Genomic DNA, 132,928 nt, shown 5'->3' on the forward strand with positions numbered 1-132,928 from the left:
AAATTGTATACAATCCCCGAGGATTTGAGGAGTAATACCAAGAAGACATATCCTGAGAGATTCGAATGATGCGTCATTGTTTGATTATTATAAGAAAAAGTACAAGACCGCTATAAAGCAATCAACAGCAGTAACGAAACTATCACAAAAAGAGACTTTATTAATGATTTTCGTTTCTTTCAGCCAGGGAAAAATTTTCCGAAATAGGATTCTATTTCATAAGACAGAGGAATCTCTAATTTAGGAGTACAATGAAATAAATTGGTACTGACTCCCCCTTCGTGCCATAACACAGGCTGTCAAAAGCGTACACGATTTTATATTTTCTGTTTAAAAAAGATGTACCTTTAGGTGGTGAATCACGGACCAACAGCTGCGTGGTCGACACAAGATTCGTTTCAGCATAGACCAATATCATCAATTTATTTGGCGCAGACAGCTAGAGTATTCACTTGGGAAAACTACATGTAAGAAAGCCCCAGTCCCCGAAAGCAACGCGAAGAAATGGACAATGGGACAGTCTGCACTGCTGACATCTTTTTCTTAAAGTTAACGTATACTGGTATATATTTTTACATGACAAACTTTCTTGACAATATTGTTTTGGGTTTTTTTTACCTGATCGAGAAATAAGGCCCACGACAGGTGTGACTGGTCGGTAGGGGATTCTTACTCCTCCTTAGGCGCCTGATCCCACTTGTCTGTTAGGGGGTTCGTGTTTGTCCTACTCTTCATTTTGTATAGATTTCCTTATATGAATTATGAGATTGGTCGCTGTTCGTTATCTTCGCCTTTTCATTTCTGATGATGACTACTTATAATGAATTTATCCCACCCCACTGATGACCATCATTATATGGGAACAATACACAAATGGACGTTAATCTTTGTGTATGATAAAATTAAACATCAAATCTAGCTATTGTTTACAAGAAAAGCATGGCGCTACCTGCCAGTAATCATGAACGTGTTGCATAATGCAAATCACAGAGGACCGTGGTACATATACACTGTATTTTAAGTGTATATTGTCCTATAAAACTGATCTTTTACATGTACATGCAACTTTGAGAACCATAAGGAATGGAAGATATGATACAAGGCAGCGTTACTGTATGATAAAAGTCAAAGGATGAGAAACGAGGATCAAATCTTGTACACAATGAAAAAGTGAAGATAACGAACAGTGAGCAATCTCATAAATCCAATAAAGAATGCAAAATTAAGATTAGTCCTAGAGCAAACACGAACCCCTGGATATTCCAGAGGTGAAAGCAGGTTTATAGGAGAAGTAAGCATTCCCTGCCTACCTGTCACATCCGCCGTGAACCCTATATCTTTACATCAGGTAAACGGAGTAATCCGTAGTAAACATTGGTGTGTAAACAAAAACGGCCTAACAAATCGTATGAAGCACGTCAGACAACATTTGACCCAATGACAGGTTGTATTGGCAAACTAGAACGTTATAACTTTTGATGAACACAAGAACACGGGATAGAGTATTAAATACCTCCGCAGCCATGTTGCGAGAGGATAAACATTGTAGAACGAGCAACTCCAAGTTCATAAACTTCATCTCTACTTATCTACCAGAAAGGTACCGTGGGGATCCGGGTTAGAATAGGTCCTCAGTACCCCTTGCTTTTCGTAAGAAGCGACTAAATGGGGCGGTCCTTCGGATGAGACCGCAAAAACCGAGGTCCCGTGTCACAGCAGGTGTGGCACGATAAAGATCCGTCCCTGCTCAATAGCCATAAGCACCGAGCAAAGGCCTAAATTTTACAGCCCTTCACCGGCAGTTTTGACCTCTCCATATGAGTGAAAGATTCTCGAGAGGGACGTTAAGCAAGATTCAATCAATCAATCTACCAGAAAGCATTCTTATGTAAACTGTTGCAGTTTAATCAAACCGTGCTCTACCACGGAGAAGAACAATCACATTGTCTGTTGATGATACAATGTTTTTCACTAGGATCAATGGGTCAGAACAACATTTTGGAACTTGACGACGCACGTCATTGCCAAGTGCATGTATTAATGTTTCCTTTCCATGAGAAAAAACCTTCATCTCCGCTGAAATGTCTATTCTATATACATGTATGTAACATTGATTTTTTAATGAACTTCTATTGTAATCTTTGACACCCCCACTTACTGTGGTGAAGAGAATTCGTTTTCTAAAAACAGAAGGCTTTCTCCGCCTCGAAAAGAAAAATCATCTATGTGATGCTTTTTGATTCGTCGTTTTATAGAGTAACATTATTTTCGTGATTTTGTCTGCTTTGACGGAAATCAGACATTGAGTCACTTAGCTTTGCAGGTACTTTGATGTAGAATTGTATTAGCTAATTTCCCCCAGAATCTTCTGTTGAAGATTTCTTTCGTCATTGTTAAGTGATAAGTGACAATTTTCAATCTCAGTCACGTTTATGTTTTTGTTCATGATATCGGCAAAACGAGCTTCGGTGAGCAGAGAGTTGGGTGATAGAAGCTTGTAAACATAAAATTATTTATGATGAGAACACGATGATGTTACTTTAAGAAAGAAAAAATGACAAAATTTCTTATCTTATTTCGTATTACCAGAGTTTGATATGGATGAAAATATTCGAAACCGAAAACTTTAAAATTTACTTTAAATCGTCAAAAAAAAAACCCAGTATTAGTAGAAAGCAATAATTATGAAAAAAATTAAAACCCCTGCTAGACTCGAACCCGCGTTCTACAGTTCTGCAGTCGACGTACTAACCTGCTGAGCTACTCAGCTAAACGATGAATAGACAAATCTCGCTGATATTTTTATTTTCATTCATATTTTAAAAGGAAGTCAGCCATTATGACGATGTAGAGTACGTCCTTAAGAACAGAGGAAATTTTTCTTTTAATCAAGATTATTTGATTTTATATCAAATAGTCAACTATTAATTTAGTACAGGTTTCCACCCGGGCTGTCACCCTGGGCGCCCTTAACAATTATACTACAATGGTATTACCTTACGACTACGTTATGGTACGACTATGCTACGGCACGAGTTAATGAACAACAAACAGTCCCCGGATGTCGTTCTCTTTTTCAAAAGCCACCGAACAAGAAGGACGTGTTCTGTTTTTTCCCAACCCACCCACCCATTATATTATTAGGGCATAACTCTAATATCTGCTTTGCTGCTTTCTTTTTTTTTCCATTGCAGAATACCAAGCGACACGTGCCCATCCTTGCCGAGAAGAATGGAACGCGTACTGAATGTCATAGCTACCTGTCAGTGCCTCAAACGCATTCTTGCCAAATCCAATTTTGTAGGGGATATACAGTATTAATTGTTTTTGCTTCTATGGGATAAATTAATGTCACAGCTACCCCTAAAACAAAGTATACTTTTTGTCGCAATTCCGGGTTTGGGGGGCGGGGACTGGGGGATACCGTAGTGTAGGCTGGGATCAAGTGGCCCCATAACCTGGTGGTCTCCCCACCCTGCATACAAAGCAGGGGGGCGTGGCTCAAAGTAACAATGTGTAGTTGTGCAAATATAGTAACAATCGTGGGTCATGGCCTGCCAGGGCTGGTCCCACCTCCACCTCGTTCAAGCGGGGGGAGGCCACAGTCTGGTAAATGTAAAACCAGGTGGCGCTGGAGACAGGGAGAAGGGCGGTCCCACTTACACTGGTCCAGAACGCGGTAATCGTTCGGATCAGGCACTTGTGCTTACACTCGGCCTCCTTTGTGCCCATACTGTCTTGGTATAATTGCATGTATCCCCCTGTCCCCCACAAAAATTGCGGCCTTTTCATCCACTTACAAACCTGTTCCATTCCATATGTTGTATCGTGTAAATTGTTCTGTTGTACCTTTCGAAGCATCAATAAAGTCATGTTCATATTCATATTCACGGGTGTTATCATTTTAAAGGCAATGCTGATGCATTAAACATGCTGGGATCGGACTACATTCGGCTCGAATGTCAAGCAAGCGGGTATGTGCTGCGGAATGCCTAGTTCACTGGATCTAATAATCAAACTGAGATCCTGAGGACATGAGTGGGATGCATTTATGTGGACATTCTCAGATAAACACATTCTCGGTTAATTACCTGGATTTGGACCAACTCTATCGTACATGTAATTTACGAAATGTACGAAAATTAGCTAGTCGGTGATCCTCATTGGCTAAACGACCTTCACGTACTCCAAATCGGTGACCAATTTTTTAATTCTACACTTTTTGAGACGTACGCAATACCATTGTATTGGCTGGTTGTACTATTTTACGAGAAGACGTGATGAAACGTGGAAAGTTTTGTATATTCACATAATGCAGCTAACATTCATAAGCAAGATTTTATTAGTTCCCTAACGGTGAGATCGAAGGGGATTATATGTTCTCTGTCGGTCCGTCTGTCTGTTCTTCTGTCGTTACATCTGTTTGTCCTTCTGTCGATCGGTCCGTCTGTCTGTTCCTCTGTCACTCCATCTGTCTGCCATACTTGGTTTCACCATGGTTTGATTTAGGAAGATGAGATTTGGAATGCGATTTAATAAATCATGTTTACAGACAAGTCTAAATTTCGTCACAGTTGAGTGATTTTTACGAGATTCTTGGGACTTTGTGCCGAATGTTGTTTACCGGACCCTTTTCACCATGTTTCAATTTAACCTGAATTTGGTATGATTTACTACTGCATGTTTATGCATGTAGATTAAGTTTAAACGACACATATAAATGATTTTACAATATTTAAGGGACTTTGTGTCAAATATAGTTTCACTTGGTTTTCTGCACCTTTTTAACTCATACTTTATTCAATAAAGTTCATATTTGGTATGTGGTTTACTATTGTATGTGCAAATTTCGTCACAGTTGAGTGACAGGTTAAATGATATACTCCACTTTTTTCGTATTTCAGACTTGTTTTTAACCATGATTTGATTTAGGAAGCTGAGATTTGGTATGTGAAAGGTGAAGGTAACGAACAGAGATCAATCTCTTAACTCCTATTAGCAATACAAAATAGAGTGTTGGGCAAACACGGATCCCTGGATATACCAGAGGTGGAATCAGGTGCCTAGGAGGTGATTTACTATAAACAATTTAATTATGTTTACAGATCAAGTTTAAGTTTCGTCACAGTGGACAAAATTTTACGAGATTCATGGAACTTTGTGCCGAATATAGTTTTCCGGACTTTTCTCTACAGCGCATTAACTTCGGAATCAGAATTTTTATGTCGTTATATTGAATGAGTAGATATACATTAAGTTTCACATTCGTTACAATTGAATTATTCTAACAAAAATCATAAAACTCAGTTTCCTAATTGACGGAATTTTTAATTCTTGTACTCTGCATCTCTCTGTAATTATGTTCCCCAAACAAAGTTTGGGAACATATTGTTTTTACTCTGTTTCTTATTATTATGTTCCCCAAACAAAGTTTGGGAATATATTGTTTTTACTCTGTTTCTTATTATTATTATTATGTTCCCCAAACAAAGTTTGGGAACATATTGTTTTTACTCTGTTTCTTCTTATTATTATTATGTTCCCCAAACAAAGTTTGGGAACATATTGTTTTTACTCTGTTTCTTATTATGTTCCCCAAACAAAGTTTGGGAACATATTGGTTTTACTCTGTTTCTTATTATTATGTTCCCCAAACGAAGTTTGGGAACATATTGGTTTTACTCTGTTTCTTCTTATTATTATTATTTTTCTTTCTTTCTTCTTGGGACTTTTTTGTCCACGAGTGTTCTCGGAAACTACTCAAGGGATCAATATGAAACCTTTTTAGGATGATAGTATAGCATATGTAGATGTGCGGAACGAATGTCATTTTGTCTGAAAATGCATGCATGTGCATGCACGTGCATTAGATTTTTTGTTTACAAAGTTTGGAATCAGTCTAACTTTTTTATTTTTCGATGAAATCGTTTCCTATTAATATAGTAGGTATAACTTGGGACCCTTAACTGTTTGGCATCGTCAAAATTTCAATTCTGCACGCGCATGCACGTGTGTTTCAATTTGATTGGATAATACAAAACCGTTTCTAACATTCATACCAATTAAGGAAATTTAATGATATTTACAGGATAGGTAGACATGCCAAATATCTACAGCTCAATGTAATAAAAATTGCAAACACGCATGCGCACGCACGTGCATTGTCTTTTGAAGGTTCAATTCTTTCAATGACCATAACTTTTTTGTTTTTTGTCAAAATCTTTTCAAACTTGTATTCTATATGTATCTTGATATTCTTAACAAAAGTGTACAGTCATAATTACCATCCGGCACGTGCATGCACGTGTGCTAAATTCTGATTGGACGATTTTCAAATCGCCATAACTTTCTTATAAATGATGGAAACAATATGAAATTTATACTGTAGGTATATCTATCAAATGTCTATTGAATGACATCAACATTGATGCTGAGTCATACTCACGTGCCCGTGTATGCACGTGCATAGCTTTTCTTTCATTTTTCGGGTACTAAAATGGTCATAACTATTGAATTAAAAACTGAAATGAATTCAAATTTACCCTGAGGATCTATGATATGAATGTCTATGAAATGGTGTCAACAAATTTTCCATTATCAAAATCGCGTGCGCGTGAATGCGCGTGCATTGTAAATTTTGACGTCTAAATTCAAGTATTGGTCTATAACATTTTTAAATTGCAATGAATAGGATTGAAATTTAGGTTGCAGGTATGTTTTGGGCCTCTTAATTTATTAATAGTGTCAAAATCACTTCCCTGCACGTGCATGCACGTGCGCTTAATTCTGATTGGACGATTTTGAAATCTCAATAACTTTCTTATGAGTGAAGCAATCAATACCAAATTTATATAGTAAGTTTATTGTTCAAATGTCTATTGATTAGCATCAACAAAATTGTTGTGTGGTAATCACGCGCACGTGTATGCACGTGCATTGATTTTGGTCTTTGCAGTTTTGAGTTGCCGTTAATTTCTCGTTTTTCATTGAACAGTTGTGAAACTTCTCTTGTACTCATATAGTAAGACTTCTAATGTATCGAGATGGTCGAATTATGTATATGCACGTGCATGCACGTACGTGCACGTGCACAAAACTCTCAGATCTTTATAACTGATTTGTATTAGCATGAAATGGACTGAACGTTATAAAATAGTTATATATTCACATGTTTCACAGTTTGCAATGGTCGAAACCACTTGTTCTGAAATAAATGACACCACTTGCTAAATGGGGGAATGTTTGGGGAACATCTGTAACGGTCCCCGTTACAATAAGTACTAGTTAAGGTCTTCCGTCTCCTGCGGAAGACCTTACTATTATTGTTCGCGTTCTTCTTCTTCATTATTATTATTATTTATTATTATTATTATTATTTTCCTTGGTAGTACACGCGTTTTTCTCAGCCATTTCTCGATCGATTTTCACGAAATTTTCAGGAAAGATGTCTTTTGGTGACGAGACTTTGCTTGCAAAATTTCGTGCTTGACCTCACTTCCGGTCAGGAGTTATCTCTCTTTTAGTGACTTTTTGAAGGGCCTTGTTGTCCACACATCTCCTCCGTTAGTTTTGAAGCTAGAGTCTTGAAATTTCTACACAAGATAGAGTAAACATTTTAGAAGATTTGTGGGGGATTCAATTTTACCGGAGGCGATTTGCCTAAAGGCTCGCCTCGACCTGAAAAAATGGATGCCAAAATTTTTCGCCGATTTCGGCGATTTTTGACATTTGATCTCCAATATCTTTTTTCTTGCAAATATTTTGTTAAGACATGTAGAACAAAAGTTGTGCACATTTACGAGATCTTTTCGAAACTATCAAAATTTAGGGGCTAGCCCCTTAAATTAGGGATCTAGAAGGGCTCAAAGTCTAGATCAAATATCTCAAAAATCGTTAATATTTTGGTATAAGTCAAAGAACAAAAAATGTTCATCTCAACAATCCAAATCTATTCATATAAAAATTTAGGTCATATGTTGCGTAATAAGGGATTTTAAGGGCCAAAACCATAAATTTTTTACCCCTTGTATCTCGAAAACGACAAATATTTTGAAAAGCAATAACGAACAAAAGTTGTTCAGAATGATGATCTGAACAATATGCATATTTCGTTTTTACCCTATGTGGCCCCGTTAGGGAGCTACAGTTTGGCCCCTAAAATTTACTTCTAGAAATAACTCGAGAACGGTAAAGAATTTCTAAATACTTGTTGAACAAAAAATGTTTGAAATGTCATGACCTTTCTTATGATATCAAGCAAAAGGGGCTGACCCTTTAAATTAGGGGCCCAGAAGGGTCCAAAGGTTTATGAGAAGATCTCAGAAACTATTAATATTTTGTAATAAGTCATTGAAGCGGAAATGTTCATCTAAACGAGCTTGTTCTTATCAAATTAAAAAGTAGGTCATATGTTACGTAATAAGGGATTTTAAGGGCCAAAATCATAAATAATTGACGTCTCATATCTTGAAAACGACAAATATTTTGAAAAGCATTATTGAACAAAGTTGTTCAGAATGATAATCTAAACAATATGTACATTTCGTTTTTTCCCTATGTGGCCCCGTTAGGGAGCTACAGTTTGGCCCCTAAATATTTCTTGTAGAGATAACTCGAGAACGGTAAAGAATTTCTAAATACTTGTTGAGCAAAAAATGATTAAAATGACAAGGCCTTTCTTACGATATCAAGCAAAACGGGCTGGCCCTTTAAATTAGGGGTTCAGAAGGGTCCAAATGTTTTTGAGAATATCTCAGAAACTATTAATATTTTATAATAAGTTGTAGAAGCGGAAATGTTCATCTCAACGAGCTTGATCTTATCAAATCAAAAAGTAGGTCATATGTTACGTAATTAGAGATTTTAAGGGCCAAAATCGTAAATATTTGACACCTCATATCTTTAAAACGACATATTTTTTGAAAAGCATTATTGAACAAAAGTTGTTCAATGTGTCATAACCTATCGATCAATATCCAAAAATGGGTCTGTGGGCCTCATGGCTCGCCTGTAGAGTCGATTTTTGTCGATATCAGTCGATTTCAAAAACTTGTAACTGGTAAATATTTTGTAAGGACATATTGAACAAAAGTTGTTCAGTTTATCGAGATCTATCGATTGATATCAAGAAATAGGCCTATGGTCCTAATGGCTCGCCTGTAGAGTCGATTTTTTGTCAATATCGGTCGATCTCAATAACTTTTTACAGGTAAATATTTTGTAAAGACATATAGAACTAAAGTTGTTGAGTCTATAGAGGGCTAACAAATGACATCAAGAAATAGGCCCGCGGGCCTTATGGCTCGCCTGGAGAGTCGAATTTCAAACGAATTTCACCGCAACTTTGCTTCAGAAGCTTATGATATGAAAAATTGATTATATCTAAAGTGTCTTAAAGTCGGAAACTAAATTGGGACTCATTTGTCTTTTTTTTTTTTTTTTTAACTCCGAGTGCATCAACAAATCGGACGGAAGACCTACTCGTTGCTCGCAACGAGATCGTGTCTAGTTATTATTATTATTATTTTTTCCCTTTCGTCTCCGAGACCGTTGGATGGATTTTCCTGAAACTTTCACAGGTTATAGGGAACGATGGTACCTCGAGGCATTTTTTTCATTTTTTCAAAATTCACTTCCGTTCGTCAGATACGTCCGATTTTCCGGTTTTTAAAAGAAACTGTCCGGGGGTAAACTTGAAAACCACTAAAGATAATCGAATGAAACTTTCAGGGATGATAGATCTATTTTCTCTATGGTGCATGCACGTAATATTTTTTGTCGCCGTCACTTCCGGTCGTCACCGGAAGTGATCAAATTAATCATCAATTTCAAACTTTTTTCTTTCAAATTGAAACCTACTTTGGTTTACTATATCTCGTTCTAATTCTCAAAAAATGTTGACCCCACCGGAAGTGGAATCTCCAACTTCCGGTTATATCAAAGAAAGACTATTCATTCTCTCATTTTTCAGTGCCATAAATCTCGGTCATGAAACTAGTTAATGAGTTGAGTTTTACAATTATTATAGTCACTATAAATGTCTAGAGTAACATCAAATATTTTTGTAAAATTCACTTCCGGTCGGCAAATACGGCTTATGAGCTGTTTTCGTTGTCAATCGTTTTTCTCAGAAACGGTAAAAGATAGAGTCACCAAAATTTCAGAGTTAATAGATCTCACTTTGTAGGGTTGCAGTAGGGGGGTAAGAATGTCGGCCGTCTCTTCCGGTCGTCACCGGAAGTGATTAATAAATCATAAATTTCAAACTTTTTTCTTTCAAATTGAAACCTATATCAGTTTATTAGGTCTCGTTCTGATTCTCAAAAACTATTGACCCCACCGGAAGTTGAATCTCCAACTTCCGGTTATATGAAAGAAAAACTATTCATTCTCTCATTTTTCAGTGCCATAAATCTCGGTCATAAAACAAGTTAATGATTTGAATTTTACATATGTTATAGACATTATAAATGTTTAGTGTAAATTTAAATATTTTTGTAAAATTCACTTCCGGTCGTGAGATATGGGGTGGACATATTCAAACCTTGTTTTTTCAGTTTCTCAATAATGAATATAGATAGACGCTTGAAACTTGTAGAGTTGATCAACTAACATTAGTCCATTGTACACATACATTCAATTTTTTCGTCCGTCACTTCCGGTCTATACCGGAAGTATTTGAAAAATGTCGATTTTCCGATTTCTTCCAGTGATTTCTCAGAGATGGTGGATAGATTTTCTTGAAATTTTCAGGAATAATGTCTTATGAAAGGACCTTCCTATAACTATTTTTGTTTTTACAAAATTCACTTCCGGTGGGAAAATATGGGCGATTTTCTGTTTCTGAAAAGGAATTTTGTCCAGTATTTTTCTTAGAAAAGGTAAAATATAGGTTCATCAATTATTCAGGAATTATAAATCTCCGTTTGCAGTCGTGCAGTAGAGGGTTGAACATGTCGACCGTCACTTCCTGTCGTCACCGGAAGTGATTGAAAGAATCGCAAATTTCAAACTTTTTCTTGTAAATTGAAACCTATACTAGTTTATTAAGTCTCTTTGAAAGTGTCAAAAGAATATTGACTCCGTTGGTAGTCAAAACAACTACTTCCGGTTTCTTGATAAAATACATTTTTGCTTTTCATCTCTTTGTCACCATAAATCTCGCGTATATTTGAAGTCTTTCATATGATTTTCACATGTCATAATAAAAGTATCAACTTCTAGAGTTTGGATCATTTTGTTTTTCAAAATTGACTTCCGGTCGGTAGTAACCTACTACTTTTTCTTTCTTTAGTCTACTTCTTTTTGTTGAGAACTCTTTCAGATAGAGACGTGAAATTTTCAGGGAATATAGACAGTAAAGAGTCGCTGTCATTTATAGGAAAACGCATCATAAAAGTACTTCCGGTCATCACCGGAAGTTACGAGAAATGAGTAAAAAATTCGATAATACATTTCTCATTCATTGTTAAGGAACATTTTCTGATATATTTAAATGGTTTTCGTAGGAACAGAAAGCTCTTTACTGGAAGTGATCTAACGGAAGACCTACTCATTACTAGTAATGAGTTTCTAGTTATTATTATTTTTCTTTCTTTCTTCTTGGGACTTTTTTGTCCACGAATGTTCTCAGAAACTACTAAAGGAATCAAGATGAAACCTTTTTAGGATGATAGTATAGTATATGTAGATGTGCGGAACGAATGTCATTTTGTCTGAAAACGCATGCATGTGCATGCACGTGCATTGAATTTTTTGTTGACAAACTTTGGAATGAGTCTAACTTTTTTATTTTTGAATGAAATCGATTGATATATTTATCGTAGGTATAACTTGAGACTCTTAACTGTTTGGCATTGTCAAAATTTCAATTTTGCACGTGCATGCACGTGTGCTTCAATTTGATTGGATAATACAAAACCGTCTATAACTTTCATGTTAATAAAGAAAATCTAATGATATTTACAGCATAGGTAGACATGGCAACTACCTACAGATCGATGTGATAAAATTTGCAAACACGCATGCGCACGCACGTGCATTGTCTTTTGAAGGTTCAATTCTTTCAATGACCATAACTTTTTTGTTTTTTGTCAAAATCATTTCAAATTTGAGTTGTATATGTATCTTGATATTCTTAACAAACCTGTATACTCATAATTACTATCTGGCACGTGCATGCACGTCTGCTAAATTCTGATTGGACGATTTTCAACACGCCATAACTTTCTTGTAAATAATGGAAACAATATGAAATTTATACTGTAAGTATATCTATCAAATGCCTATTGAACGAGATCAACATTGATGCTCAGTCATACTCACGTGCCCGTGTATGCACGTGCATAGCTTTTCTTTCATTTTTCGGGTACTAAAATGGTCATAACTATTGAATTAAAAACTGAAATGAATTCAAATTTACCCTGAGGATCTATGATATGAATGCCTATGAAATGGTGTTAACAAATTTTCCATTATCAAAATCGCATGCGCGTGAATGCGCATGCATTGTAATTTTTGACGTCTAAATTCAAGTATTGGTCTATAACATTTTGAGATTGGAATGAATAGGTTTGAAATTTAGTTTACAGGTATGTTTTCGGCCTTTCAATTTATTAATAGTGTCAAAATCACTTCCCTGCACGCATGCACGTGTGCTTAATTGTGATTGGACGATTTTGAAATCCCAATAACTTTCTGATGAGTGAAGCAATCGATACCAAATTCATATAGTAAGTATATTGTTCAAATGTCTATTGAATAGCATGAACAAAATTCCTGTATCGTACTCACGCGCACGTGTATGCACGTGCATTGATTTCAGTCTTTGTAGTTTTGAGTTGCCGTTAATTTATCGTTTTTCATTGAACAGTTGTGAAACTTCTCTTGTACTCATATAGTAAGACTTCTAATGTATCGAGATGGTCGAATTCTTTATATGCACGTGCATGCACGTACATGCACGTGCACAAAACTCTCAGATCTTTATAACTGATTTGAACTAGTATGAAATGGACTGAACGTTATAAGATAGTTATATATTCACATGCTACACAGTTTGCAATGGTCAAAACCACTTGTACTGAAATAAATGTCACCACTTACTAAATGGGGGAATGTTTGGGGAACATGTGTAACGGTCCCCGTTACAATAAGTACTAGTTATGTTCCCCAAACAAAGTTTGGGAACATATTGTTTTTACTCTGTTTCTTATTATTATTATTATTATTATTATTCTTTTTCTCCGGTACTTTTTTGTCCGGTAGTGTTCTCAGAAACTACAAAATGGATCGATATGAAACTTTCCAGGATGATAGTATAGCGTTTGTAGATGTGCATAGTGATAGTCATTTTGTTTGCACGTGCATGCACGCGCGCTCACGTGCATTGCAATTTTGGTACAAAAAATGGAAAATCAGAATATTGAAGGAAGCGATATAAAACCTAAATAGGATGATAGTATATCATTTGTACATATGAAAAATAATAGTTATTTTGCCAGCACGCGCACTACAAAATTTGTACGCTAACTTTGGAATCAGTCTAACTTTTTTGTTGTTCATTGAAATGGCTTGAAATTCATATCATAGGTAGATATTGAGACCCTTAACTGATTTACATGGTCAAAATTACCAATTTGCACGCGCATGCACGTGCGCTTCATTTTGATTGGATAATGCTAAAACGTTTGTAACTATCTTATTTATGAAGCGAATGAGATGATATTCACAGCATATGTAGACAATATGTGTATCTATATGTTGGTGTAACAAAAAATGCCAACGCACACGCGCATGCGCGTGCAACGTTTTTTAAATGTTCAATTTTTAAAGGACGATAACGTTTTTGTTTTTGTTTTTCATCAAATTCTATTCATATTAGGGGTTTAGATGTATCTTGGTACTCCTTACAAATTGCTGTGGTTAGAATGACTGCTCATCACGTGCATGCACGTGTGCTGATTTCTGATTGGACGATTTTAAAATCGCTATAACGTCCTTATATTTGGTGGAAACGACATCAACAAAAATTCGGAATCATACACGCGTGCGCGTGTATGCACGTGCAACGCTTTCTTTCATTTCTTGGTACTGAAATGACCATATTGAACGTACTACATGTAATTAAAGGCTAAAATAAAATGATTTTTTCCTATAGATTCACAAGGACATCACTTTTTAATTGGGGGAGGTTTGGGGAACATCTGTAACGGTCCCCGTTACAATTAGAACTAGTTATTATTATTATTATTATTCTTTTTCTCCGGTACTTTTTTGTCCGGTAGTGTTCTCAGAAACTACAAAAGGGATCGATATGAAACTTTCCAGTGATAGTCATTTTGTCTGCACGTGCATGCACGCGCGCGCACGTGCATTGCAATTTTGGTACAAAAAATGGAAAATCAGAATATTGAAGGAAGCGATATAAAACCTAAATAGGATGATAGTATATCATTTGTACATATGCAAAATAATTATTATTTTGTCAGCACGCGCACGCATGCGCGTGCACGCGCATTACAAAATTTGTACACTAAGTTTGGAATCAGTCTAACTTTTTTGTTGTTCATTGAAATGGCTTGAAATTCATATCATAAGTAGATATTGAGACCCTTAACTGATTTGCATGGTCAAAATTACCAATTTGCACGCGCATGCACGTGCGCTTCATTTTGATTGGATAATACTCAAACGTTTGTAACTATCTTATTTATGAAGCGAATGAGATGATATTCACATCATACGTAGACAATATGTGTATCGACATATTGGTGTAACAAAAAATACCAACGCACACGCGCATGCGCGTGCAACGTTTTTCAAATGTTCAATTTTTAAAGGACAATAACGTTTTTGTTTTTCATCAAATTCTATTGATATTAGGGGTTTAGATGTGTCTTGGTACTCCTTACAAATTGCTGTGGTTAGAATTACTGCTCAGCACGTGCATGCACGTGTGCTGATTTCTGATTGGACGATTTTAAAATCGCTATAACTTCCTTATATTTGGTGGAAACGTTATGAAATTCATACTGTGGGTATATGATACAAATGCCTGTTGAAGGACATCAACAAAAATTCGGAATCGTACACGCGTGCACGTGTATGCACGTGCAACGCTTTCTTTCATTTCTTGGTACTGAAATGACCATATTGAACGTACTGCATGTAATTAAAGGCTAAAATAAAATGATTTTTTCCTATAGATTCACAAGGACATCACTTTTTAATTGGGGGAGGTTTGGGGAACATCTGTAACGGTCCCCGTTACAATTAGAACTAGTTAGGGTCTTCCGTCTTCAGCGGAAGACCCTTCTATTATTCTATTGTTGATTTTTCACTTTTCTTATTATTATTATTATTATTATTCTTTTTTTTTCTCCTTACCGATTTTTGTGCAGAAGATTTCTCGGAGATGGCTGGATCGATTTGCTTCAAATTTTCAGGATTGATGCGTTGCCATTTGAAGTTTGTACCGCCGTTTCAATTTTTGCAAAATCACTTCCGGTTGGAAGTTATCCCCCTTTTATCGATTTTCAGATGACCATTTTGTCCAGACAAAAACTCAAAAACGATAAAAGCTAGAGTGCTGAAATTTTCAGTGATGTTAGACGACATGTTGTAGTTGTGCACCTGGATTTCAAAAATTTCCGGAAGTGCCTAGTATGGAAGCTCGGTAGGGGTCGAAAATGGAGTTTAGAAAAGTGGCCAATTTTTTTCCACGTTTTAAATCATAACTTTTTACTCGTAAATATTTTGTTTAGACATATATAACAAAAGTTGTACAGTTTATTGAGATCTTTCGTGTCATATCAAGAAATGGGCCCATGGGCCTCATGGCTCGCCTGAACCATTGAATTTCTGTTACAATGATTAACTTTTTTCTCACGAAACTTTTGATAAAACATGTAGAATAAAAGTTGTTCAATTTTGCAAGATCTATCTAAGGATATCAAAAAATAGGCCCCCAGGCATCATGGCTCGCCTGAACAGTCAAATTTGTATCACAATTAATAACATTAATAACTTTTTTCGCGAGAAACTTTTGACAAGACATGTAGAACAAAAGTTGTTCAGTTTCGCAAGCGTTAACTAACGATCTGAAGAAATAGGCCTGCGGGTCTCGTGGCTCACCTGAACAGTTGGGTTATTGTTGCAGTCTATAACATTTTTGTCAAAAAACATTTAATAAGACATCTAGAACAAAAGTTGTTCAGTTTTGCAAGATTTTTCGAACAACATCATGAAAAAGCCGAACGGGCTTCATGGCTCGCCTGGAGAGTTTGATTAGTTTCACAATCAATAACTTTTTTCTCGAGAAACTTTTTATAAGACATGTAGAACAAAAGTTGTTCAGTTTCGCAAGCGTTAACTAACGATGTTAAGAAATAGGCCTGCGGATCTCATGGCTCACCTGAACAGTTGGGTTATTGTTGCAATCTATAACATTTTTGTCAAGAAACTTTTAATAAGACATCTAGAACAAAAGTTGGTCAGTTTTGCAAGATCTTTCGAAAAACATCATGAAAAAGGCGAAAGGGCCTCATGGCTCGCCTGAAGAGTTTGATTAGTGTCACAATCAATAGCTTTTTTCTCGAGAAACTTTTGATAAGACATGTAAAACAAAAGTTGTTCAGTTTTGCAAGATCTTTCAAACGATATCAAGAAAAAGGCCCTCGGGCCTTATGACTCGCCTTTACAGTCTGATAAATGTCGCAATCAATAATTTTTTTCTCAAGAAAATTTTGATAAGACATGTAGATCAAAATTTGTTCAGTTTTGCGAGATATATTTAGAATGATATCAAAAAATAGGCCTCCGGGCGACATGACTCGCCTGATCAGTCGAATTTGTATCGCAGGAAATAACATTATTAACTTTTTTCTCGAAAAAAGGCTGACCCCTTTAATTAGTGGCCGAGAGGGGCAGAGAGTCTTTAATTTATAACACTTAAATGATCAATATTTGTAAAACATTACGGAAGCTAAATTGTACGTCTAGATAATATATTTGTATCATTATTTATGAACGAAAATCTCAGTCAAATTCTTATCTCATCACATCTAAAATTGGGCGGAAGACCCACTCGTTGCTCGCAACGAGATCGCATCTAGTTATTATTATTATTCTTTTTCTCCGGTACTTTTTTGTCCGGTAGTGTTCTCAGAAACTACAAAAGGGATCGATATGAAACTTTCCAGGATGATAGTATAGCGTTTGTAGATGTGCATAGTGATAGTCATTTTGTTTGCACGTGCATGCACGCGCGCGCACGTGCATTGCAATTTTGGTACAAAAAATGGAAAATCAGAATATTGAAGGAAGCGATATAAAACCTAAATAGGATGATAGTATATCATTTGTACATATGAAAAATAATAGTTATTTTGCCAGCACGCGCACGCATGCGCGTGCACGCGCATTACAAAATTTGTACGCTAACTTTGGAATCAGTCTAACTTTTTTGTTGTTCATTGAAATGGCTTGAAATTCATATCATAGGTAGATATTGAGACCCTTAACTGATTTACATAGTCAAAATTACCAATTTGCACGCGCATGCACGTGCGCTTCATTTTGATTGGATAATGCTAAAACGTTTGTAACTATCTTATTTATGAAGCGAATGAGATGATATTCACAGCATATGTAGACAATATGTGTATCTATATGTTGGTGTAACAAAAAATGCCAACGCACACGCGCATGCGCGTGCAACGTTTTTTAAATGTTCAATTTTTAAAGGACGATAACGTTTTTGTTTTTCATCAAATTCTATTCATATTAGGGGTTTAAATGTATCTTGGTACTCCTTACAAATTGCTGTGGTTAGAATTACTGCTCAGCACCTGCATGCACGTGTGCTGATTTCTGATTGGACGATTTTAAAATCGCTATAACTTCCTTATATTTGGTGGAAACGTTATGAAATTCATACTGTGGGTATATGATACAAATGCCTGTTGAACGACATCAACAAAAATTCGGAATCATACACGCGTGCGCGTGTATGCACGTGCAACGCTTTCTTTCATTTCTTGGTACTGAAATGACCATATTGAACGTACTACATGTAATTAAAGGCTAAAATAAAATGATTTTTTCCTATAGATTCACAAGGACATCACTTTTTAATTGGGGGAGGTTTGGGGAACATCTGTAACGGTCCCCGTTACAATTAGAACTAGTTATTATTCTTTTTCTCCGGTACTTTTTTGTCCGGTAGTGTTCTCAGAAACTACAAAAGGGATCGATATGAAACTTTCCAGGATGATAGTATAGCGTTTGTAGATGTGCATAGTGATAGTCATTTTGTCTGCATGTGCATGCACGCGCGCGCACGTGCATTGCAATTTTGGTACAAAAAATGGAAAATCAGAATATTGAAGGAATCGATATAAAACCTAAATAGGATGATAGTATATCATTTGTACATATGAAAAATAATAGTTATTTTGTCAGCACGCGCACGCATGCGCGTGCACGCGCATTACAAAATTTGTACACTAACTTTGGAATCAGTCTAACTTTTTTGTTGTTCATTGAAATGGCTTGAAATTTATATCGTAGGTAGATATTGAGACCCTTAACTGATTTGCATGGTCAAAATTACCAATTTGCACGCACATGCACGTGCTCTTCATTTTGATTGGATAATACTCAAACGTTTGTAACTATCTTATTTATGAAGCGAATGAGATGATATTCACAGCATAGGTAGACAATATGTGTATTGACATATTGGTGTAACAAAAAAATGCCAACGCACACGCGCATGCGCGTGCAACGTTTTTTAAATGTTCAATTTTTAAAGGACGACAACGTTTTTGTTTTTCTTCAAATTCTATTGATATTAGGGGTTTAGATGTGTCTTGGTACTCCTTACAAATTGCTGTGGTTAGAATTACTGCTCATCATGTGCATGCACGTGTGCTGATTTCTGATTGGACGATTTTAAAATCGCTATAACTTCCTTATATTTGTTGGAAACGTTATGAAATTCATACTGTGGGTATATGATACAAATGCCTGTTGAACGACATCAACAAAAATTCGGAATCATACACGCGTGCGCGTGTATGCACGTGCAACGCTTTCTGTCATTTCTTGGTACTGAAATGACCATATTGAACGTACTACATGTAATTAAAGGCTAAAATAAAATGATTTTTTCCTATAGATTCACAAGGACATCACTTTTTAATTGGGGGAGGTTTGGGGAACATCTGTAACGGTCCCCGTTACAATTAGAACTAGTTTTTATTGTGTGATATCTATATAATTTTCATCGTGTGACATCTATATAATTTTTATTGTCTGATATCAATATGAATTTTATTGTGTGATATCTATATAATTCATATTGAGTGATATCTATATATTTTTTTATTCTGTGATATGTATATAATTTTTCTATTCTATGATATCTTTATGATTTTTCTTATCTATGTGAATTTTTATTATGATAGGGTATTTATAAACGATTTTATTATGTGATATCTATATAATTTTATTGTTTGATATCTATATAATTTTCATCGTGTGATATTTATATAATTTTTGTGTGCGATATCTATATAATTTGTATTGTGTGATATCTATATAATTTTTATTGTGTGATATCTCTATAATTTTTGTGTGTGATATCTATATGATTTTTAATGTGTGATATTTATATAATTTTTATTGTGTGATATCTATATGAGTTTTATTCTGTGATATCTATATAATTTTTTTTCTGTGATATTTTTATGATTTTTTTTATCTATATGAATTTTTATTATAGGGTATTTAAAAACGACTTTATTGCGTGATATTTTTAGGAATTTTATTGTGTGACATCTATATAATTTGTATTGTGTGATATCTATATGATTTGTATTGTATGCTGTCTGTATAATTTTTATTGTCTGATATCAATATGAATTTTATTGTGTGACATTTAATAACTTTTAAAGTGATGACTTAACAACGATGCTGATTGGTTGAAAAATTCGTTTGATTTCTCTGTCAAAATTTCGTTCGGAGTTCATCTGCACTAAGCACGCGGGACTACTTTTCTCTGGAATGCGTCTTCCTCGTTCTAATTTTAGCGCTATTTATAGAACGGGATTTTCTACACAAGCATTATATATAACGACATGCATTCGTTTGATTTTTGTTTTTCATTGCTATCAAAAATAAGCACAACTAAAGATATGAATAAAATACAAATCAATTTAAAGGAACAACATACATAGGCGATGACGTGGCAGAATAGTCAACTTGATGACGTAGACCACTTACTGGTAGAAGTAGACAGATTACACGAGTTCCCGGTATGAATCGTCTGCTTTACGAGATCGATAACATGACGGAGCAAGTGGCGACTTCTGATCTGGTAAATATTAATGAAATTGATATGGGGCTCAGTCAACGAGTGTGTTTTACATGTAGATGAAGAGGTGTTGAACTTTTTACTCGATATTGAAATGGAGCCGAGTTGCATTCCACCTTTCCAACGACACAGCCAGTGTTCAACGTCTCCTCCAACACAATACAGCATAAATCCTGTTGTTGTTTTCATTCTTGCCTATATGTATTACTACGCGCCATTTCAAAAATGTTGATTCAAGCTTTTTGATGGGAGAAACTATTTGTTTTTCTATCTTAAAAACATAATTAAATGATAAGAAATGAAACTTATAATTCTTTGTTTGATGCATGTATCAAACGAAACATTGGACGGAAAACTTTTTCATCAATGCGCTACGCGCATTGATGAAGTTTTCCGTCCAATGTTTCGTTTGATACATGCATCAAACAAAGAATTATAAGTTTCATTTCTTAAATAATTTGTATTGTGTGATATCTTTATAATTTTCATTGTTTGATATCTATATAATTTTCATCATGTGCTATTCATATAATTTTTGTGTGATATCTATATAATTTTTACTGTGTGATATCTATATAATTTGTATTGTGTGATATCTATATATTTTTTATTGTGTGGTATCTATATGATTTTATTGTGTGATATATCTATATAATTTGTATTGAGTGATGTCTATATAATTTTAGGCATACCAATTTGTAATCGAGTCCGTCAGATTCATCGGATCTATTTACAAGAGATCAGAATTGTAGTACATGTGCTTCCTGATTTAAAAAAGATATCTGACCGCTCGTCCAAATATACATGTACATGGTCTGCATATAATAACATCCCTCAAATAAATAGATGAGCAGCGGCGGGGGACATGTATTGCTTTTGCAATATTCTCAGAATGCTCGTTAATAATCGGTTTCTATTGATAATAGTGAGATTGCTGAGATTTCAACCCAAACACGACTTTTCGGTCTTCGTTTACAGTACACCGAACCATAGATCTACATGCATTTTTAGAAATTCAATGAAATCATCGTTACTATGTTACAATAATTTAGAAAACAACAACGACACCGCGTCAAATTCACTTGAAACGTCTAAGAAACAAGGTATTGAATGTTTCTTAGATAAGTTACAAGTCTTTTGGATATGATCTTAAAAACGGAGGGCACGATAAAAAAAAAACAAACACTAACTGATTCGGCCTTGACGCCACCAATAGGTAGTTCACCTAAAGTGAAACTTCTGTAAAGGAACGTAGAACAACATTCTGCATATAAGCAGTCTTTGAATCGAGGCAGGCTACTGAAAAATAAGTTGATGTTTCTGGAGTTTCAACAGTCTCTTAAAATCGAGGCAGGCTACTGAAAAATAAGTTGATGTTTCTGGAGTTTCAACAGTCTCTTAAAATCGGCATTTCGCAAATCGTATAGATCTAATTTGCAAATACGAGCTATAAATATATCAAGTGTTGTCTGAGTGACGTGTTTCATACCAACTGCTTGGCCGTTCTTTATATACTGATTTTGACTACGGATTACCCCGTTTACCTCATCAAGACATAGGATTCACGGCGGGTGTGACTGGTCGATAGGGTATGCCTACTCCTCCTAGGCACATAATCCCACCTCAGACCAGTATTTCCAGGGTCCCATGTTTGACCAACTCTTAATTTTGTATTCTTTGTAGGAATTATGAGATTGATCACTGTTGGGTATCTTCACTTTTTGATATGAAAATATAAACTGAAATATTTGGATGATGTCTAAATCCAAGGATTACCGCTACATAACTATGAAGCCATCCAGTCTCCTGTGAAAAAGTCAATAATTTACATTCCATATCTCACACATCGAGTAAAGACGGCATGCTGAGTGACATCTGATCATCAGCTGCTTTCGTCCTTTCAGACAATATTTCTGCTTATAACATTTTATAAAACAAAGTAATAGGATGTGCCTTAGGATGCAGTCTATCCCTCTGTGTGTAATATCCGCTCACTAGGTAGAATTAACTAAAATAAAAAAAACAAGACGATCATCCTCAAATACAAAGATAACAGAAAATCACGGTAGTTTTCGCAACGGATTTATTATTTTTCATGGAAATGAGAATAAAACCCACAGTATTGTTTTTGCTTTATAACAAAATTTCAGTATGTCATGAGTTGTATATGAATTAATCATTGACGATAAAAATGCTGCTTCCAAATAATGATAATGAATATATTGAAGGCAAATTCAAAACAATTCTAATTTACTTTAGCACATCAACTCAGCAATGGACACACTTTGCGTAGTAAGCTAGTTATACAGCAATTATTTTCTAAATTATTTATAGTATTCGAAAACTGTTAGGATCTTGAAGCTGTGAGATACAGTAAAGACGGAAACTGTTTGATTTTACAAGTGCTATAGCGAAATAATGGGTATTATTTTCATAATGGATATGCTAGCTTTATAAACTAATGTTCATGAGACAATATGGGAGAGTCAATGTATAATGTGAAGACACTTAAAATCAGGCGGGAGGGAAGGCTGGTTTCCCCACTTTTTGAAAAGTTTTATTTTCCGTTATTTTTACGTGTAAGGTTTGCTATTTTCACGTGTAAAATAAGATGTATTGGGTGACTCCCCCGACTGTTTTCAGTAATAAAGTAAACTTTAATGATGTATTAAACCCATGAATTGAAAGACAACGCCACTCAAACTTTTTTTGGCTGTTGTTTACTTGTTGAGGATTCTAGAAAATTGTGAAGCTACAGTTGACCCCTTTGAAAAACGATGCAACACGTGTGCCCTGATATGGATTTGAGTTAAAATATACAAACGGGGCTAGTTGTATTCCGGCCGCGTGTCACTATTATTCTGAAGAAAATACAAATGTATATCACTTATTTCTAATTGTACGTATCGGGCTCGCGTAATAATGAATACAAGTAAAACTCTTGTCTGTTAGAAAAGGGTGAATATGCCTACTTTCTGCATGACTTTGTAATTGTCGAAGCACAAATATTTTGGCAGATAGACATGCTCCAATTTACATTCTGTTATGAATCCTTTTATTAGATCGTTCCAATTTTCTGTGTTTTTCTTATGTTTATTAATTACTATTATCATTATTATCAATCTATATTTCTTTTCCTGACGGAGTGGGGTTTTTTTTTGTTTCAATAAATTTTATCATTATACATGTATAAAAAAAACCAAAAAACAAAAACATGCTTTAGTGGGACCATATCGATGTAGGAGAATGATGTAATTATCATATAATGGTTACCACTGACCACCCATTGATGTAAGGGTTTCTTCTGGTCACGCATTGATGTAATTTGCATATAAGTGTTACCTCTGGTTACCCATTGATGTAAAGGTCATATAAGGTTACCTCTGGTCAGCCATTGATGTAAAGGTCATAAAAAATTTCTTCTGGTCACCCATTGATGTAATGGTCATATAAGGGTTACCCCTGGTCACCCTTTGATAAAAATGCCATATAAGGGATTCCTCTGGTCACCCATTGATTTAAATGTCATATAAGGGTTTCCTCTGGTCACCCATTGATGTAAATGTCATATAAGGTTACCTCTGGTCAGCCATTGATGTAAAGGTCATAAAAAATTTCTTCTGGTCACCCATAGATGTAATGGTCATATAAGGGTTACCCCTGGTCACCCTTTGATAAAAATACCATATAAGGGATTCCTCTGGTCACCCATTGATGTAAATGTCATATAAGGGATTCCTCTGGTCACCCATTGATATAAATGTCATATAAGGTTACCTCTGGTCCACCTTTGATGCAATGGTAATAAAAGAGTTTTATCTAGTCACCCATTGATGTACATGTAATACCATATAAGTGTTACCTCTGGTCACCCATTGATATAAATGTCATATAAGGGTTTCCTCTGGTCACAGATTGATGTAAATGCCATATAAGGGTTTCCTCTGGTCACCCTTTAATGTAAGCCATATAAGGGTTACCTCTGGTCACCCCGAGGATTTGATGTAAATGTCATATAAGGGTTTCCTCTGGTCATCCATTGATGTAATGGTCATTCAAGTGCTACCTCTGGTCACCACTGACAAAATTGATAGAAAGGTATCCAGAGGTAACCGACATCTCAGTGTATGGATGACCTTAGGTCACCCTTGTTTATATTTCTGCTTCAAATACATGTATTCAAGTAATACATGTAGGTAGTGTGGCCATATGACCAATCTCCTGCTATGTCCGAAATCCATACTTCCCGTTATCTCAAAGTCAAATTACCCATGGGCCATCTGAACATAAAAGATAACACTTACTTAGGTTTGGTGAAAATATGACCTGTAGATAAGAAGCTTAATATTTACAAACAGATAGACAAATGATCAAAAAAAGCTCAGTTTATTCTTTGGCTCAGGTGAGCTAACTATTTCACCTTGACAATGTTGAAGCATCATAAAATATAATCCACCGTAACATAATTTTCATGTCTGAAATTAATACATGTAGGTGAATAGAGGTCACCCTTAAGGTACACCAGTATCTAATAATTATCTGTAAATAAATTACAAATAGATAAAAGGATGATATTCCAAGTTCAGTTTCAATTTCACTGCATTATATTTATCATAAGCTAGGTTCATATCACATTCTCGTATTTGGGAAAATCTGGGGGATGCAGTTAACAATGAATTATCATTTTCAAAATCAGGCTAGTTTTTGCTGAGAAATGATGAAATGTAGATGATCAATCATGACTTGCTTAATATTCGTTTTCCTTTGATAGTGTGCAATATACAGTGTCTGCATTGTACTTTCGCTTTTATGTTGGACTATTCTTATAGCATAGTAAACTGTGTAGAAAATAGGGTGACTGGGGTCATACTAAAATGGGGTGACCCTGGGTCCTACTTGAGGGTACGAATTATCCTTCTGCACAATAGGGGTAGTTTAATACACAGGCTCGTTTTTTGTCGCGGACGAACCTCGCAAACTCGGTCCGTCTACGCGCCAAAACACTCGGTCGTCATATTTTCCCATATAAAGTCTATAACCTATAAATATAATCACTGATAATGAGAATATAAACCGCCGAGGGCAAAACATAGATCTTTATAGAATAGAATAGCTAAAAGATACAAGTATATAATTAGTTTGTTGACTTTAAAAAGAGCGTAATGTTTGAAACTTTTGATTGAACTTGATATTCGCACAACTATTTCCGTAAAAAAAAAAAAAAAACCCAAGCGATAAAGCTAAAAAGTTTAGAAGATCAATCTCATTCGAGTGTTTATTACTACTGCAAAATTGCATTGGAAAACATTGACCACGATTGACGCGCGGACGCGACAAGTACAACTAGCCCAAAGTGAGTGGTTGCTTGTGTGGAGTTTAACGTCCATTTGAGAATCTTTTTTATGTAGAGATCTCAGCAGCTTGATAGAAGTAATTTGTTAAGCGCCCATGGCTGTATTGTTGAAGGTTCCCCGTCGTTTGATTGTTCAATCCAAAAGATCAACAATTCACACTTCTGTTGCTGAGCGCTTGGTGAAGGGCTACTATTCAGGGCGTTCGCGGCCTTGAATCGAACCAAGGACCCCTGTGATGCGGGCGCTTAGCTCACTCGATATTGTGGCGGTACCTTAAAAGATAACTCTTGACTTCAAAATTGTATCTAATGTCATTATACAGAGAGTGATACAAGCTCTCAATTATTTTTGTTTTTCCCTGGAAGAATGTTTGCAAATTAGTCTAAGAGATTTTTATAGAGTCTAAATCTCGCTGTGATTTAATGCAATAAAACCTGCCAAAAGACACGGATAGATGTTCTTATTTTACAAATAAAAAGTATTTGTGAAAATCAAAAACTTAATTTGTTAACGTATTTTTCAAAAATAAAATTTAATTCGAGAGAGAGAGAGAGAGAGAGAGAGAGAGAGAGAGAGAGAGAGAGAGAGATCTACATGTATATGTATAGTAATTATTACGTCTTCCATTCAACCCATAGTCTCTGCATTACTCCAGTTTCTAATGGATGGAATATTTCTTTTAAAACACTCATATTACATTATGACTCGGATCATTTTTTATCCATAGCAGCATCTACAAAATATTCAATCATTTGACCCAGTCATAAAACAGTCGTTCAGTTATCAATATCTAACACGAGTGTCCTACGGTTGTAGTTTTAGCAATTTCGGAATTGTCTTGAAATTAGTGGTCATATTCTTTTGATATTGTCCAGTAATTTATTATTTTATTAGCCAAAATGGTAAGTCTGCTCATTCCGAATCCCTAGACAAATTATTACCTAAGATAAAAATACTCTCATCACAATCATTCCACGCAGACCTCCCCCGCATTCGATATCCATCAAACTTTATCAATATCAGCCGAGAGATTTCGATGTATCCGAGTAACCGTCGACATTGGCGGGAGATTGCATCGCTGTCAATGCAAAAAATGTATATAATAATTCTCTCTGATGGAAAAAAAAAATCATTTGCTTCTCTCTAGACATGCCTTGGTAAGGAATGAACCATCGCTGCCTTGAATGCATGGGCCGACATAACACTCGGCATTTCCTTTATAAAAATTTTGATCTTGATTCATCGACTGAACACTTTTATTAATGTTCGGTCTGCTTATCATTAAAATTTGCTCCTAGGTTACTTTGATGATTGTCTGCAATGATTTGGCGCATTTTATTGTATGTCATAAAGTTTGCTATTTGTGAGAGTTGTAGAATTCTCAATTCTTAATTCAGGCGGAATGGAATCACCACAAAATATTAATTGAAAAGCTCATTCACGAATCTGTCCTTCAGGACCTGATTTTTTCCCCAAAAGATGATTAAATTTAACACGGTCGTTACGTCTAACATAGTGTTAACGTATTAGATTTAACACGGTCGTTACGTTTAACATAGTGTTAACGTATTAGATTTAACACGGTCGTTACGTCTAACATAGTGTTAACGTATTAGATTTAACACGGTCGTTACGTTTAACATAGTGTTAACGTATTAGATTTAACACGGTCGTTACGTTTAACATAGTGTTAACGTATTAGATTTAACACGGTCGTTACGTTTAACATAGTGTTAACGTATTAGATTTAACACGGTCGTTACGTTTAACATAGTATTAATTAAGTCGTGTTAAATTTAACACTGTCGTTATGATGGCTAGGTTTAACCGAGTTGACCACTTGCCAATCACTTTATTATCCATATTGCACTTTTGTGTCGTTTGTAAACAATAAGATCGGACATCCCCATTGGCTGGGTTGCTCATCAGTGTCTGTGAATATTGTTTTCCCCCTATTTTAATAAACTCGTCTTTGCATTGTTTTAAGAAAACTGATGTACTTATAGCCGTAAAGTATTTTATTTCTATTTGAATCAAATATGAAATTTAATCAATTTGATTATTCACATTAGTACCAGTGAATTCGAAGGGAATATATCTATCATTTCAAAATACACAACAGGCATTTTCATACAAAAACATTTTGTTATTCCTTGCCGGGGCGGATGTGCAAACCCGTGACTTGCATTACGAACTTGATTGGTCTCTTCAATTTGAATAATCAAACAGGTATGCATTAGTGCACTTAAGATGGTAGTGACGTCAATGATACATGCTAATTGGTGAAATTGTAAAAAGAAAGAAATTGTGCGTGCGTTTTAGAAAGTTAATATAACAAACCAAAAGTATGGTCTGTTGTATTGTTTCATTCATAACTGGACAAACTTTAGCATTCTCTGGTTCCCTTTATGTAACAATACGATAGACACCGGTCCCTGGTTCCCTTTATATAACAATACGATAGACACTGGTTCCCTTTATAGAACAATACGATAGACACTGGTTCCCTTTATAGAACAATACGATAGACACTGGTTCCCTTTATAGAACAATACGATAGACACTGGTTCCCTTTATAGAACAATACGATAGACACTGGTTCCCTTTATAGAACAATACGATAGACACCGGTCTCTGGTTCCCTTTATATAACAATACTATAGACACTGGTTCCCTTTATAGAAAAATACGATAGACACTGGTTCCCTTTATAGAACAATACGATACACACCGGTCTCTGGTTCCCTTTATATAACAATACGATAGACACTGCTTCCCTTTATATAACAATACGATAGACACTGGTTCCCTTTATAGAACAATACGATAGACACTGGTTCCCTTTATAGAACAATACGATAGACACCGGTCTCTGGTTCCCTTTATATAACAATACTATAGACACTGGTTCCCTTTATAGAAAAATACGATAGACACTGGTTCCCTTTATAGAACAATACGATACACACCGGTCTCTGGTTTCATTTATATAACAATACGATAGACACCGGTCTCTGGTTCCCTTTATATAACAATACTATAGACACTGGTTCCCTTTATGTAACAATACGATAGACACCGGTCTCTGGTTCCCTTTATATAACAATACGATAGACACCGGTCTCTGGTTCCGTTTATATAACAATACGATAGACACTGGTTCCCTTTATGTAACAATACGATATATACTGGTTCCCTTTATATAACAATACGATACACATCGGTCTCTGGTTCCGTTTATATAACAATACTATAGACACTGGTTTCCTGTTCTCTTTATAGAACATTGCGATAGACACCAGTCGCTGTTTGATAAGGTGCATTTTGTACACTATTTTTGAATTCATTTCATTGGATAAGGAAGGGGGTAGTGTATGTTATATATTTACAGGGGGACACCCCTCCCCTCCTTATTGTGACAAAAAGAAAGTCATAGAAAAGCAAAAGTATAAGATTTGACATTATACAAACAAACAAATGCATAGAGATAAACAAAACAATTATTTGTTGTTATTTATTGATTTTATTATGTATAAAGAATAGTTAGAATAACCCATAAAGGTAACTAAAAGCCCCAAATCCTTTGGAACCCTCAGCCTATTGCCAGTCTCCAGTTTTATTTGACCCCCCTTTGACAAATCTTAAATCTGCCACTGGTAAGCATTATAAACTAAATGAGGCGTCTACAAAGTCCCATGCACTTGTTTGCCTCATTAATGGTACAAGCTGAGAGGTTTTAAATTTGACCTGCGTCTGTTTCATCCATTGTACATTCACAGTCCAAGCCAACTCCAAGGAATAAGAAATTCGTTTATGTACACAATTCAGATCAAACATAAACAGCAATATCATTCAATAGCAATTCCATTTATTTCAATAATATCAATGTGATGATCACAATCATAACAATAACTAGAAATGTTGAACCTTCGAAATGAAAGATAGTACGAAATTTTCCATTAATTCATATAAAATTCCGTATGTAAATCTTGATGATATCAAAATGCTTAAACTTGATCTACTACTGCCACTATCACATTTGCGGCAATATTCGTTTACAACAATCCATTTGAGAGAGTTATGCTTAAAATAGTATGTCCGTAGAAGGCTCTTCATACACATTGAAATAAATAAAATTGATATACTTTTTGTAGTGCCTTCAATAAATATTCAATAATTAAAAAAATGCACAATTGAACAATTTCATTATTTCTTCTCAATTTTAATAAACTTGAAGTTCAACACTTTCAAAATATCATTAGTCCAAAACTTGGTGTAAATTCATTTACTGTTTACTCTTTAAATTCTTATGATGCAATGTTAAACAAACGTTTCCATTAGCTTTTATAAATATTCAATAGACAATTACATACAATGTAACTCCACTCGCTTATGCGACAAAACTGTTTGATAAAATATTTCGAAAATGGCTGAATCACAAAAACCATGAGCTGAACTCTGAGCACAAAATATGATAAATTACAATAAACATGATTGAATACTACGGTTATTTCTCTAATAATAAAAAATCAATATATGCACCCAGGGGTGCATGAGCCGAGTTGCATGGGATACATTGTAAAGTCAGGAATGATGTGGCATATTTATAATTGTGTTAACTAATTTCAGTTTTAAACTTTTCGAGTTACTGTCCAGAAACCATATTTGTCTGAAGTTTTCAATCTATTTTCGGTCGCTGTGACCTTAACCTTTGACCTTTTTTCTTCAAAATCAATAGGGGCCTTGCTTCGCTGGTATCCAGCAATATATCCAAGTTTCATTTTATTCAAATTAAAAATTTTCAAGTTATCCTCCGGAAACCAAAATGTTTTGGAATTTTAAATCTATTTTCGGTCACTGTGACCTTGACCTTTGACCTATTTTCTCCAAAATCAATAGGGGTCTTCCTTACCTGGTACATAACAATATCTTTAAGTATCATTTGATTCGGATTTAAACTTTCTGAGTTATCATCCGGAAACCAAATATTTCTGTTTCTCCAAAATCAATAGGGTCTTCCTTACCTGGTACCCAACAATATCCTAAAGTTTCATTTGATTTGGAGTTAAACTTTCTGAGTTATCATCCGGAAACCAAATTTTTCTGAAATTTTCATTCTATTTTCGGTCACTGTGACCTTGACCTTTGACCATTTTTCTCTAAAATCTATAGGGGTTTTCCTTACCTGGTACCCAACAATATATCTAAGTTTCATTTGATTAGATTGTAAACTTTTTTGAGTTATCATCCGGAAACCAATTGTTGAGGCCCGCCCGCCCGCATCACCAAACCGATAGCCGAGTTCAACTTCGTTGCAACTCTGCTAAGAATTGGAAGCAGCTACACACACCTAATATTAATTGATAATATGTGTAACAGAGTGACAGGATTTCTTCGACTGAAATATTTAAAGCACTTGATTTGGTTCTTCAAAAAATTCTAAATCAATTGCTTTGAAACTGGGCTAACCACAAAATAGGAAGTAGTAAGGTTAAGGTTACAGGGAAGGTCAAAGTCAGAAAATAATGCCACAGTTGAATAGCTACCACTATGTATCAATGTAAGAGTTTTCACAAAAATATTGTCGATAGTTGTTTTGAGACTGAGCTAAACACCAGATAGGGAAAAGTGAGACAAAGGTCAAAGGAAATTTCAAGGTTAAAACTATTGGTGCATTTGAATAGATGTCACCAATATGTATTGGCACATAAGGTTTAATAAAGATATGTTGAATAGTTTCTCTCAAACTGAGCTAAATGCAAAGTGTGACGGAAGGACAGAAGACGGACATTACAAACACTATATTATACCCCGGTCGTATTCATGACGGGACATAAAAATAAAACCTTACAAGTAGAGCAAACCCCTGGATACACCAGAGGAGGGATCAGGTGCCTAGGAGGAATTAACATTCCCTGCTGTCTGGTTACACCCACCGTGAGCTCTCTATCTTGATCAGGTAAATGGAGTAATCCGTAGTCAAAAGCAGCTTATGTAAAGAACGGCCCAGCAATTGGTATGAAACATGTCAAACAACATGACAGGTTGTATTGGTAAATTAGATCGTTATCACGACCATAGAATTTGCGAATTGTTGACTTCAAAGGAGACTTTTGAAATATCTGTAACATCAACTTATTTATGTCCCGACGTTAGAAACATTGTCAAGGAGACTTTGTTTTTGTTTGAGGCAGGCAAAACCCAACATCAACTTATTTATCAATTGCTTGCCTCGATTCAAAATTGCTTATAAAGGATCACAGTGTTTATTTTTTCTACGATATGGGAAAGTACCCATACCCATTCAATTGAGCAAAACAGTATCAAGATAGAACAAATTGGGAATTTTTAATCATATTCACAAACGACATTTATTTTAAAATTATCACTGAATGAGCCATATCTTAAAGAATAAACAAATAAACATGGATTACAGCTAGAAAGCGTGCGCCATTTTATTGACATATTTAAGAAGTGAAGGAATTATTTACCACGTACGAGGTTTCATACAAAGTGAATTACTAGTCTCCAATATAAAGATGCCACGTATGAGGTTTCATACAAAGTGAATTACTAGTCTCCAATATAAAGATGCCACGTACGAGGTTTCATACAAAGTGAATTACTAGTCTCCAATATAAAGATGCCACGTATGAGGTTTCATACAAAGTGAATTACTAGTCTCCAATATAAAGATGCCACGTATGAGGTTTCATACAAAATGAATTACTAGTCTCCAATATAAAGATGCCATAGCAATTTGTTACTGAGCATTTGTAGTCCCTCGTACTGGGAAAAATCAATAATATTTGACATTGGGAATGGTACCGTTTATAAGGGCCCTGTCATATGGCAGGTGCACTACAGTAATCACTCTGTCCGTCCGTACGTCAGCACTTTCTGTGGCAGGCGATAACTTTAGTTGCCTTGGGAATATCTTCACATGTTTTTTAGTAATACTTGGATTAGGCAGAGGAAGATCCCTTTTGATTTTCATTATTGGTTTTCTTTTTACGAGAATTAGATATTTTTAAAAGGAATATTAATAGGATAATACCACTTTCTATTACACGCAATAATTTGAGATTAATTGGAAAGATTTTCATAAAATTTAAAGAAATTCCCCTCTCCTGTGACGTCATAAGATTTTGCAAAATCAATGATTTATCTATAGATTTATGCATGATATTACCAAGTTTTGCTGGAGTTTTTTCCAAATGATTATTGTAAAATAATCTTGTTCAACATAAAATATTTCAAAAGTCTACGTTATATATAAATAATCAACGATATGTTTAAAATATTGAATCCAGGGGCAATAGATATGTTTTCATTGAATTATTTATCAAGTTCATAAGCGATATATGGAATTGCTTATTACAGTTACAATAGTTTTGTAAAGAAACAGTTTCATGAAATATTATGAATACTATTATATCGATTTAACCAGTTTTTGTGAAATTTTGATAATTCTGTTGAAGGAAATTGCTATTTTCTGACGTCCCTATGTGATTTTGTATATGTACATGTATGTCTCGCATTTTATATATTTGATACTTTTCTAGTTTTGATTCCAGTAAATTGAAATAAATACACATTTTAAACTTTTTTTCAGATAATAATGCAAGTATGGAGTTAACTTAAAGGTAATGCTCCGATTCCTGTAGTAATCACTCTGTCCGTCTATCTGTCCATCCGTCAACACTTTCTACGGCACACAATAACTTGTAGTTTCCTTGGAAAGATTTTTACAAATACATAATGTCTGGACCCTTTCTAACTTTAAGATTTATCACCTTTTTTTTTTTTTTTTTTTTTTTTTTTTTTTTTTAGAGTTATGGGATTTTATGTTTTAGATATCAATAAGATAATAGCACTTTCTATGACACGTATTTAAAAAGATTTTTATAAAATTTGAAGGCAACGCTCGGATTTCTATAGTAATCGCTTTGCCTATCTGTTAGCAATTTCTATGGCACGGAATAACCTAGGTTTCCTTTGGAATATTTTCATGAATTTTATAGATTGTGCCCTTTCTTAATTGTCACTTTTCTAATGTAAGGATAACCACTGAAACTACCAAAGTTCTATAAGGAACATCTCTTGTGCAGGAAGAGAAGGGGTGGTCTGAGCACTTTACATCTACACAATTTCCATCTACATTATATTTTACTGTGTCTATGTGCGTGATAACGTTACGATATATATAGAGTGCTATTGTGTCTATGTCTCTCAAGGAACATACGCTTTTAATTAACTCATGGGAAAACAGGCGTGTTAAAAAAAATTGATGCGAAAATGCACGTGATAAAAAAATGGGAAAATTGGCGTGATAAAAAATAAATGCGTTAATGGGTGTGGTAAAAAGTAAATCTATTGGAAAATGGGCGTGATGAAAAAATTAAACATCTATACGTGATGAAACAATCTAATCCAGAAGTGTATTTGTTTCGTTACACAATTTATTTTTCTTATAATTTCGTAATTTGCTTCTAGGTAATAGATTTATCAATTTGAAACGTAAATACCTAAGCATCTGTTTTATTTACTTAAGATTAAAACATTTGTTAAATGGTGTATTCACATCGTAACGTGTCATTTGGTGCGCCGGTCGGAGCTTGCATACGCATAATTGTTATGCTAAAGCATTCTTTTTTCAAATCATATTTATCATTATAGGACTATATCCCAGTCAACTTGAAATAAAAGGCACCACAGAGTTTTCCACATCTGCTTCATACTTAGAAGATATTAGTTTAAACATAGATGTTAATGGTAAACTAACAAATTAACTTTATGACTGTGATGAAGTTCAATTTCATTTAGTTAGTTTTTGTGGTGTGGCCTGTAAATAGTGTGTTTATACCTGTAAGGTGTTTCCGTAGTGCGAGTGTTAGTCGATAGGGCTATTTTTAGTACACCGGTTTGGAGTCAGAGTAGCGGCTGTTTGTCAAGCGTGCGGACACGTTTTCATGCTGTCCAGCAGGGGTCTTTTCTTGGCGAATTCCAGAAGTTAGTCTGGGTAATGAGTAGCCAGGGAGACAAGCCTTTTACCTTGTGGGCATTGGTTTCCTCCAGCCGGTAAGCTATTTTTGTGTGAAATATTTGCGAGGTTTCGAGTTAATTTTCTCATGTACATGTATAGTGTTTTCAAGTTTTTCGTTACCCAGTATCGTTGTCCAGTAGGAGACCTGCGAGTCCGGGACTGGAGGCGGAGGGGCTGTTAGCGTTGTATTGTGTATGGAGGCCTGGTTGTGCCAAGTGTGATGTGGCGTTCAATTGGATTGTGCTGTGTAGCCAAACATTCATTTTGAAATTTAGTACAAAAGGAAATTTGAGAAATTTTGTATATACAAAACATTTACTGTTTGAACTTATTCTGTAGTTAACAGAATTTGTTACTATTTGAACCATTTTGTAATACATTTATTACCAGTTAAATTTTCAGCCTGGACTGACATATTTGTTGTATTAACTATTGAATTGTCTTGACAGTTATACGTTTTATTCGTTGTCAATATTGCCAGGTTTATTATATCAATTTATATTTTCTTTCTCGGTGAGAGAGTGGATGTGTGTATGTGAAAGTGTGATTACTTTGTGTTTTTCAAACATCTTTATATTTCTTATCTTATTGCTAAATTTTCTTTTTATTTATTCTACGATTTATCATTTTCTCTATTGCCTACACAAAATCCAAAAGAACTTCATTACAATGATAAACGGGATGACTCCAGCCTCTTCATTGTCAACTACCCATATTGCTGTAGCAATATTCCATTATCACCTGCATATGGTGTATATGTCCCTCAACTGATTCGATACGCAAGAGCTTGCTCTGCGTATGATCAGTTTTTGAATCAAGGCAGGCTACTGTCAAATAAGTTGATGTTACATGTTGTTTCAACAGTCTCGTTTAAAGTCAGCATTTCGCGAATGTTATGGTCATTATAACCATCTAATTTACCAATACAACTTTCATTGGGTAAATGCTTTCTGACATGTTTCATACCAATTGAAACCGCTCTTTGCATAGTGATATCAACTGTAGTTTAACGTCATTCATATTAAGTGTTAGGCCGTTTTTTACACGCTGAGTTTGACTACAGATTACTCCGTTTACCCGATCAAGATAATAGGGCTCACGGTTGGTGTGACCTGTCGACAGGAGAATGCTTACTCCCCCTAGGCACCTGATCCCACCTCTGGTATCTCCAGGGGTCAGTATTTGTCCTCTTAATTTTGTATTCTTTACAAGAGTTATGAGATTGATCACTGTTAGTAACCATCACCTGTTAATAAATCAGAAATAATGTAAATAGAAGTACATGTAAGAACTGTGTAGGATTGGAGGTTTATTATACAAGTAAGTCAATTTGAACAGTAGTAATTTCATGTATACAAAGATACGGTGTTTATACAAACTACCATATACAAAGTAGCATCATACCCCCCTCCCAAAAAAACCCAAACAAACAACCTAGACATGTATTGCTTATAGACAACCCATACCTTTTGGAGTATATCACTACAATACATCATAGTTCTGTAATGATGCAGACAGGATTAGAGTGTCCATCATATTTCTAAAATTATCATAGAGGACCATTTATTGGCTGGTTGTGATTCCTCTGTTGATATCGTCACATTTTCATTTGTAGCATTATTGCAGGACCAAATTATATATCTAGGCATTGTCATAATGTAATACTTCTCATTTGAATACACATTTATTTTTGAAGGCGTCTAGAAATACTAGTACGAACTCTAGTGGGCATAACTGTTATCGTGAGTTGTTACCCGACTCTTGATCGTTGTAGTTTTGCGTACACAGCCAAGCGTCTTGTTGAACGATACTCTTTGTCTTTTCATCACACTTTCGAGATCTTATCAATGTCGCCTGCGTACTGCTGGATCCGTGGAGCATTACCATACTCGAGTATTGGTCTCACCAAAGTTGTGAAAAGTTTCTTTATTACAACCATGTCCCTGCAAATGACCGATCACTTGTAGCCCCGCGATACGGTTTGCTTTTCCAATGGCAGAATTTACATGCTGGTGAAAGGTCAGCTTATTGTCGATCTAAACACCCAAGTCTTTTTCCATTTCAGTTGTTTCCAATTCTCTGTTATGCCCATTACTGGGACAGTAACTGTGGTAACTGTACTGAGGGTTATTATGACCGAGATGTATTACGCCACACTTGTTGGCATTGAATTTCAAGAGCCAATCTTTCGACAAGTTTGAGAGTCTCTCCATATCTAACTGTAACTGTGGATGCTCTGCCATATACCTTAGTGTCATCAGCAAAGATACGAGTTACACTACTCAAAACATCAGGCAAGTCGTTTATGAAGATGACAAACAGTACAGGTCCCAGCACGTTTCCCTGTGGTATTCCACTTGTCATATTCGACGTAGGAGCACTGATCAATACCCTTTGTGTTCGACCTTACAAGTATTTTACCATCAAGCCCATACTTCTTGATCTTATGCGAGAGTCTTTTATGTAGCACGGTGTCAAACATGTTCTGGAAATTAAGTACATTGCATCTAGTAGGTCTGTCGAGGGCCTCCGTCCAATCATCCAAACAGACCAATAGCTGAGTCATACAAGATCGACCAGGAACAATACCATGCTGTTCATCACAAAACAGATCATTACTTGTCATGTGTATCATCCCTGCCTCTCTTTGCACAGTACTGACGTTCGAATGACGGGCCTATAGTTGCCAGGTGTACTCCTATCTCCTATTATAAATATCGGCGTAACCTGGCCTCCCTTCCACTGAGCTGGTAGACGTCCAGTGTCTAGGGACTTCCTGTATAGTATCCGTAGCGGTGTTGTGATGTACTGAGCCACTTATTCCAGTACTATTGGGTGATGTCCATCCGGTCCACTTGACTTGCCGATTTTGAGGTTCTAAAATTTCTTTAGAATATATTCTTCTGTGTTGTCTGCATCCAGTAGACTGCTCTCCTTTGAACTGTCTTCCATATTGTCAGTATCCTCCTTGGTAAATACGCCTTCTTTTTCTGAATAATTCGTCCTCCTCTGATAAAAATATCAGTTTCTCTCTGTTCTTTCCTGTCATTTAGCTCCACCCTAAGTTTAGATCCTTGTTCTCGCTGCATCTTAGTGAGGTCTGGTCCTAAGAAAATGTTCTCATAAGGTTAATTTTTCTTTAGTGTCCTGGAGATTTTGAGGATATTCTTTTTTCACATCAACACTTTTTACAGTCACTTTGGTGATATGTGTTTTGTCACGATCCAATTTACCAATTCTCACACAGTTCTCCACTATATCTTTTTTTATTCATTTTTTTTTTATAATTTATTCTTTTTCCATAATCACATAATCATCAGTAATAGTAATGAAGATACATATTAATCATTTTATACATCCTCACACCATCTCACACTCTTTCACATTACTAATTCAGCATTATTGGTTGAATACGTCGTATTCTAGGTTACTGATCAAAAATAATTTTCCAGTTTTCCCAAAATCTGTCAAATTTCAAAACTTCACACGATTTAATTGCTACAAATTTTTCAACTTTGTATTTGAAAGAAAGATAATGTATCAGCCCAGTAATATGAGAAATTTTGTTTTGTTTTGAACAATTGAAAACATATTGTTTGGTATACAGAATTATGAAATTAACAACTTTATTACACAAAATGAGAGGCGTTTCACCAAAAAATAACATTACTAACATTAAAACCAATTCTTTTTGATGTTTTTCTGAACATATGCATGCTAAGATTATTCCAAAGTGCTAAAGTATAAGAACAAGACATAAACATATGTTGCATTGTTTCTACATTTTCTTTACAAAACGAACAACAGTCATATGAAATTATACTGATTTTCTTGAGGTAATATTTCGTAGGAAGAAGCTTGTAAAGAATTCAGTACTGCAACCACTGAACTTGGGTATCAATACTTGTTTTAAAACAAACTTTAAACAGCTCTTTGACAGAAACATTGCCTTCTAAATGTACAGATAATTCAGTGTTCCATTTTTGAATTGATTTGGGTATGAGATCATTACTATTTATCATATCATATAACACTTTGGAACATTTATCATTCAACAGTATAAATTCAAAGTAAAAAGGAATAAATGGTGTACAATTTTTTAACATCTGATCTCTTAACAGACAAAGTCTTTAAAAACTTAGATATAGTACTGGTAATACTGTTGTATTGCATTGTACATACATTTGCTAGTCCAAATTTTTGTGAAAAATCTTGTAGTAATAAAACATTTCCATCTTCATCTAAAAAGTCTCCAATTATTTTCACACCATGTTGATACCATGTTGTAACATAAATGTCTTACCAATACACATATTTGTGTTATGCCATACTGGAATAGAACTGAGTTTTTGCATGGAATACTTTTCATCCATTGCTCGAATCATTGCTAACCATGATTGAAAAACATCACGCCAAAAATCATTGCTATGGTTTATAATAGTATAGATATATTCATCTCCAAAATCTATCATTTGTTTTACCACCTCATTGCCATGTACTGCCAAAAAATATCCACCCATGGTCTGTGACTGTTTGTTAATCTTTTAATCCAAGAACATTTTAATGACATTATAAATTTTTTCACCTCAACCATTTTCATGCCACCATTTAAGTAATCTTGGGTGACAATTTGTCTCTTGACCTTGTGAATCTTTGAATTCCATATAAATTAAAAAAACAAAACAAAACCAGTTATTCAAAAAAGACAAGATATCTTTATCAGGATTTGGTAGTGTAATAAACAGATGGTTTAGCTTAGGTAAAAGCAGTGTTTTGGTGACTGTGACTCGACCAATGGGGGTGAGTATTCTTCTATTCCACTGGCGTATCAACGCTTTAATTTTTGGTATCTGAATATTATAATTTAAATCGACTATTTTTTTCATATCCACAGAAAATTCTATTCCTAGTAAGTTGAAAGTAGTGCATCCCCACTCTAGTTTCCATCTTGTATGGTGATATACTTGACTAGATAATTTTTTAGAGCCTATTCAAACAATTTTTGTTTTTGAGCTGTTTATTTTTAATCCAGAGAAACTTGAGTAGTAGTCTATAGTGTCAAGTGCAGCAAAAAGAGATTTTGGTGAACCACCAAGAGCCAAAGTTGTGTCGTCAGCATATTGGGAAATTTTGCGTTCCTTACCATTCACTATTATACCTTTGATATCTGTATTCTGTTTCACAAGAATCGCTAAAATTTCTGCACAAAGAATAAATAAATCAGGAGCAATAGGGTCGCCTTGTCTACAGCCTCTCTGTATATCAAATTGCTCTGATAGGAAACCACTTTGTAATACAAATGCTTTAATATTTATATTTAAGATTTTTATCCAAGTAATTATGCAATCCCCAAAACCAAAATAACTTAAAACTTTATATATAAAATTCCAAGATATAGAGTCAAAAGCCTTTTCAAAATCTATCAGTACAAGTAAACCTGGTGTGTTGCTGGATTCAGTGAAAGACATGAGATCATACACAAACCTAGTGTTTTCTCCTATGTACCCGCCTTTTATAAACCCATACTGAGTTTCCGATATCAAATAATCTAAGGTAGATTTTATTCTATAACTGAGACACCCTGATATAAGTTTATAAAGCACATTTAGAAGAGTAATTGGACGCCAGTTTTTCATATTGTCTGGGTTTGTCACCTTTTGGCAAACATGTAATAATCCCCAGTCTTTGTTATATAGGGAGTTCCTTTTCCTCAAAAATATGATTAACAGCTGATACAATGTGGTTTTTGAGGTCCTTAAAAAAAAAAATTAAAAAATTCTACGGTGAAGCCATCACTTCCTGGTGATTTATTATTTTTCATATTTTTAAGAACTGTATATATTTCACTTTCAGATATCTTGTCATCCAAAGAGTTTGAAGCTGTCTTGTCTAACCTAGGGGTGTCCGAGACTTTTATGATATCTTCCAAATTTATATCTAAGAGATCTGAATCTTTACATGTGTAAAGAGTTTCATGAAAATCTTTGACATGATGAAGAATATCCGATTGGTGTTATATGACCTGATCTTTATGTGTTTCTACTTTGTTGATAGTTTTGTTAAAAAAATTACGGGATTCTAAAGAACAGAAATATTTACTAGGTTTTCCCCCTTCTTCTACCCATTTAGCCCGCGATCTAATGATGTGACCTTGTAATTTTTCCTTCCTTACATTTTCAAGTTCAACCTTTTTTTCCTCTAAAAGTTTAAAATTAATGTTATAGTCCGACTATATCTTTGTCCTTGATCTCTATCACTTTCAGTAGAGTTTCCACCGATGCCAAATCCTCCACTTGTCTTTCCTCGTGCTCACTCTTTGACGATTCCGGACGATTCTGAATGATCAGTATCCTAACCCGGTAGTCACGTTCTCTCTGTTCAGCAATCGTTTCTCTAACAGTGTCAGTATTACAGGGTTTAATAGTCTTGTCCTCACCCTTCTTTTCCAACTTCTCTATTAGTTTACTCAATTCCTCAACGACAATTTTGTCTGCTTTCCTATCCACTCTCTCTTCCATTTCCCCCAGCGGCTCGTTGATACTGCTCATATATGCCGCACATTTCTCCTCGATGTCTTTGTCGGACTTTACTGCTGTTGAGGCCGGCTTTTCACAGTCAATGCAGAACCAATGCAGAGTTTTGTTTGAAACCATTACCGTGTAAACACTCTCGTCCAGATCAACACAATTAATGCCAAACCGATTGTCGCATTGTCACATTTTAACAGCTTGTCCTCTTCATTTAGGAACACCTCTGAACACTTATAGCATATCATTCCGTCAACGTCAATACTTACAGAATGTTCTGTCGTGGATTCCGTTGGCCTACGTCTGCCTTTGCTCCCCGTTTGTTTACTTTTTCGTGTCACCGCCATACCGACAGTTCCATTGTTCACATCTGACATTTTACCTTGTCAATTTCACAAATTTGGGGTACCAAACCGATAGTAGGTTTTTTCACAGTGTTTCCGATCATGTTACATTCAGTAAGGTTAGGTTAGCTACTCTATCTAGCTGCATAAAACCAAAGAAATAGTCACAAATAGTCACATTCTCACCACTGAAAAAAAGCACCCGCCAGTAACCCCACGCATGTGCATATTATCGTAAGAATAAGAACAATTGCACCTCTGTCATGGGTTCGAAATTCATGAAAAACCGACAAAAAATTGGGGAAACTGTTTTTGAAAACCTTGTTCATATTTACACGGCTATTAACTGTGCTTAGAGTAGCTCGGCCAGCTGCCCCGCTGCCTGTCCACGTTACACTTTTAGTATCGCATTTTCAACACCTTTTAACAATCTTATGTAATTTTGTGTATATTTTCCTTCCATAATCTAGTTTAAATGCATATCCATTCTTTATATATAAAAGGTATTAGAATTGTAAATACACTGTAGTCAAGTGGATCTATCCTCGCCGTGGTTGATTAAATCATTCATACTGCGTTACTCGACTAAAGCTCAAAGAAGCATGTCATACAAGAAATGTCTTTGCTTGTCTAAGACGTCTTTGGGAAAGTGTTCTGTTGTTGGCAAAGTATTGAAGAATCGGCGTATTTCGATTGGGGGGGGGGGGGGGGTGGGTGGGTGGGTGTACATTTTAATTATTTTTGTTTTATTTTTGCCAGAAATAAATGTCTTGTAAAATAATTGTATATCAAGTAGGGAGTTAGTATATGATATGAAAATATCAAATAGAGCTCAAAGTGCATGGACAATTAATACACGCATCATGCTAATACATCGTTGTAAATTAAGATTTACGTCTATATCCACATATTAAAGGTATTGAGAAACAATCAATTATGATATTTACTCAGCCTTAGGTGACAATCTAGAACGATTATGGGTGAGGTTTTTGTAAAGACTAAAACCAGATCCGGACTAATAGGTTTTTGTTACTTTCAATATCCTACCGGTTACTATAATATAGCACTATATGACAACGCATTGAATATAAAATGTTGAGCCTCTACATCAAATGATTGAATCCTGTTGACTTCAACAAGTCTATGCATGGCGGAGCCTCTAACCCTGCAAACCACAATAAAGACTGGCGTGCTGTCACCACATTTGTTTTACACAAACAGCGAACACCCGACATTAAAGTTGTCATAGCAAATGTTTATATGACCGGTGCTATTTCTATCGTCATCCTTTGTTCGCAACTCCCCGGGAATTCCCACATAATACTAGTATACTTTTCAATAGCATTTCTTGTTTAATTTGGCTGATTATTCTAAGTTTTCCGGTGATCAGGGCCTCTTTATTTCTGCTTACCAGACTAAGGCTGGATCCTATTGGTCTTTGATGTACCATTCCAACTCAACAGACTAAGGCTGGATCCTATTGGTCTTTGATGTACCATTCTAACTTAAAATGTCCCGCGGGATGAAGATCCTTTTTGAGATTTGTATGGATTTTCAAAGCTACATATAAACTCTATGTTTTGGGGGCATTTTTGTGCGCCTTTATTATTGCAAATAAGTAAAAGTGAAATAAATAGCTGACAAAATATTTCCACATTTTTCTCCGTAGGATAATTTGATTTAGATTACTGTTAACAAATAAGACATGCAATATATAGAAGCTTAGATCCTTTCATAAAGAAAAAAGGTACGTGTTAATATGATTGGGAATTCATATGTGTGTTCATCACTTTTTAAAAGATTAATTCTTCAAATAAAAATGATAATTTGCAGCATTATAGAGAGATCCATACATAAGAAAAAATGTTTTAAACCATGTCCATAATTTAGTAGTTAAGTTCACCTCGGCAAAGGTCCCGATGGATGGTCATACAATATCATAATATCGTTCTGTATGTCTGAATGAAGTAGATTTTCAAACAGATGAGATAGAATACAGACTCAAGCTTAATTTCAACACGCAAGGAAACGATTATGAAAACAGGGTGAAAAAATGGATTTAGATTCAAACACCTTCCTCTAGTACACCTGTAGAATGAAGTGTATCCCTAGGGTCAAGATGATGCCACAGAAAATGCGCAAAGTGTTATGTATGAAAATACAGAGAAACTCATCTTTCAAATATATCAAATATATATATATCTACATATAAGGCGACTACAAGGTATCTCCATTGGCTCCTGTCCTAAGCTGCTCGCCCTATGATGCTCCAGTTGTATCCAGTCCCTTTCTTTTCTGCTTCTACAGTTCTTCTCCAAATCCCTTTCGGTTTCCTAGGTTTTCTCTTTCCAGGTGGTTCCCACTTCATAGTGCTGTTTTCCTTCATTCTAAGTACATGTCCCAGATATATCCACCTTCTGCGCTCCCCCCCCCCCCATGTTTATGTCTCCAATTCCAGTTCTCTCCGCTATCTCCTTGTTGCTGATCCGATCTTGCCACCTCACTCCAAAAATCCTTCTTAAGTATCTTCCTTCAAACACAGTCTGTTCTCTCTCTCTCTCTCTCTCTCTCTCTCTCTCTCTCTCTCTCTCTATATATATATTTGAAAGGCTATTGCAAATAAGTTGATTATACAGAGGGGGGGGGGGGGTGCATGGTTGTTAAAACGATCTACTGTACATACCACTACAATCTGTCCTTGGGTAAAATTATGTCTGGCATGTTTCATATAAATTGAGGTCGTTCTTCACACACTGGTTTTGACTACGGATCACTCCGTTTACTGGATCAAGATATAGGGCTCATAGCTCATAGGGCTCATAGCCGGTGTGGCCGGTCAACAGGGGACGCTTATTCCTCCTAGATACCTATTCCCATCTCTGACATGTCCAGGGTCCGTGTTTGCCCTACTCATAGTTTTCTATTCTTTATGGGAGTTTGAGATTGATCACTGCTCGTGATTTTCAACCTCTCATATATACACACATTTCATATCAATTCAGTCAATATGCATATTATTTGTGTATTTATAAAACTAGGTGATACCTGCTTTCAAACTCTCACCTTAAAAATATAACTATGTTTTACATGTTTTATGATACCACACTAGAAGGTTTAGTGTGGTATCAACTCCATATAGCATTTTAGACAATGCACTCTTGAATCTATTCGAAAAATAAATAAGTTTCTGAGGGGATCCTTTAAAACATACATCATTATATGCACACAAATAAACTCCAAAAATAAATAAATAAACAACAACAACAACAACAAAAACCGATTTAAACAATGATTATTTGTAGAAATAAAAGGATATTAATAAAACATTTTTTTAACGTGCTTCAGTTGCAGATCCGCTGAGTGGCTTAACCGTAGTATACCTTTAAGCTGGAATACTTATACGACAATCAAATAAAATATATACAGTGCACTTTTGTGTATTTGTGTTTTTTTAGCAGACCGTTCATGGTATAAGTGGCCCTACAACGACGTGCGACACTAATTCCCCTGCCCCTTATGTCATTATCCGATTAACCTTTTCTTATTGTGGTTTGGTCCATTTTCTTGATAATGAGGCCTTAGACTCATCTCGGGTTATATTTATTTACCAACATACGCATCCGTTTCATTCATACATATTACGGCTTTGAAGATAACATATAGTATTACTAAATTGGTTTAAAAAAAGCAACAACAAAAAAACCTAACATTTTCTTTGAGTTGTGTGTTTTGACAATATAAGCTAAGGTGTTTCTTATAACATAACAGAATAGAGTTCAAATAGCTATTCCAACTGTGAGTGGTTTTTAATCAATTTGAAGAATTTCATCCAGAAAAAAAAATTGATATTGCATTGGATAAAAGTGAAACACGTTGCACCGATTGGCAGAGCTGGTGTACTGATGAACTCTTTAGATGCCATATCAGACAATGAAACACCTGCTTGATCTATGATTTTAATTAATTAAGGTAAGTGGAAAAAGAAATTGTGACGCTTTAAAGTGACATTTAATGGATCATGATTACAATACATATTCAAATGCAAATAAATATGGGCAACCAACTATGACAATGAGAATGGAATATGGATATCAGTTATAGACTAATGGTATCTATATATTATAAAAGCATGTGATGTAATGTGGCTTGAAATCTACCGATATGAACATTGTATTCGTTGAGAGCATATGTACATTTAATTAACCAATAAGTTCTGGAGGGTCTCATAAATGACGATATATATATATATATATATATATATATATATATATATATATATATATTACAAAAATGAAGCATTTTCTTGACGTTGATAATTTTATGGATATGACTTTATTTTGTGCAAATATTTAGAAATCATGGAAAGGTTTTTCCACGTGGACAATTTACAGTTTTATGATTTCTTGGATGAAGGTGTTGTGTCTCCTACATTTCCGTTTTACATGAAAGAGAAACCCGTGAATCATGTTTGCAATGATTGCCAAATGACATATTTGTAATTGACATGCGCAGTTATTGTCGCCCCAGGGATTTCACTTAAAAAGCGAAAGAGGTAGAATGATTTTCCATTTTTCTACAACACGGAAATGCTTTTTAATGGAACTTTTGATTAGTTTTGAGTCAACGTTACTACATTTAAATCATTTTCACTTGTCCTCCCTCGCCTTTCCACATTTCAGGACAATATTTACATTAACAAAACAAATACAAGTAATAATAATGATTCATGGTAAAAAAAAAATATTTAATATCTTTGAATCCTCACGCGGCCTTCATTCGGCATATTTACATTGACACGGGAATTCTAAAGGATTAATTATTTCTAAAAATAAGCTTTGTAATCTATAACCTTAATCACTAGCTTAAAAATAGAGAAAACACAACTTTACTCTGCCTGGAATATTCATTTTAAACTACACCAATACGTTACATAGTACGTGGGCTATTTCAGCTGCAAACTGCTGTCTATCAAACACTATTCAGTTGATGGTGTATAACTTGGCACATAATTAGAATTAATGAAAGCTTTTAATCTCGTCGATATCGGACATCTTATAGCTGTACCAGCAGTGTGGCCTGTACATCGGTATCGTTCAGTGATACCGTAATACATACAAATGTAAATCGGAAGACTTTCTCGGAATTCTGTTTTATTGAATTGACACTAAACATTAGTGTCTTCTAATAGAAAGTCAATACAGGTGAAAATCAACAAAAGAAGAAGAAAAAATCCAGCTTTATCGGTAGATTGCTGGGTGATGGTTGGTATTATCAAAAATGAAATATTCTTTTTTATTAGTTTGAAAAATATAATCGATGGTTAAATTCGTGGTTGGGAATCACGTGGTTTGCTGTAGACGAGTTTCCCGAACAAAGATAAAATGGCACTTACCGTACACTTGCAAACGGTATTCATTTGAAGCATTGTTTTAAACTATGAATATTATACATTCGCCATTAGTGAATACAACTGGTCAAAATAGACAAATGGTTATGGTTTGATCGTTAAGTTGTAGCCTGCCAGACTTTAATAACCAAAATTAATTCACGTAATTCGCGACAAGCTGTACTAAAACAATGGAGATTTAAGGTCATCATCACAAGATAATGATTTTTTATTCCGTCGCCCTTTTTGAAGCAAGCAGTAAAGATATACGTTACAAATAACCATATATAAATTCTTGTTACCATTTATGATTGATCGAACCAAAATAGAAAGATGAGTGATGCGGACCATGTGATTTATTGAAACTCCTCTTTTGACTTACTGAGTTACACTCACGCAACCCCGTGTTGCCAAAACTAAAAGTACTCCTGTCTCATGCTAACACCAGAGTGAGCATTGATGAAATTTCATCACGTGGTAGAATGACGTAATCAACACGCCATGGGATCGAAGAAGCATGAAATTAAAGAATTTGACTACATCATCATGGTAACTCAAAGCTGTAGAATTGTAACTTTTGTTGGCATGAGCTCAGGGTTCGAATCCCGGTCAGAAAAATAAAATTATAGAAAAACTGTCTCGTTGCCAGATGCTTGGCTTAAGTCACATGATACATTAGTATTGATAGTGAGTATCACGATTTCGTAAAAGCGATACTTCGTGTCACGGTAGGAGCCAGAGACCTTGTGAAATACGTCATTAATTGACTTCTTGATTCGATTGAAATGTAATTGCTGGCCATTAAGCTTCACCCAGGAAACAATTAAACAAATGCATACTGCGTTTCCAGATCTATCCTTGGTTCAATGATGACGCCATACTATTTGGTTAGACTTTGGTAACTGTGTACTTGGTCTTAGAATTTTTGGAGAGGAACACCACACCTTGTACTCTAAGTAATGTTTATTTATTTATTTTTTTAAAATTATTTTTACTCAAATCAAACAAAGGTTAGCTGCGATTTGGACACGAAAATACCAGCCTTTCCAGAAGAGTGGACACTTATGCTTCTGTCTTAAGCTTGAATTTCTGTAGTATTTCCAGACAAGGACAGAACCTCACATTGTTTTTCTTTCGCCGTTACAATATAGTTTAATTTTCTACTTTTGATTGCTCAAGTATTAAAATTCAAACGAAATCATAATTCGGTGATTTGCAAGGCAGTGATCTATATAATATTTCAAGAGTTCAAAATGGAGCATCGCGCCTTTAATCTAAAACAAAGGAAAGAAAGTCCACACTCCTTAAAGCATTACATTGCAGAGTCTGGTTTTTGTGATGTAGAATTCATGACGGAACCTGAGATGAAAGGTCACGATTGCTCTGAGTGATTATGTAAATATAGCATCGCACCATTCATGCCTGATACGCACGGCACACACAGGGACCAGTCCTTGTAGTATAGACAGACTTCGTTTAATTCAATTAATGGAATTTATTCCCTTCCATCGCAGTCTTTCACTTTTATTACTACAATATAAAAGCTTTACACTGGAGATTTTTAATTAAGATTCAGTCATAATTAACATGTATAATGTATATAACATTTCCTGTGCGATTTTTATCAATGAAAGCGGTATTTCAGCTGTTTTGTCGACTTATGGGACCGTGGAGAACAAATTCGTTTAATCTCTTCCCAGGCCCAAAGTTTATCAATGACCCGATCTGAGTAAGTCTTACCAAATGGATTGGTTACTTCTAACACGTATTGTAGTTTTTGTTGAGTAATTTTCACCACTCTTCTCTCTTTTTTAGCAATGAATGGGGCCTGGTCGGTCTTTATCAAAGCCACACTTGAATGCTTTCCCTTGTACATGTACGACCCTGAATCATCCATCGTCTTTTATAGACTTTCTTCACCATTTGAGCTCACATCGTAATCGCGGACATAGGGCGGGGAACGCATTAATAAAGGCTTACGAGTCCTTTCAGAACGTCAGAAAGAGGACCATGGCTCTAACAAGATCAGGCTCTGTTTGCGCATTTTGTAGAGTTCCTATATAGTCTTTTTGTACTATCATTAATAAAGTTTCCGGGGATTAGAAAACATAAGTGGCTGTTCACAGCACTTTGATTGATATAAGGGGCTTAAACCTGGTAACTGGTGTGCTAAGCGGCCTATTGATTCGCCACGGTTGAGCTGCGGAGGACAGTCGGAGCACTGTCATTTTTGTTGTGACCCAGCCTGCTACTTCTCTGACTGTCTGGTGATATAGAAATTACTGGGTTAAGTTTTCTTCCTTATTGTACGGGAGAATAAAGTACGTGTTGATACATACATGTGACTCACAAAATAAGGTCGTGGGACTCTGTGAAACTTTATGACGAATCTGGGGGATTCAATAAAGACTGTGGGTCTCCCTTGTGGTTACACGACAGTTACACCTTCTTAAATACCCATCCCGTTAAGATTTTTGGAACCATTTCATTCAATCAGAATACAATGTGATGCGTGTTATTGTATCTATGTGATTATAAACACATCATACAATATTCATATCATGCAATGTAAAGTTGATCCTTGGCTGTCAGAAGTCGATCCATTGAACTTCCCTCACAGCCAATCCCATGCTCTTGTCGTTTGATTTTTTTGCTCATTAATCTGTCACTAAACTAGCGGCTCTCGCGAGAATGCCTGTCTGATCCCTTCAACAGCAGATACAAAACACGAGCATCTGGTCACTATAGCACCGACAAATGTCGTCCACAAGCTTAAAACAAATACTATGATACATGTAGGTATGAAAACGAGTTTTCCTTTGATGAATTCTTAAATTCAACCTCTCCATAAGAATTCGAGTTAACCTTTGCCTTTCATGTCTCTACAAATTGTAATGATAACCAATTCCTTATGAATGTGTGGCAGTTGTTAACAATACGCGTATGAATACAGATAAATATAATGCGTTTATTATTCCGATAAATATGAAAGTAGAATGTAAATATAAGACATAAACTTCCTTTTTGAAAATACATGAGGATATGGTCTGCAAATCTCCATGCCGGAATACTTTTTTGGAGGCACAAACGCGCTTCATGAAGTATGCCGGGGTGAAGCGTTGCAGTTCATACCAAAAAAAGAATAAAATTCATATCTTAAATGTTCCTTTCAAACACATAAGCATTAATATGTACCCCCCCCCCCCCCAACACATCTACATCTATAGACAAATATTCATGTTTTTAAGCAAAGTAACCCTGACATTGGGAATAAAACTTTTGTTTAATTGTTTTAGAAATGGATCAGAAACAAAAGTTGTATAGCTTGTTAGAGTTTACACTTTACTTCAAATAATATGAATCTCTAGAAGAATCTCGTCTTTTACATTGATTTATCTATATCTTTAACAAGAGCTCGTTTTTTTTTTTTTAAATGTGACAGAAAAAACGGTGCGTTCTGTCAGCGTAGTTATGACGAAAAGCGGTAGTAAACGTCTGCAGTTTGAATTTTTCATTGGTAATGGTTAAGAATGGTTTATTGATGACATTATAGAAGAAAAGTGTCAATAATGTTTAGTTTTGATTTGGAAATACGTGCAAAATATTCAGGAAATATTCCAAATGTATGCAAATAAGGCACTCTCTCAGTCAAATAACGAACAAACCGGATAAGATAATGGTTTAACGGCTTACCGTGAAAAGGATAAAAAGGCTATATATATTTTTATACAAATACCATCAACGTTAGTATCTATTCTAATTACAAATGATGGCACTGTCATTTTTAAGCCTAAAGGCTATCCTTCGATAGTTTTAGATAACGGTAGATTCTGTAACCTGTGTGCAATGCTGGTTGTACCAATGAGACAACTAAAATATTTTCCCCCGTATAAATGAAAATGAGACAAGCCGCTTTCTTATATAAATACACGACTTTTCCTTTCCCTTGTGCGACATTATAGTATGACACTTAGCTAGCAGACCCCGTGTAGGCTGTCATAATTAAACCTTAGTAGTACAAAAGTTCTTCAATCCTCGGAGTTCTGCTAGCACGAGCTTTCTGGAATGTGATTCCGCTGATTCGGCTTCCAGTTCCGGAGTGAAATACAACCCCAGATCTCCTCAGGCCTCGCAGAACAGTCAGCGCCATTTACAAATTGAGAAAGAAAAAATATTCTCGTATCAGTCCGGAGATGAAAAAAGGGAAAAAATTATCATTTACTCATAAACTGCATATTGATTTTATATTTATCAGCTCCCAAAAATAACGCACGGCTACTGACCGCCGCAAGTCACACCCACCAATGAGAAAAAAAACCCTAAGAACTTGACACGCATGCGCCAATTCAAATTTAACTTACAATCATTTATCTTTATAAAATACCGGCAAATGTGATTTTAATGCTCAGTTCATTCGATGACTTCGATGATAATTGGTGATGATTTTGTTACAAGAGTTTTAGGAAATTTTCAATATACTTTGAAGATGCGCTTGTGAATTCTTTGTGAAGTAAGAACAGTTTAGTATTATGTCGTAAGGTTGGAGAGAAGATTAATTTCATTCAAGGTAAGTGACAACAAATACACGCTATTTACGCTGATCATTTTCTTTTGAGTAGATGACAAGATTGATTTACTTTCGATCTTTAATTTTATTACTTTTTCATTTTGTGCAAATTTCAATATCTTAAGTAAACGAAGATGACACAACTGTACAAACATAAGGGTTTACAGAGAAATGCAATTAGGTGCCGGGCTGGCATTGATTTAGGTCCATCGACCGACCAGCCATCACAAATACCAGCATCCCGTGTGAATCGGTCCCCACTGCTATCAAACTGGGACCACATTTCAGAACATTTTATATCGTGTTAAAGTGCAGACAGAATTTGTTCCGTCACCACAGTACACGTCCACTAGTAGTCGAAGTATTTCGCTCGTTTCCACCAAGTCTTATTGGAGTACCTATTGAATTAAGCTTTTACCCCTGGTGGATAAAATTGACAACATTTCTCGATTTCATTTCAAGCATTTTTGATATGACAATCTGTTAATCAAATATGGGTACATTTCCGACCCACCCCGGAAATGTTGTCGCCATGCCTTGAATAATTTATAAAGCGATTATTAGTTACTAATTGCATTCATGACATATTTACAATTCGTCCTATCGCAGAGCGTCATGATTAACCAGTCTGCGTGCCTCTGACGTCATGTGTAGATATATCTAGTTAGGAACATTTGTTGGTTGGTTGGTTGTATATGATTCAACGTTCCCCACGAGAATTTTTCATTTATACAGAGACGTCACTATTGCCGGTGAAGGGCTGCAAAAATTTAAGCTTATGCTCGGCACTTACAGCCGTTGAGCAGGAAGGGATCTTTAAAATATCGTACCACGCCTACGGTGACATGGGGCCTCGGTTTTTGCGGACCGCCCCATTTAGTCGCCCCATACGACATGCAAGGAGTATTGAGGACCTAATCTAACTCGCATCCCCACGGGACGTAATTCAGATTGAGTTGCTACGGAGAGAGGGGGAATCTAATTAGGGATAGGCTAGTTAGCGGCAGGCCTATGGTCAATTACATAGCAATGAAATACATTACATGTCCATCACTTAGAAAATTTGACATTAACATGATCATTAACCCTATTTTGTAATGTAATGCATTACATTACACATTACTGGAGAGTGCATTACATTACATATTACATACCATACTGATTTTGATTAAAGAAATGAGAGAAAAAATATTTCTTTGTAATGGTTTATGAATTCTAAATATACAGTAATATAAGCACACAAAATATTCATCAATGTAAGGAAAATTATTTATTGCATTTCATTGTCACCAATATAATGAATTAATATAAACCTCTAAAATATCATCAGGTATTTGAAACAATGTAAATATAATGTGAATTACAGTATATCTTCTACAAGTAATGCATTACATTACCATTACTTGTAATGCAAAAAATAGCTAATTACACATTACCCCATATTTCACTGAAATTGGCTGTCATTACATTGCCATTAGAAATTACCAATTATTACCCAAGTCTGGTTAGAGGTGGGGTTTATTCATATCGTAGAAGACAAGTTTCGCTTCTTATTCAAACTTAAGAACAAAATACTAGATTATCCCGTTAACCGAGGCTCCGTGTCACAGCATGTGTGGTACTATAAAGATTGCTTCGTTTTGGTGAATTTCACCTATCAAACCTATCAAATCCTCCTGTGATGTCATCACAGTTTGCAAAATCAGTGAGTTATTTAGATTGATGCATGATAGGAACATAAATTTTGTTGGAGTCTTCTTCTATAGTCATTGTAAAAAATCTTGTTAAAAATAAAATATATCAAAAGTCTAAGTTATAGATGAATAATCAATGATACGTTCCAAAATATTGAATCCAAGGACAATAACTCTGTTTCTATTGATTTCTTTATCAAGTCTATTATGCGATGATTTCCTGTATTTTTTACAGACATTTTGTATATTTTTGTGAAGATACAGTTTCATGAAATTGTTATAAATGCTACTATATCGTCATAACCAGTTTGTATGGAATTTTAATAACGTTGTTTAAGGAAAATTGCAATATTCTGACGGTGATATATGATTCTGTTTATGTACATCTCACATCTTAAAAAGTGTGATGACCTATGTATTTTATTTGATAATTTGTTAGTTTTAACACTAATGAATGGAAATAAATATACATTTTAAACCAGTATCAGATAAAACTGCGAGTATGGAGTTACCTTAATTCTGCAACCTGTTGCTTTTCTATTATGCGTTATATCAAGTCTCTTTCAACTGCTATCTATAACTAGATATATGCATATACACGATCCTGAAATTGATTACCAGAAAATGCTCATTTCAGTGTTGTTTCTCTAAATATAAGTTTATTGCTTTTATCCCAGTGCCATATCACACCTTCCAATATAATCACGAGCAAAAAAATCACACGTTTTGTGTTTGCCCTATATCTCTCAGTATAAGGATAAAAATGCGAAAACACCACACAAAAATTGTAATAAATATACAAGCAATGAAATATTAATACAAAATATGATATATTGAGTACGCACGTGATATTACAGAAAGCAACTCTATCGGGCCGGGAGGAGGGGTATATTTGACATTAAATATTCAACACGAATCGTGTTCTCCGGATATGAGAACAGAACATCGGGAGAAATTTCAAACGTTCAGCTAGCGAATCCGCTGCTACAGTTAATCAGACAAATGGTACAATGTTTTCCTGTCCGAGGCCTTGAGTATCGGTGTCAAATAGAAAGACAAATTATCTGAATTATATAAGGCAATGTTTCGAATGATTGTTTTAACAGAAATAAAGATTCCATTATTTCGATTGAGGATATACATATGAACATTTGTAGCGGCCTCGGCGATTGGGGATGTATATTTTACCTTGTGACAGTAGTCCTATTGAGGCATGGGAATCAGGAAATTCCGATTTTTTTTATGTTTCATTTAACAAAATAAAGTAATTAATAGTTATCCAACAAGTATTCCATGATTAAAAAAATTAATTTAAATCAAAACATGATATACATAAATTTTTATCCTGTCGTACCAAGCAATGATAATTATAAATGTATAGGTAATTTGTATCATGGAGATATACATAAATATCGAAACGGAGGGGGTATTGCATAAGTCGATTATACAGAAATTATCGGGTTTTCCCCCTCATCAAACAAAGTGTTTAACCTCTATCTGTTTTCTTATGTCAAATTTTCACCAAGAAGTAAGATATATTGGAACAGAATAGGTTCATTAATGACAAAAAATTGGTAAATATTAAGTTTTTAATCGCTTGTGTGAAGTCCACCTCAGTCATGATATCATGATTTAATCTACTAATTATAGCACGGCAGGGACCGCAGGCACCAGCTACAGTATAGTGAATACGAGGAACTGCTCGAGGACACTTATTCCATACCGACCTCCTCTCGCGGACTCATCAACTACCTCAAGCACAAACATCAAACGCGGCTTCTTAATTCCTGTCTTTAAAGAAAATATAATCACCCACTTATCTTTCAAACCATTTATGGGATTAGGTAGGACTGTCTTATTGAGAATTCTTTGATTCCGTTAATAAATTTCTTTCTAAAACCAGACGTACAGATAGTTAAGCGTGAAATAGAACAACCTGAATGTATCCCAGAATTCTTTGATTTCATTCATAGTACAGATAGTAAGGGTGAAAGTCCGACAGAGAACATATTCCGATATTGCTATAAACAACCTTGATAGAATGAGTTAATGTCTTTTTGTGTGTAATTAACCAATTTTATGTTTCATAATCTTGATCAAACATTTATTAACATGCCAGAGAAAATACTTGTAACACCTGAGCTCTATTTCGGATTTGTCTCAACTTACAAGGTACGGAGCAATGCGGAGGCGAGTAAACCCTATTTTTGGCACATACGACACACATTGTTACATATGTATGTAATAAAACTTATGAAAAATATGTTTTTGAATTTTTTTAATGGACTGTGTACGACAGCCGTCCGTTGGGTTTAATACGGTGATTTACACCAGTGTGACAAAGTATACTGACCAGAAAAGTTGATAAGGGACAATGCATTCTCCTCAAATAAAAAGGATACAGTTTCTTTCTATTTCTTTTCAAACGTTGACAGACTAGCGAGTAATATTGTCTGTTTAGAAGAGAAATCTTTATGATGTTTAATTTTCAGAATTTGTCAGATTTTTGGTTTTGTTTTATACTAAGAGCGTTTGCAGAAAGAGCTAAATTAATGTTATTAATGATTAGAATGGTGCAACATGGGCAAACTTGTGTCCAGATCAAAAGATTATGCAATGTAAACTCAACTGATTAAAAATTTGAAATTTACGAAACTATGGTGCATGTTCTATAGAATAAATAATGTAGAGAAAATACGAAACTGTGATTGAAGGTAGCTTCTTGTCTACGATCGAGTCTACATACTGAGTATCCCCACAATGGTAAGGCTTTGCAGGGAGGTATGCACAAAACCTTGAAAATTCAAAAGTGTATACAGATTAGCTAGCTATAGGTGCTGATGCAATCTTTCATATATAGGGCTCACGGCGGGCGTGACCGGTCGACAGGGGATGCTTACTCCTCCTAGGCACCTGATCCCACCTCTGGTATATCCAGGGGTCCGTGTTTGCCCAACTCTCTATTTTGTTTTCCGTACAGGAGTTATGAGATTGAATACTGTTTGTTATTTTCACCTTTCATTAAGGATACTGATAGAGAATAATTGCGCCGTTTGTAAGAAGCACAAACACGACGTTTTTTCTTTTCTTTTTTCGTTATGCTGCTGTTTTGAAAAGAAGGAATGGCACATGTAATTTGCATGAAGATATGTACATATATGATAAAAGGTAAACATTTCCATGACAATATTTTTAATGATTTAAAAAGTGTCACTGTTCTTTGTTATTGTTTTTTTTTTTTAATTTGAAACTGTTCTAAAATATGATGTCTCCCCAAAGCCTTATAATTCTGAGTTTCATGAATATTTAGTCCCCCGGGGCCAGGAAATATCTTACCTTCACTTAAGCTAATAGACAGTTTTGACGTAAAAGTTATGTAAATAAAAATTAAGGATTGAAATTCTTCAGAATATTAAATAAGCGCCTTAGAGTTATGGAAATAACGTTGATAATCGTGGTAGGTATTCTGCATTGTATCGCTATGATAGATTTCACACTCAAAACTTCAGTGAAAGACACCAAATGTAGGAATATTTCTAAATCACTAATATATAGCTATAGGCGGCTAAAATAGGCGGCTAAATATAAATTATAAATCAAATAGAAAAAATTAAGAGAATTCATATAGGTTTTATAATTTGTTCATTAATGTTACCCTGAAGCCCGAGACAAATGTTTTATGCAAAACACGTATCTATTAATAAACAAATGCTTGTTATATATATCTCAAGTAATTCATATATCTTCCACCTTTGGCGAATACATCCGTACATAAAGCATGAGCACTGGGATGCTAAAATACCACCAACACTTGTGTTCACGGAGCTATAAAATAATTCCGCTGATGTTCACGGCGGCTGCCTCACATAAAAAAAGGCTTCTGCTGAATTGCATGGCTGTGTATGATTATGTTTAGTCACCTGTAAAAAAAAATAATAATTGTGTGGTCCTCCTCCTACTCTTTGCCTTTCAGGTAACATTATCATGTCTGTGTTTACATCACATTAATCCTCCCATTGTGATATTTTGAACACGTAAAGTTCATAGATAATCATGAAAAAGGCGAGCCACAAACAATGGCCACGGTGCTGTGCTTCAGCGTTACAGTCATTTTGATTTTATGATCAGTGGCATTAACAGCTCACGAACGGATTATACGCTCACTCACAATACCCACCTAAAACCACCGGATAACACACGGTGCCACTTGATTGGCCTTAAATGAGATCCCTTATCGCTAAATATTCTTAGTTTTACATGGCACTTACTCTCATGTTAAAAAGTGATCATGATATCTTAATGAACCCCTGGTCTTCGGTATGTCATTGAATATTAAGCGTTCATACATGTATGTTCCATAGAATCTGCTTAATTGCCATTTGTAGTCATTAATTGTTTAGAATCCCACATTATCAATTCGTACCCGGATTTGTTAAAATCTGGTCTCTCGAAGGAAAATATAATTACTATGCAGTTTCCAGCTAGAGAAGCTCAAAGGGTCAGAATCCAACGGGATATAGACTGTCAATAGACGGATCCGGTTTAGATTTTATGACTGTCCGTATTACATTTTACGTTGTGCTTTTTCTAAAACGAGGCTCATTTTACATTAAGATTCCAAACATTTACCGGAGCCATTTCTTAAAAAAAAACGAACTTAAATAAACCCAGCTTTTTAATTGGTCACTTAGCTTGGATTTTGGATATATGGTGTTCAAAGCGTCCGTTAATCATTGTGCATTAGTCCAATAATTTCTCCTTTTGTGTTCAAAGCAAATATGTTTATTTCTGAATTTTGATTTAACACCATCTGTCATTAACCCTTTATCCCGTGGGGATCATTGTTAGAACAGGTCCTCAGTAGCCCTTGCTCGTCATTAGAGGCGACTAAATGGGGCGGTCCTTCGGACGAGGCCGCGAAAACCGAGGCCCCCTGTCACAGCATGTAGGGCACGATAAAGATCCCTGCTCAAAGGCCGAAAGCGCCGAGCATAGGTCTAAATTTTGCAGCCCTTCACTGGCAATGGTGATGTCTCCATACGAGTGAAATATTCTCGAGTGGGACGTTAAACAATATACAATTAATGAATAATCATTAACCCTTTAAAACTAGGATTTTTTGCATTTCAGTATATATAAAACATGTTTACACGCACTGATGATTGTAATTTTTTCTAAATAGCACGGGTTTTTCTGATCATGCATGATATCATATTTGTATCAAGGTAGATTTGAACATATTTTATTGTATAGAGAGACAATATCCAAACGATTGGAAAAGAATCACCTTATGGTAATTTCTCACCAAAGTACTGTTACACTGTTAAAATGTAAGGGTATTTTACGCGAGCCTCCATTTTTGTAAACGTCTAAACATCCTTAAAAGACCACCCATGAGCATATCTATTATTGACAACACTTTCATAAAAGTTTGGTCAACTTTACTTATGTTATACATCGTCTCTATGGAAATAGCGTCTTCTTCTCACGTGAGTACCTCCGAGTCTATACGCTAGCTGCTATGCTCGGTATAGTTATTTTATCGAACACGTGACGATCCCCTAAATAGAAAAATCTTCGCATCTTTTCCTAATTTTTCATTGACCCCATCTTTTGATCGATCAAAACGATCAAAGCAGTTGTCTGCTAGAAATTGATCTACATCAAGATGATGACTTTTAATTTTGATGGAGTACATATTTATGACTGTATGTATTCTGATTCAAACTCGACGGACTAGTTCATTTATCTCAATAAACGACTACAAATATTGGCACTTTGCACGCAGTCAAAGAATTTTTGAAGTCATATTCCCCATGTGTCCATCGCCTCCAACACCCACACTAAGCACCGAAAAGACTGCAACGATGTGAGAGTGTAAAGTCAACATGCTTTAATTCTTTACACCAGAATAAGAATATGTCATTATTTTAATTTGTTTTGATACTATAGGTTTTTTTTAAAGAAGATCTCTTGTTTGATTGACATACTGCTAGGCTGTACAACTGCTCTTCAGTTTAAATTTAATTTTATGGTAAAAAATGAACTTGTAACATAACTTATATATATCCAACAGTAGATCTGGAATTGTTCTCATACTGATAGATCAATATCCCAGCCGACAAAAATATCTTTAAAAATATGGGGTTTTTTTAAATTAAGAAAAACCCCAAATGAAAAGATAGGTAATGTCCAACATTGGAAGCAAACGTTTGCATATAAATTTATTATTCCCCTCCGTTCCGCACATTAGAAAACGGCTCTTTTGTTTCTCACATCATGGAACCCCAAGCAGTGGTAGAGAACAAGGAACATTCAGTTTCGGGAGAACGCTATCTCCTAGATTTGCCTTTAATCATCTTCAATCAGAGGGGACCAATAAACTCCAAAAATGGCACAGCTGCGGACGTAAATCTATTAGCGTAGCGTTATGAGGCGCTGACTCACACATTGAAATAAACCAGTTGTGTTCTGTACTGGTTTTCTTTTGCAGAAGACTAATCCGGAGATCTTGATGGTGTTTGTTACGTGTAGTAATGGTTCCATTTTTAGTAAGGGTCATGTTTCTTGGTAATGATGGTGTTTCTTGTACATAGTGGTGTTTCTTGTAAATTATCGCGTTTCTTGTAAATTATGTGTCTTGTAATTAATGATATTTCTTATAAATAATGGTGTTTCTTGTAAATAATGGTGTTTCTTTTGAATAATGGCATTTCTTGGATTTGATGATAATGTTTCTTGGTAATAATGATAATGTTTCTTGGTAATAATGATAGTGTTTCTTAGTAATAATTATGGTGTTTCTTGGTAATATCTTGGTAATAATGATGGTATTTCTTTGTAATATCTTGGTAATAATGATGATATTTCTTGGTAATATCTTGGTAATAATTTGATGATGTTTCTTGGTAATGATGATAGTGTTTCTTGGTAATAATGATAGTGTTTCTTGGTAATAATGATGGTATTTCGTGGTAATATCTTGGTAATAATGAGGGTGTTTCTGGGGTGATAATGGTGATATTGCTATTGTTTAAACCTACATTGTACTGTGCACAATGACACTTGTTGAAATATATGCTTTCAGAAAAGATTATATTAGAAACCGACTTTTGATATGGTTTTTCAAAGTATATGGATAGAGGTCCTGTTTATGTATATGGATAGAGGTCCTGTTTATGTATATGGATAGAGGTCCTGTTTATGTATATGGATAGAGGTCCTGTTTATGTATATGGATAGAGGTCCTGTTTATGTATATGGATAGAGGTCCTGTTTATGTATATGGATAGAGGTCCTGTTTATGTATATGGATAGAGGTCCTGTTTATTTATATGGATAGAGGTCCTGTTTATGTATATGGATAGAGGTCCTGTTTAAGTATATGGATAGAGGTCCTGTTTAAGTATATGGATAGAGGTCCTGTTTATGTATATGGATAGAGGTCCTGTTTATGTATATGGATAGAGGTCCTGTTTATGTATATGGATAGAGGTCCTGTTTAAGTATATGGATAGAGGTCCTGTTTATGTATATGGATAGAGGTCCTGTTTATGTATATGGATAGAGGTCCTGTTTATGTATATGGATAGAGGTCCTGTTCATTTGATACAGGTGAAGAATAATGTATTTTCGTTAAATTTAGTCCCATTTTATGATTTTTACAATTATTAGGTCGATCTTTAAATTCTCTCAAAAACCCCCACAAAGTCACTCTTTTTTCAATGACGTTTTGTTTAAGTACATTTCATCATATGTATTACGGTCTAGCGGAAGATTGACTATCCATTAAGTATTTTATTAACCTATGAGGGCGATGCAAGTCCTTTCTAATAATACAATCAAACGGCATCCCGACAAATGCAAAATTCTGGATAATCAGTCACACTTCTGAAATTATGGATTTATGAATGAATCCGTTTTACTCTCTCGTTTCATCAATCGACGACACGCTAACGAGGTTTTGTCATGCAATCCCCTGTGTTTAACTTAATTAACTTATACTCAGTTGTTGATTGTGTTTTGTTTCATGTTCCATTACGGTTTATCATATTTTTATATATTATCAAACTTATGATTAGGTACCTACGACTTCCGGTCGAGCGGGTCACGATTGGATTGAGTTCGTTCGTCGAGTTCCTGATACATCACATAGTGTACTTTTTTATCATTGTTAGAGGAATTCACTTCGTTACCACGTGGCCTCGATGCTGGGTATATCTACGAGTAGGCGAGGTGTCGATGGCATCTGTGTTTCGCTGTTACGTATATGATATCATTTGTGAATACCTTCTTCTACTGACCTAATCACTTCACACTGTCACGGGAAATTATAATCAATTCACGATTTTAAAAGTGTTATTTCAACGAAGTCAAAATGATATCGGATTCGCTGTATTATTCCCACTAGCGGTGAGTTCTGGGAGCCCTACATTGTTATTTGTTTTTGTTATATATTTAATGGGAACTTAGATCAACGTATTGTTTGTTTCTCTATAGTCATTTATCATTTTGACCCATGGTAGGCAGCATGCTTTTATTGTGGGACACAGTTAGGATATAGAATAGAATTTTTAATGAGCAGTTTCCCCCTCTACTTTCATATATACATGTAGCGTACACCGAATTCAAAGTAACTCAACACAAATAAAAATTATCTTAAGAATTGTCATTTTGATAGAAAAAGTAATAAAATGTTCCGAGTAGAGAATTCTTTTACCGGGACAGTCGATTACATCTAGCAGGCAACAGAAGCAAAAAATTTATTCCCGCTTCATGTTACGTTCCTACACATCATATCAAGTGGTAACATTTGTATTCACTTTGTTAAAGACGACGAAGTGTTTCTTGAGAATTTTATCTTTTACATAAATTTAATAACAGCAATCTCATTCTTTAATAGTAAAGAAAGCATTACATTCCTACTTTCAAGACAAAACGGGATTTTTTAAAGGTAAAACCTCAACAACAGCTCTCTTAGTATATTCAACAAACGGTATTTTTAATAATTTTATATAATTCATCATATCCGTATGTACGAGAGCTATTTGTCGTTTCCCCAGTTCTATTAGAAATGAAATTGATTCATTTTCATATCACATATAATCATTTTCTTACAATTTTGTATTGACTGGAAAATACTGAATCTGTCATACCAGGCAATGGATATGATAACTATTCTTTTTGTTGATTTTTATGGGAATTCAATGCTGTTTAAATCGAAATCACATCACACAGGTGTGAATGAGTGGAGGAGGGGGTGAGATATATATATATATATATATAGAGAGAGAGAGAGAGAGAGAGAGAGAGAGAGAGAGAGAGAGAGAGACTGGGCACAACATGCCATCATTTTCAGCTGGACTTCAAATCCTAATTGTTTGAAGTAGAAAAAGCAGGACATTATATTTTCATATTACAGATTTCATTTCTATAGATATCAGATCTTATTTTACAGATATCATTTCTTAGTTTTACAGATATCGTTTTATTATTTTTACAGATATTGTTTTCTTATTTTTACAGGTATCGTTTTCTTATTTTTACAGATATCGTTTTCTTATTTTTACAGATATGCAACAGTGCGCCTTCCTATATTGCTGCTGTATTTTATTTTCCGTGATCGGAGTTACCTCCTCTTTGTATCTTCCAAGCATGCAGAAATCGAGAAAGAACGCCATATCGTCTATACAATCAAATTACAAAGGTAAACTAATATCACGTGGAGGATAATTCATGCATGTTATTTCATATCAATTACACGTTGTGCAACCACTCTGAGATACTTTCCGATATAAAGAAACTCCATATTAAGGTGGTACACTACACCCAGAAATAGAGTATAAGCTTTAATGTAGTGAGCTACCTTAAATAAAAACCTCAAAATCAAAGATGTACACTTTTCGTCCGTATGAGATGATACACAAACATATAGTAAATATCAATTTGTTCTTTTATACTATTCATTTTTTTTCTATTTTCTTTTGTTCTTTAAGATTTGAAAGGGGGGGGGGGGTTATGTCCTTTTAGATCATGCATAACGTAAAGGCCAGGGCCCAGTTTCACAAAACTATCTTACGACTAAGACCTGTCTTAAGACCAAAATTTGTCATAAGATCCATCAGAGCGTTTCACAAAACTGTCATATCTTATGATAATCTTAAGATTGTTAGAAATCTTAAGACAGCCAGATACTTGTCTTAAGTCTATAGTGAACTATGTTGTGCTTAGCGATAGGTAGCTTATCCGGAGGGAACGTGGTTGCAGGGACAGAAACAATCTATTTGACTATATGGATGATGTGGACATCATTGATAAGCTTCGTATACCGCGACATGTGATCTTTATGATGAATTGATATTCGTTTAGAGTATCACACAACCAACCTTTCCCTACATTCGCTGTTTAGACATGTCCACTTTTTTCTTATTTCTTCCCCCGACCGGAAATAATCTGTTGAATTACAGCATTGATTTTAGAAGTGACATCTCTCCAAGTTTCCTTCATAGCATTGGAACTGTAGTTTTGTTTTAAAAACAAATGTCTTTTTTTTTTCTCCACCTCATCAAACAATACCGATATTTCACCAGCTGAAAATCTACACTCAGCATGTAAATCTACACTCAGCATGTAAATCTACACTCAATATGTAAATATGCACTCAACATGTAAATATACACTCAACATGTAAATATGCACTCAACATGTAAATCTGCACTCAACATGTAAATCTACACTCAACATGTAAATATGCACTCAACATGTAAATCTGCACTCAACATGTACATGTAAATCTGCACTCAACATGTAAATCTGCACTCGATATGTAAATCTGCACTTAATATGTCAATCTGCAATCAATATGTTAATCTGAAACCAACAACTCTGCATCAATGGGTGACATGTGGTAGCCCTTTTTACCTCGTTCTGTGCTTAAATCCCCCCCCCCCCCCCCGTTCCATTATCAGCAGTGGTTCAATGTGCTTTACTTATGTTTGACTTATGATATAACGTTGTGACGTGACCTGCTGGATACAGATAATGGCATGTTCTAATGCTGTGTCTGTCACTATTATTGTCAGGAATAAGGCATTAGTAGAAAGTGCATAGTACGGATTAATAGACAAATAGTAAATTGGTTTTCCACATTGTGTGGATGTCTTTTGAAATTCCCTACAGATAATTGATTAACTCAGTAAATAAAACTCCCTTTTTAATTTACCAATCAATGGCTCTCCATATGCGACAAGAATTTATTGGGAATTGGGCCATCATTTCATTTTGTTTTCGTATTTCCCGAAGAATTTAAATAATATCGATCATGGCATCTTCTTAAACTAAAGGTTCATTTTGTGAGTTTGATTCTACGAGGGCGTGAGTCGCGTTCGTTAAGAAACAATAGACAAAGATTGTCTGGAAAAAAATTAGGAGAGTAATAAATTGCAATTGATAAATTAAATTAATTTATCGTAAGCCTTATAAAACTTGTTACGCATTCCCGAAGACAGCCTTAGAAATTTCTTCCTTTAGAAAGATATGTTTCTTAATTACCCCAATCCTACTGCAGAGCAGCGGGACCCATTATGTGCTGAATAGGCAACAGTGGCAATCACACAAATTTCTTTTCTGTCCATTAATTCATGAAAAATGACAGCATTAACCATCAATCTAGCGTTAATTAGTCATAAGAAAAGCAATTAACTGACAACAAACTGCCTCTTATAAATCCGGAAGGACTTAACGTTAACGAAAATTAAATTTTACGGAAATTAAAGAATATCAAGTTAATTACGTCAGTGAGTTCTTTTGGAGAATTAGTGTGATATATACGTCGCCAATTGTTACACAACAGGGGAGGTCACCATGATCTGGTATTCTTCATTTTTAATATCAGCTGACATGACTCCCTGGTTGCACCGGTGAAAAATAAGAGTTACTATTGACACAAGGCTGGTGTGAATTCGATCCCTGTATTTAGTAGATATTTATAGGCGGTATTCATATCTTTACTACAATGCACATTCTGTTTTCAATTTAAAATTCATTGTAACCAACATTATGATCGTAAAATAATAAATAGTTTATTAAGTTCGTTTGGGTTTGTTTCAGAATCGCACAATGGAAATCAATGATAATGCATAAACGTTTCAGTAGAAGATAGCAAAAAAAACCAAACCATTCCATTGTTATTTCAGAGCAATTGTCCTCGAAATAGCGTATGAAAACAAAAATCTTAAAGAACCATGAAATCTGAAATACAATGGTTTTCTATTTTTGTCTACCTCCCCCAACAAACAACCTGATTTAATGGTTGTAAGCAATGGAACAGATAATGGGTTTTCTATTTTCCATTTGTGTCGGAGTAGCAACACCCTTTAAAGCACGGAAGTTCTCTCCTAAAGGTTCAGTTTCCTTTTGATGGGGTGTTTTTGAAATCATCGCCAATGATCCAGTGCAAGGATCAAATATCAGTTTGAACACACAACCAGGAATTTTATCTCCGACAGATCGTTCGTTATCTGTAATTGGTGCTCAATAATTTTATTTCAACTGACATACTGTGTTAAAAAAGATGAGATTTTGAAGTAGTTGATGTCATTCTTCAATGTATTTCAAGGTAAATGCTTCTTCACGTGTTGTCACTACATACCATTAAAATTATCAATGCCTTAAAAATGTACCCAACATACAGAAGCTTTAATTTTTTGTTTGATCCGGTACCGCTTCAGGACGACGGAACTACATGCAATTCGAATGCTTTAGCTTTGTGCAGAAACCTGCGCACTGTATATGCTCACTGTACAGAAAGTGTGGATAGATGCATTTAACTTGCTTTAAGTAGTGAATTATTGTTTTTATATAAACAAAAAGAAGTTGTTACATTTCATAGAAATGACATTGTTCCGTTAGAAAATAATCGTTTACAACATATGAACACATAATGAATAAGTTGTATTGTAAAAGTTATTATGATTTGTACCCTGAGAAAATATTGGCAACAGGCATACTACGTGTATTGCTTTTTTCACTGATCGGTTCGTTAATGTCATACAGAAAAATGATTCAAATCCTTTTGGAAGAATATGAAGGATTTTGAGTTAAGACCGCCTCATCATTGTTTCTATTATCGTTTTAATCATTTGCACAGAAACCTTATTATTTTATTATTATCATTATGCAACAAATCGAAATTTTTGCATATAGTTTTAAAAATCTCTATTTAAGGGAGCATTTAGATTCGTCCCTCTTTATGTTCACATCCCGTGGGGATCCGGGTTAGAATAGGTCCTCAGTGCCCCCTTGCTTGTCGTAAGAGGCGACTAAATGGGGCGGTCCTTCGGATGAGACCGCAAAAACCGAGGTCCCGTGTCACAGCAGGTGTGGCACGATAAAGATCCCACCCTGCTCAATGACCATAAGCGCCGAGCATATGCCTACATTTTGCAGCCCTTCATCGGCAGTGCTGACGTCTCCATATGAGTGAAATATTCTCGAGCGGGACGTTAAACAATATAAAATCAATCAATCTTTATGTTCACGAATGACAAACATTGGCAACTGAAGATTCCATCCCACCTATCTGCGATCCTTATTGTTTAATTACAGCATCATAAACATAATCTAAATAGCTTAATACTCTTGATTTCAATGCAATTTTGGATCACTTATGCTTCTTGACACAATCTCAATTCTTTGAAAGAAAGAAATCAGTAACTGCATGTAAGCTTGATAAAATGCTTGCGGCAAGAAGACGGAGGCCAAATAAACAATAGTCAACCATGTTCATGATAATTCGATAGTGATTATGGATATCAATGCAGAGAAAGTTCAGACGCCAAAGGCATAGAGCCGCGTACCTAGGGAAAGACGTATGACGCGGCTGTGACGACATCAATAAGAGTTATTCCGCTATCAAGCATCTTATTGTCTTCATTTGTGGATATATATAGTCACTAAATGGTATTACTGGCTTAATTACTTGCGTCCTGTACCTAGTCGGCACTCCATGACTGGAAATCTGATAGGTATCTACAAAACGAGATTTATTCGTTTGCGTAACAGATGATTCTTTTCAAAACTTGCATACATGTACGTTCCCAAATTTTAAGTTCATATTTGTCGTAAATTGAGATATGTATCTTGCTTAGAACTGCAAATTCAAGATCACAAATTAGATATACTGGTAGACATGATGATATTCTGAAACCCTAAATGTACCAGATGGTCGATAAAACTCGTCTTGTATTACAATGCGCAACCAAAGTGTGATAATTCAGTTCTGGTAATGACGGAACCCTGCAGTGAATGTTCTAATTACCCACAGACTACAGTCTGAACAGTAACGTAACTCTGCAACCCTGGAATACAATATCTATTTTTGAATCGTTCTACCTTTTTTGTACTGATCAAATGACAATGGTTGCATTCATTCTATAACATGAGCACGGCAAAGTTGGAGTATTCCCTCGCTACTAGGTATAATAAACGCAACATCGAACCCGATGCAATTTACATTGGTGTTACATGCACGCATGCGCTCGCTCACTCATCATATACAAGCATCATTGCATCACATGTAATTGTATTCGCTCCAAATCCATGCGAGGGGATAAGGATTTCTGAAGCTTTCAAAACCAAATTTCAAACATATAAATGTATGCTATGAGTGGTACCATATATACTAATACTGTATACAGTACATCATTCTTATTTCATTATGTTTGTAGTACTTGAATCTTAATAAATTTCATTATTTAATTTTAGGTGCCGTGGGGGTAAGGTGGGACAAGCGGAATGAACTCCAAGGAAACTTACACGCTAGATTCCGACACCATTCAAAAAGTTTTAGAGCGAAACACAGATTTATTACAGAGATGTTCAGAATGTTTGATTTGAATGGTAAGTGGAACTAGTATACGCTTCGCATACGATTTGTCTAACCATTTTGACTTTTATAAACTAAAGTCTTGATACGAGTTTAAAAGAAAACAAACTGGGTGTACTGTTACAACATATGTGACTAGATATGGATGAATTTAAAGCATGTAGTCATTATAGAATAATGATATTGTAAACCTGGATTCCGTAACTTGAATATTTGATACTGTAACTTGAATATTTAATTCCATGCATAACTTGAATATTTGAAGCTCTAACTTGAATATTTGATTCCGTAACTTGAATATTTGATATTTAATTCCGTAACTTGAATGTGTGAAGCTTTAAATTAGATATTTAATTTTTGAAGCTGTAACTTGAATATTTGATACTGTAACTTGAATATTTAATACTGTAACTTGAATATTTAATACTGTAACTTGAATATTTGATACTGTAACTTAAATATTTGATATTGTAGGAGACGGATGCGTGGAACATGATGAGTTCGAGTATGTTCTTGACTTTATGGACATCTGGATTTAGAATTTGCTTGAAACCGAAATGACAGACTCGTTCCGTGTTGAAAAACTGAAGGAAGAAAAGTGATATTGACATTCTTCGGAATGATGACCTTTTCTGCAGACGACAATGGTGATCACGTGACATTTAGAGAGACGACTCCCATTGGAGGATTTCAAAAGACTACATGCACATCTGCCTCGAAATGATGAGGAGGGGGAACAAAATCTGTCTCAGCATTTCTTCAACACGGACTTTGAAAGTCGACCATGCCATGACCGATGTCCGGTTGCGTATTAACAGAAAAACACAGAAAACAACCGGATTAAACGTCATCAGAAGTGTTCAAAATTCGTGCACATCTGGAATATTTGTATTTATTGTTATTTGAATCATTTTCAAGAAAAAACATATTTTTATCTATTCCTGGGAATTTCAAGTTTATTAGAAATGTAGTTCAGTGATTTCAATTTACATTGAAAAACTATGTTTTAGCTCATCTGAGTCGAAGAGCTTTTCTGATCAATGTTTTTCTTACGGTGTCTGTTTGTCTGGCGTAAACTCTTATTATTTCCACCCCCCTTAAGAATCATGGGGGTACAATTGCAGCCAAAAAAGATTCTAAAAAATTTCAACCACGAACCCCGGAATCAGGAGGGAACAAGGGAGCTCGATTTTAATTTTTACACCTGCAATTCATTGGAGGACTGTTTTAGAATCTTCTGTCAAGAACTGCAAGGGAGCCATGTGTCAACATTTACTTACAAGTATCATTGTGCAGAGGAGATGCTCGTGGTCTAGATGGGGTTTTAATTGGGATCTTAAAGTTTAAAAAAGAAAAAAAATGCCACTTCAGGCGAGCAATGTAACACACAGACCTCTCATGTAGAAAACGGTGGTTTTATCTATTTTCAAGTATAGCTCTAAAATATTAATAGGCTAGAATATGAATCTAAGGAATTCGATAGGAACATATTATTTACCTACGAGTGCGAGGTATTTGAAGACAACATAATATAGTAATTGTATGTATGAATGATCCCAGAAACGTGATATCATTATTTATTGACTCTTTGCATACTCTCCTTGTTACATTGTTGATATTTGCCTATTTATTGTAACGTATTTATTTTCTTACAGTTTTCTTACTATATTTATGATGTATAAGTTGGACTCAATTTCTATTTGTGTCAGGAGAACTTGACAGGATAACTATATTATTTCATTGTAAAAACGTCCCAGTTTTTGTGCGTGAGAACTGGTGAAGAATTCCACATCACTTTGTCATTAGACAGAAAATTCAAATCTCTTAAGCCCTCAACATTATGATAAGACATATCTTGCATATAAGACAAGATTCATTGAACTGGAACAGTATATACATATACATCGCCTTACAGCTCATGATAAGATACCTGTGTATATCAATTCAAAACTAAAAGGATATGTAACTCATCTCGACCCAGCCTAATACAGAACGTTCTCGTTAAAGTGTCAATAAGATTCAATCTTTTACACAATGTTGATCATTGTTACTTTAAGATATATATCTATATTAAGAATTAAAACACTATTTTCATGCTTTACTTTTGCTTTATTTGTGATTGGTAAGAACAAATATGCTGTGGTATGACAACCATTGGACATGCCTACCCTTCTTGGGACGACAAGAAAAATTGGAGCATTTTCTCGCAATAAGCTGGCAAAGGTGTATACGAACATACGCACAAAGTGACGTCATCATATGATATGTATTGCGAGGGGATATTCTGGATGTATGTGAACGTCTAGTAACTCTGTAAAAGGAAGGAAACCGCTGAATTAGTCACAGTGACTTTAGCGCAGGTAAACAGTGCGTAAGAAGGGGGGGGGGGGCAATAAACAAACAAATCCGCAAAATACAAGCAACAAGAGTACTGCAAACGGTACATAATACGCCCGTGAAAATACTTACATAGGTTTTTTTTCTTAAGCCATTATTTGTAGAACTTTGCTTTAGGTAGTGTCAGCCATCATCAGGCTCTAACATATTTTTTTTTTTATACATTGTATGAATAAAGGGTCTTAATTTAAAGCTGTGACAAGAGATAGATAGACAAACCAAGAATTCTGTATGTAAAACATTTCCCTAAATTTGACCAAGTTCAACAACCTATAAATATTTAAATCATCAAAGACAAATTAAAATTGTTGAGAATCAAAATTCTTGCACTATGCACATCTTCAAGTTATTCACAAATACCATAGCTTCTAAAGTAAGAAAGGAGTTAAAAGGACAAACCATGTCCTTTACTTGATATAATCTTTCTTCAAACGGACTAAGTTCCAACAATCTGTAAATGTTCTCAAAAATTGAAAAAACCAAAATCCTTGCCACATGCACATCCTCAATACTCATACAAACACTCTATAAAACAAGACGGTCGTCACTTGAAAATTGTGGAAGGAGTTAACCGGACAAATTATGAACACATGTATCCTCCATATAACAATAATTTTCAAATAAAGGGGCAAAACTCCTGCAAGAGAGGTCGAAATGGATCAAAATCCACAAAGAAGCTACATAGCAAGTTTCAGCTTGATATGTGACGGAGAAATGAAATTAGAAACGACGAACAGACAGACGGACTGACGTACAGACATCACTGTACCGTAATACATCCCGTCTAAAGACGTGCGTATAAAAAACATATACATGTAGTGAGTGTAAATATGTAAAACTTAAACGGTACCAATTTTGATGCACCAGATGCGCATTTCGACAAATAATGTCTCCTCAGTGATGCTCAACCGAAATGTTTGAAATCCGAAATAACTATGAAGTTTTAGAGCTAAATATAGCCAAAAACAGCGTGCCAAAAAAGTGGAGCCAAATTCGTCCAAGGATAAGAGCTATGCATGAGGGAGATAATCCTTAATTTTGAAATGAATTTCTAAATTTTATAACAGCAATTAAATATACATCCGTATTTTCAAGCTAGTAACGAAGTACTTAGCTACTGGGCTGTAGAGACCCTCGGGGACTAACACTTCACCAGCAGAGGCCTCGACCCAGGGGTCATAATGTAAAACTTAAACGGTACCAATTTTGATGCACCAGATGCGCATTTCGACATATTATATGAAATGTATATCATGATTATTCTCTTTAAAGAGGTGGAAAAGCATAGCCTACATCCACTTTTCTTCGCAAACTCCTGGAAAACGTGTAAATGCAGGAACCGGTGACGGTTCACGCTTCGACCGACGTTTCGACTCAAATATGGCTGGATTTACCTAAAAGTCACGTTATTTCAACAACTTTAACATTAATGAATGCAACTGTCATAAAGATAATAACACTTACCCGCTGTTAATCCATTTTCACATGTTCCCTGTCCTGTGTTTGAATGATGTGTTAATCTGTATCGTCGGTAGAAATAACTCGAACATTCGAAGTCGTACAATTCAGAAAAATTAATAATCACGCATTTTGGTTCTCAAAAAGCTTTTTAGTTTTAATAAAATAATATCATTCTTGTATATATATCAATAGGAAAACATGTTTGAATAAAAATGAAATCTCAAAAAAAAAGTTTTACGAGTAGCAAAATGCGTGTTTACTATTTTTGTCTCTTCAAATTTTCCGACTTCGGATATTCATTTTTTTTTTTACCACTAATAGAAAATCAAACCCGGAACAAAATGAATTAACAGGAGTAAGTGACAGATGCATGTATCAATTTTAAAGTTGTGGAAATAACTTGTATGTTAAGTAAATCTAGGGATATTTGCGTTGAAACGTCAATCGAAGTGTAAACCGTCACCGGTTCCGGAAATTATACGTTTTCCGGAATCAAAACATGAAGGTATACGAGAAGTGGATGTATACTATGCCTGTCCACTTCTCTAAAGAGAATAATCATGATACATGTATGTACATGTCAGTACACAATATCCCATATTCGTCAGAGTTACTTCGCACTAGAGAACTCTCGTACTCGGTAAGGCGCGAATTTATAAGCGGGGTGGGACGGCTACACGTATAACTGTATGCAATTAGAAGTTGGGTGTGACAGCATCTCTCTCTTAATGACAACGCACTACTCGGTACCACTGCCTTTACATTATATTAAAGGGAAACAACCCCAAGCCTCAATGGAAGTCAATACATTATGGTTTATCTTGTATATTTTTAAAAATAACTACTGGTTGTAAAATTGTTTCAATTATTTCTCAATCGATAAACAGTACATTAAGCAAAAATACATTTTTTTCGTAAATCCACATCTATAGGAGACCGAAAACGAGACTGAAAAATTAATACCGGATATAACATCACAACACATCATTGCCGTTTTTTTTTTTTTTTTTTTTTTTTTTTTTTTTTTTTTACACAACAAGACGAGAGTGTAAGAGAAGAAAATATTCGAAGAGAAATGGCAAGGAAGAGTAAGTGGCGCATGTGTGCAGTTGCAGGATGCAACAACAGACCCATAGACACCGTTCCAGTTCATGTTTTCCCGAAGGACGAGCGACAAAGAGTAGCATGGACTTGGTTTGTGAGACTGACCCGTGTAGACTAGACAGAACCGTCCCAGTATAGTATTGTTTGTAGTGCGCACTTCACGGACGGATATTTCGCCATTTTTGTTGGTATTGAAAGTAAAAACCAGTTTTACACCACTTAGAGACAAGCATTTCGGATTGAATATCATCGTCTCTGTGGTTCCACCAAATCTACATTGAATCTGCTACAGTTCATGCAAAACACAGTGGTTAGACTTGTGACAAGAACATCGACGCGAAATCAAATTATGGCGGTGTTGGCAGACCTTCATTGTCTGCCAGTGCAGTACCGTCCTCAGTACAAAATTTTAGTTTTAACCTGTAGTGTGTTGTCCGGTGATGCGCCTGTATACAACCAGGGGCTGGTTAACGCTTATGAATGAGTCCGATCTTTACGATCACAATCTTCGAACATACTCGAAGTACCAAATGTCCACGCTAAGACATACGGAGAGCGTACTTTCTGTTGGGCTGCTGCCAGTGATGGAATAATAAAAGCATCGTCACCTTTTTACAAAACGTCTAAAAACTCATTTACTCAATTTTAAAGACTTTAAAAAAAGAAAGATTTTTAGGGGCTTTCCCCTCATGTCTACATCTCTTATACATGTACATTATATATCTTTAAAAATATATATAATTCTTAAGAAATAGGCATGTTATATTGTTTTATTTAATTTTTTCGAACTTGTATATCTTAACAAATATTCAAATTCATTTTCCACACTTGTGCATTTTTTATATACATGTATATATATATATATATATATATATATATATATATATATATATATATATATATCACTGATATACACAAGGCGCTATACTTAGCTTCCATATCTATATTGTTTCTTTTTAGCAAAGCGTTTATTCTTATATTTCCTGTAGTCACATCATGTACATTAGCTTCCGGTTCACGTATTTCAGTCTTGACTTCCTCGCTGACCGTAGGCGTACTCTATCCCACCCGTTCGTAACAAGTAATAAATCCGAAGGCATCTTACGACAAGCAAGGGGTACTGAAGACCTATTGTAACCCGGATCCCTACGGTATTCGTAACATCCTTAATGTACAATGTATTTATAATGGCTTTATATTTAATAACCCATGCAACGTCAAGTATTTGATTTCCTCCACGATGATAGGAATACACGTATAGGTTGAAATGTTATAGTTATTCTTGACTAATTTAACTTTCCTGATGAGACCGCAAAAACAGAGACTCGATGTCACAGTAAGTGTGGCATGATAAACATCCCTCACAGCTCAAAAGGCCAAAAGCGCCGAGCATAGGCTTTAAGCAGAGTTAAATAATTAATAAAGTTATGATTATTCTTAGATAGACTTGGCTATTCTGACATTGTATGCATTAAACATTAAAGGAAAAAAGTGAACATTTATGTCCTATTTGTATGCTTGGATTCCTGCATAAAAATAAATTACTATGTCGCGTCGAACACTCATATAAACTTCCTCTTTAAAAACATCCGATTTTCCTCGAGTTTAAGAGAAAAAGTAATCATTAACCAGAGTATCTGTATTTAAAATTCTGTTTTAATTAGAAGTCCGACGGAGAACCTTGCAATATTTCTAACCAATGATCTATTCCTGGAGAAGCCTAAACATAAAAAGTGTTGATATACATAATGTATTATAGTGCTATGGTTGTATATCGTGAATATTTTGATCTACCGATTGCTCAATTTCTTATGTTTTAATGATTTAGACACCTGCAGTGAATTATGAAAATACATTGTGCATAGTTATATGCCATTTATATATGACTGATTGATTGTTTTGTGTCCCGTCAAGATATAGATGAAGTACCAGAAATTTAGACCTGCTTAGCGCTCAGGGTCGTGTCAGTGAGGGTTCTTTATGGTGCCTGCCGCGACACGGGACCTCCGTTTTTACAAAGGTCATTTCCGAAATACCCGTGATTTTCACTTCTAAATGCCGAGCGTTTGTCGAAGGAGCAAATACTACCTATTGGATCTATATTGTCTTAGGTTTGACGCGGCCATGTCACGAGCGGGGCTCGAACTCACGACCTCCCGGTTACGAAGCGAACGCTCTACCACTGAGTCACCGCAATCAATGCCATTTTTATAATAAAAGGTGCAAATTTTGTCGACAGAATTTTTTAAAATAATGACTTTGACAATAGCCAGATGACGTCGGTCAAGGTCACGACATACGACATCCACGGAAGAGCGTTTTTGGTAGAAGTCTCACGTTCGTTATAACTATGTATCCAGTTTGTGTGAGAGACGATCAGAGTTAGAGAGGAAGGTAACTAAATATTTTATGCACCTGCACTAAAAATCCTAGAGATTTCAACACTCGTAACAAGAGGGCACTGCATTCCAAGCAATAAAGCTGTCTCATATAAATACTTATAGTAAGCCTTACTTACATGTACATGTACCATAACGATTTTTAGCACATGTTTTTTCAAGAAAGTACATTACAATGACATTTATGTTATCTAATTCTTCGGACATATGGTCCTTTTGATAATAATTCTATGTCCAGGTTGATTTTTTCTCGGTCTCAAACACAAAAACTGGTATTTTCAACTTCCTTTATATGTAAGTTTCAATTATCTATGATAGCCTATGATCCGCCTTCTAAGTCCTCGTGGCACGTGTTACAAAAGTAGCATACAAAGAGGAAAAACTCTTTGTATAGGCATTTCACTTCGTCGAACAATGTAATAACGCCTTGTTTCTAATGACGCGCTCAATAAAAAACTGATGCCACTTGACATCTTCTGTCAACTCAGGGTGGAACGCCGTTGCCATCACATTGTCTTGCTGCACGGCCACAATGACCTCTTCGGATGTGTCTTTCCAGGTCAAGGATGCCAGAACTTCCACATTTGGAGAGAGAGTTTGAATTACTGCAGGTGCTCGAATAAACACGCCATGACACACTTTGTCCCCAGGACACAAATTTGTGAAAATCTCACTGAGATTCACTTCGGCTTCAAAACTGTTGACCTGGCGACCGAAAAAGTTCCGAGATACATCTGTGTCCATTATACCCAACTGGAACAAATGAAATAAAATTCACATACTTTAATGTGTAATCTATTAAAAAAATTATAAATGTGGAAAATAGCAATCCCTAACTTATAATTATGAGTTTCTTTCTTAATAAAAACCGGTTTTTAAAAATAGATTGTATGTGAAATCTAGTGAGTGAAACACTCCTGTTTGTATGTGTAAAAACACAGTCATGTACGTAACAATCGTAAATCTGAGTTAACGCATATACAGGGGCTCAGTACGTTGGTTTCTATGGCCATCTGAGAGATAATTAATTTTTTACACCCTGCGGTTCGAGGATCGATTCCTTAACAAGCAGAGTACCACCATACGTTGCAAGCATAGCTCTTCGAAACTAATGAAAGTGTTCAACGCCAAAGTACTAACCGTAGGCTGTCCGCCATTTTTCTGATTCTCTGTTTGTTTTGCTAAAATGATCATTCCTGCGCATGTGCCCCACGTCACGTGTTTCTTGTCCTGGATCCATCCTCTCAATGGTTCTACCATGTTGTTTCTCTTCAGAAAGAGACTGATGGCCGTACTTTCACCTCCAGGGATTATCATGCCATCGAGGCAAGAGTTTAAGTGACTGGGGTGGCGGACCTCCAATATTTCGATCTGTACCGGAAGTTTAATGTTATCCCTAGCCTTCACGAGAGCATTCTTGTGTTCAAGGAATGCCCCCTGCACTTCTAGGATTCCTATTTTTAAACACTCCATTTCTTTGCTTTCTACACTGTATAGCACACTGTTCCTAAGAAAAAAGAGTATTTAAAATCAAGTACTTGCATGTAATATTTCTATGAAGCATACATGCTTTTCCATAAATTTAAACAATATTTCATTATGTAGAACACATACATGGATTGGACAATATACATTGCCTATATTAGCCCTATCCATACAAGGTACATTGTCAAGGTCATACAGATAGAGAAATGTTTGATAACATGTTTGTATAATAATATATGATTGATAACAATGAAACAGTTTGGTAACAGCAACATAATATAGATTAGTGATATGTTTTAAATTCTATAAGGATTTACATTTTAATGTAGGCGTGTAAAACGTTACTGTATTTAAATAATCTTGTGTCAATATCTTGTGGTGTATGTTCAATATCTTGTGATGTATATTCGATAATCTTGTGATGCATATTCTATATCTTGTGATGTATATGCGATAACCTTGTGATCACAGGGACTAAGCCCGTTTTGGGCCCGAAATCTGTGATACCATAAATATAGAAAGGGGTCTAACTCTGACCCAGATAAAAAAAACTAACCACTCGCTTCAAATGTCTAAAAAAAATAAATCTTAATCTAGGTACGCTATGCGTAATTTGTCGTTTTCCTTTCTCGCCTATGACAGCAGCGAAATTCAGACTAATGTGGAAGATTTCGGACCTGTCAATTAATTACTAGCATTCACACGCTATTGTTAGTTTGTTTTGTGGAAATAAACCTATCAACAAAAGCTCTTACCTTTCTACTTTAATGTACACAAACGATATTCAATCTTTCTAGTCTGCAAATATTTTCATTCTCATCGTTCCTTTGTATTTACGATGCTCTACAAACGTGATGTTTTCTACAAACATTCATTATCATTAGTTAATGCAAAAGGTGACATGCACCTAAACCAGGCCACATTCAGTGGTTCTAGCACCTGTTTACCAACTGCATGCGTGTTGATCATGTACATACATTGCCGTAAAGACCAGATTATCTACGAAAAATGTCACTGAATTATGTACTTACAGAGTTGATCATGGGCAAGCCGTTGTCCGAGAGAGTTACGCAAGAGCTGGTATTTATGTAACAGGACATTGTTACAAAACAATTCCTTACACAAGAGGGGGCCACTTATCACCGTGTTTTGTCGCAGTGAACCTTGAACTCCCTATAAAGTCGATCAGGGGTTTTTATACGGGACAAAATAATAGGAAAAGCTTGATTGCATCAGATTTAATCAACGAAGTTACACGGACTTTAAAAATGAACGGAAATATGAACGGTAAGTCTACGTGTTCCGGTCTTATTTCCAATGATAATTATATTCTAGCAATAAAAACTTACTGAGCACTGTTATATGTAGTGTAAGCCTGAAATGAAATTAAAAGAAGAAAAACGCGTGGTGATAATGACTGATAAACAATCGGAAAAAATATTGCCCTCTTGTCGCATAGCTCAGTGATTTAACATACGACTTTTGATCGTGGGTTCAGTCTTACAAGGTCGTTGTTTGTTTTCATGTTACTATCTACTAAAACTGTGGTTTTTCTCTCTCACTAAATCTGTTAAATTCAAAGGTTTCAATTTCAAAATATAATGTACTTGCCCCACTTTCCATCCATATAAGATTTTTCTGGTGTGTTTAAAATAACAGTGTTGTTTCGTCTAAACAATGAGACAACGTCCTGATATTAGCATTTTGCCTAACACCCCCTCCCCCTTAAAGAATAAGAGTAAAGTGATATTTTTCTCTTCAGCGAATGCGCTGGATGTCACCAACCTGAAGATACAGGATGTCACGAAAGTACAACAAACAGGTAAGTAACGAATCATTAGGAGCGGATCACATGGGAGCGGGGAAATCTTGAGAGTTACGAAATCGAAGTTGCCTTTAAGGTTGACGTGTCAGAAATGGTGTGGGTGAATTGTTGGTTACAATATCAATGTACAGTTAACTTCGTAATGCCCTCTACGTTAGTGAATACTAGATTGATTACAATATCAATGTACAGTTAACTTCGTAATGCCCTCTACGTTAGTGAATACTAGATTGATTTCTATAGACAGTAAACAATCCAAAGGTCAAACTTGAGTTTCTCAAGGGTGCATGTGAAGTTAGGGTTCATGAAAAAAGCGAAAATAACGATCGAACAGCAATCTAAATCACAATTCCCATAAAGAATGTAAAACTAAGAGTAGGACAAACACGGAGCCCTGGGCATACCAGAGGTGTACTTTCGTTGAATTGTATAATAGAAGATTTGATAAAAAAAAAACCTACTAAATATATTGCTAGTGACATAGTAAATTAATTATAGTGTTACTTAACATGACATGTCAATGAATAATGAGATTCTGGCAGGTAAACGCCCAGCTAACGTCCAAGTTTACACCTGGGGTGATGGTCCACTTATCCACCATGCCGTGTACTTTGTGACTCGATCGGTTGAATAACCAGCATTGAATTTTCCCCAAGAGTTCACAGGATGGAAAACAGCGATACCGAGAAATTTTCTTTTTTGCCATCTATAAAAGTTTGTGAGGAAGTTTTCTTACAAGTTATATACATTGTACATATACCATTTTATGATTATCATTAATGCTACACATTGGAGAAGAATCAAATAGGTTATTTTGAAATATGACTCGAAGTTTGAATGGTTTGAAGAATTTCCAACTAGTTGCAGACTTACTTGAAGGAGATCTAGTCAATCGTGATGTTATTGCAAAATAGTAATAAATAATTTAGATAAAAAGCAAGCTTTCCTCGCTAGGCTATTGACAGATACATCCTGGTTCCGTATTTTTTCCTACGATTGATCTCTCCCTTTCAAACCAGGAAGCCGATGTTTTATGACCTTTGACCTTCCAAGCACTTCATTGGACATTGAAACTATTTTGTTTGGTAAACGGGAGGTCTTAAGTTGCATTCTTGATTCCGGCGCCACTTACAATCTGTGACTGTTCCCTCGCTAAGCGCTTAGCACCGCTTACAATCTGTAACTGTTCGTTCTTTAGGCGCCTGGCGTCGCTTACAATCTGTCACTGTTCCCTCGCTAAGCGCACAGCGCCGTTTACCTCGCTAAGCGCCCGACGCCGCTTACAATATGTCAATGTTCCCCTACTAAGCGCCCGGCGCCGCTTACAATCTGTCACTGTTTCCTTGTTAAGCGCCCGGCGCCACTTACAATCTGTCACTGTTCCCTCGCTAAGATCCCGGCGCCACTTACAATCTGTCACTGTTCCCTCGCTAAGCGCCCGGCGCCACTTACAATCTGTCACTGTTCCCTCGCTAAGATCCCGGCGCCACTTACAATCTGTCACTGTTCCCTCGTTAAGATCCCGGCGCCACTTACAATCTGTCACTGTTCCCTCGCTAAGCGCCCGACGCCACTTACAATCTGTCACTGTTCCCTCGCTAAGATCCCGGCGCCACTTACAATCTGTCACTGTTCCCTCGCTAAGATCCCGGCGCCACTTACAATCTGTCACTGTTCCCTCGCTAAGCGCCCGGTGCCACTTACAAGCTGTCACTGTTCCCTCGCTAAGCGCCCGGCGCCACTTACAATCTGTCACTTTTCCCTCGCTAAGAGCCCGGCGCCGCTTACAATATGTTACTGTTCCTACGCTAAACGTCCAGCATTAGAAGTGAAGGTTCTGTGAAACAGAGGTCCCGTCTCACGGTGGGCGGTGCCACGATAGAAAAACCCCACTGCCACGGCTTTTGAATGCCATACAAAGGTCACCTTCAGTTGGCCACGCGTCTGTAGGAGCGAAAAATAACTTGAATTGGACGTAAAATAGCAAACAAATTATACTAATCAGGTACAAATACTACAAAATCAATGCGTATACATTTTGTTAACGATATGGACATCCAGGTATTCAGTTAGCGTGACATTGTTTTTTCTACATTATGTATAGTTGTAGAGCACACAAATGAAAAACAAGAACGTATAATCATATCACAGGTATTACATGTACTTGTTTTGGGGTAGATATATTTAGGTACAGCTGTATATACATGTATGATTCTAACCGAATGCAGGAAATGTTGACCTTTCAGAGAACGGATTCGTTACCTTTCTGAATATGTTCCTGAAAAGAATTCATAATCAACCAGCAATTAGTTAATTGCTAGCATCTATTGAGGCCAGTACATAGAAAGAACTTTCTTTTATTGCGTTTAATCGCAAAATATTGCGTTTAAACGCAAATGTTTGCGATTAAACGAAATGATTATTTAGTCTAAACGCAAAAGATTGCGTTTTGCGATTAAACTCAATAAAATAAGGTTCTTTCTATGAAATGGCCTCAGCAGGCTTCCCTACTATATAAATGTGGAATTATGTCTTTTGTACAAATATAATTCGAAATGTTATGTCTTTTTCACCGACGTTATATAGTAATCAGATTGTAATATAGGTGGACTTTTTGTAATAGTTCGTTCAAAAATCAGGTGGACATATTGTGACACTTTGAAAAAAAGTTGGGCGGACATGTAGTGCAGGCGGACATATAGTAACTCTTTGAAAACAAAATTGGGCCGACATATTGTGCAGGCGGACATATAGGGACTCAACATCTACATATTGCAAAACTGGAAAACAAGTGCTTGTCACAGGTCTACTTTTAACTGAAAACAGTGTATGTATGACTCTTTTCCTTTTTGTCTTTTTATGTACACGGAAACCAACAAAAGATAACTACTCGAGAAAGGTTCAGCATGTTTACACTCAGTTTAGAAGTGTCAGCGTGAGCCTTGTACAGTTATCTAAAAGGGAAACATATACTTATCATGCAATGTACTAAAATAGTACAAATAGTGGAAATAGTGGTGTAAAAAAAATGTTTACCCAAAGATAAATAATTTAGGATACAACAGGCTGAAAACTATAATGCGCATCAATAATAACCAGAACAGCACAGGGACTAAAGATATATAAAACATTCAACAAAATGTACAATGTATATAACATCGTAACATCATATTTAATTATAATCTATATCTGATAAGTGACTTTGATAACATTGGGATGGATTACCAAATGAATGTCTAAAATATGATTAAAGAAGGAAAGCACAATGCTGCATAATATCCCTCTTTGTATAATTTTGAATACAGCCAAACCTCGTCAGTCGAACTCGATGGGACTGAGGGAATAATTCGCAAATTACAAGGGTTCGAAATATTGAGGTCAAAATGCATTAATTAAATGTAGTTAGTGTCGTTCGAGATACCGAAGTTCAACTGTATTACATAATGTGTATTTTAGACATATTCTCTTAGAGCTACAGATAATTGTATTAAACTGGCTACCATGACACTGGCTGATACCTTGAAGTTGTTGCTTTATATTTACCTGTGCTTGATATATTCAGCAATTCGCAATTTCTATGGTCGTTATATAACGCTCTAATTTGCCACACAGCCTGTCATTGGGTCAAATCCTGTCTGACGTGTTTTATACCAATTGTTAGGCCGTTCTATTCACACTGATTCTGACTACAGATTACTCCATTTACCTTATCAAGATATAAGGCTCGTGGCGGGAGTGACCTGTCAACAGAGGATGCTTACTTCTCCTAGGCACCTGATCCAACCTCTGGTGTGTCCAGGGGTCAGTTTTTGACCTACTCCTAATTTTGTATTCTTTATAAGAATTATTAGATTTTCGCTATTCGCTATCTTTATCTTTTCATTTTGGAACGTTCCACAGGTACCTTCAAGGTCAAGGCTGGACTAGCTCAGATGGCAAAGGGTGGGATTATTATGGACGTGACGACACCGGAAGAAGCTCGTATCGCCGAGGAAGGAGGGGTAACTTAGTAACTTTGCATGACCAAGAGATCACATTATATAAATAAAATGACCCAATAGTCAATTTTACATAGTAGCTAAAGAAAATGAATTTAAACAATCCATCACTGAAACAACATTTTTAGAAAATCAATGCTATTTTTCAGGCATGCGCTGTAATGGCTTTAGAAAGAGTTCCAGCTGATATTCGCCGTGAAGGAGGAGTTGCCCGAATGACAGATCCCAAAGTAAATAACGAAATAAGTGTAAATCGAATCAAAGTTGTATGACAAGTTCCATACTAATTATTAGATACATACTGATTTTGACTATGGATTATTCCGTTTACCTGATGAAGATAGAGGGCTTACGACGGGTGTGACCGGTCAACAGGGGATGATTACTCCCCCTAGACACCTGATCCCACCTCTGAGTCGTCCAAGAATCCGTGTTTGGCCTACTCTTGATTTTGTATTCCTTGTCAGATTAAGGAGATTGATCAATGTTTGCTATCTTCGCTTTTTCATTCAACAATTTTGGTCAATGTTTATTTTCCACAGTGTTTGTTTCGAAATCAACCTAGATGTAAGATTGCATTAAACCACTGAGCTACCGCGACCGATTAATTATACCGTAGTAAATAATGTTATTTTAACTTTCCCAAATCAACTTTGGAAAAAACTATGTAGGTTTGACTATCCCACAATAAGGAACATCTAGTATTAACCATGCCACTGGGTAATGTGTGACAAAAGCTATGCAATAGCAACGAATATGTAGCGTTTATACTGACAGAGCGTTCGTATCGTGACCGGAAGGTCGTGCGTTCGAGCCCCGCTTGCATCATGGTCATGTCAAATCTAAGATGTAAACTTAGGTAGTGATTACTCCATCGCCATTTAGAAGTGAGAATCATGGTTTTCTAAAGATGTGACCTTAACAACGGAGTTCCTTTGTCGCGGCAGGCGTTGGAACGTTAAAGAACCCTCACTGTTACGACCCTGAGAACCATGCACAGGTCTAATTTTGTTGTACCTCACCTTCAACCGGTGACGTCTGAATATACCCGTTACTGAAAAATTCTCGAAAGGACATAAAGAAACAAACTACGGTAAAACTAATCTAATACATTCTTTACTTCGGGGATAGTTTATCCTGCATACTCTGTAAACCGCCTCCGGTAGCCTAGTGACTTATTGCAACATGAATGTAACAGAGACATTTTTATGCCTCTAATGGGATTTGAACCCTGGTCTCTGGCACATAAGCACTCTACCGATCAAGCTAAATGGTTAACCCATAAGCCAGTGCTAGTAGGAATGTCATATCACTATCACTACTACATGAAGACCTGATGTCGATTTTCGATCTCAGCATCGCGTCAGAGCTAAAGTGATTAACATCGATAATGACTGTTCCTTCGCTAAGCCTCCTACAGAAGATGTGAAAGTTACAGGCTATTCCGATATGACCTTGAAAACAGAAACCCCATGTCACGGTAAGCGTTGACAGAATAAAGAACCGTCACTAGCACCACTTGCAGGTTAAAAGTGGCACCTCACCCAAAGCTAGTGATGTCTCTATGTGAATGAAATATCCTCTATTGGGACATAAAACAACATTCCCACTGATATTTTCATTGATGTGGAATTTTTAATCCCTGTCGTTTACTGTGACATAGTTAACCCCAACATTCTCTACCGTGGCGTAGTTAGATAACGAACAGATCTCATAACTCCTATAAAGAACACAGAATTAAGAGAAGGACAAACACGTACCACATTTCCTTTACTTTAGGATAGTTAATATCACACGATAGTGACTCTGGAGTTGTTAAACTCTTTCCCTTCAATATGATGTATAGTTTGTATTGTACCACAATATCATGGTTGCGTTGTGTTGTAAAAAACATGGCTCAATTGAATCAAGGAAAACGGATATTAAAATTTGTTTTAATATATGTGAGGCCAGACACTATGGTACTTACATAGTGAATGATGTACATAAAATGTCTTACAGCTAATAAAAGAAATCATCGCTGCCGTTACTATTCCTGTGATGGCAAAGTCGAGGATCGGCCATTTTGCCGAAGCTCAAATTTTGGAATCGCTAGGTGTGGATATGATCGATGAGTCTGAAGGTATATCGAACGAACATTTCATTATGAGATCGATCACTATTCTTTATCTTCGCCTTTCATATTGCCAACAAACAAGAAAAGGCAATCTTCATCAACACTCATGCTTCTATCATAAGATGAAATAGTATACATGTAATAATATGCAAACTTATTCATTGCGTCTAGTCTATGGCATCATCACGTAAATACATTTATTAATACTAGAAACGTCCGCAAATCAGAACCACCTTTCTGTTATTTTATGTAAATTACTTACTTTTACAATTGTTTCCCCAGTTTTGACTCCAGCAGATGAAGAAAATCACATCAACAAACACGATTTCAAAGTCCCGTTTGTGTGTGGAGCACGAGATTTGGGCGAGGCTTTGAGGAGAATCTCAGAAGGTGCTGCCATGATCAGGACGAAAGGAGAAGCCGGAACTGGTAACTTTGAAGATATAAACTGTACTATAAAACTCTCCGGGTTGTTTCTCTTGTCAAAAATTCATATTGCAATGGTTATTTGAAAAGTGATGCAAAACATGGTCAACAAAGAAGCAGTCGTCTTTATAATGGCGAAGATTAACTTATGTTGACCAGTTATTTAGGATAAATACTTAAAAGGAAATACTCCCACCTGCTCTCCATTATGATATACAGTTAGCTATTAGAAATTGTGTATTGCATTGATAAGAACATAGTAATGGCAATCGGTAAAACTTCGCCTCATCCTTTTCATGTTTTGCTTGCAAATAATATACATGGTAAGAAAATCAGCTGTGGATTGACGTAAATGTTTATGATTTCTTATATTTTGGTCTTGTATTTAATCTAATTTTCACAAAATGTATTTCTGTCATTCTGTTCCTGTATTTCTGTCAATTCTCTCTTACTTCGATTTTATGTAGGAAACTTTTGAAATCCACGGATTGTTTTTCAATATGATTTTTGACTATACAAAAATAAATTTTCTGAATTCTACTTTGAAATAGGCGATGTTTCACAGGCTGTAAAACATGCACGGACAATTGGCAAACAGATAAAAATCGCACAGGCTATGGATTCGACAGAAATTTATAATTACGCCAAGGAACTCCGAGTTTCAGTGGAACTGCTCAAGAAAACAGCGGAACTGGGCAGACTTCCGGTCGTCAATTTTGCTGCTGGAGGATTAGGTATTTAATGTTTCCCCTTTGAATTCCTTATGCTTTTGGAATTACATTTTACTTTCAGAGAAGGCTGCAAACGAATAGTTAATGCTAAAGAAATTCGAGTCTATAATTTGAGTAATGTTTAGAAAATTAATTGTTTGTAATTTCAATTGTCCTTGTAGTGTGGAGATCGTGGAAGCTTAAATTCTGACGTGATCAGTATCGAATGTAGTTGCAGATCTGTAGCTCTCAGGAAAATATTGGGGCAGACCAGAGAGCTACAGATCCACCCCTAATATAATCCCTCGATTTACGACGCAGAAAAAAAAAAAATCATTAAAGCCCCATGAGACCCGAAAACTCACAGCTTCAAATGATTCCGTTATTTAATGTAGCCATTCATGTTAGGTAGCTAGTATCACCGAGCCCCGTTCATTTCCATACTCATACGTTTTTTAAACAATAATGTCTATGTAAAAAAAATATTCCCACAAATATTCTTATCTAAATATTTCGGATGAAATCATCCCAGTTCGTTTCAAAATAATTGTTGAAATACGCCTGAATTTTGAATTGAATTTACAGCTTTCGATGTAACGATATGGTGATTGCCATGGTAATTGTAGACCTATCATGATGGTTACCATCATGACGACAGTATTTCAACTACATCACAACCTACTGTAAAAATTCTAATGACAAGATTGAATATATAGGTAGCTGCTGATCTGTAGCTCTCTCGGAAAATATTGGGACAGACCAGAGAGTTATAAATCCACTCTTATAAGACCTTCGATTTACGGCGCAAAAAATATACTTGCCTTCAAATATTCATAAAAGTCCCATGATGTACATGTAGCCATGATAGGGAGCCAATCAAATCGAACCCCGTCAAGTTTTGTATTTATCAATAATATCCAATTCGAGGTATTATTCAATCTTCATTTAACATAAACAAGAATGATTAACGTGAAATGTATAATTTCTCTAGATGTAAAGGTAGCTCTTGAGTATTGAAAAGTTAAATAATAAATCAGCTGCTTGACCTAAATCTACGAATACAAACTGGTACTTATCTTTTTAAGATTATTCATATCTTGATTTTAATTGCAAAGAAAACAATATTCGCTGTATCTTTCAGCCACTCCTGCCGATGTGTCACTGCTGATGCAGCTGGGTGTGGATGGGGTTTTTGTTGGGTCAGGAATCTTCAAAAGCAGTAATCCACCCGTGCGCGCGCAGGCTATGGCGCAAGCAGTAACGCACTACAAAGAGCCCGCTCTTTTGGCAGAGATCAGTTCCGGTCTAGGGGAAGCTATGTTTGGGACCCCAGCTTCTGACTTAAAGAAGAGATTGGCGGGTGTTCCTTCCGAAAAACAGGAAATCTGGAATGCTACTTTAGGCGTGAAATGAGGCTGTCGAGGACAACACAACAACACAACAAAGGTCATTTGTTCATCATTACAATCTGAAGAGATAGCATACTAACATTTGTGAAATTATCAAAGTGTGAAGAAAACGTATCCTATCTTGCAAATAAAAACTGTATCAAACTTACAATGCTGCAATGTAGATCAGAATAAAATAAAGAAACAAAGCAGTGCATCCATGTGTTATCAAATGGGCGTGTTCCCTTGTCAATCTAACAGATAAACTGTGTATTTGGTCATGGTCGATGGATTTGGTTTGTTTTACGTCTCTTTCAATTTGTTTTACTCATGTTGAGACATCAGTGGCGGATTCAAGGGGGGGGGGGGGTTGTCTCAAGCCCTTTAAAACATGTAAAAGCAAGGAGCTTCTGGGGGCTTCGGCCCCTGGACCCACATGCATACCTTGCAAATCTTCAATGCGGCCCCAGACCCCCTGTCTCTTAATGGTGCGCTCCCAACTGCAATTTTTGTATCCGCCCCTGGATATCACCAACTGTAGCTAAGTACCACAAACTTAACCAATTCGTAGCGCTCGAGGTCGTGGCAGTGAAGGTTCTTTAACGTACCAACACCTGCCGAGACATAGAAAGTCATATCTGAAAGCCCCTAGGCCTGTGATTCTCACTTCTACATGTCGAGTATTTGGCGAAGGAGCAATCACTACCTTTGCATGTAAACATCTTGGGTTTGACACGGCCATGGCACAAGTGGGAATCCCACTCATGACCTCCGACCGAGCAAGGAGGCCTCTATTAAAGTTAATAAATTCTTTTTCCCCTGCGCGAGTCGGGGTTAAAATAAAATAAACATTTATTCGGTATATATATATATAGGAACAAATATACGTACATACATACACTGTACCAAGGGTAACCCATGAAAGCATATTTTCAATGGGATCCTTTGATGAACATTGGCGCTAGATTCATATTCCAGACTGTGAAGTTGTATTCATTAAATAACCAACTTCTCATTTCCTGAACAATAAACAACCAAAGTACACAATAACAAAATGGAACGCCTTCGTTATCTTTAAAAAAAAAAAAATTCATGGCCCCCTACACCATTTTACGACGATAATGGGAGGAAACTGAAGTACCTGGAGGAAACCCACGTGTCCGGTCGCAGTGGTAAGAAGTGGGGCTTTAACAACTACGTAATCCGGATTAACTATTTCAGGGAGGGTAATTTTCAATGTACAAACTTAATATCTTCTACGGGGATCCTGTGGAGATCCGGATTAGAATGGGTCCTCAGTACCCCTTGCTTGTCGTAAACTTGAGGCGACCCAAAGGGGGCGATCCTTCAGATGCGACCGTAAAAACCAAGGTCCTATGTCACAACAGCTGTGGCACGATATAGATCCCCCCTGCTCAATGACCATAGGCGCCGAGCATAGGCCTAAATTTTGCAGCCCTTCACCGGCAACGGCGACGACGTCTCCATATGAGTGAAAAATTCTCGAGGAACGTTAAAGAATCACTCAATTGTTAACCAGGATAAAACTTCCAGAGATTTAAGATATCGTTCAAGGGTAGTGGACCCTTGAAAAAAATAGGTTGAAGTGCCTAGTATTTCTCTATCCCTCCCTCTCTGTTTTGTGTCCCTCTCCCTCTCATCGTGGTCAACTCATGCGAGCGTTCCGAGAACAAAAAGAAGTTGGAATGTCGTTCATCTGATTAAACACACATATGAGTTGAAGTAGTGATAATTTAGAGTTCAATCGTACGATTATATATCTAGATCTTATAACAAGAAACGTTGAATAGATGAGCATCATATGGAGTTTGAAAAGACACGGAAATATCGGATTTTAGGAGGGATTTGATCACACGGAACTGTATTAGCCTTATGAAATGTTTTTGCTTCTTTCATCATTGGTCTTTTGGCGTGAATGATAAATAACAGTCGTGTCGGTTGAATCAGAAAATCACACATTTTTGTAAAACAGAATATTAAAAAAATAAATAAAAACTTGTTACATGTAAAATGACATATTTTCAATGTTAACAGTTTAAAAAAAATCCTAACTTTTAAAATATATAGGTATGTATGAATTAATTGTGGATATCGGGGAAATCATTGCATGATAGACATACAGACTTCGAGGAAATACCAGCATACATGTAAGAGTTATTGCCATTGACAACATTTTTTTCTATTGTCTATAGAAAATATAAACTTTTTCACTATCAATAGTTTCGCGTCTCGTGTGATCTGATGATCCGCGCCTGTCAACTCGACGTGATCCGACTCTTCGGATCAAGTTACTTTAGTAATAATAAAAATTTACTAATTAGATTATTTGTGATAGCTTGCGATGAATGGCATAACATTAACATTGCGAAATGAATTAGATAACGAACATGTTAACTGCATGCTCTGTTCAATATTCTATTATAAATGTATATCACAAATATACATGTATTCATTTGAGAATAAATGATGTTGTTTATACACTAACAGTTTGGAAATCGGACAGGTTGTTGATAGTAACGGAGAGTATCCATGGCCAATAGAGGAGCGGATCGAAGATCTGGTTTTAATCAGATTGAGTCTAAACATTACCCTTTCAGTGCCCCTTAAAAGCCAATAAGGAAGTTAAAAAATTTACATGCTTAGTAGTAGTTTATAATACGACCCAGTGAAGAAATCGTGACGGATCCTACACAGGTACAGAATGTTGTCTAAGGTAAGTTACTTACATATTATTCGTGTATATTATATATGTGTATAGCATCATGCCATTATACTTATCATCCTGCTGTCTTACTTAAAAATCACATTTCAAAAGATTTTAATTCAAAGGTTAAAATGGACCCTGAAAATTTGAGAATTCCTATGAGAGTGTATGACTGTCGTCTGCTCTAGATCTATTGCTACTTGTATTGCTAGGTCGTCTGCTCTATTGCTATGAGAGTGGATGTGACGGTCGTCTGGTCAGGATGTGGATATCTCTCCTTCCCTCCGGCGACCTCGCATAAATTCCTGTAAAAGACGGCTTGACGGAAACAAGTTTTTCGATTTATTGTGTGTATGCATAAACGTGAACACAATGTAACAATGTATCAAGTATATGCGCTTCATGAAAAGTATGCCGTCGTAAAGCGTTGAAGTTCGTACATATTACACTCACCATTTAAAACATGTCAGCTACATTGCATCTACTTGTTTAAAACATTGTTGTGACGTCAGTTCATTGTTTTGACAGTACTTTATTTTTCATACTGTACTGAACATAGTCCAGTATTATTAAGAGCAGTCCAGTATTATTAAGAGCAGGCCAATATTATGAGAAATACTGGACTGACAGTAAAAACCAGGAACAAAGACCACTCTCTGTTGTTCGAGAAAACATATTTATTATTTATCAAACACAATATTCAAGGCATGAAATATTCCAGTAAATTATACGAAATGAGTGTTTCATGAATAATCCGATATAATCCGGATATGAAATCGTTAAGGCACCACAGTTATAAATCCATGTCACAATCATTCATTTAAACAGATGCACATTAAAGTCGCAAATTCACTGTTACATCCCCGGCAGTGATGTTTATTTCTTTTCTCGATCCAAAGGAAACACTTCAACAGCTTCACTTTTTCCGGCTCCGGCGGGGACACTGGACGGTTTCTGAATTAAATCACTAACACTCTGTAATTGTTCATCGGAGGTGCGTTTGTAGTTGCGAATCGCAGATGACCTGACGAATCTTTTGTTTGCTCTCAAATGATGCTGCAGTGATATGATTATTTCATACACTGTATTCGGATAGTACTCTTTTCCTGCCTTATTTCGTACTTCAAGAATAAAGAATTTCAATGCCGAATTCAAATGTTCATTTGACATAGTCAGAAGTTCGCCGTGCCATTTCCGAGCGTTTTTCCAAGAATTAAAGACGCTCACTGCCCAACGTGTCTTGTTAATGGTATTGACAGGTTTGGAGTTCAAAACAAAGTCTTGTACATCGTGTTCCTGTAAAGGCAATGCAAATCGCTCAAAATTGTCCACTTTCTCTATTTCCTGTGTGGCCTGAACTAAGAGGTCATTGTCTGCATCTGATATATCAGAAAAACAGTCACTTTTAGGTCAAAGTTCAATTTAAAATTTGGTTTCTTCATTCTTTCTTCCTCTAAATCCAGAATATCATTCAAAATAGCATCAGAATTCTCGTCTGCTAAATCCGTAGTAGCATCGCGAAATTTATTTTGAGTAAGAGGGTAGTCATCATCTGAGTCCATTTCTTCAAGGCACCCGGAATAAATGCTAAAAGAGGGATGTGGCTTCTGTTTTTATACCAGTTATAAGCCTACGTGTCAGTATCATATTATTAGGGTTCCCAGAAAGGAACGTAGGAAATCAATGTTTTGTTTTATCTAAAGCATTCTTTCCGAACACCCTTTACGTCCCCTCATTCACCCAAAAAAGAAAACCTGTTTTGCTGAGTACAGTCTTCAGACAATAGAAGTGTTCGAATCGCTTTCCATGAAGAACAAAACCCTGTTTTGAGGAGTACCATATTATGACAATTGAAATGATGAGCTAACAGTTTTTGTGAATTAAAGACAAGATTTGACCTTGTGTGCCATTAAAGTTTATGAATTCCTAATATATCAAAATTATTAAAAACAAATCAGAAACGAAAGGTGTAAAAATATTTGTCTATACCAATGATTATTTGTACGTGGGTTTTTTTGTGTGCGTTTAAATGCATTTGTTTTTAGATAGAACAATGTTTTAAGTAAGATACAAGACTCGATGGTCTATTGTGTCAGTTAACAGGACTGATCACTCGCCGCTACGCGGCTCGTGCCAGTCCCGTATCTGACATAATAGACCATCTTCGTCTTGTATCCCTTACAGACATGTGTTTTCAAAACTAAAGATTTATTCTTATATTTACATCCTACTTTCTGTCGGAATTTCCAGCCGTTATGATAGACGTGCTATATTTATCAAGTAGTTTTGAATTCATACACAATGTGTGTATGAATACAAAACTACTTGATGAATATAGTCCCAGCCGTTAGAATAGACGTACATTTATTTATATAGTGTATACATACTTGTATGTCTGTGTTTGATGTATAATGCGTGTGTATGATATATGCAAGTCCTTATAATTCAGTGGACGCATAAAACATGCAAGTCTGTGTGTAGCAATTACATGCAAGTCTGTACCTACAAGTCTATGTGATCAAATGTTTTGTAGATCAATATGTCACAATATCCATACAGCTGTAAATCTGTTTATTGTATATCAATTGTTTGTGTATTAATAATAAAAAGGTAGGCCTATAACTAGAAAATAAGTCTAAATACAAAACGCGTTTAAATGCCGCTGGTTTGGATAACCCAATTTCAGGTTGTAAATTGAAAATTTAACTTGCTTAAACAAAAATATCGATATTCTAAGACTTCAAACTGTTTGAAATAGACCCATCTTATGTAAAGTCTACTGTGAAAGATTGTAATACGTATTTAAGATAGATTACTATTCAAATATTTACGTTCACCAACTTGTCAATGATAATCATTTGCTAATTCAATATTTATATAGATGAATAAGAGAACTCGTTTCCTCACAAGCTCTTGTACAAAAAATGACAGATTGTAATGTCCCTGATAATCTCCAGGTGTACAAAATGTATGTGACCGGACACAAAAATACACATTCTTCACACACTCGTCATTAAATAACTGCTCAATATTAATATCAATGCTCCTTTAGGAAGAAAGCTTGCAGTTGTGGATTCAGATTCTGATTAGGTCTGTCAAAATGTTTCGCGCTGGTGGACTGCCGAGTGACGTCACGCATCACTCGGATTATTGATTTATTGTGTACTTATTCAAAGACGAATACCTCTAATACAATTCACTTATACACTCGTCGGCCGATTTTTGTCAGTAACGTAGTTGATAAAATGAAGGTCGTAGAATTCGATTCTGGTGTCATTTTGAATGTACAGCGAAAAATTAATTAATTGGAAAATTCTCAAAATGGCGTCACTAGGCAAAAGGAAAACGGAAAACTTCTAGAAATATGAGAGAAAAATACTCTCTTATGAGTTGCCATGAAATATTAAGCCTCGGGTTTCACAGCTTTTTTGCAACCCTCGGGTGGAATCACCTTATATTTCATGGTTACTCATAAGAGAGTCTTATAATCTTACATACATAGATATGAGAGAAAATGCTCTGTTGTACAGAGTTGCAGTGTTGTACACAAGTCTATAATTCAGCATGCAGAAGGACACATTTGCTGAATTACAAAGTTGGATAAGAGTTTGCCGACCAAATAGAATAAAAAACAGATCGTCTTCTGTAAGAGCACATAGCTTTGCTGTCTACCGTATGTCGAAGAAATTCACGATGTTGTACCAACATTTATCTCGCATGCTGGCAGTGGCCAGGCAAGTGCAAGAGGCGTGAACAAATACATTTGTGAAGGGTTTTTGACACAATAAGCAAACGTGTGTTTCGTTTTGCTTCCGGATATTTGAAGTAAGTTTGCAAATAAATTTACACAGGTTGATTTCATAGCAATTTCTAGGCATTTTCCAATGTGATAACGGTTCTGTGATGTCAAAAATAAGTTTAAAGAGGGGGAAGTCAGGGTCACGGGATAAACGGATATGGCGTTGTAGTTTGTGCATTGATGACACCGAGTTCCTGACGATCTTCTTCCATGCCGGTTTATTGGGGAACGATCCGTCCTGTAGTCAGCCTTGCAAGTGTTCTGTAAGTCCGTACGTTTCCATAAATTCTAGAATTTCAGGAATAAAACCAGATTGAGTCCGTGCTAAGTTATTGATGAATGAATAAAGGCGTGTCAAAAATGTTTTCTTTGTAAGAGGAGCAGAATTTAAGCAACACAGTCTTCCGAAGAATAGCAGTTTTCTCACGTCGACCCCTGCTGCTATCGGTAGAACTCTACATAATCTTTGGAGATTCAGTGCGTTCTTACAGACGAAGTGTTGAAAAATATTTAGTTTCTGGAGATCAGAAGGGGATATGTATTTCAAAAGTTCACAGCCAAATAAAACGGAAGGCTGTGCAACTGTTTTGTATATGTGCCATATTGTAAGTGGGAAAGTGCAAAGTACGATTTGTGTCCCTTGTTGCATGCTTCTGTTATCCTTGTAGAAAGTTTACATTTATGATCAACAATTATGTCTAATTGATTATAATTTTCCTCATTAGGAATCAATAATTCGCCTAAAACCATTGCTTCTATCAAATTTGCATTTTTTCGAACAAAATATTAGCACACATGATTTGGCTGCATTAAATCTAATTAAATAGCTATTTGTTTGAATAAATAAAAGCAGTGTTCAAAAGGGACTGGAGACCTGTTGGAGATAAGCTGATACATGATATATCATCTGCTAAGGAGGGATAGCTACTGGGAACATTTGATACACCAATATTTTTACTACAACTCTGTAGATCGTTTAAGAGATCATTGATAAAAACAAGATACAAAAATGTAGGCAATACACCTCCTTGTTGAACACCTTGATTAACAGGAAACCATTTTGACCGAGTTTGGCTAACTACAATAGAGCTTAAAATACTTTGGTGGCGATTGTTAATTAATGTCCATGCATATTTCACCCGTAACACCAACATTATACAATTTAAACACAAGGCATTGCCTCCAAACTGTGTCAAGCGCTTCGCTAGAGTCTAAAAACTTGCATATACATTGTTTCCTTGCTCTATATTGTGAAAAAAAAAAATGTTTCCTGTAAATCAAATGAGGCAGTAAGGCAGCTGAACGATTTTTGAAATCCTTGCTGTTGCATGTTTGGGATTGACTGATAGAAAAACTGCTATATTGTAAACAGTGACCTGATTTCTTGGACATTGTCAGGTAGTGTAAAACCTAATTTCGGTAAAATCTTTTAACTTTAATGTTATAAGTTGCAAACTTCCAAGTACAGTCCAGCACCATTCGATATCTGACATCTTGGACTGTTTTCGACTTATTACTTACTTTCAAGATCTGTATCATCACAAAATTAACATTTTCATATGATTGTACATATCAGTAATTGTTGATAAATGATTACAATAAGTCGTAAGAGTGACTTCTATAATCACGGAAAAAATTAAGAACGTCGAAAAACCTTCGGTTTTATAAAGATTCTTTTTAAAACGTGCACTTCATCTACCTGTAGGGTTGGGGAAGGGGAGGGGATTTTATAGGCGTATTTGACGTTTAGTTCTGTCCAAGTTATAATGCAATTAATACCGAGAATTTCAGAAGTAATCTGTTTTAAAGACAACAGACATCTAGGATAAAAACACAATGAATCAGGCACATAGCATCGTTTAAAAAATAGGGGGGGGGGGTGACTTCACAATACTGCCTGAAAATTCTTGACAAGTAAATTTTAATCCAAATCTCCCTAATCATGGGGGAAGGCGGCAAGGGTTGATCTTTCAGTTCAATTCATCAGTTTTTTACAATTCCACTACAATTCACGACAATGCTTTTTATTTTAAAGAGGAGGGGAGGGCCACCAGTCTATAGATCAACCTCTGTACATGTACGTAAAAATAACCAAATTTGCATGTAATGATGAAAAGGGGGCATATCCATTGCTGCTGCGTGCCTTATAACCATTTTAGTGATTATTTGAGTAACTAAAGTGCAAGAAGAGCTCTAAAGTGACTGATGTACACAAAATGTATTTTTCAAAAAAAATGATTCATATGCAAAAAACATATTTCAACAGAAATATTACACTAGAGATACCAATTCGACACAATTATCGGCACCTGATTTACATTTAGCAACAAGTAGATTTTTCCGGTGTGAAATAATATTAAGTTAATATGCCCATACGTTGGTCGTATATGTGATTTCAGGGATTCCTAATTGTGTCTTGTGGTTTGGTTGCCAAAAATATTAATAAAAATTGATAATGAAGAATTGCTGATATTCTAAAGAATCTTGATTCTGATATAAAGAAGTAGAGGACTAGTTATTATTTCCATACTTTGTTACATCATAACCATACATTGTTAGCGAGAAAATTACACATGGGATACGTGTAGATGCAATCAATGACTAAAATATTATTTTTTAGTTATACAGTTTGTACTATTTTTAAAGTCATTATACTCCATTCTTTGAAAAATCCGAAAACTGGCAATTCATTACAATCAGAGATAGTAAGTTTTCTATCTATTCCTGATATGACATCATCCATTGAAGATCGCAATGTGCTGCGCACCCTCTGTGTTTAGGTAGTAGTTACCCCATATTATATTGTTGGTTATGTGCAGATACCCGATGGGCGTGGTCATAGTACCGCGAGGGAGCGTAGCTTCCGAGTGTCATTATGACCACGCCCATCGGGTATCTGAACATAATCAACAATATCATATCGGGTAAGTGACTTGTACCATAGTTTACTATTATTCATTATATTTATGCCCCCCTTTGACAAAAGAGGGGACATATTGTTTTGCAACTGTCGGTCGGTCGTTCGGTAGACCATGTGTTGTCCGCTCAATATCTTTCGACCCCTTTGCTTGATAACAATCAAACTTGGTACAGGGGTTGCCCCTGGAGAGTAGATGATCCTTATTGATTTTCAGGTCACCTGGTCAAAGGTCAATGTCAAACTGCTGGTCTTTACCCCATGTGGTAGATAATGTGTTGTCCACTCAATAACTTTTGACCCTATGCATGATAACTACCAAACTTGGTACAAGGGTTGCCCTTGGAGAGTAGATGATCCCTATAGACCTTCAGGTCACATGGTCAAAGGTCAAGGTCAAACCTCTGGTCTTAAGCCCATGTGTTGTCCGCTCAATATCTTTTGACCCCTTTGCTTGATAATAGCCAAAATTGACACAGAGGCTTTCCTTAGAGAGTAGATTATCCCTATGGATTTTGAGGTCACATGGTCAAAGGTCAAGGGTCAAACTGGACATAGGAATATACTGTCTGGTCAATATCTTGAGAACCCTTTACTTGACAGACATTGAACTTGGTACACTGGTACATCTTCAGGAAAAGATGACCCCTAATGATTTTGAGGTCACATGGTCAAAGGTCAAGAGTCAAACTGGACATAGGAATATACTGTCCGGTCAATATCTTGAGAACCCTTTGCTTGACAGACTTCAAACTTGGTACACTGGTACATCTTCAGGAAAAGATGACCCCTAATGATTTTGAGGTCACATGGTCAAAGGTCAAGGGTCAAACTGGACATAGGAATATACTGTCTGTTCAATATTTTGAGAACCCTTTGCTTGACAGACATCAAACTTGGTTCACTGGTACATCATCAAGAGAAGATAACTACTAATGAATTTGAGGTCACATGGTCAAAAGTCAAGGGTCAAACTGGACATAGGAAAAAAATGTCCCTTCAATATCTTGAAAACTCTTTGCTTGACAGACATCAAACTTGTTACACTGGTACATCTTCAGGAGTTGATGACCCCTATTGATTTTTAGGTCACATGGTCAATCCAATCTTGACATAGGAAGATATTGTCTGCTCAATATTTTGAATTGATGATACTACTCTCAATTAAATTGATATTTTTCATTGTAATACGTATCTTGACTAAATTGGCTGAAAAACATTTACATGTATATACAATGAATTTAAAAAATCGGTGAAACATAAGCGAAAAGAAAATTATGAAGTGTATGGCGCGAAACCATAAAAGAAACACAAGATTAGTCTGATTGGTCGCCACTGTTCACTCTGTCCACAAAACAAATTTATCTCGCGAACGCGTTCTTATCACGTGACTGGGTCTTTTATAAAATCTTTATAAATGATACCTGTATTTCTATACTTACACATGTTTCTCGACTTGTTCGCACACATGGAGGAGAGTATGGGAATAGAAAGTCTTTGGGACGAAACCATTGACGATATTATCTTGTCTCAAGCTAGAAATGAGATTGAGTGCAAATATTTATCTGGAGAACTTAGTCTGAGTCTGAGTCAGTTATCCGTGTTTTATATGTGCAATTTTGATCTGGAGGAACCTCATACAGTGGACAGTGATGTTTTTTTTTCTTTCGAGTTTGTGGGCGGGATTTGAAGAAAAGTAATAAAGAATAGGGTCTGTAAGTCTCGTCATGTGATTGCCGAGATTTAGCGAGATTATTAACTTCCGGGTACATCAACATCTCAGATTGCACAGTGTAGAGAGTGGTATACATAGATATAGCGTTATCAATCGATTATGTGGAGGTTTTAACGAGATAAACATGGGAATTGAAGCATTAGTGGAGTGGTCGAGGATTCTTCGCTTCGTGTTTGACGAATTACGTGTAATAACCGCCAGTGTACAAGCATCGACGAGGGTACGTCTAGCAGATAAAGAGCAGGTTGGTAAAAGCATAATCTATGAACTAGAGAGATGTACGATACGTTTTTATATTCTCAAATCATTCCAAATGAAAGTATATTAATACTTGAAAATAAAAACGGATTATGCATAAAACTTGATTTGTATTTATACGAACGTACTGGGGGGGGGGGGGGGGGGGGGGACAACGATACTACATTTACGCACCTGCAGTGTACAGTTGTATATTCAATAAACAAAGCGCATTAAATGTGCCTATCTATATCAGTTACATCACAGATGGGTTAAGATTGTTTAATATTTTAAAAATATTTTATAGATATGCCTTGAATCTGAGGATAAAGGTGTTGTGCATTGTGCAGTCATCATTAATGTGGATGTCTGATGCCAGTATGCCCATAATGGGGCAGTATAAGTGTCGATCTTCATATGACAGCAAATTTTCAAAGGCAGGTACACAATTTAAAGATAAAATAATGTCAATATATGTTTGGATCTATATCTATTATGATTATAATAATTATAAGTTTATATGTTGTAAACTTTCTTTCTTTTTAAAAGTTTCTTTCTTTATAAACTGTCTTGCTGTTATGCCCTCTGGGCCCAAAATTGGAATAAACTTATCTTATCTATACCCAAAGTAGGTAATAAATGGGTTCGAACTGTGAAGATAAAATTTTTACATGTAGATATATTGGAATTTTTCAGATATAAGAAGGCAAATAAAACTGTTCAATGTAAAATACGCCAGTAGTTGGGTAAAACATCCAAAGTCGGCACAGTCAAAGTTCACAACAACAATGGAGGAATTAATTGCATCCTCATTCCTCAGGGCAACAGGCCATTTTCAGCAACCCCTGAAATTCTTAATTGAGGCTAAGTGCCCATTTTCAGCTCGAACAATGACAATTAAAGAGGTCTGTGCAAATGTTGGGATTTCCCTCTTGGTAAGTCAACATTATAGATTGAACAATTATGTGTATGTGTACCTAATACATGTACATTAGCTGTACATATATGTATTCATATACATGTATATCATTATGGATGTATCCAAGTTTATTATAACTTTAAAGTAACATTTTATGAACGAAATACAAATACTACTTAGGCTTCATTGTGATATTGAACTGCTAATGTTCTTTATAAACTTTACTTGCATCAAGTTTTGAATACTGCAGTACATCTATGTCAAAATAAGTTTGCATATTGCAGTATAATACTTTCACCACTAATCAGAGCACTTGTAAATCATGTATATTTTATCAATACATGTAATGACATTTGCCATTTTAGAATGTGATGCAAAGGATGGTTCGCTGCACCTTAAAACAAAATTTGAATATTGGCATCAGATTCAAGGACAACACCACCTGAAAGACACCCAATGCTGTGATTTGCTAGTGTGGATTCCTAGTGACACTCAAATAATTCACATTGACAAAGATGTATTATGGTCAACCTTTTAAGTGTGATAGAGTTTAATTATAATAATGAAGTATTTTTGCAGTCTAAAACACACACACATAACCACATGTACATATACTTTATTATGATATCAGTGGTGCATCTATCAAAGTTATGTAATTACATGTATATTTATTGAATAAACATTATAGACAGAGTTTTTCTTAATTTAGATGAACCAAAATACATGTATACATGTATAGACACAGTGTCCAGCTTTACAAAAATCATTCAATTACATGCATTTACTAAAACAATGGATTTTACTTCTTTTTTAATAATGCAGATTTGAAAACCTTCAGAATGAGAACAATAGGCTTTATGTTTGATTGTATATTGTTTAACGTTCCTCTCGAGAATATTTCATTCTGATGGAGACGTTCCAAAGGGCTTTATATTCATATGAATATAAAAGGCTTTATATTTTTATAAATATGTAGAAAAGTTATATTGCATATATGGTATTCATTACTTTTAACTTTAAAAATTCAATGTGGCAGGTATGTACAGATTTAAGGTATATATATATACATGCAATTAATCTAATAAGTTTGTAGGATTTATCTGCAATCTCCTTCAAAAGGGGAACCTGCAAATTCACATGATCCACACAAATCTGAAATATTTTGTCAGATCAATATCTATACTATGATAGAATATGGCTAAGGAATTTAAAAAAAAAAAAAAATTATTCTCTCATTTTCCCATCCAACATGGATTCTGCATCTGGAAATTTTATAGCAAAGTTGTGCATCCTCTTTTGAGAAGTGGGATTTATTTGTAAGAAAGAATGGGATAATAAGTGTCATGTCATTTGGAAGTTTGTCAAATATACAAAATCCTTTGTCCGCCAGGAATATATCACCAACTTGCAACTTCTCTAAAATGCCTCAATGGTTCACAATTGCCAAATTAGATTTGTATCCAGCATACAGATTGGAAATAAGCTGCATTGGGTGTAATACACATTAAGGTCTTTTCTTTGTGGCGACTCTTGTCATTACTGCAAGCAAAAAACTGGCTATTCATATCAATTTGGTCATATTAGGTCACTTCTGTTGCATCCATTGCAATCTTTAATTCTTCTGACTTTTATATTTCAGTTGAATGGACACTCCCAACAGTGTTCATGATCCCTTCAAACAAAAATTTCATGAATATATGAAAAATATACACAGAAAATGGTGTATATAGCAACATTTATACTCCCTAAAATTACTAGGTAATTGAATATTGTGAAATCTGCGCTGACCTGTGAAATTGATAACTAGTCAGTGTATAGAAAGTGCATTGTTCATTTTTCCTTAACGAACCGCTAAAACATACCTTTCCAGGGTCTTTCAATTATGATGTTCCCAATTGTCAAGGATGGTTTCCTTTAATTAAGCAGGTATATTTCTCACTGCAAGTTTACAACATCATAGTCTTCAAGGGAAGCTGTAATACAAAAGCAATACCATTATAGTATTTGGTGTGCATATAAATTTAGATAACACTGAAATGAGAATGAAGAAAATACAGAAAAACCACCTGACACTAAACTTAACAACCGTTGTAACTTCCTGATTTGATGTACTAGAATACTTGTATCGTACACTGTACCTTTTTAAATCTTGAGGGTTTGATGTTGTGTGCTCGTGATCATGTAGATCTACTTCATTGTTGTCTGGTACAGATATATTGGTAGCAGTATCAACTTCGGTTCCTACATGTACGTTTCAAGCAGATACTTCAAGGGTGTCCTGTCAACCCTTTCCCCTTTTCCTAGCAAGGTTATTTTTTCTATATTGATACAATAACTAAGTGTTCCTTCCCCTTTTCAGACAGAAGGGAATTATGTAGTAAAAGATGTTAATAAATGTTGAAATCAATAACGAAGAAAAACTTACCCCCCTCCCCATTTATGAAATTGTAGTATATGTACCCCCTCTGAAATATCTAAACAACACGTCCAGTATATTCTGTCAGTTTATAGACACGTGTGTTAATTTGACATGATTATTCGTTGAATTGTGATAATATTACGTACCTACATCTTTGTATCCACCGCTTCCTTACTGTAGCATCGACTAGGAACCTAAATAAACTACATGGCAGGGTTTTCCCAGTCTCATGTATGCAACCGATCGCTTAACAATACACCAAATTACATATTAGCGCCGATTCTCTGTTACGACTTTATATATTCCACATGTTGTTGTACCCGGAAGTAGTAAAACCGAAAGTGAAACCAAACGAGACTTACAGACCCTATAGGCACATATACAATATAAATACAAGACAATGTCACAGAGGAACACATAGTTAAAAGAAAAGTTGTTGTTAAATACATAAGATAAAAAGTAAATTTTAACAGCAACAATGTATTTGACTTTAAGAGCACAGTGAGTAAATTAATGTATATGCCTATGCCAATGATAACCTGTGAAAGCCATATGGTTTATTTCCAATGGGATCCTTCTGATCTTATAATATGACACACACAATATATTATCATTATTAGCATGATAAAACAATGCAAACAAAAAAGATATTGAAAGACATTGATTTGAAACACATAAGAATACTTTAAATATCTTACATTTCAACAGTGCTGAGTATTGAAAATTGTTGGAATAAATAACAACTGTAATAACTATGTATGAACAAGACAATGTGGATCAATAATACAAAAAATCACTACAGTATCTGCCATTTTTTCATGTCATTGAGTAAAGTTTTTTAAATTGCAAATTTGAATGAAAATCTATTGTTTATACATTTTATTTTATCAGGGAGAGAATTCCAGTCTTTGATGCCGTTAAAATAAAAAGTTTCTGATTCCATTTTCTCAAGCCTTGGTAAAAAGAAATTAAGCTTACTTGATCTAGTTGATCTGGATAAACAATGTTTTCTAAAATTATTTTTCAAATAATCTGGTCATTTTTCATGAAAAATATTAAAGACGTGATTCAGTCGAAGCTGTTTTACTCTATTGCTAATGTTCAAATACTCCAGCTTTTCTACTTAAGAATATTAGAAAAAGATGTACAAAAAATGGGGAATTTCACAACCCAGGGTTTTGACTCTAGGATGAGTCCAGATTAGTCATATCTTTTAATGTTAACATTTGTTTTATACTGTTGCTGAACATTAGAATTTAGCTTAGATATTCAGAACCGGATTTTTTTCTAGATTTCATATTGGGAGTAGTGATACTTTTTCACTAGTACTCAGGTGAGTTGTAAGGCCTGTGGTTCTCTTGTTGACATTTCACAATGCTCAATCTCGATTTCTAACCTTTTGATATTAGTATATCGTTTTTCAGATAGATTACAATCTCTCTCACTTAATTTAGAATCCAAATTTTGCTCTTTTTGTATTTTCTTCTCTTTTTTTACACTTCCTTTTTTCTCTTTTACAAAGGTTCTCTTTACTCTCATCAAAAAGCATTATGGTCACAATTCAATTCAGCAAAAATGATGGAACTATTTCTTTTGATGATTTTGGGATTTATTGTAGATATATGTATGGATCGTCGTTTTCAGTTTTGGATTGTACGTGTCCTGTGAACCCTGTTCCAATAAGACGAAAGATTGTCCAAAAACAGTCACGTGAGTATACAGTGAGGATAAAGGAGGAATGTTACACCAGATTTGATGTGAATGAAAAGTGAAGGATATCTGCAAGATTATTTTGAAATTAAAACTTTATTCAGTCAGAAATGCAGTATTAGTAGAAAGCAATCTGATAAAAATAAAACCCCTGCTGGATTCGAATCCACGATCTACAGTTCTGCAGACGGCGTGCTAAGCTACTGAGCTACTCAGTTAGGCAATGATATTTGAAATGAATAGACAAATATTGATGCTATTTATATTTTCATCCATGTTGATAACGATGTATATTACCTAATAAATTCATATTTAATGTAGAGGGGTAGTGCCAGTGAAATTTACATTTCTCTATATTTACATTTGCCAATGCACTTCCTTATATGACAGTACTAATGAAATTGATGTTCAATTTCGTGTGACATGAATTTGGTCATGTGATCAGTTTGTTCTTGCATATGAATACAATCACCGCTTCAAAAGTCAGTTCCTGTATTTTCACCTGGCTTCTTGCTTATGCAATGCAGTGGGGGATTTAGACCCCCCCTCTCGCCACAAATTAAAATAATAGAAATAGTGTGAGTAAAATTCCAGATTAGTAAAATTCCAGATTGGCACCCAAAATGGCTAAGCATTTTGGCCAATACTTGACTTTCACACACACCCTTTCGTAAACCCTGGATCCGTCACTGCAATGACATCATAACAGAAATAAACGCAGCAGGATATTTATACAGTTTATTTTGTAAAAAACAAGAATTTCATCAATTTATAAAAGAGAAACATTAAACATATATCGTTCTGTTGTTTCATTTTATACAGTTTTAAATACCGTCTGCAACTTCTGCATGGCGAATTTATAAAATCAAGTTCTATGATATTGGAAGCGAAAACATGTAGGCAGAGTTATAAGCCTACATGTATTTACTTCATGATGATAAGTTAACCTGTTGTTTCCTGGCAACTTGCATCACGGCTATGACTCGTCATGATTATAAGCGAGGCTGGTTTCGAGGCTCGAAAAATTTACATGTTCATGTCAGGGTACCGGTGCGAGTCTTCATTAAAATCCTACAACAGAAATCTCTCAAGTGAACAAAAACTCCGTCAGTTCATTTTTATTTTATTTTACACACACTGAAGGTAATTAAAAGACGCAACCTACCTGCACTTGGTCTAAATCTGTCCTACTGTCTTGAATCGTCTCCTGTATGGCTACAACCGCGAGTCCTAACGATGAACATACCGCGTATACCGTTGTTTCTTTCCAAAAACCTGACTAAGAGCTTAACGTTAACTTGACCCATCATATATCCACCATCAATTCTCTCAGATCCTTTGAATTTCTGTCGAAATCTGTGATCAACAATTGCGTTTTCAACTTAGTAAGCCAGATCGACGCCAGTTTCTCCATCGCTGATCGCGACCAAATCACACTACGGATGTAGTTTACTCCGCTCTTCTTGTCGTCATTTCAGTTAACTTTGCGCTCTAAATTACCTTTATTTTTACACATGTTTCATCTTTTTTTAACATTTTCAATTAAATATCTATATCTTATATTCTCTTTGATATTGTTCCTAATTTTTTATTCGATAAAACTCTTACGAACTATATTTTGTGTTCTACGATCATTATTTTGATCATCTGCTACATAATCATGGAAGCTCGGTAAGAACACAAATCAAAATAGAAAATATAAATATAAGAAATAAAATATCATTTTTGAATGTTATTGGGATATGACATGAAGTTGGTACGTGATCAAATCTATATAGGATTTGATCACGTGACCAACTTCATGTCATATCCCAACAACATTCAAAAATGATATCTTATTTCTTAAATAACGATGAACCTGGAAGAAACTATTGGTTTCCATGCGTGTGTTTGGTCTTTTGACCTTCAGTCAATCTGTTCGACTTCGTTTTCCGCAGGTTTGCGTCCCATTATCATAGAAACGATTTGTTCATCTTTCTAATATCGAGTTTCGCTCTGGATATCATTACTTTATTATGAATAGTCTTACAGTGACCTGTGACTTAGAATTCGTTTTCTGCACTAATGAACGATTGTAGATTAAAACTGAGTTTAACGGGACTTGTAGCTTGTTGCATAAATTTCTTGTCCGCAACTTTTAGTCCGTCATGTATTGTATTATATAAATTTTGTGCGGCTTCCCGTGTAGATTCCCAAAGCTACAATTGCAAAATAGTTTACAATTTAAGCCCTTTGCAAAAAAAAATAATAATAATATTTTCGCCTAAGTTTATAGATGTAGATATAAGTGTATAGGTTTATATTGTTGAGACTAATTTTGACTTGAAATCTAATAAATCCTCAGGATCTGATGGTTTTTCTGCCGAATTCTTCAAAATGTTTTGGAAATATATTGGCATTTTTGTTCTGAGGTCTATCAATTATGGATATAAAAGTAGTATTTTGTCAGTTACACAAAGACATGATATCATTACATTGCTACCGAAAGGTGACAAGCCAAAATAATATCTAAAGAACTGGAGCCATATCACTCTGTTGAATACTGTTTATAAAATTACATCAGGTACAGTGGCTAGTAGAGTAAAACGGTATCTAGATAAAATAATCAACCCTAATCAAACAGATTTTATTCTCAACAGGTATAATGGAGACAATACTAGGCTTATCTTTGATATTATGTATTACACTGAGGAAGAAAATATACCTGTTTTTTTTTAATTATTATTATTTATCGATTTTGAAAAAGCTTTTGATACAGGGTCTTGGGAATTTATTCGAAAAGCACTAACTTTCTTTAACTTTGGCAACTCAATCCGGAATTTGATATCATTATTTTGTACAGATATTACATCTGCAGTAAATCAAGGTGATAATCTCTATGAAAAAATCAATTTTCAGAGAGTGTGTAGACAAGTTCCCTTTGTCACCATATATATTTTTTATTTGTGCAGAAATATTAGCAATTCAGATTAGATTAAACAAAAATATTAAAGATATTACTGTAAAGAATGTAGAAAAGATTTCCCAGTTGGCTGATGACACTTCACTTATTCTTTATGGCAGTAAAGAATCTCTCTTAGAAACATTGGAAACACTGCAACAATTTGAGAAATGTCTGGACTTTATAAAAGATTTAGTAAATAAATTTTACTGCCTAACTACAAGCTTAAGTGGGGTACTACAAGATTTAATCTACTAGGAATACATTTTGATGTAGAACTAAAACAAATGATGCAGCTAAACTGTGAACCAAAATGTGTACAGATTAAACCTTGACTCCCTTTGGAAAAATCATTAAGACATTGGCTTTGCCCTTATTAAACCATACCTTGATGTCAATCCCAAATCCCTCTGAGTTATATTGTAAAAAGTTAGAAAAATCATTATTTTTCTTTCATATGGAATAATTCAACTCACAGAGTAAAAAAAGAAGTAATAGTTAAAAAATATGAAGATGGAGGATTGAAAATGGTAAATCTAATGTCTTTTATAGCTTCTATGAAATTAATTTGGGTAAGACATCTCATTTTTTCCAGCAGAGGTATGGGACTGTTTATTCCCAATTTTCAGTTGAACAAATTCCTTAACTGTGGAATTGAATACATCACCACTTTTTTTTTTATAAACACTGAAAAATAAAGTTTGGATTGATGTATTCAAGTCCTACATTACATTACATAGTCTTATTGATGAGTCCACTGTTGCTGCTGATTCACCTCTATTTTATAACCCACAGATTCATATTGGTGGAAAGCCATTTTTTAATAAACAAATGTTTGACACCAACATCAGACTGATTAATGATATTATTAATGAAGATGGTTCACTTTTTAGTTTTAAATATTTTTGTGATATTTTTTTTTTTAGAATACATCAGCATTATCCATGCAGTAAGATCATGGGTAAAAAATTCAGACCCTGGAAAAAACATCATGAAGCTCACAAGTCCATTAATTATGACAAATACTTACACAATTTTGAAATGTTACAAAGCAAAATTTTCTATGAAATGCATAGTAAAAACACGACAGGGAATGGAAAATAATCCACAAAATACCCTTCAGAGTGACAAAAGAATGTAAGCTTTACTGGTTCCAGTACAGAATTATAAACACAAGTTTAACAACAAGAATATAATCTAAATATTGCAACTTTTGTCACTCTGAGGAGGAAACAATAGAATATATTTTATGGGAATGTGATTGTTTACAACTATTTCTAGTAGAATTCAAACAATTTTTAGAAGATAAGACTGAGCGACAGATTACAATTACAAAGAAATCCTTTATTTTAGCTTGTATTGAAAATAATAGTGATATACAAAACATTATCCTTTTATCTCTGAAGTATTAAAGCTGTATGACCCGATGTTCATGTATTGTTTTTGTACACAATTACTTTAAAGCAGATTAATTACTTTATAAAGTTATTAACTTTCCTTTAATTACATGCTTGAAAACATCTGCATGTAAAAGAAAACAGTGCGAATATTATTTAGAAAGTAAATATAGTGGGTACATATATAAATCATCCCATAATTGACGGCTATAAATAGACCCACGCGCGTCAGGGGAATCCCAACATGATGTATCAACTCATACACAACTGTCTAGTTTTAAGGCTGAAAGAGCGTAAAACAACCAATTACTAAGAGGTATTTGATATTTTTATTTCTATTAAACTTATGGTACGGTACTGTTATAACAAAATACACAGCTTTATACAGATAAGACCACCGATGATCTGAAAGTTTGAACTGGTCACGTGACTGTCACTTGAAATGGCAGAGTGGCGCGGTTATTTGTAAACATCGATTTAAAATCAAATGATTTGGGTTAAAACAGGTGAAATAATTTATGATATGTCGTACAGCCTCATAACTTCATACGTGCGATGATTTAGTAGCGTTTTTACGAGATGGAAAAAAATATTGTAATTCGGACCATACAGCTTTAAGTCTATATTACAAGATGCACTAAGAAACCTTTAAACTTGCCCTCTGCAATATCACAAATGAGATTATTTTATGAAACACACAAATATATAGCATATAAAAATGGTGAAAAGAAAAACATTGATACTCAATGGAACAGATGGAACTTACTATTTACTTAAAACATGTCTCTCTCTTTTTCTCTCTACCTCTCTCTTTCTTTCTCTCTTTCTCACCATCTATCTTCACGCACATAATGATAATTATATATGACTTGTTATATTCATGTACTTTATTATGTGTACAAAAACCAATAAAAAATGACTGTCTCATTGTCACTTTTACATCCGTTATGCTCTTTGTTGGTGATAAGTAAATGGGGTTGTGGGGGTCATACTACACCATTTCTTTTGTTTTTGACATCTACTTTACGATATCAAAAACGCGGTTGTCGATGTGTTGTTTGGAAACTTTTAAATGAAGGTTCACCTTGAAAGACAAAGGCTAGGGGGATATATTAATGAACAGTTGGTTTTTATTTTGAGTGAAAATTATGCATTCGTTAAAGATCAGTTAATTGAATGTTTGTAGTGTACTGAAGACGATGAGTAAGGTGATTTATGAAACATGCTACAAAGCAACAAAGACTTGTTGGGGCTGGAATGTTTTAAAGATAAAGTGTAAATATAAGTCAAGGTATGTGCAATATTCCACTTGTATAAGATCACGTAACGTGTATTTGAAGATCTTCAAGTTCAGCAACGAGCTTACTTAAATTTCAATGTACGGTACTTTTTTTGTAAAACACACACACACACACACACACACACACACACACACACACACACACACACACACACATATATATATATATATATTCCACTCAACCACAGAGGAAATGATGTGAAAAGGAAATTGTTATGATGACCTCCAAACTCCAAACATGGATATTTTCCCGAGTCGCACATTTTCAACTTATATATCATGATGAAAAATGAAGATAACGATCAATTATCAATCTCAGGAAGCATTCTACAGTCAATACACTGTATATTTAACCCAAAATACACTGACACAGTGGTAGAGCCTTTGCTTTGTAACGCAGATGTCCCCGTAAACGTACATATAGGTAGTGACTGCTTCTTTGCCAAACGCTCGGCATTTAGAATTGAGAATCACGGGTCCTACGGATTTGACTTCAGAAACGGAGACCCTCTGTCGCGACAGACGTTGACACGATAAAGAACCCTCACTCCTTCGGCCGTTATTGATAAGCATAGGTCTAAGCATACACAGCACATGTAGGTCTAATTTTGTGGTACTTCACCTACAACTTGTTACGTCTCAATATGAGTGAATAATACTCGACAGGAGATACAACCAACCAAACAAACAAACACCGTAAGTAATAGACACTTTGAGTTTTCTGCAATCATAAAGTTTGCTAAAGTCTGATGTTGTTGAATTGTAAGAAAATATTGACTTATTTACTACTCACATCTATTACGCTAGTGGTCTCAAATTTTCTATACCGAATGACATCATGTTTTGTTTAAGTGTAGGCCTACTTTGATTGGCAAACCCGAGTTCGAGGATGAATTGGACGTATAGAGAAACCCTAAAACGTCTACTTTGATGCCTCTTCCAATTTTCAAGAACGCAATTGCAAGAGTTTTACAATTACCCAATTTTTACGTGATTCAATTGTAGAGAGAAAAAAATTCAGGATTCCATGCTAAATTCAGCTCACAGATAATGGTTTATATGCGAATCACTTATCGGTATATTATGTAACTTGGAAAACTCCGAAAAATTGAATAGTAATGCATCGGACATAAAGACAAAAAATGCATCACAGGATATAGAGGCACTATACACGTAGCTGATAGACAATAGAAAAACTAAAAGAAACACATACACCATTAAACAATTAAAACTCAAATAAAAACGACACAGAGACAGTCAAGAAAGTACAGCTGGACCTACCTATTGGAAGACGCTGTTATTTATATATCTCGCCATTCCAAAGTAAAATCAAGATTTTGAACTTCCGTTAAAAACCACTTTAGTATTCTGGAAAAGAGGCCAATAAAACAACATTTGACAAAAGTGAAGATAACGAACAGTGAGTGATCCATCTTATAATCTCTATAAAGAAGTGAAGATAACGAACAGTGAGTGATCCATCTTATAATCTCTATAAAGAAGTGAAGATAACGAACAGTGAGTGATCCATCTTATAATCTCTATAAAGAAGTGAAGATAACGAACAGTGAGTGATTCATCTTATAATCTCTATAAAGAAGTGAGTTGGACAAATACAGACACACACACACACACACCCACCCGGACACACCAGTATTGGGATCAGGTGCCTAGGAGGAGCAAGGATTCCGTTTTGATTGGTCATACCTACCGTAAGCCCTATATCTTGATTAGGTAAATGGAGTAATCCGTAAATAAAATGAATGTGTAAATAACCTAATAATTGGTATGAAACACGTCAGATAGCATATGACTTATAAACGGCAGGTTGTATTGGTAAATTACATCGTTGTAACGACCATAGAATTTTCGAAATGCTGACTTTAAACGAGACCGTTGAAACCCCTGTAACATCAACTTATTTACCAGTACCGTGCCTCGTTTTAAAAGCTGATAACAGACAGAACATGTTCTTGCATATCTAAATCCATATTCCATTTTACAATATGATTTTGTTCGAACGCAAGGAATTTCAAGTACATGTATATTTGAATGTCTCGATTTGTAATGTTACTTTTTAAAATTAACTAAGTCTGGGAAACCTCTTAGGTCAGGTAGAATTTTTAGATATGAATCTACTTTCATAATGCTTGTGATGCCCCTTCTCGAATCGTATATATTTTCCTAATGTTTTTCTTGGAGACCAAAATTATACAAGAGGAAAAAAAAAACTTTAAAAGCTTAACAAACTAAAACTGTAGAAAATTAGAATTTTGTTTGCTCTGATTATAAAAAAAAAAAAAAACCCAAAAAAAACCAACCAAAAAACCCAACACACTTTCTTTCACGAATTCATCAATGTGACAACCCAAACTGTTCACTCTTTGTAAGAGAATTTTATATATTTCAGATCAGACAGGTGTACGAAACACAAATCTTATTATATAACAACAACAATGGTATTACCAGGTTGTTGTGAAGGATACACTGAGGAGGAAGATTGCTGCGTCAAAGGTTCGATGAATTGTAACGTATTTATGGGTTCGGAATGGGGCGAGTCCAATAACTGTTTTCTTGATAATTTTATGTTATCTAAGAAGACTTAATGGTCAATGGAGGATATATTCCAGATCAGAAATGTTCTTTGTATTCGCTAATCAAAGAAGAAAGCTTATCAATATAGGTGAATTTAAAGTATGTGAATGAAGAAAGCGGAACTTTTGCTATTGTACAAGTTTGAAACAAATGAATGATTATGTAAGTTTGAAGAATGAATTAATTACAGTCTATCCCACTTATATTAAAGTCACTTATTTTGAAGTATCCGTTATATTAAAGTAAAAATAAATGCCCAGTAACGTTATTCGTATAGTTTAACATCGGTTTCTGTGTATTGAAGTTAGGATATAATGAAGAATTTAGGTCGCTCTCCTCAATTTCAAAATATCCAAAGCAGACTGTATATCGCAACTCTAAAACGGGCACACTGGAAATAAACTTGAATTCAACAGAGCCTATGGAAGTTAACCACAGTCTAGGTTGACAGCATTTGTTAACATGCACTTTTATCCCAAGATTATCCGAATAATACTGAAAATTCGAAAGCATAAGGGTATCTATTTGAAAACGAAACATATAAGTTTTTAAAAAGATTTTATTATGTTTCACTTTTCACAAATATAACAGATGCAACGTTATTGCATTCAAAAACTACGTATTTTTGGCATTGGATATAATAAACGATAATTTTACTAAGTCTGTAATTATCAATTTAATTTAAGATATTTCATAATAGAAGCATAAAACAGAATTGAAGACTTTCCGTGATTAAGAATGTTGTAACATGAGTCATCCTGAGAAGATAGCATAAAGTACTTTTTTTCACCACAGACTCTCGGCGTTTTAAACAATTGTCTTCCTGTAAACAAACTAAATGTAATAGTCAAGAGTTTGTTTCTAGGAAGACAATTCTTTTATAATAGATATCTAAAGCGTTTCATCCCGAGAAGATAACATTAAAATGTCAAGAGCTCATGTCTTTTGCCTATATATTCTGTACGCAACACGAGGAACGATCTGATTAAATTAAAAAAAAAAAAAATCCAGACGGTCGCTGCGTATCGAACGAATTGAGAGGTCTAATTTTAACCAGACTGCATAAAAAATGAGTGGATTGAATGATATAGTCTTTGTAGTACACATGAAAAAACCCAAGCCTGATATGTTTCCACTTTATATCTTAAGGAGATATTAATAAAGTTACAAAAGCATATTAGTATCATGTAAAAAAGTAAATTCACATTCCATTATCTCGTAATTACGAGAAAAGATCTCGTAATTACAAGATAAATATCTCGAAATTACGAGAAAATTTTCTGGTAATTACGAGAAAATATTGATATAAAGCCGAGTTGCACAACTTATGGATAATCTTGGAAACGTTTGATGCTATTTCCCTCTGTTGATTGGTCAGCAAATCGAAATGATCTTATTCAAAGTGTGTGGGACGGTACATATTGTCGTCCGGTGTCGCATGATTTAGGAATGCTAAATACCTATAATTTTCGTTCCGGATTATCATTTACGTTCCGGTCCGCGTAAGTTTAGTTTCGGTCATAATCACACTTTTAAAAACATGAAATGCATATGTTTACGCACATTTCTTGTGGGTTTTATTTCTTTCATCGGGTTATACAATAATTAAAGACTAATATCATTAGAATCGGAATATTTATACGTCTATTTTTGTGTTTTCAAAATTTGTCAGATCAACAGGTGTTAATTCTTGTTTTATTACTGAGGTTTGATCTCTCCAATTCAAAGGATTGTAAACTGGAGGTGTGAAACCTGTATATATGTAGATAGAGTTTTTACATGACTCCTTCTACAATATGTACCGACACAAACCCTCACCATTATTGGATGCACATGTAGCATCAGGTATTGATCTACATGTAGGAATGAGACTTCTTGAACTAAGTTTGGATTTTTATTTATCTATTTTATTTTTACAAATCTAGACTATATACTCAAATGTATGCAATATTTTTCTTTTATATTGATCATTGCCATCATATATCTTTAATGATCAAATCATTTCGTACTGGTTACTTAAGAGATTGAGTACGAGAGAGAGAGAGAGAGAGAGAGAGAGAGAGAGAGAGAGAGAGAGATGGCACTAGTCCAGTATATGCATGTTACTAAGAAAGATCCATACACTTAATTAAAGCACTAGATAGTGGTTTGTTAAAATAATATTTTCATATTAAAGATATTTTAAATTGAAAATCAATATATAAAATGAAACAAGTCAAACATGTACACTAAGCGCACGGTACTGGTGTCACTTTACGTTACACTTATAACGTCATAAATTGTGGCAAAATATAATCACGAAAGCAACGTCACATTTTAAACAAATTCATTATCTCCAAGCTGTAATATCATAACTAAAGCACATGCATGATTTAATGTTTAAAAATTGAAAATAAATCTTTGTACGTGTATAGTGTACATTCATAAAAATTATGAATTCTTAGAAATACTCCAAAGTATACGTACTGTATTTATTTCACCGTGCCTACAACAGCAGGCATGTCGTATGAAATAAGGGTACCCGTTTCGGTAGGTTTCGTTTTGCTTCGGTAGATTTCGTTTCCTTTCGATTTCGTTTCGCATTTTACAGGTAACCATCCCATGAAATAAGGCTTGCAATTCTTATGAATATGACCTCTGAGAAATTTGAACACAGTAAAAAAAAAAATCAGTTTTGGTTTTTTCTAGGATATATATAGACTTGCTCAAGTCTCTATGTTTAATAACCATTGCTCTCTTTAATACTTTTTATTAATGCCAAACACGGAAGGGGGGGGGGTTAAAAACTCCTGTACGTTTCTGTCATCGATCTACATCGATCACGCTCTAGTGGGGAAAAAACAACAACCAGCGCATAGAAAGTATATGTAGTTTTGCGCTTTATAAATGAATAATAATAATAACCACGGTGAGTTGAAATGAGAGTTAAAAACTTCCAAATAATATTACATTTTAACGTTTTAATGTTCACTTTCATTTCTGAATAAACAGTAGAAAAGGTATACAGAGTGTTATTTATACTCGTATGTTTTACTTGCGAATCGGTTAGTTTCAATATATATCATATTTAGTTTTGAAGGAGTGGTCTCGTGAAAACCGTGTGACTTTAGATTTTTTTGTCAGATGTTGAACTTTTGATCTAATGATATTGTTATTCATATGCGGAAATCTTGATTTGTATTCGATAATCTTGATATCTATATGCGGACGGAAATTTTGATTTAAATGTGAGAAATCTTGATATTCATATGCGAATTTTTTTTATTTTACTCTGAGAGAGAGAGAGAGAGAGAGAGAGAGAGAGAGAGAGAGAGAGAGGCTTCCTCTACTCTTCTGGAGTACCAATCCATGTGGGCGAAATATTCCAGGGGCAATCGCTCACACCCGCCAGAGATCACCTGGGTCCTAATTACAACAGTGAGGTTGTTCAACACGTCACTGATACTCTAACAAGATTTTGACATTCAATTCATTTAATATGTGACTTATGTATATATCTTTCATTCATTGGAAGGGGGGGGGGGTACATAAGATCTAACACGCTATATATATCCACCGTTCTGGTGCCTGTGCTCACATCCACCTCCTAGGGAATGCTACAGGCTGGTGCATGTTGGAAACTGTAGGAGGGTCCACAGTTTTCTCTGTACTTGCTCTTTAAACCAGGTAGCACGCAGGAGACAGGTGAGATGCGCAGAGATCTCTTCCCCCTTAGAACGTGACCACCCGTTCAGGTCCAGGCACCTATGTCCACATAGGGCCCCCTGTGTTGCCCCTACGTTGGTAGTTAAACTGGCCGCCTCCCCAGTTCCCCACAAAAAATTACACGCGACCCTTTCCGCCATATATGTAAATTTGCACCCTGTTTCTGATTACGATTAATAAATATTCAAATTTGTATCACTCTTGTTAATCCAGCTAGCTAAGCAGCCTATGGGGGATTACAGGGCAGCCACCCAAGCTTCGACATAGCTACTGGGTTTATTCAGCATATTAGGGCAAGGTCAACTATTCAATTCAGGCCAAATGTCTCACGGCTGGTAGTGCTGTATATTTAGCAGAGTAGCTCCTCTAGTTAAATTTAAGATATCCGAGGTCAGGTCATGGTCAATGAAGCTAATTCTTTTATCAATTTTTGAAATTATGCATTTCACCTACAATCAATAATGACTAAATCCATGCGTACATCTAGCATGTGTACATCAACATTATCAAATACGAATCAAATATTATGGAATATAAATCGAGATTTATATAATTATCGAATATAAATCACAAGGTTACCAAATGTAAATAAATAACAAGATTATCGAATATAAATCAAAATTTTCGCTTATAAATATTAAGATTATCGAATATAATTAAAATTTTCTCATATATGAATAACAAGATTATCGAATATGATTAAAGAGTTTCGTATATAAATCAAGATTTGTATAATATTGCAACGTTTTACACACCGTAAGTGTATCTGTTCAATGCTGAATTTTTATATGCATACATACAGTACATCGTCGCAAACCACGGGTTATTGTTTCATTCTATTTCACAAACGTTTGTGAAATAGAATGAAACAATAACCCGTGGTTTGCGACGATGACATACAGTAGTACATGCAACAAAATGTAGTCTGTACAATTGTCATTTGATAAAGTCAATTAAAGTATATGTACCAGATCTAGAGCAAAACATATCTATGAGATACACATGCTATAGGTTTGTATACTATTTTTAAAAATCATTTTAATTTAGATCATTCAAAAATAATAAAAGCAACATTTTACGTTTTAGCTAGACGTAGGTTGTGTACATTGACGTCGCGTCATTGCGCGACAAAATCACATGGGACATTTATTTGGACATTAAGTATCTTTTCGTTTTCCTAAATGGACGCGGGATAAAATGAAATGTTGTATGTTCTATATAGTAAATTTTATGTACTTTCTGTAAGTTATATTCATTAAAATATTCGCGTTGGAATAATGCTTAGAAATAAGACATAAAATGGTAGAATTGTTTAAAAAGCGCGGTATTTGTAGAATAAGGACATTTCACTGGACACCGATAAAATCAATCTACTTCATGGATATACTCAGAATTTTATAATACTGGTATACATTGTGCTCTACGATACATGTCATTATAAATGTAACAAGGATAGTCAACTTCCCCCTGTATTAGGCGTGCTACTGGTCATGATGATTTGCATTTGCAGTCTATCTACAAACAAGGGACACCACTGACAGGTACTGTCTTTGCCATTTTTAAGGTCGCTATATCAATTCTATGAACTAAATGTTTAAAGTAATTGGTTTATGGTTTTTAGATAAGGACGTCACAATCATACACCAATTCTTACGTTATTTGGGACAAAATCAATCATTTTATTAATCTGTGGATAAAGCGTATGCGTATTTCATGTAACGCGGGACAACGAAAAATGACGACATCTGCGTGTATTTATTGCTAATGAAATGCGTGTAAATTATATTTTATATAAACTATTATCATTATTTATATATTTTCTTTGCCATTGATGTATAAGACTTTAATAATCCACAAAATATACAACTGTGTAAACATAGCGGAAACATTTTCTAATGCACGTATGAAAGTAACACCAGTACCGTGCGCGACGTCGTAATCATTTAATGAGATTAAGGCCTCCATTGAAAATGGTATTGGAATCGTACAAGAATTCCAAATATTCATTCGCATTAAAAAATTCAGCATCTAAGCACAGCTAAATATTCTCTACAAAGATACCTAGAGTTATCTTACCCCCCCCCCCCTCCCTTTCCCATCTATCGCGGCCCGCGACAATATATTCCAATGGTCTATTGTCTCCGACGACAGTATATACCGTGATGCGAAAAATATGCCTGATCTCCGCGCACAATATGTAGTACATGTACATTGTATATGTACCAATGGACAATATGTACCGAGAGGGTACGTGCATATCGTCGCCGAGGATGATATGTTCCAAACGTCAATATGTACCATCATAGTGTGTACTTAACGGTGGAATAACAAGAATCTTGAACTTTCAAATTCATACACAGTTACATGAAGCATTATGATAGTTTAACTTTATTATTAGCTTATATCATCGTAAAATTTGTAAAAATTAATTGATTTTTAAATTAATTGATAGTACAGAAACCTACAAGGGCTACAATAATAAATCGTCGTTTTCGTTCTTTGTACTTTAAATGCATGAATAAACTTTCGTTCGGTAAGTTAACTTTCTATAAATTCTATTGGTCTACTTGGCATGCTTTGAATGGAAAGTGATTTCTTATATTTAAAAAAGCATCCAAAACACACTGACAGAATGAGGAGAGGAGATCTCATATAAAGAAAGATATCATGTGACCAATATTTACATATTTTTCTCGTAATTACGAGATAATTATCTCGTAATTATGAGCTCTTTTCTCGTAATAACGAGATAATTATCTCGTAATAACGAGATCTTTTCTCGTAATTACGAGATAACTATCTCGTAATTACGAGATTTTTTTCTCGTAATTACGAGATAGGGGAATGTAAATTTATTTTTTGTATGATACTAATAGGCTTTCGTATAAAGTAGTAGCAACTCCAGAAAGAAAACAATGATGAAATAAGACCGTCGAATATTATGGCATGTCAAACGTTGCAATATTTGATCTTTTCCATTTGTATTGTATAATTTCCATTTGTATTCTATATTTTCCATTTGCATTGTATAATTTTTCATTTGCATTGTATAAATTCCATTTGTATTGTATAATTTTCCATTTGTATTCTATATTTTCCATTTGTATTGTATAATTTTCCATTTGTATTCTATATTTTCCATTTGCATTGTATAATTTTTCATTTGTATTGTATCCAGGGAATGTTTATTTTGATTTGTTACGAAGGATTTCATTAGTTAACGTCACTGATGTACCACAAATGTTGACGTCCTTAGCACACAGGGCCGTAGCAATGACGGTTCTTTATCGTGCCAACGCCTGTGCAACGATACGGAATATCTGTTTTTAAGGTCATTACGGAAAGACCCGTGATTCTCACTTCTAAATGCCGAGTGTTTGGCAAAGGAGCAATCACTGTCTTTGTTTATGTCTTAGGTTTGATGCGGCAATGACAGTAACGGTTCTCGAACTCACGACCTCTCGCCCACAAACCAAGCAATATACTGAGCTACCGCGACCAGGTCATGCATGCAGGACTAGTTATTTTTAAAAATACGTAGTTAGCTCTAGTAATGGCGAATCCCCCCCCCCACCCTGATCATTTTTAAAAAAATAGAACTGTCCAGAAAAGCATGCACATTTTTATTTAGTTACAATTCAGTAGATTCGGGGGACTTAATTCGGCTCTTGGGTCCCCACCAATTGTTATCATCGAGTTTGGTTTGTTACAACTATTCAATGGATTAATCTTAAGTTATCGTTTATCGAATTTGGTAATGCGCGAGATGTTGAAGAGGTAAAGTTCAGGAGCCACGTTTCCCAAGAATGTACCGTATTTGCTAAGTGTAATGACGTACCACCCTCCCCCAATTAATTGATCGCTTTTATTCGTGTAATGTGATCAGCATATTCAAACTAGTCTCCTCTTTAACCACTGGCTGATCTAGATAATTCTGAATGAAAGGATGCAGTAAACTGCTGGATGTCTGGGGACTGTCTGAAGATCGCTAGTGAGTCCAGTGCAAATCCTTGGTGGAGGAGGGGGGGGGGGGTTGCAGGGGAGGGCGAAGTCAGTGGCGGATTTAAGGGGGGCGCAGTCGGCGCCCCCCCCCCTTAAAATTTTTAAATTTAAGGTAACTCTTGTTATCTTGTTTAGTGAAAAATGTATTAAAGGATAAAAGAAGTAATAATTTCTTCCATTCCCGGAGAAATAAATGACAAAATCTTTTGATTTTTTGAATTACTTTATTGAGAGAACTTAATTTTCCCAGAAACCCTTAAAATTTGCGTCATTTTACTAATTTCACTAAATATTAAAAATGACACATTTCAAGCCCTGTAAAATCTGGGAGCTTCCTGGGGCGTCGCCCCCTGGACCCCTACCAGGGCTTGGCCCTGGACCCATTAGGGGCCGCCTCAAGGCGGCCCCCAGACCCCCTGCTTCATAAAGTGGCGCCCCCGTAACCGCAATTCTTGGATCCGCCCCTGGAACAAGTGCGTTGTGACAAAATAAAACGTACATGCATGCTTTTTTCGACATCTATATACAAAATATCATATTTGTGAAGGGAGGGAGGGGGTCTCCAGGCGCAAGATTCCTCATTGCTAGCAACATGTATGTTCAACTAGTCCTTAAATATGGAACCGATCGCGGTAGTTCAGTGATATACCCTTTGGTTCGTAACCGTGAAGTCGCATGTTCGAATTCTACTCGTGTCAAGTTTTACACGTAAATTAGTTAATACTTTCCCATACGCATTGCTATCTAAAAGTGAGAATCACGGATCTTTCGGATAATGTGACCTTAAAACCCTGGGAGAAAACTAAAATAGGCTGTTTCTGCTACCTAATTCTATTCATGTACTGAGTATTTGGCAAATAGATATATATTGTTTAAAGAATCCCCACTGCTACGCCACTGTGCCCGTACAGTCTATTTGTGGTACGTCACCTGCAGCTGGTGACAGCTAAACATAAGTGGGACCTAAACTAATGAAATCCTTCGTAACAAATCAAAATAAACAATCCCTCGGATGCAATACAAATGAAAGATTTTGCAATGCAAATGGAAATTATACAATGCAAACGAAAAAGTTATATAATACAAATGGAAAATATAGAATACAAATGGAAAATTATACAATACAAATGGAAAAACATACAATACAAATGGAAATTATACAATGCAAATGAAAAATTATACAATGCAAATGGAAAATATAGAATACAAATGGATAATTATACAATGCAAATGGAAAAGATCAAATATTGCAACGTTTGACATGCCATAGAATATTAGGTGGCAAGATATGTATACAACATTCATGATTTTCATCTGTTACAATCGAAAGTTTGACACCACAAAGCAATGGGCGGATTCAAACACCAGCGCGGAATGAAAAGATTTATTGCCGTCGCACAGTTAGCACTGCCCATTTGTTTTTACTGTACAACGGATGAAAATCACGTGTCTTGCCACTTAATGTTCGCAGGTATTATGTTAGAGAAGTTGAAAAGACATAGATTAAAAGTGATTGAGCAAATGATTTGTTTCTTTCTTTTATGTCTCTTTAATATTTTTTTTACTAATATTGAGTTGTCCTCATGTATAGGTGTAATAGATTAAAAGTTTAGACAAATGCTTGACTCTCAGGGCAGGGTCATAGGAATAGGAGATCGTGCCAACGCCTCATTCGAGAGACCCACGACTTTTCACCCAGTGTTTAAAATTCAATATCAATTAGAATACCCACAATGATTTTGTCACCAGATTCCTTACAATGTTCATATATATATGAGTTCTACATTAATCTCCATTTACACCATATTTTTTACAGTATCACCATTTTTAACCGAAATATTCAAGTGCGTTGTGCTAAGATCGTGCCAGTACACATTTGTTCTTGGACCTAGTTTATTGTAGATAGTAGTTTTAGCTTAGTTTAGTACAGAAATAGTGTTACCGGTATTTATTCTTTTGTTTCTTTTCTGGGGTCCTTGTTTATTGGAGATAGTAGTTTTAACTTAGTTCAGAAATAGTGGTATTTATTCTTCTGTTTCCTTGTTTATTATATATACATGTAGTGGTTTTAGCTTAGTACAGAAATAGTGATATTCATTCTTTTTTTTCCTTTCTGAGTAAAGGACTGATCATCCCAAAAAATTGTCAACTTTTAGCGTACGGGACTTTAGGTTATTCCAGCACTTTATATAATTTCTTTGCTTGCATCACGGCCACTTGTTTTATACATGTGGCACAACCTCCTTACTACTACCACAAGGTACCTCACTTGATTTCGGAAACTTCTCGCTTCAAGTTTCATTTTACGATTAGTTCGCCATTCATCCTCACCTTTGTGATATAAGTCGTAAAGAGGAGGTGACCCATGTATGAAACAAGTGTATGTGGCTTGCATTGTATCTGTTTTATAAATCCTACACCATTGGGTATGTGTATTGTTTAATTTTAATGGGTTTTTTCCTTTGATTTGACTGAAATTATTGAATTCTTAGTTCACTTAATATGTTGTACGGTGTGACCGTTGAGATGAGCGAATCCCATTAACATTTTGCAACACGTTTTATCCGCCTCTTCATTTAACGCGGGAAATATAACGCGGAGGATGTAAACAGTTACATTGTGACGTCATATTAGCTGCAATGTTTTTTCTTCTTCTTTCAAACCAAGCAAAAACAAAACGTTTGAAGCTACAATATATGAGAAAGCTTGTCTGGAATTTAAAAACGTTTATGGTACTTTCTAAACAATCTAATTATTTTAATTACGGGATTGTCAAGAAGTATACCGCAGTGACGACGACATTTTTCTAGAAGCATTATGGGTAATACTTATCTTTTTTCAGCTGATGAAGAGCAAATCACTTGACTCATATGTGTAATCATTGGAGCGAGCTCGTCGCGTCGCTTCGCGACGCGAGCTTCGCTCGCTATTATCTTTAAACAAGAAACAGTACTGAACGTTGATATCCATACATCTGATTAATGTCTCCTGCTGATATCCAATGTCTGATTAATTTCTGTTGTTGATATCCATATATCTGATTAATTTCTCCTGTTGTTATCCATAAGTCTGATTAATGTATGTTGTTGATATCCATACATCTGATTAATTTATTTATTGATATCCATACAATTAATCTCTCCTGTTTATATTCATATGTCTGATTAATTTCTTCTGTTGATATCCATATATCTGATACATGTCTTCTGTTGGTATAATAATGATAAAGCCTTTATTTATCCAGGATTACATATTTAGCCATAACACTAGTTTTCAATATGGTCCTGCATATAACATACATACAGACATATATTAGTAAAAGAAACACAGATTAAAAGAAGTAGATAACATATAAACTTCAGAAATAATTATTAATGTAAGGTGAAGATAACAAACAGTAATCAATCTCGTAACTCCTATAAAGGTGAAGATAATGAACAGTAATCAATCTCGTAACTCCCATAAAGGTGAAGATAATGAACAGTAATCAATCTCGTAACTCCTATAAAGGTGAAGATAACGAACAGTAATCAATCTCGTAACTCCTATAAAGGTGAAGATAACGAACAGTAATCAATCTCGTAACTCCTATAAAGGTAAAGATAACGAACAGTAATCAATCTCGTAACTCCTGTAAAGGTGAAGATAACGAACAGTAATCAATCTCGTATCTCCTATAAAGGTGAAGATAACGAACAGTAATCAATCTCGTAACTCCTATAAAGGTGAAGATAACGAACAGTAATCAATCTACTTTATTCATAAAAGCAACAATGTGGTTAGAGTTGCCTTTCCCTTTAAAACACACTACACTTGTTGAGTGTCTTATATCTTCGCTCGAGTCATTCCACATAGTGCTCCCTGAAAGATCTTCTATAATATTCAGTTTTTGCCGTGGGTACATACAATATATTTGAATTAGAATTTCTAATTTGCCTCTGACTAACTTATGCCACATATTTCAAAACATTTAAATAATCTGAAATTAAACCATGTAAAACTTTATACACTAAAATGATTTTTCTATAGACAAAGTAATTTGGTAGAGGCAACCAGTAAAGTTAAAGATGACATTAGATGGTGTTTAAAAATTTATGATGTTAAGAATTACCCTTACAGCTCGTTTTTGCAATATAAAAATCTTATTTACATTTTCAGAGTTTCTTGGATTGCTCCATATAGCACAACAATATGTAAAATGTGGAAAAATCATAGTATCAGAAATCTTCAACAGCGCATCGTGTGACCTAAAATATTTCATTTCTATTAAAATGCCAATTCTCTTGGAAATCTTGTTCATAAGTGATTCTGTATGACTTCTCCAGGACAAAGTTTCATCAATAATAACACCAAGTAATTTTGAGTCTTGAACACATTCTATGACATAGTTATTTACCACCAAATTTGATTTTCGATACTTTGATCATTTTTGTGCAGATCCAATAAGCATACGTTGAGTTTTAGACAGGTTTAAGCTTAATTTATATTCCTTAATCCACCTCATACTGCGCTGAAGATCTTCACACATCTTTGACTCAATGTTTTCCACTGACTTATTTGTTAGATCTTGTGAAGTATCATCTGCATAAATATTTTCATGAAAATGTTTCAGTGGTTGTGGATAGTCATTATAATTAATATACAGGATAAAAACAATGGGCCTAAATTAGAGCCTTGTGGAACTCCAATGGTTACATTCTTTTCATCCAATGAATTACCTTTCCAAATAACTCTCTGTGTACGATTTGTTATATATGATTTAAACCATTCAAAAGTATCATCGTATATGCAAAATGACTTGCGTTTGTGTAATAAAACTTTGTGATTGACAGTGTCAAATGTTTTCCGTAAGTACAGCAGTAAGTTTACCTTCATCAATATTTTAAAGCCATCTGTCTACTAGAGAAATAAGAGTACTTTCACATGAGTGTTTTGGCCTAAAAGCAGACTGACAATCTATAATTAGAGAATCTACTGACAAATACTCATAAAATAGATTAAAAATATGCCTTTCTAAAATTTTGCCAACACAGGTAAAATGGATACAGGTCGAAAATTATTAAGTAAACATTCATCCCCTGATTTAAAAAAAAACAACTGTACAACACGTGCTGTTTTTATCTATATGTCAGATTAATTTCTCCTGTTGATATCCATATATAAGATCGACCCAGGGCGGATTCAGAAAATTTTCAGAAGAGGTTGGTTGGTTGCGGCCCAAGTTGGTATCTTTTTTATCCAATTAGGGATGTTTGAAAGCCCCAAAATTACAAAACAGACTTTTCTAACATTTATTATTATTATTTTATAAATTTTCATTGAAAGAAGGAGTGGTTTGAACTCCCATACCCTCTCCCCTTAGATCCACCACTGTCAACCTTTACATGTAACTTCCGTCTTTTAATGTTTCTTAGTTTTCCCTTTATATCGAGTAAGAGTCAGGTGATCGACCATAAAATGAAACTCGCTACAGTTTCGAGATTCCTGCTGTAAGTGTTTAGTTATCATCTGTGAAACTCAACAGGCCGTCCTTGAAATTCAGCTCGATTTGATCACATTAATTTTTAAACCAGCAGGTAGGTCTGAGCTTCTAGAACACGTTTATGATAAAAAAAAAAAATTTTAAATTCTTAAGATTTTGGGGGTGGGGGGCCATTTTTCAAATTTTCTTTAACAAACCTTACCAACTTAAATCGGCCGTAAAAAATTTATTCCGCGTGATATTTTAACAAACTTGGTGTCAAAACGTAGGTAGTTATGTGTACTATATATTAAAAAAAAGTTACATTAAATATTTTGGGTATTTCGAGGGGAGGCCAGGTCTTTTTTACAGTCACCCCCTTTTTTTTTTTAAATTTCACTTTTGACCCCCCATAACATTTTTATTTGGTATAGTACAATTAAAAACTTTATATCAATGGATAGATATGTTCAATACCTATCTAGCAACACCAAGTTTGTAAAGATCGAATAATAAATACGGAAGTTATAGGACCGCAAAGTCCGAATTTGTACGAAAACCGAAAAATTTCAGATCGATGTCACTTTGAGTGGCTGTATCTCAGGTATCGGATGCGACAGAACATTGGCACCTATTTTCCTGTCTAGGTACATCCTTCGGACATTTTATGTTAAAATTTGAAGGCGATATCTTTTTGAGGCCTATTTTTTGCTAACTGTTTTCTTAACCCTACCCTGCTTTTTTTTTGAAATTTTCGGCTTTTGGCGGACCTTGGTCAACTTTGCATGTAAAATTTTATATTTTTTTTCCATAATGATGTAGATCTATTCAATACCTATCGATTGATACCAAGTTTGTTTATTTCTATGCATAAATACGATACCCAGAGCGCGTGATATCGGGGCTTCCGCACGAAAATTAATTTTCAAAAATTTGTCCGTTTTCGCGCGCGTATATCTCCGTTCAATAGGCTCCAAAAATGATCTACCTAGTATCAAAAGTTTCCAAATTTATTAGGTAACGTTACATTAAAATTGTAAGGCGATATCATTTTGAGGCCTACCCCCTTCCGACTGTTTTCTGTAGACCACCCCCAATTTTTTTTTCCGGTAATTATTTTGACCGCTTATAATTTGAGCTAGGATGCTTGGATTTTATTGAGTGTTATATCAATGGAAAGGCCTTGTCAATACCTACAATTAGACACCAAGTTTGTATAATTCCATTGATAAATGAATATTTTATAAAGGATTGAAAATGGAAATTTTCGAAAAATTAACGGAAGTGTCCTATATAAATCTGCTCTTTGTCCGATGTTTGATATCATATTGGAAACAAAATAGCATGCAATTATAGCCCAATAATGTATGTTTGTGGGGGGAAAAAATTTTGAAAATCGGTTAAGAAATGGAGGCACAAATTTGAAATTCATTACAGCGAACAAATCGCAAAAACGAATAGCCGCGGAATTCCGGCTCTGTGCCATATTTAATCCCTTCTGGTACCCATACCAATTAAGATATCGTCATTTTGAAAATTCTAATGGAAAGAGCACCCCATTTACTACTAAATAGCAGTTCTAAACTTTATTTTACTATTAAAATTAAGAAATCGCAGACGCCCGGAAAAGGGGACAAATTAACGGCGATATTGACCAAAAGGATTTTTTTCGCATTTTTGACACGAGTTAAAAGGTTCATTAATGTAATTACTAATAATGTTTTGATATTAATCAAGAGACAGGAAACATGTGAACAGATTAAGAGAATTTCAAAGACTACTTATAAGAAATAAAAGTTTAACTGCCGTTCAAAATAGCGAATACATCAAAAATTCAATGAAAAAATGTTTATGGGTACCCCGGTATTTTAGCTCTAGGGAGATTACCCAGGAAGGTAGAGACATGTTCTACCCCTCAAAATACTCTGAAAGAATGTATCTATTTGCTAAAACTAAATTAATGTCGATTAATTAACCCTCCGAGGCAGAAATCACCGTCCAATATGCCGCATCTACCGAAAATACGGAAAATGCTTTCCAGGTCCGCGGGGGTCCCGCATTCGCTCCGGGGTGCCTATACGGAGCTAGATAGAGCAATGCTGATATTTTTGTTAGAAAGAGCATGAAATTCTAAGCAGGGTACCATGTTGGATTGTTTTTTTTTTTTGAAGCCCCTTTAGAGCCATAGAAAGGGCGGCTCTATATAGACTCTAAAGCGGATTTCTATATGAAAGGGGTAGCCCTCGGTATTTTAGCTCTACGGGGACTATCCTAGTAAGTATAGACATGTTCTACCCCTCAAAATACTCTAAAAGAATGTATCTATTTGGGATAAATAAATTAAAGTCGATTAATTAATCCTCCGAGGCAGAAATCACCGTCCAATTTGCCGCATCTACCGAAAATACGGAAAATGCTTTCCAGGTCCGTGGGGGTCCCGCATTCGCTCCGGGGTGCCTATACGGAGCTAGATAGAGCAATGCTGATATTTTTGTTAGAAAGAACATGAAATTCTAAGCAGGGTACCTTGTTGGATTGTTTTTTTGAAGCCCCTTTAGGGCCATACGGCACTATATAGACTCTAAAGCGGATTTCTATATGAAAGGGGTAGCCCTCGGTATTTTAGCTCTACGGGGACTATCCTAGTAAGTATAGACATGTTCTACCCCTCAAAATACTCTAAAAGAATGTATCTATTTGGGAAAAATAAATTAAAGTCGATTAATTAATCCTCCGAGGCAGAAATCGCCGTCCAATTTGCCGCATCTACCGAAAATACGGAAAATGCTTTCCAGGTCCGCGGGGGTCCCGCATTCGCTCCGGGGTGCCTATACGGAGCTAGATAGAGCAATGCTGATATTTTTGTTAGAAAGAGCATGAAATTCTAAGCAGGGTACCATGTTGGATTGTTTTTTTGAAGCCCCTTTAGGGCCATAGAAAGGGCGGCTCTATATAGACTTTTAAGCGGATTTCCATATGAAAGGGGTAGCCCTCGGTATTTTAGCTCTACGGGGACTACCCTAGTAAGTATAGACATGTTCTACCCCTCAAAATACTCTAAAAGAATGTATCTATTTGGGATAAATAAATTAAAGTCGATTAATTAATCCTCCGAGGCAGAAATCACCGTCCAATTTGCCGCATCTACCGAAAATACGGAAAATGCTTTCCAGGTCCGCGGGGGTCCCGCATTCGCTCCGGGGTGCCTATACGGAGCTAGATAGAGCACTGCTGATATTTTTGTTAGAAAGAGCATGAAATTCTAAGCAGGGTACCATGTTCGATTGTCTTCTTTAGCCCCCTTAGGGCCACAGAGAGGACGGCTCTATAAAGACCCCAAGGCGGATTTCTATATGAAAGGGGTAGCTCTCGGTGTTTTAGCTCTACGGCGACTGCATAGGTATGTATAGACATGTTCCACCCACCAAAAGAATTATAAAGAATATATCTATTTAGGAAAAAGAAATTAAAGTCGATTAATTAAGTCTACGAGGAAGAAAAAGCCGTCCAATTTGCCGCATTTACTGAAAATAGCGAAATTCGCGTTCTGGGCCGCAGGGGGTCCCGCATTCGCTTCGAGGTGCCTATACGGAGCTAGATAGAGCCACGCCGATATTTTTGTTGTAAAGAGCATTAAATTCTAAGCAGGGTACCATGTTCGATTGTTTCTTGAAGCCCCTTTAGGGCCATAGAAGGGGCGGCTCTATAAAGACTCTAAAGCGGATTTCTATATGAAAGGGGTAGCCCTCGGTATTTTAGCTCTACGGGGACTACTCAGGTAGGTAGGGACATGTTCTACCTACCAAACGATTTCTAGAGATTGTATCTATTTGGAAAAAATAAATTAAAGTCGATTAATTAACTCTCCGGGGAAGAAATGGCCGTCCAATTTGCCGCATCTACCGAAAATACGGAAAATGCTTTCCAGGTCCGCGGTGGTCCCGCATTCGCGCCGGGGTGCCTATACAGAGCTAGATAGAGCACTGCTGATATTTTTGTTAGAAAGAGCATGAAATTCTAAGCAGGGTACCATGTTCGATTGTTTTTTTGAAGCCCCTTTAGGGCCATAGAAAGGGCGGCTCTATAAAGACTCTAAAGCGGATTTCTATATGAAAGGGGTAGCCCTCGGTATTTTAGCTCTACGGGGACTACTCAGGTAGGTAGGGACATGTTCTACCTACCAAACGATTTCTAAAGATTGTATCTATTTGGGAAAAATAAATTAAAGTCGATTAATTAACTCTCCGGGGAAGAAATGGCCGTCCAATACTTCTCATTACCAGCTCGTTAGAGTTATCGCGCTTTGGTGACTCTTGTGCGTCATTGGTAAGAAAATGCACAAGTCTCGCGAGCAAGTGCGAGATTACTGGGACATAAACGAAACGGTCATACCCCCCCCACCCCCCCACCCCCCCACCCCCCCCCCTTTTTTTAAGAGTTAAAATACATGGTGTATTTTTAAATAAAATAACCATCGGTCAAACTGCATTTTTCAAATATTGTAACACAATCGTATTAAAGATGTTACATGTTTTTAAACTCCACCACACCTATTTAAAAAATTCCAAACAATGATGTTCTCTGTCCTAAATCCATCAATATTTTGTAATTTTCAAAATAGCTTAAATGCAGTTTGGAAACGCATTAGTTGTGTTAATTAGTGTTATAAACGTCTTTAAAAATGCAGTTTGGCATATATATAACTTGTTCTAAAATATGGAAATTGAAGGGGGGGGTGTTCGTGTACGATTACCAAGTCCATATGAACCTGTCCTAATTGTATGATAAAATAGAATGTCTTCATATAGTCTGACAGACTTTAAAAACATATTAATCACATTAATTACAAGAAAGGTTCTTGTGTTGGATGTGCATATAGGTTTTTCCCTTCACAGTTCTTCTTGCGATCGATGCTTTATATCGGTCAGATTTGGCAGATTTAGTACCTTCTCTCCCTCACATAGTTTAATAAGTTCGTCTGTTTTCTTGTAAGAATAATCAATTCCTAAATTTGACTTTAGAATTTTAATCAGTGTTGTGGTTTGCAGTCGGTTATATATAATATGTATCCGATACCATAATTTATATTATGTATGCCTAAGTAATGTTTACGTATGTTGTCCCGGTAGCACGACTTTACGCGCCTTTCATTTGAAGAGTTCCACTAATGGAAATGATAAGTATTTGCCGCATTTACTGAAAATAGCGAAATTCGCGCTCTGGGACGCAGGGGGTCCTGCATTCGCTTCGGTGTGCCTATACGGAGCTAGATAGAGCCACGACGATATTTTTGTTGTAAAGAGCATTACATTTTAAGCAGGGTACCATGTTCGATTGTCTTTTTTAGCCCCTTTAGGGCCACAGAGAGGGCGGCTCTATAAAGACCCCAAGGCGGATTTCTATATGAAAGGGGTAGCCCTCGGTATTTTAGCTCTACGGGGACTGCATAGGTATGTATAGACATGTTCTACCCACCAAATGAATCATAAAGAATGTATCTATTTGGGAAAAAGAAATTGAAGTCGATTAATTAACTCTACGAGGAAGAAAAAGCCGTCCAATTTGCCGCATTTGCTGAAAATAGCGAAATTCGAGTTCTAGGCCGCAGGGGGTCCTGCATTCGCCTCGAGGTGCCTATACAGAGCTAGATAGAGCCACGCCGATATTTCTGTTAGAAAGAGCATTAAATTCTAAGCAGGGTACCATGTTCGATTGTCTTTTTCAGCCCCTTTAGGGCCACAGACAGGACGGCTTTATAAAGACTCCAAGGCTGATTTCCATATGAAAGGGGTAGGCCTGTGTATTTTAGCTCTACGCGGACTACTCAGGTAGGTAGGGACATGTTCTACCTACCAAAAGATTTCTAAAGATTGTATCTATTTGGGAAAAATAAATTAAAGTCGATTAAATAACCCTCCGACGAAGAAATGGCCGTCCAATTTGCCGCATCTACTGAAAATACGGAAAATGCTTTCCGGGTCCGCGGGGGTCCTGCATTCGCGCCGGGGTGCCTATTCGGAGCTAGATAGAGCACTGCTGATATTTTTGTTAGAAAGGGCGTTAAATTCTAAGCAGGGTACCATGTTCGATTGTTTTTTTTTTGAAGCCCCTTTAGGGCCATAGAAAGGGCGGCTCTATGAAGACTCCAAGGCTGATTTCCATATGAAAGGGGTAGGCCTCTGTATTTTACCTCTACGGGGACTACATAGGTAGGTATAGACATGTTCTACCCACCAAAAGAATCATTAAGAATGTATCTATTTGGGAAAAATAAATTAAAGTCGATCAATTAACTCTACGAGGAAGAAAAAGCCGTCAAATTTGCCATATTTACTGAAAATAGCGAAATTCGCGTCCTGGGCCGCAGGGGGTCCTGCATTCGCCTCGAGGTGCCTATACGGAGGTACATTGTAGATAGAGCCACGCTGATATTTGTTTTAGAAAGAGCATTAAATTCTAAGCAGGGTACCATGTTCGATTGTTTTTTTGAAGCCCCTTTAGGGCCATAGAGAGGGCGGCTCTATTAAGACTCTAAAGCGGATTTCTATATGAAGGGGTAGCCCTCGGTATTTTAGCTCTACGGGGACTACCCTAGTAAGTATAGACATGTTCTACCCATCAAACTCCTCTAAAAGAATGTATCTATTTGGGAAAAATAAATTAAAGTCGATTAATTAACCCTCCGAGGAAGAAATCACCGTCCAATTTGCCGCATCTACCGAAAATACGGAAAATGCTTTCCAGGTCCGCGGGGGTCCCGCATTCGCTCCGGGGTGCCTATACGGAGCTAGATAGAGCAATGCTGATATTTTTAATAGAAAGAGCATTAAATTCTAAGCAGGGTAGCATATTGGGTTGTTGTTTTTTTTCAGCCCTTACGGGGCCAGAGAGAGTGCGTCTCTATAGAGACTCTAAACATAGCAGAGGGGGTAACCCTCCGTATTTTAGCTCTAAGGGGACTACCCAGGTAGTTAAAGACATGTTCTATGCACTGAAAGATGCATAAAGAATGTATCTATGTGAGAAAAATAAATTAAATTCGATCAATTAATTCTCCGAGGAAGAAATGACCGTCCAATTTGCCATATCTACCGAAAATACCGAAATTCGCTTCCTGGGTTGCGGGGGGTGGGGCGCATTCGCGTCGGGGTGCCTATACGGATCTAGATAGAGCAATGCTGATATTTTGGTTGTAAAGAGCATTAAATTCTAAGCAGGGTAGCATATTTGGTTGGTTTTTTGGCTGCCCCTTTAGGGCCATAGGGAGGAGCGGAGCGGCTATCGAGGACAGCTCGCTTTCTCGGCAGCAGCAAAATCAGAGACATCATCTGCCGAGGCGAGGAGGGGAGCGACCGTCGAGGACAGTTCGCTTTCTCGGCAGCAGCAAAATCAGAGAAACATCATCTGCCGAGGCGAGGAGGGGGGCGACCGTGGAGGACAGCTCGCTTTCTCGGCAGCAGCAAAATCAGAGACATCATCTGCCGAGGAGCAGGGCGGCCGTCGAGGGGAGCGCTGGTCTCTCAGTGGTCTACTGCGTTTTTCGTATTGTAGGTGTATTTGTATTATTAACAAAAATTT

General features: G+C 35.6%; 4 protein-coding genes and 1 long non-coding RNA gene across 11 annotated transcripts; 3 read left to right on the forward strand and 2 right to left on the reverse strand.

The window, feature by feature from the left end:
- Positions 1–62,622: 62,622 nt before the first annotated feature.
- Positions 62,623–70,280, forward strand: LOC125647666 (uncharacterized). Its single transcript, XM_048874440.2, has 3 exons — positions 62,623–63,001; positions 68,059–68,193; positions 68,654–70,280. Exons 1-3 carry the CDS (start codon positions 62,869–62,871, stop codon positions 68,716–68,718), a joined length of 333 nt encoding a protein of 110 aa, XP_048730397.1. The 5' UTR covers positions 62,623–62,868; the 3' UTR covers positions 68,719–70,280.
- A 5,533-nt stretch (positions 70,281–75,813) lies between these two features.
- Positions 75,814–78,195, reverse strand: LOC125647662 (pyridoxal 5'-phosphate synthase subunit PdxT-like). The gene is made up of 4 exons (XM_048874436.2): positions 78,057–78,195; positions 77,781–77,886; positions 76,681–77,047; positions 75,814–76,293 (listed from the first exon to the last, which is right to left on the reverse strand). The coding sequence occupies exons 3-4, from the start codon at positions 77,011–77,013 to the stop codon at positions 75,940–75,942; spliced, it is 687 nt and encodes a 228-aa protein (XP_048730393.1). The 5' UTR covers positions 77,014–77,047; positions 77,781–77,886; positions 78,057–78,195; the 3' UTR covers positions 75,814–75,939.
- On the forward strand, positions 78,178–87,697 carry LOC125647661 (pyridoxal 5'-phosphate synthase subunit PdxS-like). Its single transcript, XM_048874435.2, has 8 exons — positions 78,178–78,312; positions 78,788–78,847; positions 82,751–82,851; positions 82,998–83,078; positions 84,850–84,970; positions 85,247–85,393; positions 85,942–86,124; positions 87,242–87,697. Exons 1-8 carry the CDS (start codon positions 78,294–78,296, stop codon positions 87,511–87,513), a joined length of 984 nt encoding a protein of 327 aa, XP_048730392.1. The 5' UTR covers positions 78,178–78,293; the 3' UTR covers positions 87,514–87,697.
- A 2,428-nt stretch (positions 87,698–90,125) lies between these two features.
- Positions 90,126–113,966, forward strand: LOC125647659 (uncharacterized). 6 transcript variants are annotated; one of them, XR_008795860.1, is made up of 5 exons: positions 90,134–90,222; positions 96,048–96,089; positions 99,209–99,342; positions 99,598–99,836; positions 100,186–100,514. XR_008795860.1 is itself a non-coding variant. In XM_056139869.1 (4 exons), the coding sequence occupies exons 2-4, from the start codon at positions 99,261–99,263 to the stop codon at positions 100,264–100,266; spliced, it is 402 nt and encodes a 133-aa protein (XP_055995844.1). In that variant the 5' UTR covers positions 90,126–90,222; positions 99,209–99,260; the 3' UTR covers positions 100,267–100,514. The 6 variants fall into 6 exon arrangements, 3 of the variants coding, with proteins under 3 accessions (XP_055995844.1, XP_055995842.1, XP_055995843.1); XM_056139869.1 differs by lacking the exon at positions 96,048–96,089 and having other exon boundaries at positions 90,126–90,222; XM_056139867.1 differs by lacking the exons at positions 96,048–96,089; positions 99,209–99,342; positions 99,598–99,836; positions 100,186–100,514 and adding exons at positions 103,858–103,949; positions 109,474–109,578; positions 111,998–113,966 and having other exon boundaries at positions 90,135–90,222.
- On the reverse strand, positions 100,421–103,557 carry LOC125647667 (uncharacterized). 2 transcript variants are annotated; one of them, XR_007360058.2, is made up of 4 exons: positions 102,386–103,557; positions 101,959–102,138; positions 101,683–101,793; positions 100,421–101,492 (listed from the first exon to the last, which is right to left on the reverse strand). It is a non-coding gene; the product is annotated as an uncharacterized LOC125647667 (long non-coding RNA). The 2 variants fall into 2 exon arrangements; XR_007360057.2 differs by lacking the exon at positions 101,959–102,138 and having other exon boundaries at positions 102,386–103,351.
- Positions 113,967–132,928: the final 18,962 nt, after the last annotated feature.

This window comes from Ostrea edulis, chromosome 6 (genome assembly GCF_947568905.1).
Source record: "Ostrea edulis chromosome 6, xbOstEdul1.1, whole genome shotgun sequence".
NCBI lineage: Eukaryota > Metazoa > Mollusca > Bivalvia > Ostreida > Ostreidae > Ostrea > Ostrea edulis.

Coding starts and splice junctions, on each gene's coding strand:
- LOC125647666 (XM_048874440.2), top strand. CDS start 62,869: ATGCAACAGTGCGCCTTCCTATATTGCTGCTGTATTTTATTTTCCGTG. Junction 63,002..68,058: donor TATACAATCAAATTACAAAG/GTAAACTAATAT, acceptor ATTTAATTTTAG/GTGCCGTGGGGGTAAGGTGG. Junction 68,194..68,653: donor CAGAATGTTTGATTTGAATG/GTAAGTGGAACT, acceptor TTGATATTGTAG/GAGACGGATGCGTGGAACAT.
- LOC125647662 (XM_048874436.2), bottom strand. CDS start 77,013: ATGGAGTGTTTAAAAATAGGAATCCTAGAAGTGCAGGGGGCATTCCTT. Junction 76,294..76,680: donor AAAATGGCGGACAGCCTACG/GTTAGTACTTTG, acceptor CATTTGTTCCAG/TTGGGTATAATGGACACAGA.
- LOC125647661 (XM_048874435.2), top strand. Junction 84,971..85,246: donor TATGATCGATGAGTCTGAAG/GTATATCGAACG, acceptor TTGTTTCCCCAG/TTTTGACTCCAGCAGATGAA. Junction 86,125..87,241: donor TTTTGCTGCTGGAGGATTAG/GTATTTAATGTT, acceptor TGTATCTTTCAG/CCACTCCTGCCGATGTGTCA.
- LOC125647659 (XM_056139867.1), top strand. Junction 103,950..109,473: donor GATTGTCCAAAAACAGTCAC/GTGAGTATACAG, acceptor GAATGTTTGTAG/TGTACTGAAGACGATGAGTA. Junction 109,579..111,997: donor AAGTGTAAATATAAGTCAAG/GTATGTGCAATA, acceptor TATATATTTCAG/ATCAGACAGGTGTACGAAAC.